General features: G+C 40.9%; 2 protein-coding genes and 1 pseudogene across 6 annotated transcripts; 2 read left to right on the top strand and 1 right to left on the bottom strand.

The window, feature by feature from the left end:
• The first annotated feature begins 2,902 nt into the window (after positions 1 to 2,902).
• DUSP19 (dual specificity phosphatase 19) lies at positions 2,903 to 18,980 on the top strand. 3 transcript variants are annotated; one of them, XM_004576994.3, is made up of 4 exons: positions 2,903 to 3,239; positions 9,315 to 9,361; positions 15,479 to 15,631; positions 18,632 to 18,980. In XM_004576994.3, the coding sequence occupies exons 1-4, from the start codon at positions 3,014 to 3,016 to the stop codon at positions 18,869 to 18,871; spliced, it is 666 nt and encodes a 221-aa protein (XP_004577051.2). In that variant the 5' UTR covers positions 2,903 to 3,013; the 3' UTR covers positions 18,872 to 18,980. The 3 variants fall into 3 exon arrangements, with proteins under 3 accessions (XP_004577051.2, XP_012781059.1, XP_058520682.1); XM_058664699.1 differs by having other exon boundaries at positions 3,102 to 3,239; positions 9,323 to 9,361; XM_012925605.2 differs by lacking the exon at positions 15,479 to 15,631.
• On the bottom strand, positions 16,795 to 17,065 carry LOC105941767 (large ribosomal subunit protein eL42-like; annotated as a pseudogene).
• A 7,295-nt stretch (positions 18,981 to 26,275) lies between the features above and the next one.
• NUP35 (nucleoporin 35) lies at positions 26,276 to 77,977 on the top strand. 3 transcript variants are annotated; one of them, XR_009245473.1, is made up of 10 exons: positions 30,169 to 30,306; positions 33,939 to 34,109; positions 35,898 to 36,025; positions 41,194 to 41,254; positions 64,300 to 64,441; positions 67,693 to 67,762; positions 69,220 to 69,348; positions 70,185 to 70,349; positions 71,309 to 71,470; positions 77,779 to 77,977. XR_009245473.1 is itself a non-coding variant. In XM_004576993.4 (9 exons), exons 2-9 carry the CDS (start codon positions 33,950 to 33,952, stop codon positions 71,384 to 71,386), a joined length of 933 nt encoding a protein of 310 aa, XP_004577050.2. In that variant the 5' UTR covers positions 26,276 to 26,428; positions 33,939 to 33,949; the 3' UTR covers positions 71,387 to 72,285. The 3 variants fall into 3 exon arrangements, 2 of the variants coding, with proteins under 2 accessions (XP_004577050.2, XP_058520683.1); XM_004576993.4 differs by lacking the exons at positions 30,169 to 30,306; positions 77,779 to 77,977 and adding an exon at positions 26,276 to 26,428 and having other exon boundaries at positions 71,309 to 72,285; XM_058664700.1 differs by lacking the exon at positions 77,779 to 77,977 and having other exon boundaries at positions 71,309 to 72,284.
• Positions 77,978 to 144,179: the final 66,202 nt, after the last annotated feature.

The following is a 144,179-nucleotide window of genomic DNA, read 5'->3' on the forward strand; positions in this document are numbered from 1 at the left end:
ATTCATTCCCCAAGGAGCCACAATGGCCAATCTGAAGCCAGGAACCATTCACGGTCTCCCATGCAGGTGCAGGGTCCCAAGGCTTTTGGCTGTCCTCAATTGCTTTCCCAGGCCACAAGCAGAGAGCTGGATGGGAAGCAGGGCTGCCAAGATTAGAACCGGTACCCATATGGGATCCTGGTGTGTGCAAAGTGAGGACTTTAGCTGCTAAGCTACCATGCCGGGCCCAACAGTAGCATTTTTAAAGATTTATTTATTTATCTGAAAGACAGAGAGAGAGAGAGAGAGAGAGAGAGAGAGAGAGAGAAAAGAATCTTGCATCTGCTGGTTCACTTCACATGTGGGCACAATAAGCTGAGGCTTGGCCACATTGAAACCAGAATCTGAGAGTTTACTCCCTGTTACCCACATGGGTGGCAGGAGCCCAAGCACATTTCTCCTGCTTTTCCCAGGCCGTTAGCACAGAACTGGATTATAAATGCAGCCCTGATGCTGATATGGGATCCTAGTGTTGAAAGCAGTGGCTTAACCTGCCATGCCACAGTGCTGATTTCCAACAGTAACATTTCTGTACATGAACCAATGCCCATACAGTATCCTGGCACTTGTAAGGTGAGGATCTACCCAGGTGAAATACTGTACCAGGCCCTCAAATTGATTTTGGAAAGAGATGCGCAGACCAATAAATGATGTGGGCAATGGCTTCAATAAATGGTGTGGGCAAAACCAGATACATTTAGAAGAAGAAAGTTAGATCCATACCTCTCTTCATACATAAAAATCATCTGAGGGGACCTGGCGCCATGACCTAGCAGCTAAAATCCTTGCCTTGAACGCGCCGGCATCCCATCTGGCCACTGTTCTAATCCCAGCAGCCCTACTTCCCATACAGCTCCCTTCCTGTGGCCTGGGAAAGCAGTTGAAGATGGCCCAAAGTCTTGGGACCCTGCACCCAGCTGGGAGACCTGGAAGGAGTTCCTGACTCCTGGCTTCAGATCGGCACAGTACCGGCCGTTGCAGTCACTTGGGGAGTGAAACATCGGACAGAACATCTTCCTCTCTGTCTCTCCTCCTCTCTGTATATATCTGACTTTCCAATAAAAATAAATAAGTATTTTTTAAAAATTAACTGAAAATACAAAGTTGCAGGAAGAAATTCCAGAACATTATTGTAGTATGGACACCGGGATTACAAGCAGCAGCTTAACCCACTTCATTGCAATACTAACCCCCAGGAGACACCTTTCTTATGTGCAGCTACCCACTTGACATTTCCATTTGATCAACTATTAGAAATGTTAGATACAATGTTCTAAGACTTTTTAAAAAATTTCCACACTGAGATTGGGGCTTCCCACCCGGGCTGCGCGGACTCACTTGCTAATGTCGTTTGGAAATACCCTCACAGGCAAACTCAAAATAATGATTTTCCAGATTTCTAGGTATTCCTTAACCCAGCCAAACTGATATCTAAAAATAGCCATCATTTGGGCAGAGCTGGGGAGAGCTGCAATACTTATTGGTTCCAATGGAGGTCGGGGCTCAGAATAGATCCAACCCAGGGGTTACAACCACCAGCTGATCGGAGTGAACCAAAAAAAGATGGAAGATGGAGTAGATCAATCAACCACCTCAGCTATATGCTTGCAGCGAAAAACCTGGACAAGGGGAAACTCTAAGATAGACTGTCAATCAGTGGACTCTGCACCAGCCTCATCATACCTGGACTGTTGCTGATGATATGTTGGAGCTTCTAATTGATCGAGGTGACGCTCTGCTGGCTCTGCCTTCAAACCTGAGAGGGCCTCCCTAAGAGGCCGTTGATCTTGACTGGACAGTGGGATGCTGGACTCTGTATGGTGTGAGCCTGTAATTAGGGAATCCCAACGGAACCTGAGCTGTGGTTATGCATCATGGTGAAGGAATTCACCATGGGGGAAGGGTTTGGGGTGAAGGGGGGGAAAATCCCAGTACCTATGAAATTGTGTCATGTAATACAATGTAATTAATGAATAAAAAATAATAATTAAAAAATAAATAAATAAAAATAGCCATCATAAGTACCTAATGGATATCCCTGAGATTCTAAAAATTGTAAGCACAGTGCTTAATGGCAGCTATTTTTTGATTCTCCCTGCTATGCCAGCATCCTATCAGGGTGCAGCTTTAAGTCTTGGCTTCTTCCCTTGCCCACTCAGCTCCTTGCTCATGCGCCTGGGAAAGCAGTGGAAGATGTCTAGAGTGCTTGTGCCTCTGCACCTGCACCCGAGCACAGAGCTCCTAGATCCTGGCCCAGTTCCGGTCAAGGGACCCACTTAAGGATTGAACCAGCAAATGGAGGCTCTGTCTTTCTCTCTCTGTAACTCAGCCTTTCAAATAAGTAGGAAAATAATTTTTATAAACAACCACAAATTTTAATTTTTTTTTTCAGATTTTATTTAAATAGTTACCTCAGAAATACAGATTTTATCCAGTAAATGTTCCCGTTGGGGAAAACAAAGTGGGAGAGGCCATAAAAGAAATAACTTTCACATGTGCTGTGAAGGCCCCGCCCCCACAGTGGCCTAATCAGGACAGGCTGGGAGACTGCCCAGCGGCCCGCGGGCCCCGCAGACGCCCAGGTGGTGTTCGTGGTCACTATCATTAGTTGACGCCGGTGAAATATGCCTTTAACGAGTATCACCCCTTTCTCCAATTCAGGTTTCTATTCTACCAGTCTGTGTTCACGGCAAAGCCAGATTCAAACAGCAACAAGACACTTGCAAGCTCTCCGGCCAATCTATGGGAACCGGCAGCCTTCCGCGGACAGGAAGAAAAAAATAGCATCCAATCGGCGCTGGGTTCTCAATGGCCAATCAACCGTCACCTTACACTGTAGCTCTGGAAACAAGAGGAGCTGGGCTTCTGTGTCACCGGAAGGCTGCGTTTGTTACCTGAGCTACAAGGAACGGCCGGTTCTGTCCTTCTACGTGCTTGCTGGATTTGGTTGTGTTTTTCCGCCACTGCTCATGTAATGCATTCCCTTAACCAGGAAATTAAAGCATTCTCCCGGGATAATCTCAGGAAGCAATGCACCAGGGTGACAACGCTAACTGGGAAGAAAATAATAGAAACATGGAAAGATGCCACAATTCATGCTGTGGAAGAAGCAGAGCCGAGCGGTGGGGGTGGTTGTGGTTATGTGCAGGATCTTAGCTTGGACCTGCAAGTTGGCGTTGTTAAACCATGGTTGCTCCTGGGTGAGTAGATTGTCTTGCCACTAAGGTATCGGGTCTTGTAGCTTACTTACCCCATTATGTGTGATAATCTGCAGTCAGCTGCCCAGCTGAAGAGATGAAATGTTTCTCTCTTTTTTGGGATAGAGAACATCCATTAGCCACCTAGAGTAATTTCTGACCCACAATGCATAGATTCAAGAAAAACTTAGCGCCTGGTAATAGAATTTTAGAAATATTTCCTTCCCGTTTTTCTAACTTCTATAGATGATACCACATTGATGTCTGTTTTCTTGGATCATATGAGGTTATAACAAATGAAGCGAAGTTAGGAAAGTACAAACTTGAGAATTTGTCAACAATATGATGTGGTGTGTGCTTTAAAAAAGTCAGCAATGTTTCTACATGGTTTTTAATTGTTTTTCACTTAAGAATAGAGAAATTAAGATTGGGATAGATGAAATGACTTGTCATTATTCATGCAGACAAGACATTCCCGAGTAGAAAGAACACTGACAGAAATTGTCACATAGTATGCAAAGTTTGCACAGCCATCGAACTCTTCCTAACAACTCGATAGTGAGGTAGATGATCAACTTCATGTGATGCATGGGAGCTGGCGTTTAACATTGCTGAAGTAACTTGCACAAAGTAGCACTACTAGTAAATAACAGTAATAACAGAGTTGGGTATCGGGCCTAAATCTGATGAACTCCTGCTCTATATTGTTATAATGGGCTATCTCAAGGTGACTAAGTCTTGAGCTGTGGTCTGCCTTCAATATACTACATTAGCTAGACACAAATCTCTTCTGCCCTCCAAAAAGCACTGATGTTGCAATGTCCATGTCTTTCATAGAGTTGTTCTGAAGTTATGATGAGAGGTTTTTTTTATACAAATGAATTGCAGAATTACTTGAGTTATTACTGTATGATGTGTTATATCAATTGTTTTGTAGGCAGTCTTTAAATTTACTATATAAGTATCCCCAACTAGTTTCTGCAGCTCAGTGAAAAATTATACTCTGTCCTTGCCAAGACATTAATGAAAAATTAAGTAAATCATTTAGCAAATAAGAAATGTCCACCTGTCTCTTGCTCACCGTAATTAGGAAAGAAATTATATTCAGGCCCATCTTTCAGTTATTTGGCTTACACTATAGTAATAATGGTTTAAAATAGTTATGGTGACATTTTATGCATTATTCACTAATCCAGGGATTTCATGAACTTTGCTTTTATTTCATTACTTTTTAAAGAATAAGTCGTTGGGACTTCACAATGAACTGACCAGGGTTGTATACACAGATTGGGGTGAGAATCCTCCCCAGGATCCAAGAGAGTCCTGAGAGGGGTAGGTCTGAACCAGTCCTAATACCGTTCTCTCTGGAGCAGGGAATGGAACACTTGCTTCTGATGGGTTGTGAGAGTCTGATTCTTGAGGGACCCCCAAATGGCTATCTCTGTAGTCCCAGGGAATGCAGGGTTATTTCTTGTAGGCTCGCTTTCTCCCCGCAACACTGCAGTTACTTCGACTTTGATGATTCTAAGAGCTTCCTTCATCTGGTCAGTGCAGCTCAGCATTCTCCCAGCGTTGGGTACTAAACGACTTTTGTTTTGGGTGGAGAATTTGGAAAGTGGAAATTTACAAAAATCAAGTATGTCTTTTTCAGTTGGAATATAAACTCCAATAAGCTACTGCATTCCTAAAATTTTACAGAGGCCCTAACAATCTAAGCAAGGTGGACAAAGGAGCCTAATTCAATATATTGTTGTTCTAAAACTGTAATAATTTTACTTTTAGAACGAAGATCTCTAGAAGTTTTCTTAATCCCAACTTTATTTGAAAAGTAGGAGTTTCTGTTTGTTTTGAGTAACTGGTGTACTTGTTATTATTATAGCAAATCTGTTATGAGGCTCTGGGTCTGGGAAGTCTCAATTGGTGACCTTTTGAATTCTTTACAATTCCAGCAGAAAATACTGAGATACTTTATGTGGTTCTATAGGATTTCTGAGCTCTAGGGTTCAATATTTTTTGAAAGAATATGCTTTAAATTTGTATGTTTCTTTATGTGAACTTCTTTCACAATTTTTAAAAAAGATTTATTTATTATATTGGAAAGGCAGGTATGCAGAGAAAAGGAGATAGAGAAAATCCTTTGTCTGCTGGTTCACTCCCCAAATGACCACATCAGTCAGGGCTAAGCTGATCCAAAGCCATGAGCCAGGAGCTTCTTCCAGGTCTCCCATGTGGGTGCAGAGTCCCATCCTTCACTGTTTTCCCAGACCACAAGCAGGGAGCTGGAAGGGAAGTAGAGCAGCTGGGACATGAACTCATGTTCATATGGGATCCCGGCTCATCAAGGCAAGGATTTAACTACTAGGCTGGGTCTGTTACCCATTCTTTATAGTTAATTTACACTCCTATTCCCATTCATTTTAAAATGGTTGTTACTACAGATTGTTTTCCCTTGGTGGTTTCCCAGAGCAGCTACTATAAATTTTTAAAGAACATTTATTTGTTTGAAAAGTATAGTTATATATAGAGAGAAGAGTTTCCATCAACTGGTCCGCTGCCTAGATGGCTGCAGTGGCCAAAGGTGAACCTGTCTAAAGCCAGGAGTCAGGAGCTACATTTAGGTCTCCCTCATGGCTGCTAGTGTTGCAGACACTTAGCCCAACTTTCACTGCTTTCCCACGCTTATTAGCAGAGAGCTGGAGCAGAAGTGGAGTAGCTGGAACTGGAACTAGTGCTGTAGGCAGTAAGTAGCTTTACTTGCTGTGCCATAGTGCCAGCCCTCCTACTATAGATTGTTTTAAAAACTGGGTTAGCATTTAGTACCCTCTTCAGTAAGGTAATAATTTTTTTACATTTCTTTCTTTGATTTGTTTATTAAGATATGCTACGTCAGAATTTAAACCTTATTTAGTATTTTCTTAAGAAGGATCTGTTAAAAAGATGGTAACAAGGTGCTAGAGATTGCACAAAGCCTGTGTTTCACAATACATAACTGTTGACTGCAAAATCTTGGGCTTATTACAAGTCCTGCTTCCAGAGGCCTATAATATGAATATGCTTTCTAAGCAGGTTACCTTATCATAACATTTCTGTAATAATCCTTGTCTAAGATAATGATTATTTGAGTAGTTTGTGACAATATAAAATGTAAACATAAATTGCTTTAGTGGACCTTCTGTTTAGCTGTATTCCTGTTTATCAACATTTAAAAAATTACTTTAAAAGTTACTATACAGTAAAAAATGATTTAGTATTCAATGCTATGAATTTTTAAACAAAAACAGACTATTGTAACAATCTAAGCCCATCGAATTCTTAAGCTTGTTTCTAATCATGATTGAAATTACAAAAGGATATTATTTTACTTTTCTAGAAAAATGGTTTTAGAAATAGCAGTTATAATATGTCATTCACTGCTTATGCTTTACATGACGTGTTTCTGCACTAAAAGTTTAACACATGCAACACAAAGCATCTATTTAAAACTGGAGACAAGCTAATGCTTATATTTAGAATTGAAAAAAGTTTACTCAAAGTCCTCGCCTTGAAAGCCCCGGGATCCCATATGGGCGCCGGTTCTAATCCTGGCAGCTCCACTTCCCATCCAGCTCCCTGCTTGTGGCCTGGGAAAGCAGTTGAGGACAGCCCAATGCACTGGGACACTGCACCCATGTGGGAGACCCGGAGGAGGTTCCAGGTTCCAGGTTCCTGGCTTTGGATCGGCGCGTATCAGCCTGTTGCGGCTCACCTGGGGAGTGAATCATCGGACGGAGGATCTTCCTCTCTGTCTCTCCTCCTCTGTGTATATCTGGCTGTAATAAAATGAATAAATCTTTTAAAAAAAAAAAAAGAAAAAAGTTTACTTGAAACATATTTAAAAGTATTACATTTCAAAACACAGCTGACTAATTTGTTTATGATAACTTAAATTGTAGATTCAGTTCCTGGCTGCTCCAGTTCTGATCCAGCTCCATGCTAATGGACTGGGAAAAGCAGCAAAATATGGCCCAAATTTTGGGTCCCTACACCCACAAGGGAGACCTGGAAGAAGCTCTTGGCTGTGGCTTTGGCCTGGCCTGGTTCTGGCCGTTGTGGCCATTTGGAGATTAAACCAGTGAAGATGGGCTCCTGCTCTGTGTCTTATTCTTTCTCTGTAACTCTACATTTCAAATAAACAAAAAAATAATCTTAAAAAAAATTAAAGCAGTGTAGTCATCTTCTGGAAGCAATTTTCAAAATTTGGCAGCCTGACCTGAAATTTAATCGACTTATTCTGTATTTGATGTTTGTATTTAATGGAAATAATCAAAACTTACTGTGATGGTAAGTATTTGTAATAGTAACAATATAGGGTAAAAAAAGGAAGAAAAAAATTAAATCATGTCTCACATGTTTTTGCTATTTCACTACTATATCCAGATATTCTACTAGTAGAAACAGTCATTTCTACTATATCTAGTAGAATTATGATTTTTAGGTATTTTACTCATTAAGAGAGAAAGAGGTTTGCTATTCACTGGGTCATTCTCCAGATGCCCACAACAGCCAGGGCTGAGTCAGTTGGAAAAGTTCAGGAAACTTAAGATGGAAAAGCTAAACAGAGAGCAAGAGAAACCACCTAGAGAAATAGAGTTTGTGGGCATTGCTGAACATCAGAGGAAGTTGGTTCTCATCAGTTTATGATATACGTAAAATATACTATTTTGTTAGCCTGGTGTTATGAAGTGAATACTATTAGCCAAATAGTGTATGTGCTGGCCTTTAAGCTACCTAAAGTCATGTAAGAACTGTTATTCCATATGTGTAAGGTAAGAAAACCACTGTTGATGGAAATGGAGCCTATAAATACAATTGAAGCCTGTAAATACAAATGCCCTATGTTTTTCCCTCGTGAGACTGCTTTAGCTCATTTTTCTTCCTGTGAACTTGCTTATCAAGTAGAGCCAGTTTCCAGCTGGAAGGTCTGGATAGCCAACTTCCACAGGGAGAGAATGGGGAAGGGCACACAGCCCAGGGGTACGTGGCGTGTGGGTGGGATCCTGTGGACCAACAGTTTGCTCTGAGCTGCTGTGTGTTCCTAACCCAGCTGGCACCAAGTCATTTTGTGGGTGTCTGATTTTTTGAAGTGGCCTTTTTTTTAATTTACAAGAGAGATGTTTATTGTGGAAAGCAGAAATGAACATAAACAGGGGGGAAAAGATTACTTGTTACCCCACTGTGAACATTTTGTACTGTAAACATTCTCGCGTTTAAGTGTATGTATGTTTTTTTAGTGAATAATGCTATGTTGTAATCTGCTTTTATTACTTTATGTTGAGAGCATATTTTGATACCACAGATGCTTTTATGAATTTCTTGCTTTTAATTCTACGAAAAGCTATATTTATTTCACTATATAATTGTGTCATCTTTTACTAAATCAATCCCTGTTATTATTATTATTATTTTAGTGAAAACAATACTCTTGTAAATACTTTCATGGCTAGTCGTTTGAACATCTTTTTTAGGATGCATCATATTAGTGAAAGAGTACAAGAGTCTATGCAAGATAATTACAGATTGCAGGCAGAAAGTTGGACTGAGTTCTCTTCTATCTAGCTCTTTTTTTTCATGGCTAGGCCCCTCTTTTTTAAAAAAAAAAAACTAGCAGAATTGTTACACAAATTTTGTTTAAGGATTTCTTTTACTTTTATTTGAAAGGCAGACTTATATAGAGAAAAAGAGACAGAGATAAAGATCTTTCATCTGCTGGTTCATTCCCCAATGGCTGGAACTCAGCTTATTAGAAGCCAGGAGACAGGAACTAGCAGCCAGGAGCCAGTAGCTTCTTCTGGGTCTCCCATGTGGGTGCAAGGGCCCAAGGGCTTGGTCAATCTTCTGCTGCTTTCCTAGGAAATAATCCATGAGCTAAATTGGAAGTAGTACAGCTGGGACACGAACCGGTACCCATATGGGATGCTGGCCTTTGGACGTGGAGGATTAGCCTATTGAGACACTGCACTGGCCCCGACACAAATTTTATAATATCAGGGTGATTGTATTTTTATTCAATTTATGTCTCAGCTGATTTATTTCTTATAGGGTCACAGGATGCTGCCCATGATCTGGACACACTGAAAAAGCACAAGGTAAAAAAAATGCTTCAAATCTGGTACCATGTATAGCAAGTATTTAACCAGCACATTTATTTAGGAAAACCAGTGTTGGTCCATCTTCAGTACATTTCAGAATATAATTGGTAATATTTTGGCTATCATTTTAATGATATCATGAAGATAACTATTTTTTTCAGATCTTTGGACCTAGAATCCATCTTTCTGATTTTATATTCTCCTCAGTGTCTTTAACAAATTCTCATGAACTTGACCTTGCAAGCACTTCTTTCTTATGTTATCCCCTGAGAGATATTAAGTTTCCATCATCTTTGCCTGTTAAAGAACTACTCATCATGCCTTCAGTCCCAGCTTACACAGCACATCTTCCCTAGTATGTTTCTACCCTCCTCCACGCAAGTGTTGTGATGTATTACTTCTTTCAATATACATTAAAAATGGTAGCCTTGGCCATTTGTCAAGACTTGTTTTAGGACATTGAGAAATCGGGGACTCAATGGGGAAATGCTGCCAGGGAGAGAAAAGAATATGGAGAGGGACATGAGTGATACTGAGATCAAGAGGGGCCCAGGGGGGAGTTCTGCGCATATTTTAAGACCAGTGGTAGAAGAAGGAACTGAACATCCAGGAAAGCAAAACCGGTGGCTAAAGCCAAGAAAGAAAATAGAAGGCAGTGTGACTTCAAGTGCAGACACTGGAGTGAGCCCTTCGAAGGATACAGGAGTGCACCAGCAGTTACAGTCACAGGCAGAAGGTGAGGGTGGCTGAAGATGTGGGCAAGATTGTCAGATTTGGTGGCAGTGCGGAGGCTGTGGTGTGATAACTTCTCTTTTTACCACAAAGTAGTAAATGGAGAAAATTTGCTGCAAATAAGGAAGAGGTTATAAGGTTGATAGTTGTTTGTGGAAAAGATTTGAAAAAGCTACTAGAGAAATATAGCTTGTAGAAATTGAGGAAAATCAGAAGTTGGTTCTCAACAATTTATGATAGGAATGAAATACAATATTTTGTTATTTTTCGGCAGCAGTACTTAGAAATGTGGGTATAGAATAAACTTTTTCCAGGCATGTATAGGGGAGGTGGGCCATGTGCTGTAAGCTAGAAGACAAGATAATGAAAACAAGAGGTAGCTGATAGTAAGAATATAGAAAGCTCAAGTAATTGATGCTTCTCCTGAGGTCTAATGAAAGTAACTGAGTGAAATACCTGGAAAGCAGAGACTGGGATATCCAAATTAATCAAATCTGAATAGAAGCAGGTCTAACACTGGCCTTGAAGGAGGACTCTTTAGTGGAGTGATGAGGAAGGTCATTGGAGATAAGGTAGGGAAATGTTAAACCCAAATGGTGGGCCCCGCGCCATGGCCTAGCAGCTAAAGTCCTCGCTTTGCATGTGCTAGGATCCCTTATGGTTGCTGGTTCTAATCCCGGCGGCTCTGCTTCCCATCCAAGTCCCTGCCTGTGGCCTGGGAAAAGCAGTTGAGGATGGCCCAAAACTTTGGGACCCTGTGTGGGTGACCCGGAAGAGGTTCCTGGCTCCTGGCTTTGGATTGGCTCAACTCCGTCCGTAGCGATCACTTGGGGAGTGAACCATCAGACAGAAAATCTTCCTCTCTGTCTCTCCTTCTCTCTATATATCTGACTTTGCAATAAAAATAAATAAATCTGAAAAAAAAAAAAAAAAGAAATGGGAATTGGTATCACCTAGGATAATGGTACTCATTCTAGCTCTCCCATGTGTGTGGCAAGGGCCCAAAAATTGAGTCATCATCTGCTGCCTCCCAGGGCGCTAGAAAAGAAAGTAGAGCTGAGACTGAAACCCAGGCATTTTGATATGGGATGCAGGCACTCCGAGCAGCATCTAACCTGTAATCCCACAGGACTTGCTCTTAGCAAGATTTTTAAACAGCTACTTTTCTCGTATCACCATGACGGATCTGAATTTGAGAGGGGGAAGATGATAAACACGCTTGCTTATGCAAAATATTTCAATTCTATTTGTCATTTTATCTTGTCCTACTTGTATTCAAATATTGGTATTAAAGGGTTTCCATTAGGGAAAACAGTGATTTTTCCTATTCTTAGATGATTCTCTATCATTCTGTTTGGTGGTTAGACATTATAACAAACCAAGGAAAATCCAGTTTCAACACATTGGTAACTTTATAAGTAAAAATATTAGACAAGTTAATGAATTGGATAGTAGTTATTTCCTTGGAGAGATAATTGCAACTATTTGTTACAGAAATATTTCTATTCTCAATTTAAACATTTGTTTTACTCAGGGCTGTAGGTGACAAGAATAAATAGGACAAGGTGTTGATCCTTTGCAAGTCTGATAAATAACAAGAGTAGGAAAACACATTCCCTGATGGTCATAAGGCAGAGCAGAGTAGCCTAGGGTCTGGAGGACCGCAAAGGGGGAAGGCAATGACAGAGCTTGCTTCCCTCGGAGCCTTGGCATTTGCATTTCTTTCAGACTGACATTCCCCTTCCCCTTCTGAGCAGGGCTGACTCCTTAAGCACCAGGCTGAACATCCCAACCTCAGACAGGCCCCGTCTAAATCACTGATGCCTCATCTTCCACTCCATGTTTTAATTAACCTAGAGAACAAAACCTCCTCTGAAAGTATCATATTTTAAGAGCAGGGAACTTAGTGCTTATTCATTTCCATAGCTGTTGCACCAAGAAGGGAATCTAACGCAAAGTCAGTGCTTAATATTTGCTGAACTGATAATTAAGTGAGATGCAGAATGTTGCACATTCCTTTGGGTGGGAACACCTCACTGTCGCATATGCTGGAGAGCAATCCCCTCAGGTGTGGGGAACCAGCCTGTGCGCCGTATAAGACGCTTGAAATAATTTGTTCTGGCCTTGGCCAAAATACTGCAGGTGTGAGTTTAAATTGAGTAGGGCCAAACAAGGCTGGTTTTTAGCTAGATATTTGATATGGCCTGCAGATGCTATTGTAAATATTCAAATGGCTCTTGGCAGGAAGATCCCTGTAAATCTATATGGCAATCCTGTGACTGCCTGAGGACAGTGAATCTAAACTGAATCAATGAAAAGAGAGTTTCTAAAAAAATTTAGTGGTGCTGCAGAACAAAATTATTGAGTTAAATGCCTGGCACATTTCAGAACTTTATTGTAGAACTAAGTGTTGTAACTGGTCAAACTTCTTGTGGAGGACCTTTTCAGAAATTTCTGTAGGCATTTAAATGCTCATTTAGTACCTGGTTTATGCCTAAAGAAAGTACCATGAAGGCTTGAAAATTAAGTGTAGCCCACAAAATATTTTCAAGGTATTTCTTACAGCATTGTTAATGTGGCAATAGCAAATTATTGAGAATAATCCACTGCACCAATAGGGAGCTGGTTAAGTAATAGTATGCCTATACAATAGAATGTTATAAAACTATGAGAAAGAGGGCCCAGCATAATAACCTAGTGTCTAAATACTCACATTGTACACCCAGGATCCTAGTAAAAATAAATACATCTTGGGCCCGGCCAGTAGCCCAGCTGCTAAAGTCTTCATCTTGCATGCACCAGGATCCCATATGGGTGCTGGTTCTAATCCCGGTGGCCCTGCTTCCCATCCAGCTCCCTGCTTGTTGTGGCCTGGGAAAGCAATTGAGGACAGCCCAACGCCTTGGGACCCTGCGCCCACAGAGGAGGCTCCTGGCTCCTATCTGGATCAGCTCAGCTCTGGCTGTTACAGCCACTTGGGGGAGTGAACCAGCACTCAGAAGATCTTCCTCTCTGTCTCTTTCCTCTTTCTGTATATCTGTCTTCTCAATTAAAAAATAAATAAAATTTTAAAAAGATTTTCTTTGATTTATTTCTGTTGAAAAGTCAGATATACAGAGAAGAGGAGAGACAACAGCCAGAGCTGAGCCGATCCGAAGACAGGAGCCAGGAGCTTCATCCTGGTCTCCCATGCAGGTGCAGGGTCCCAAAGCTTTGGGTCATCCTCGACTGCTTTCCCAGACCACAAGCAGGGAGCTGGATGAGAAGCGGAGCAGTCAGCACACGAACTGGTGTCCATATGGGATTCCGACTCATGCAAGGTGAGGATTTAGCCACTAGGCTATCACACCAGGCCCCCGAGGACATTAGCTTCATGCAAGATAGTCAATGGAAATATTTGCATAAAAGCTGTAAAAGAATATGCAAGAAACATATACAAATGGGTAGCATTAGGTTGGGAGAGAATGAAATAGATACAGGGTGAAGGCAAGACTGTCTAATGTGTCCATCTTATAATACTTTGATTTTGAACCAGTTAAAAATAAAATTTTATTGAAAATAGGATAATGTCACCACCACCGGTGACTCAAGACACTTATTGTCAATCAGGGGTGTTTTGTTAATATCCTAATAGATTGCATTTCCAAACAGTTCATTAATGCACAATGTTTGTAATAGACTTTTATCTTTCAGTGTGTCGTCTCCATAACTTGTAATATGTGGAGAAGATAAATAGGCTAAGTAGTGAGTAATAAGAAGACCTCATTTCAGGTCTTTCTGGAAGATAGAATGCTGTTGTGAAGATAAAGAAAACCCAAAAACATTATAAAACACTGGACAATATTTTGTAACTAAAGGCAGATTTATATAATCCTGACCAGGCTAGTACTGAGGGTGAGAATGGCTTGACATAGTCAAAGGAGACTTCACCGGGGAGAGCCGAACGATGCTTCTGCGGTACTTCTAGTAAAGCTCTCCCTTCCTACTAGCTTCTCTATTCTACTTTTAAGACTCTCGCTTCAGTAGACCTTGGAGTTTTTTCTGTTGCCTCTCTTCCACGAGGCGGTTACGTACTGAATGGCTGATGGCTGATTCTTCATGAAGCCTGATTCAGTATTTTTCTGGTTGTGAGACAGCAACCTGACTGAGGAAAGAAAGTGTGTATGTGGCTTACTGGAACCAGGGCCGCGACCAGGCCTTCCCTGAGTCTGCAGCCGGGCAACGGAAGGCTAGCCAGGATAGCGTCTCAGCCTTCAGTGCACATTGCTACTCCCTTCATACCAGCTGTGCAGCAGGAGTTGTTCCTCTTCTCTGAGTTTTATAATAGACAACAGCTATCTCAGGCTCCCAAATTTGTGGATCAATTTGTCTTTGAACCTATTTTTAAACTTTCTAAAGATGATTTGATTGGCTGAACTTAGGTTCAGTGCCTACCAGGAATTATTGAGCTATGCGCTGGGGAAGAAGTGAGTTCTGCAAGTGCCCTATCTGAAGGATAGGAGAGACAGGGCTGCACAAATACTTCAGGTATGAAATGCATGAGAATATTGAGATTTGGCAAAAACAGAAGGTGCATGCTAAAAGGATAGATACAATGAGAAGCATGGTCATGACAAAAAGTAGTGACTCTTTTTTTCGATCTGTTCAACCCTTGAATCTCTTAATAGACCTGCTTGGTAGACTAAGAAAGGGGCCCAAGTGCATAAATGGAGTGGGAGGAGGTCACTTTTGCATACCACCGTTTGAAAGAGAATCTCACAGTACTTCCTTACAGTGGTTAAATGTATCCCCTGCCCTCACAGACTCTCTTCACAAGGTTGAATAATCAATCTCCAGATGGTGTGAACTGTACTAGGGTAAGTAAGGGAGGCTGTGAGAGTCTATACAGAAGGGGATGAGGCAGAGCCAGAAGGCATGCTGGAGGAAGTGTCATTGAATTGAGTCATATTTAATTATTTTATTATTTTTATTACAAATACTAACATCGTGAGTTCTTTTTAGATTACCTAACTTATGAGACTTCTTTTAAGATTTATTTATTTTTTTATTGGAAAGGCAGATTTAACAGAGAGGAGAGACAGAAAGATCCTCTGTCTGCTGGTTCATTCCCCAAATGACCACAATGGCTAGAACTGAGCCAGTTGGAAGCCAGAAGCCAGGTACTTTTTCCAGGTCTCCCATGCCAGTTCAGGATGCCAGGGCCTTCCACTGTTTTCCCAGGCCATAAACACAGATGCAGATGGGAAGTGAACAGCCAGGATAAAACATATGAGCCATATGAGATGCCCCCACTGCAAGGGTAAGGATTAGTCAGTTGAGCTATTGTGCTAGTCTGAACCCATGAGAATTTTTAAAAAAAGCATTTTCTTCTTTCCCTTCAAGGTGACTCATATCCTCAATGTTGCATGTGGAGTTGAAAATGCTTTCCTCAGTGACTTTACATATAAGAGCATTTCCATATTGGATCTTCCTGAGACCAATATCCTGTCTTATTTTCCAGAATGTTTTGACTTTATTGAAGAAGCTAAAATGAAGGTAAATTTTATTCTGTTGTTTAAAAGCACAAATTTGAAAGTGTGGTTTATTTATCTAATCTTTATTCTTTTTAAAAATTGATTTCTAAAGACTCATTATGACGTTTTTCCTCCAACAGTATTTCATCAGTTCCTACAATTTCCTCATTGTTTGTTTGTTTTATTAAAAATTGATTTATGTGGACCTGACACAGTAGCATAGTGGCTAAATCCTTGCTTTGCATCCGATGGGATCCCATATAGGTGCCTGTTTGTGACCTGGCTCTCCCACTTCCCATCCAGCTCCCCACTTCTGGCCTGGGAAAGCAGCAGAGGATGGCCCAAAGCCTTGGTCCCCTGTATCTGTTTGGGAGATCCAGAAGAAGCTCCTGGCTTCAGACCAGCTTTCTCTTTCTTTCTTTCTCTCTGTAACCTGACTTTTCAATAAAAATAAATATATCTTTAAAACAAAAAAAAAAAAGAGAGAGGTTGACTGATTTTTATTGGAAAGACAGATTTACAGAGAGGAGAGACAGAAATATTTTCCTTCTGTTGATTCATTCCCTAAGTGGCTGAAACAGCTGAGCCAATCCAAAGCCAGGAGCCTCCTCTGGGTCTCACACATGGGCACAGGGTTCCAAGGCTTTGGGCCATCCTCTGCTTCTTTTCCAGGCCACAAGCCGGGAGCTGGATTGAAAATGGAGCAGCCAGGACATGAACCGGCAGCTATGTGGGATTCTGGCGCTTAGAGGTGGAGGATTAGCTAGTTGAGCCAACTAGTTTTAGCCTCTCCTCATTGTTCTTTTATCATTGAGATATTTATGTCAAACATTAATTCAGTTTCTTGTCTTACTATGTCTGAGAAATGTCAACAGATAAATTCTTCATTTACTGAATTTTCCTGGTTATGTGTAGATTTCCTTCAAGGGTTGAAAATCATTTGCCCTTGACCACTGCCTGCTCACCTATAGGTATATTACAGGATAAAGATTGTTCTAGTTAAGTTAGTATTTAGGATAATTAATATACTGTCATTTAAAAGACTGAGATGAGGTTTTCAATCTGCATTTTTTATGAATACCACTGTATTTATTTTTCTGCAGATAATTTTTCTATAGTGCCAACTTTTTCCCTCAAAATTAAGAGCCAGAAAAAGCAAAAACAAACAAACAAAAATCTTGCAGTTTAGAACGGGATCACTTGGCTCCTTCTCTTCTTATCTCCTCCCAGTTGGAAATGCTTGCATCTCTCCGTGGCCAGCATCCTCTTGGATCTGCAGCTGGGCTCCACTCACTCCAGCCTCAACAGGATCTTCTTTGTGTTTGCTGTAACCACTCTTCTTCTGAGCATAGTGCCTCTTTCCCTGCATGTAGAAGGAATCCTTGCCCTTCTTACACTGAATCACTTTGCCACACTTCTTACAGAAAGTCTTTTGGGTTTTGTGTACATTGACCATTTTTTCATTAGAAGTGTTTTCACTTGAAGACAGCATGAACCTCAGGATCCCCATCTGTGGCGTAGCGCTGCTCTCAACCTTGAATCTGTATTTTTAACAACAGAATTTTAAGGTACTCTGTTGACAGATTGTGTCAAGGCCAATCAGAAGCTGTCCATTGGTTTTCTGAGTTTAGAAGAGCAGCAGGCAGTGTAATACTTGAATCTGCATATTAGATTATAGCCAGGGCTCCCAGGCTGGCTGTTATCAAGAAGAGTACCTGGAATTGAGATTTTTTTTTTTTTTTTTTTTTTGGCAGCAAGCACTTCTTACAAAAAGTTTCTCTAAAATGAATAGTTGGGAAAGTAGAAGTGCTCACAGAGAGAAATCCTTGCCTTGGAACACCAAACAATTAAAGCTGGGGTTGGAATCCAGTTTAAATGTTAATTCTGATTTAATAGTTCCTCTTCTACTCTCTTTCCTTCCCATTTTCTCTCCCTGTCTCTCTCTCTCTTTTTTTAATTTAGAAGTATTTATTGAATGCCTGTTTTCTAGATGCCTTCATACTGGACTACTTGGAAAATATAAAATTTCAGCTCTATTTTTCATCAAATTTATTTAATAGTATATATTTGGATGGAAGCAAAGGGATGGGTTTTCTAATTCAAGGCCTAATATTGTTCATTCTGTTCTCATGTGTAAGGTTTTATACCCTCTAGATTATAATGCTATACTATTATGTTTGGTTTTGTTTTCTTGCCGTTTACATTGTTCCTTGGTTGTATTAAATGAAAATTTAGGAAATGAAGCAACGACAATGTCGAATTCTATAGGGTGTCCTCACACTTCATTACATTTCATTTAGACCATTAACTTTTCAACAGGCAGAGATAGGCCAAGATGGATCGGCACCAGCCCATCAGCTCGGTGACATTCATTAGTAATGCAATATTGCCCCATTGTTTTGGACTTGCACTGTGTCCCTTTTCACTTGGAAAGTATCATTAGCAGGTTACCCGAAAGGTTTTTCATTCACTGACCTCATGCTGGTGTCTGATTGCTTTTTCCACTTCACATTGTTATATTTGCGTTATCATTTTGCTACCTCATATGTGTAAACATTGAAAAAGTTAGTTTCTGTGAGAAAGTATGTCTGAGGGTAGAATATTTTTTCCTTGCTGATCATTTTACACATAGATTTTTCAATCTGGTAACGTTAACTGCTTTATGGAAGCACTATGTGTATGTGGAATGTCTTGGGTTTCTATTTGGTTTATGATTGTAGCTACTAATTTTCTAAGCTTTTATATGTACTTTATTACTTTAAGGTAACAAAAAAGTCCACCTCAGACTTTTAAATACATCATCAGAATATTTCAGTGCTGGGGGAGGAAGAAGGGCAGATTTTAATTGCTCAATTGATTGACTTCCTGTTTGTTGTTTATAAAAGTTGTATTTTGCTCATTAAGTTAAATCATATACATCAACAAATCAGAATAATTACAATTTTAACTAGCATCAATTAACTAGAATTTAATTTCACAACCTTTCTTAAATAATTCTGATTTTCATTTGCTTTTATTTCAGGATGGAGTGGTTCTTGTTCATTGTAATGCAGGTGTTTCCAGAGCTGCTGCCATTGTAATAGGCTTTCTGATGAATTCTGAAGAAATTCCATTTATCAGTGCTTTTTCTTTGGTGAAAAATGCAAGGCCTTCCATATGCCCAAATTCTGGCTTCATGGAACAACTTCGTACATATCAAGCAAGCAAAGACAACCATAAGTGTGACAAAATGCAAGAATTAGAAAGGGTCAAAAGTTCATGAGTTGCAGTCTAGCGGATGATGGACAACTCTAATTTCTGAATTGCCTTTCAAAGCCATTTCCCTTCTTATAAAAGTTAATAAAATCTTCCTTCTATCTTGCTTTATTTAAGTGGAAATTGAGGTCAGTCTAGTTTTTCCTGAGCTAGTATATACATTTTTAAATTGTATTATTTTTCTTTTGCTATTATAATGTTTGGTTAAATGCTCTGAATTGCTAGGGAAGATAACAATGTATTACCATTCATTGACTTCTGTAGAAGAAAAATGTTAAAATGAAGCCTGTATTAGAGCAAGGAAAGAATAACCAGTTCATGAAGTATTTTGGTATGTTTGTATTCCAACTGTCTTCATGAAGGAGAGAATTTGATGAACTACTTAACTTAATATTTCAAAGGGAGGCAAATTTCTTTGTAAGGAATATTTTTGCTTGAAAATAAATACTTTCAACCTCCCTGAAGAAATAGCAGAATATAAATATTTATTTAATATTTATGTAGTAGTTAACAATGTTTTCCAAGTTTTTAAATCTTCTTATGAAAACATATCCACTTCTTAGTTTGTTTTTTTTAACTTGCTTTTATTATCCGCACTTCATTTCTATTTTAAATAAAAAATATGTATATGTTCGTTTTTTATCACATTATTTTTACTGTGCAGTTATTCTCTTACAATTTTTGCTTTTTATCTTGATACCTGAAAGTCTACTGTTGGGACCCATGTCATAATCTTTTTGTCTCCTTGGATACATTTTAAACTGAACAATCATTTCTTAGTTGTGCTTTCTTTCATGTTCTAATTTCTACTTCAGTATTCTACTGAAGAACATTTTTTAAGAAGTATTTGAGAGGCAGAAAAAGAGAGACAGAACAAACTCTCATGTATAAGTTCACCCTGCAAAAAACTCTATAATTTAACTTTTGTTGACAGATGGACAGAGGGACAAAAATGGAGTGGGAGAAAGGGGAGAAAGAGAGCTCCTTTTCTGCTAGTTTGCCCTTAATTGTTCACCATAGATAGGACCATGCCAGACAGAACTGAAAGCCAGGCAGTTAATTCAGGTTTCTCAAATGGGTGGTAGCTACTCAAACGCTAGGGCCATTACTTCCAGGGTATCATCAGAGGAAACTGAGCCAGGAGCCATTGTTCCAATACGGGATGTGGGTATTTTTTGTCAGTGTGAAAATCACTAGGCTAAATGTCTGCCCCAGAGGATGTATTTAAGGCAAGAAAAAAAGTTACAATTTTATAAATACTTAAATACATTGCTAGGAGGCCTAATAGAAATATCATATTTGAATACTTTCTTCTTGCGTTTACTCCAGTGTTTTCATATTGTCAAGACTGAACTCTGTGTATTATATATCTTTTTCAAAATTTTGAATATTGTGCCTGGTACAGTAGCCTAGTGGCTAAAATCCTCGCCTTTCACACACCAGGATCCCATATGGGTGTCGGCTTGTATCCCGGCAGCTCCACTTCCCATTCAGCTCCCTATTTGTGGCCTGGGAAAGCAGTCGAGGACAGCCCAAAGCTTTGGGCCCTGCACCCGCGTGGAAGACCTGGAAGAGTCTCTGGGCTCCTGGCCTCAGATCAGTGCAGCTCTGGCCATTGAGGCTGCTTGGGGAGTGAATGAACGGAATGAAGATCTTCCTCTCTGTCTCTCCTCCTCCTCCCTGTATATCTGACTTTCCAATAAAAATAAAATAAATCTTAAAAAAAAAAAGATTTGAATGTTTTGGTCAGAATGAAGTGTGTTGTAATTAAAGATCAAACTTACTTAGTAATTTTCAAGTTGTCTTATGATTTAGATAATATTATGTGCATTTCATTTAAGTCTTACATTCATCTTCAATGTGTACACATGTAAATATATTACATGCATAACATTTTATGTAATCTATGTAATATGTATTTAATAGTTTAATACCAAAGTAAAAAAGTAGACTTTGAACACATTGTACATTCAAGAAAGCATACTATCTTCTGCTGTTGTGAGCAAAAAGTGGAAGTGATCAATGCAGGTTATGTCTTAGATTGCTTATTGTCTGACCCAATACTTTCGCAGTAATGCAGTGAATTCTTTGCTTCTGGTAAGAGGCAGTCCAAATGTAATTAATCCATATTGAGCTCTCTGAAGCCAACCAAGACCAGGAGAATCTCCTTAAATGTGAGACTCAAACATGTAATGTTTCTCCATGCTCAGTATTGCTGGTGATTGGCTGCATGGGTCTTCTCCACTGATATAAAAGCAATGAATTCAGTTTTTTTTCAAGTGTTGTTTTGTTTTCAGTCCAGATCTGCCACGTGAGTGACAGGAATCCAAGTGTTTGGGCTACCATGGGCTGCCTCCCAAGTGTGCATCAGCAGGAAGCAGGACTGGAAGTGGAGTGGCAGGGATTCTAACCAGGCCCTGTGACACGGGATGTGGGTATCCAAACGTTGACTTCACTGCTACACAAAAGTTTGCCACATCTGCCATTTCTTAAAGTACAAGGGATATGGCAATATTTTTTTTTTTAATGGAAAAGACATAGATCACCTTCTCAGCGACCTGAAGAAAAAAAATGAGTAGAACAAAAAAACACTAGAACACATGTAACAATTTTATTTATTCCAGGTTAATATTAAAAATTATTTTTTTATTGTTTCTGGGGCATGCACAGAGTACATTAGATTAAGCTTCTGTCTGCAATGCTGCCATCTCATGTTGGAATGCAGATCCTAACCTAAGCTGCTCTGCTTTCAATACATTTCCTGCTCATCTGCTTGGGAAGGCAGCAAAGTAGGACTCGTGGGTTTGGCCCAGTGCCGCCCTGTGGCTCCTGGTTTCAGTGTGGCCCAGTTCTGTGGGGGAGTGAGTCAGTGAATGGAAGATTTTCTCTCTGCCACTCTTTTAAATACATAAAAAAAATTTTTAAAGAATGTTTTTCAAAATTTGTGCTTTATTAAAGGTTTGTAATTATGTGTAATCTCAATTGAAAAACCCAGAAAATATTTAAACTTTTGGAAAACTCATAAAAATGTTTCCTCAGATTTTGGAAGCAAAGCTTAGATCTATGAACTCAACAAGAAAGGTTTCAGGGAAAATGAAGTACATTGTATATTTTAATTGCAATTATACTTGTCTTCCTTTCATCTTCCCAATTTACCTTAGACTCTTGGGACTCAATTACTTGAGCTATCATTGTTGCCTCCTGGTGTCTGCATAATACAAAGTTGGAGTCAAGAGCCAGAATTAGGTATGGAACTCCACACTGAGACTTGGGAAAAAGGTAGCTTAGCCACTAGATAAAATGTCCATTTCAAGGAATGTAATTGTTAGCAACTCAAGTTGTTCAAATATTTATAGAATACCCCCAAATGTAATTTATGCATAGATTCCTAAATGTACTAACTATAAATCAAAGAATCATGATATAGCCTTCACTAGTGAGTTAACTCAAGTTTTATGAAATACTACCTTTATAAACAAAACTACAGTGCATTAAAAAAATAACAGAATTGTGGCATGAAGACTTATTTGTTTGTTTAAAGGCAACTAAGTGGTTTATTTTCCTGTGCTAAGAATCCTAAACCTGAACAAAGTAACGCTGTAATTATTCAGGAATTTGGGCCAGAAAAAAATTTTTTTTTGTATTCTCGCATACAGCAGAATTATAGTCAATAAATTTATGGTTTCAATTGGTATACATTTAGAAACAATTTACAATTAGGCTTTTACATTTCATATGAAGGTTTGGCTTACTTTGTATATTCATATTGTACCTTTTATTGTTTCTAGGTATTAATATACTGTAATAAAATATAAATTTAATATTTGCCTTATTAATATTTCTATTTCCTCAAGCTTTCTAAAATTCATTTTTTTTTTAAGATTTTATTATTATTGGAAAGCCAGATATACAGAGAGGAGGAGAGACAGAGAGGAAGATCTTCCATCCGATGTTTCACTCCCCAAGTGAGCCACAACGGGCCGATGCGCGCCGATCCGAAGCTGGGAACCAGGAACCTCTTCCGGGTCTCCCACGCGGGTGCAGTGTCCCAATGCATTGGGCCGTCCTCAACTGCTTTCCCAGGCCACAAACAGAGAGCTGGATGGGAAGTGGAGCTGCCGGGATTAGAACCGGCGCCCATATGGGATCCTTGGGCGGTCTAGGCGAGGACTTTAGCCGCTAGGCCACGGCGCCGGGCCCAATTCATTTGATTTTTAAAAGAATTTTACTTATTTATTTGAAAGGTAGAGTTACAGCGAGAGACAGAGAACTTCTTGGTTCACCGGCTTACTCCCCAGAAGAGCCTTGCTTTCCCCGGGCTCAAACGGGTACCCGTATGGGATGCCTGGCCTGCAGCCAGTGGCTTAACCCATTGCACCACAATGCCAGCACTAAGACTATATTTAAAGTTAGTTACTTGCTATAGATCTAGTTCCAAAAAATTTATTTGCAAGGCCCCAATGTATGTATTTTTGAGTATAGATTAATTTAAATCTATAAGGATTTGTTATTCCAGCCAGGTCTAAAAATGAAAAGGTAAACTACAATTTTGTAAGTGATCTAACTGTGGATAAATTGCCATGAAAATTCAGTGGAAATACGAGGTAGTTTAATTCAAGACATTGAATATATTCAGACATAGTTTGCTGCCCCCATCTCCCATATCCAACTCTTTACATTTTGACCTGCTTTCTCCTTCATTCTTTCCACTTACCCCTGCTCTTCTGAGGCCTTCTCCATCTACTCAAAAAACTTTTCCTCAAAGGACATCAGAAATTTGTCTGAGTGGCTGGTGCAATAGCCTAGCAGATAAAGTCCTCGCCTTGCATGCAATCCCATAGGGGTGCCGATTCTACTCCAAGGAGCCCTGCTTCCCATCCAGCTCCCTGCTTGCAGCCTGGGAAAGCAATCAAGGTCGGCCCAAAGCCTTGGGACCCTGCTCCCCGTGTGGGAGAACCAGATGAAGCTCCTGGCTCCTGGCTTTGAATTGGCTCAGCTTTGACCGTATTGGCTATTTCTAGAGTGGACAGAAGATCTTCTTCTCTGTCTCTCCCCTCCTGTCTGTATATCTGACTTTGTGATAAAAATAAAGCAAATCTCAAAAAAAATTGAATTTCATGTTCATAGTAAAGCTTTTCCTGACCACCTTATTTATAATTTCCCCCATCACTCCTGCATTTATCTCCCATTTCTTATTTAATTGTTGCCCTAATTTTCACCAACATTCATTTTTTAAAGATTTATGCATTTTTATTAGAAAGATGTATTTACAGAGAGAAGTAGAACTGTCCGCTTGTTCATTCCCCGAATGGCCATAACAGCCGGAGCTGAGTGAATCTGAAGCCAGGAGCCAGGAGCTTCTTCCAGTTCTCTAACATGGGTTCAGGGTCCCAAGGCATTATTGGGCTGTCCTCTGCTACAAGCAGGGAGCTGGATGGGAAATGGAACAGCTGGGGCACGAGCTGGTGTCCATATGGAGTATAGCATTTGGAGGCTGAGGATCAGTCATCTGGGTCAACACTTCAGTCCTTCACCAACATCTATAGCCTTTATTTTTTTTTCCATTGTTTTTCCCATTAGAACTGAGGCTCATAATGATTTTTCCAAAGTTGTTTATCAGTGTTGGTCATAGAAAAATGTATGCATCTTCATGGCAGGTATTTGTAAATTGTTGGAAGGGAGGGAGGAAGAATGCGAAAAAAATTGGCTGTGTCCAATGTGACAGCTTAATAATGTTCTCTAATTCCAATTTCAAGTTCTAGCAAGTGATCTTTTTGAAGGTACAGCTATTAAAATATCTGATTATGAGTGAAGATAGGAACTTGGAATAGTAAGTCTAAAATAGTATCCTCACAAGATCCAACAAAAGCCTTCTAAGGCAGTCCTCTGCCAAACTTGGTTAGAGATCAGCTGGTCGAATGATCAACGTTGGTATTCAGTAATGCTGGTTACCTCTCAAACACTTAACACTTACAACACTTAGCAGCCAGTGACTTTCACAGTGAGACCTTAGGGAGCTTTTGTAGCAGAGTGCTGCTGGGAAGACACCACCCACTCAACTGCTTAGAGTTTCATCTTTCACTAGGTCTTTAAACTACTTATCAAAGTTAAATGGTGGGTAAATGCTACCCAGGGAAGAGGCTAATGCAGAATTCAAAGTCAAAGAAAGTAGGCAACTCCCAGGCTCATGTGGTTATAGTGTTTTTTTATTTGTTTGTTATTATTTATTTGTTTGTTTTTTAAATAATTGTTTTTATTAAAAAGGCAGAGCAGATTTATGGAGTAAAGGAAAGAACTTCCATTCGCTGGTTCACTCTCCACGTGACTGTAACAGTCGGAGCTGAGCTGATCCCAAGCCAGGAGCCAGAAGCCTCTTCTGGATCTCCAACGTGGGTGCAGGGTCCCAAATCTTTGGGCTGTCCTCTACTTTTCTCCCAGGCCGCAAGTAGTGAGCCGGATTGGAAGTGGAACAGCTGGGACAGGAACCGGTGCCCATATGGGATACTGGTGCTTACAAGGCGAGTATTTAACCCTTGAGACATTGTATTGGGCCTTACTGTATTTACTTGCAGAAAGAGAAAGAATGAATCCACTTACGTCGGCACAGGCCATGAAGCTGCATACAACACACTTTCTGCTGCAACAGAAAAACTTCCTCTTCCCCACTGGATTGGACATAAATAAATCTGGAAATGTGCCTCACGGGCATTTGCTTAAATTGAACAAAGGCATACATACCGAGTCTGAAACAGGATAACATATTCCCATATGAGTCCAGGGTCTAGTGGCTAAAATCCTCTCCTTGCACGCACCAAGATCCCATTTGGGCACCGGTTCTAATCCGGGCCGCCTGCTTCCCATCCAGCTCCCTGCTTGTGGCCTGGGAAAGCAGTTAAGGACGGCCCTAAGTCTTTGGATCCTGCACCCATGTGGGAGACCCAGATTCCAATTTGAGAGGCAGAGTTACAGAGAGAAGGAGAGACAAAGACAGAGGTGGGTGGAGAGAGAGAGAATCTTCTATCTTCTGTTCACTCCCCAGATGAACACAATGGCTAGAACTCAATCCAAAGCCAGGAGCCAACGCATCTGCTGGGTCTCCCACAGGCATGCAGGGACTCAAGCACTTGAGCCATCCTCTGCTGCTTTCCCAAGCCACAAGCAAGGAGCTGAATTAGAAGTGCTGTCGCTGACACTCAGCCCATATGGGTTGCCAGTGTCATAGAAAGAAGCTTAGCCTACTATGCCATGGAGCATTTATCCACACATGGCTTCGGTCATAATTGTCTGTAGAGGTGAGATAACACAATTAACAACAAATGAATTTTAATTTTTCTGGAGATGATCGCTATATCTTAAACATCATGAATCTTTTGGAGATCACTCTGAGTCTGATGAAGTCATGCCTCCCCTTTGTGCTTTATGTGACGTCACAGTCTAAGGGAATGACAGATCGTGCTACACCAGCTGCCTAAAGGCTAAGATGAGCAGAACATGAATGAAAAGATGCTCCTTCTTTCTTTCTGAAGACATCAGATTCCATCTTTAGAAAAAAATGTTACTACAGGTGAATTTTTTCTTCATTAATTTTTTCTTTAAAGATTCATTATTTATTATTAAATTTATATAATAAATTTATATTTATTATTAAAGAGAAAGAGAGACAGAGAAAAAGATCTTCCATTCACTGGTTCACTCCCTGAGTGGCTACAACAGCTGGAGCTGAGCCTATCTGAAGCCAGGAGCCAGGAGCTTCTTTCGGGCCTCCCAGATGGGTGCAGGGTCCCAAGGCTTTGGACTATCCTCAACTGCTTTCCCAGGCCACACGTAGGGAGCAGGATGGGAAGTGGAGCAGCTGGATCCTCTTAATTTAAAAGTTTAAAAATTGTCTTTGTTTTATGGAACAGACTGAAAGTAGGCTCTTAGAACAACAAGCTGCATATTAATAATGTAAAATTAGTTTATGAATATTCAGTATATATGATAGCACAAGCAGTTTTGTAGCGAATTCTTTGAATTTAATTTAGTTGAAAATAAGCTTTGATATTTTACATATTTCTGATTCTCAAAGATTTAGTTCAAAAGAAAGTTGAAATACAGTGAATGCTAGATGGAGTGGTGCAGGCTCCTGGCTTTAGCCTTGCACAGACTTGATTGTTGCAGCCATTGGGAGAGTGAACCAGTAGTTGGATGGTCTCTCTCTACTGCCCTGCCTTTCAAAAAAGCTGATGCGAAAGGTTATGCTTTTAGGGGTTAGTGTGGTGGTATTGTGTTGTGGCATATTTATTGTTTAATAAAGCTTCTAATGGTTGAGCCAGCACCCCCATATGGATGGGTGCACTTCTTTTTTTTTTATTTATTTTATTTTTATTGGAAAGTCAGATATACAGAGAGGAGGAGAGACAGAGAGGAAGATCTTCTATCTGATGATTCACTGCCCAAGCAGCTGCAATGGCTGGTATTGCACCAATCCATATAGCCAGGAGCGAGGAGCCTCTTCCAGGTCTCCCACACGGGTGCTGGGTCCCAAAGTGTTGGGCCATCCTTGACTGCTTTACCAGGCCACAAATAGGGAGCTGGATGGGAAGCAGGGCTGCCGGAATACGAACTTGCGCCCATATGGGATCCCGGTGTGTACAAGGCGAAGACTTTAGCAGCTAGGGTTCAGTACCAGGCCCTGGGTGCATTTCTGATCCAGCTCCCTTCTAATGGTGTGGGAAGGCAGCAGAGGAGAGCCCATCTCCTTTGGCCACTGCAGTCCAATTGCAGACTTGAAACAGGCTCCTGGCTTCTGGTTTCTGGCTTCTGTCTGGCTCAACTCTGGCTATTGCAGCTGTTTAGGGAGTGAATTGGCAGATGTGTCTCTTCTCTGTGATTTTTGTGTTTCAAATAAAAATAAATATGGTTTTAAATTATTTTTTATTGGAAAGTTGGATTTACGGAGAGGAGAGACAGAGAGAAAGATTTTCCATCTGCTGGCTCACTCCTCAAGTGGATGCTATGGCCATAGCTGAGCCAATCCGAAGCCAGGAGCCAGGATCTCCCACATGGGTACAGGGTCCCAAGGCTTTGGGCCGTCCTCGACTGCTTTCCCAGGCCACAAGCAGGGAGCTGGATGGGAAGTGGAGCTGCCGGAATTAGAACCAGCGCCCATATGGGATCCCGGGGTGTTCAAGGTGAGGACTTTAGCCTCTAGGCCACGCCACCAGGCCCTCCCCCCCCTTTTTTTTTTCATTTTTTGATTTTTTTTTAAAGAAAAATAGAAAAGAAAGTTTTAGTGTAGGTCTAAAGAAAATCCATTCTGTGGGGCTGACGACTTGCAGTAAATAAGTAGCAGACCTAATGTAGCAGGTGTTCTGGAATTGAATAGAGGAGCTGGCACAGCTGGGGCAGGTTTAAATGGCAGGCTTGAGGGGTTTATTGAAGACTTTGTAAGCGAATGGCAGGTGAAGGTAAGCTAGGTAGGGCAATGCTGAGGGAGGGATACAATGTGAGATTTACTCAAAAGAAGATGAAGGTCTGCAAAGGAGAGTAATTGGAGAACTTGGATTGCATGGGTGGGAAGGCAGAGGAAATTTCTTCTTGTTGTCCAGAGTTATCAACTATCTACCCTAAGGTGCAAGTGATTTGACAATAAGTGGTATTGTTTTAGACATGACTTTGAAATATCAAAACAACAACAAAAAATATTTAGGAAAATATTTATCCACACTATTGAACTCTGCAGGTGTAACGAATAGAAGTGTAATCTCTTAATTAGGGAAAAAAAGGTTGAGGTCAGAAGTTTGATTTCAGAAGAGGATTGACACAGGAAGCTATAAGCACCAAGTGAAAACATGGGATGTGAAAACAGATTGCTAAAGTGTGAGAGCAATTAGAAATTAGGAGGAGGATCAAGGCCCAGAGAAGGCCTGAGGTTAGGGGGAATTAGGCATCTTTACAGCTTTGTAAGGAAAGAACCAATTAAAAGGGGGAAAAGATTTACACACAGGTGAACCAAGAGGAACAGCTTTCATAAGACAACAAGCTTTTAATTTTTTTTTTTAAAGATTTATTCATTTTATTACACCCAGATATACAGAGAGGAGGAGAGACAGAGAGGAAGATCTTCCGTCCGATGTTTTACTCCCCAAGTGAGCCGCAACGGGCCGGTGCGCGCCGATCGGAAGCCGGGAACCTGGAACCTCTTCCGGGTCTCCCACGCGGGTGCAGGGTCCCAATGCATTGGGCCGTCCTCGACTGCTTTCCCAGGCCACAAGCAGGGAGCTGGATGGGAAGTGGAGCTGCCGGGATTAGAACCGGCACCCACATGGGATCCTGGGGCTTTCAAGGTGAGGACTTTAGCCGCTAGGCCACGCCGCCGGGCCCAATGATCCTATTTCTAAACCGGCTCACCTTCTCATTGGCAGGGAGGTCGGAAATTGAATACAACTTACTTTTGTGGACACAATTCAATTCACACACATTCACAAAACTGAATTTGATCACTAAGTGGGCTTAAAGGTTGATGAGGAATTCGTTGCCTCATTCCAGTGACGATTCTTGCCAGATTTGGGATTTTAGGAAATGTCAGAGCAAATAATGGATTATGAGTTGATTTTTAAGGAGAATGAACTTGGTACAGACGGGAAAACATTCCATGGCAAACATCTATAGCATGTTGGTTTTATAAGATTGGTAAATGAGCTAAAGTAAACAATGTATTTTTACCTGTACATATATTCATAAAATTTCCGTAGTGAATATACAAAAAAGGCTTAGCGAAAAGAAAAGCCAGTGGATGGCACAGGTAGGGGCACACACGATTCCATGGTGGGTGTAGGAGTGTGTATTACTGTCCTGTTATTTACTCATTTACATATGGGTTTCTTAGTTTTATCTCCATTTTACTCACGTGTAATAAAAAAATGTATTACAAGTTGTGCTAAAGAGTTAAATTTTGCCTAGCTTACATTTTAAAATAAACAGTAAAGTTACACATCTCTTCGAGAAATGAGTCACGTGCCAAGCCTAGAAATCGAGACTGGCGAGAGGCACCAACTGTTCCTATGCCAATTTTCACAAGTGCTACTCTGAAAAACAGATGACAAAACACTAGGAAAACAGTTGGGGAAAAGTGAGAAAAGAATCAATGCTTCTCTGAAACTCAGATACACACCCATTAGAAGGCTCATCAACGTGACGAACGTCCCTGGAACCACAATTCTATCCCACAGCTGACGGTCCTAATCGAAAAGCTTTCACCATCGATTGCCCTATTCCAAAATGGCTCTCACATCCACAGCTTAAGAAAGGCGCGTGTCCGGAAGTTACGTCACACCACAGGGTAACGCGCCGCAGGGACAGCTTCCGCCATTTTTGAAAATTGGGAGCGTCCGGGAATAAAAGTAGCAGCCGCCGGGGCGATGGCAGCATTCGCTGTGGATCCTCAGGTGCCCACGCTGGGTGAGTGGAAAACTGCTGCTTCTTGCTAGCGCTGCCATCCACTTCGCAGCCGTTGAAAGCGGGCAAGGCCGGAAGGCAGTCGCCGGCTTCTTGTTCGCTGTTTTGGTTGGCGGGGTGCTGGGGAGGGAGCTGTGAGGTCTCCCCAGGTCCCGGGGCAGCCGGGGTGGCGGGCGTCGTCACCTGGTGGCTCCCGAAGCGGCGGGCCGTGAGACGGTGAGCAGCCCGTCGGCCGGAGGTGCGGCCCCGAGTCCCTGAAGGCGGAACTGGCGGCGGGGTCCTGGGGAGGGGCCTGCCCGGCTCGCACGTGGGTGGGCGGCACTCTGCCGTGGGTGCCCCCCGCCTGGCCGGCGTCCTGTCACCCTGCCGTGGGTGCCCCCCGCCTGGCCGGCGTCCTGTCACCCTGCCGTGGGTGCCCCACTTCTGGCCGGCGTCCTGTCACCCTGCCGTGGGTGCCCCCCGCCTGGCCGGCGTCCTGTCACCCTGCCGTGGGTGCCCCCCGCCTGGCCGGCGTCCTGTCATCCTGCCGTGGGTGCCCCACTCCTGGCCGGCGTCCTGTCACCCTGCCGTGGGTGCCCCCCGCCTGGCCGGCGTCCTGTCACCCTGCCGTGGGTGCCCTCACCTCGCCGGCGTCGTGGCATCTGGCCGTGCTGTCACCCTGCCGTGGGTGCCCCCCGCCTGGCCGGCGTCCTGTCACCTGGCCGGCGTCCTGTCACCCGGCCGCCGAGAGGGTGGCACCCAGCTGTGGGAGTCTAGCACCCAGCAGCCGAGAGGGTGTCCGCAGTAATAAACACGCTGTTCAGTTCTCCGCAGTTTCTCAGGCTTTCGGCTTTGGGAAAGGGACTCGGCTGGGCGAGGTCACGTTATGATTTTGGGAAGCCTTGTTGAAACAGTCTTTGAAGAAAAAATATACCAAGTTGACAACCTGTTTATCTCCCTCCTCCCCGTTTCTCTGTTGAGTTTTGCTGTACAGTTTCATTTTTTTAGATTTGAAGGGCAGGTATTATCTGTTTGTAAACTTCTTTGACTTGAACTGTTTTTAGCTTGTCAGAAGAAAAAAAAGGCACAACATCAATGTTGCGGATACCTTGTTACGTTCAACATTTGTCCATATGTTGACTTGGTTTATTTTTTTCCTTCATTTTGGAGGTAGGAAAGCTATTCGTTTCCAGTTCCAGAGTTTTCTGATTCAGCACACATTGTGGAGTGCATCTTTGTTGGGATTACAAATGTCAGGATTTCTCATCAGTCCTTGTTGCCTGGCCAGAAATCTGACATTTGCAGATATAAGCCCATTTTTGGCAGATATGCTGGTGTAATATTTTCCCTGGCAGCTGTTGCTGCGTTAAGAATAAGGGTTTAGCAAAACGTACCTGGGTAAAACAGTGAACATTTTAATAATTTAGGAACACAGATCGTGAAATGGAACTTCAAGCTTGAGGACTCTGTTGGCCAAGCTTCGTCTTTAAGTGAAAATCTAGCTTCAGCCGGAGTTAGTGACCTGTTAAGAGACTCCCATGCCCTTCTTATCTTTGTATGTCTGAAAATGTTAAGAATTTCTATTGACTTATTACTGTATTTGTCATAATTTGGGGGAGGAGGTTTGCAGAATGAAGGTAGTTTGTAGTGTTATCAGAATTTTTGTATTTTATTAGTTTTCTAAATGTTCAGTATGCTTTTGTTAGACTTAATGATTACAGTTTAGCAAATGTTCTTTCGAATTACATAGTATCATGTAACATAGTAATTAGCATAGGATGAAGTAATTACAAAGTAATTTTGCTTTATGTATTTCTTGAGTACCTACCTTTTCTCTTTTTGCTTTTTTAAAAAGATTTATTTTTATTGAAAAGGCATATATACAGAGAGGAAGAGAGACAGAGAGCAGTATCTTCTGTCCAGAGGTTCACTCCCCAAGTGACCGCAGCAGCTGGAGCTGAGCCATTCCGAAGCTTGGAACTTCCTCTAGGTCTCCCACGCGGATGTAGGGTCCCAAAGCTTTGGGCCTTCCTGGACTGCTTTCCCAGGCCACAGGCAGCTGGATGGGAAGCGGGGTTGGCGGGAATTAGAACTGGTGCCCTTATGGGATCCTGGTGCGTTCAAGCGTGCTTTTTTTTTTTTTTTTTAAACACTTGTGTGATTACAACTGTAATAACTAATAGGAAGAGTAATCGAAAGTTATTGGATAGCAAGAAGCAAAAAACCTGAGGTTATTTAGAAGTTACATAGCAGTTAATAAAACTCATATAGATCACGTATCAAGTATGGTACCTTACTGCTATGAATCATACTCAGGCTTGTCATCTAGTTGAAAAATTAAGTCTTCATTTTACGCTTTAAACACTTGGTTTTGCTGTTGTAATAAACTAGTGAAGGGATGGATCCTGGGTGACAGCGCAGCGGGTTAATTCTCCACTTGGGACACAGTCCTGGCTGCTCCACTTTGCATCTAGCTCCTTGCTTATGTTCTGGGAACAGCAAAAAGATGATCCTAATCCTGGCCCCTGCACACAGGTGGGAGATCTGGAAGAAGCTCCAGGCTCCTTGCTTCTGACTGGCCCAGCTCTGGCCATAGTGGGCATTTAGAGAGTGAACCAGTGGATGGAAAATTTCTGCCTTTTCTGCTCTGTGTAACTCTGCCTTTCAAATAAAAGTTTTTTTTTTTTTTTTAAGAAGCTAGTAGAAAAATAATGGCTAGTATTTATTGAGTGCTCACTGTTTATTACTGGGTCTAGTGCTGTGCTTGCTATGATTGTGATAAAATCTCTGAGTGGATGCCACTTTTACTGCCCATTTAGCTGAGACAACTTGTTCACAGCTGTTTCTTTTACGGCATGATTCTGTTCTGAAAATTTAAGAATAATTTATAGCTGCTTCATTTTTTTGAGACTGTCCTGCAAATCTTGAAAATTAATTTTGGTTGTTGCTTGTGATGCATCCATTCTCTCCTGGTATTACATAAGGGAAATTTTATTGATCGTAGTATTCCTTAATAATGATCTTTTTTGAAGATTTATTTTTATTGGAAAGGCAGATTTACAGAGAGAAAGATCTTCTGTCTGCTGATTTACCCCACTCCCACCCCCCAATTTGTCTGCAATAGCCAGAGCTGAGCTGAGTTGAAGCCAGGAGCTTCTTCTGGGTCCTCCGATGGGTGATGGATCCCAAGGCTTTGGGCCATCCTCTACTGCTTTCCCAGGCTGCAGGGAAGGAGCTGGATGGGAAGTGGAGCAGCAGGGACATGACCAGTTTGTGCCCCAGCACCCATCTGGGATCCCAGTGAGGATTTAGATTGAACCATCACTCTGAGTTTTCCTATATAAATCTTTAAAAAATTATTCTGTTTATATTAAGGATTATTTTAGATACTAAACTAAATATACTTAGTTTAAAAATAAGTGTTGATTTTTAAACTTGTTAAATTATGTAAACTATACATGGCCAAATATTGTGAATCCAATAGTTTTATATTTTTCCAAAATTAATTCTTATTGATTTTTAAAATAAATTCAACAGTAGTCCTATATAATATGTAAGAGTAGTGAATACATTTTCAAAATTATGCTTTTTTTATGCCTTTTTATATGACAGAGATATGTCTCTGAGTTGTTTTATGTTTGTTTTGATTCATTTAGGATCTGAGCCAATGATGCTGGGCTCACCTACATCTCCAAAGCTAGGAGTTAACGCCCAGTTCTTACCTGGATTTTTAATGGGGGATTTACCAGCTCCTGTGACTCCGCAACCTCGATCAATTAGTGGTCCTTCAGTAGGAGTTACGGAAATGAGATCACCTTTACTTGCCGGTATGTGAATTGCTTCAAATAGTGTAATAGCATATCATTTCACGTAGTAGAATTTTACATGATTTGGCACAGTATTCATCCTCACCTCCATATTTACTTAAGAAACTTAAACAGTACGTCTATAATATGTAAACCCATGATTTTAAGGCTCTTGATGTAGAGATATTAGTGTTATACATTTAATTTAATAAACCTTGCATAAAAATGTATATGCTGAATGTAATTGAATCTAAAATACCTTTGGTTGCAAAAATCACTATTATTCTAATAGCTTCCACAATGAAGGAAAATCCCTAAATATGGCAGAATTCCAAAATGCCACAGTTTAAAATATTTTCCTACTTTACAGATACTTTAAAAATTATTTGAATGGCAGAAAGTCTTCTTTCTGATTCTCTCCCTAATAATATAGTCCTTTAACTTCAGCTGAATTCAGTAATCATCCTAAAATGTGAGAAAAATAGGTACTCATTAGGTTTTATTTGAAGTTTTATAGCTATGAATTCAACTCATAAGATTCTTATTTTTAGTGTGTTTAATTAAAATACTTTGAAAACTGACAGAATTGTAACTATATTTGTGACAGGTCTTTTTTTGCTTTTAAAATCAAAGACTATCTTAACAGATAACTTTGTCATTTTAGTTGAATAGTGAGGAGTAGCTATAAAAAGGGAATTTCAATTTTCAGTTAATTTTTAAACATGTTTAAATGGAGACTCTTCTCACTTTAGTTGTTCTATAAAGTGTGATTTTGTGTAAGATGGTTTATTCTAATTTTTTCAAGATTTATCTATTTATTTTAAAGGAAGAACAGCAGAGAACAAGACAGACAGATTTTCCATCTGCTGGTTTACTTCGCAAACGGCCCTGTGTCTTGGTTAGATCCAGGCCAAAGCTGGGAGTTGGAACTCCATTTTATACTTGCTGTTACTTAGGAACATTAGTTTCTGGACACTTTAAAATTTCAAATGTATAAGTGTTGTCACTGTATGTAAATTCTCTTTTTGAGCCAATTAGTGTTTTAATCATTTTATTATCTATATAATTTCATTTCTAAAAATCCACTTAAACTTGTGAATGTCCTTTTTTCCCACAGATGAAACAAATTACATGATTGGTTAGAGCTTGCTTGTTAGTGGTGGAGTAGGACTTTAAGCCCTAACAAATGTTTTCTACAATGTGTGGTCTAAATATCTTTAGGTATATTCTCTAGGCTCAGTCACTGTGTTTTACAGAGGCCTTGGGCTGCAAAGCTGTTTGAGTTGCATGTTCTCTGACTTAAGAAAAATAACTTGATGTCTTGAAAATCCTGTCTCTGTGTTTTTATTATATATTTAAATGTAGTTCTGTGAGAAATGTGAATAGGCTCTGTTGACAGTTGTAACTTTAAGAATTTTGTAATTGTTTAAGTAGAGAGTGGATCTGTTTAATACCTAAGCTGAGAAATGAAGTGAAACTGTATTGAAATGTTAAATATTTTGTAAAGAAAGCAAAAGTTCCATGTTATTTGCAAAAGCTACAATTGATATTAAGTACTTGAATTGAGACCAAACAGACTATGCATCAGCTGTGTGGCCATCACTGCGGGCTTGTTATTCCTGCATAATTTTGAGTTTCACCCCACCCCTTCTGAATTAGTCTAAATTTTAACACGCTTCCCCAGGTGACTTACGTCTATTCAAAGTTTGAAAAGTATTAAGAGAGTTAGTACTTCAAAACCTAAAAAATTATTAGAAAAGTGAAAGATTATTTCTTTCGTCACCTGATTGTATGTTTTGTATATTGTAGGAGGATCACCACCACAGCCAGTTGTACCTGCTCATAAAGATAAAAGTGGAGCTCCACCTGTTAGAAGTATATATGATGACATTTCTAGCCCAGGTCTTGGATCAACACCTTTAACTTCAAGAAGACAGGTGATACACTTATTCTTATGGTCCACTTTAATTTCAAGATTTTACGTGTCTTAATAAGTTGAAAAGTGAGGATTAATAATTTGAAATTTTTGCCTGGGGATCTGTTTTGGTGTAATAGTGATATACAGAGGAGGCATTAAGTACATTTATCAGATTCTACTTAAACTGTATTGTTGTGAAGTGTGCTTAGAAATATAATGGGACCCTAGTAGGTAGTTCTGTGCTTTATCTACCTAGCCATATTGAACTTACTAAATATATATAAGGAATATGAGTTAAGTCATTCTAATTGTTTCAGACGTGATAATTATGTAATTTTGTGAAAGAATAAATACAGATTCTGGGTTTTATCTGGATATAGAGCACTTGTGATGATTGAAATCTTTGTTTTATTAAGATCAATATCACTATCTCTTTGAAGTGGTACTCGCTGTTTCTCTTCTTTTTCCTGGGCTGATGTGTGTTCCTGCTGTAGGTGTTCTGATGATGGTACTAAAGTTTGGGTGGTCTGATAAGTGTTCTTTTCAGTCATGGATTGTGTTCCAGGAAGTAATTCTGTATTTTGATGACACCAACTGCTATAGGAACATATCTTTTACTTGTGAAATGCTTCCTTTTCTTTCACTGTCTTATTTCTTATTTATTTTTAAATTTTTGTAAAATAGGAGATTTCTTATTTTTCATGATCCAGATTTAGAAGTGCAGGGATCCTCTCTTTTCCCCTCTGCTGTAAATACTCTTCTTATTTCTCTCCAAGTTGTTACAGTAATGTAGTCATTCTTCACCATTATAAGCTTAACTTTCTGAGATATAAATGTGTAATAAAAGTTAAGTAGAAATCCTACTGTTACTTGGGAGTAAAGATGCATGCTGTGTACATCCTCATGAAATACTTCAGTATCCTGAGCTTATAACTTACAATGTATTATCTCATGTGGTCCTCAGAATGAATTTGTGTGTGGTAGCTAATATTTCAGCCCTTCATTTTACTATTGGTGAAACTAAGGCAATGAAAGTTTATTGTGCGAAGGATAGGGTAGCTAGTCTATAACAGAGCCAGACAGACACCCAAAAAAAGGTTTATTTTTGTTTGAAAGGCCGAGTTACAGAGAGAGGAGGAGAGAAGAGAGTGCTCTAGGCTGCTGGTTCAGTCTCCAGATACCTGCAATCTCTGAATCTAGGAGTTGACAGTTCAATCCAGGACTTGGTTAATTGAGGCTTCACCTACTGCTTTCCAAGGTTTGCATTAGGAAATTGGACCCAGGAGCCAGAGGTATATTTTGAACTCAGGCGCTCCCACATGGGCAGATCCCAGCCTATTTTAACTGCTTGGTCTAGATTGATTGGCATTGTTGCATGACAAGTTAGGAGGCTGCCTACAATGCTGACATCCTGTATAGGCCCTGTTCAAGTCCTGCAGCTCCACTTCTAATTGGTCTCTCTGTTGATGCTCTTGGGAAAGCAGTTGAAGCCCTATTGTCCGCCTAGGACACTCAGATATAGTCCCAGGAACCTGGCTTTGTCCTGGTCCAGCCTCAGTCAGCCATTGTGACCATTTATAGAGTGAACCAGCAGACAGGTCTCGGCCCCCTAGCCGCCCGGCCCCATCTCTTCCTCTGTGTGGAACTCTGTTTTTTAAAAAATAACTAAACCTTTCAGGGAAAAAACTGCTTGGTCAAACTCCTGCCCCATCCTAGGCAGTTTTGAATTTAGTAGAAATTTTAAGAGCCATGCAAGGTTACTACTGCAAAAATTCTTGTCAGTTGTGAAAGGTAGGGTGGATCTTTTTTCTTTGAAGTAGAAAGTAATAGCTTTTAAAAATTATGTTTATTACCTTGATACATTTTTGCAGGTATAGAGATTCCCCCCTTGCCCTCTTCTTTCTCCCTCCCCATTTTCTTCTACCACCATTCCCTCCCAGCATTTTCTCCCATATTATTACAGAGGTACAGTCCTTTAGTAACAGTTATAAGATTAACATTTTGCTGTTTAACTACATTATGGAATTGTGCGTATAGACAAAGATAAAAATCTAGTATGGTACTGTAAGGATATATTTAACCTTTTCACTGAGAGTCTTTTATTTGGGAGTAGAGAGACGTATTGCAACGTATCTAAAGGACGAAATAGCTTTTATAGCTACAAGTGTTCTTTCAGTGTTGTAGAATTTATACATGAAGTGTGTTAGTTAAATTGACAAGTTCTCTGTATTAAAATACTTCTGTTCGGGCTCAGCAGCGTGGCCTAGTGGCTAAGGTCCTCGCCTTGATCCCATATGGCCGCTGGTTCTAATCCCGGCAGCTCCACTTCCTCTCTATCTCTCCTCCTCTCAGTATATCTGACTTTGTAATAAAAATAAAATAAATAAATCTTAAAAAAAATGATATGTTTAAAAAAAATAAAATATTTCTGTTTGATATACATGTAATATCTGTTATTGTATCTAAATCAAATATAGAGAAGTAGAGCATTTAAAGATTAGAAAGCATCTTTCAGAGAATTTTGACTAATTGTATACATGATATGTGTGACATTCTAGGCATGCTTGTGAAGCAAAGCAGTGTGTATTCAGTGTTAAACAGATTCCTTTCTCTAATAGCCTTTTTTTTTCCCTGTCCAATACAGTAGCCATAAGCTGAGTTTGGTAACTTGAAAGGTGCCTTGTCCCAGTTGAGATGTATTTTAGGTATAAAATACACATTAGAATTTGAAGACTTAATATAAAGTAACTCCTTAATTTTTTGTAATGATTACATATTGGAATATTTAGGTTATACCATGGTGAATATTCTAAGGTACTTTTAAAATGTGCATGGAAGGGCCTGGCATGATGTGGTGGCTCAGTGATGGCTCAGTGGCTAACTGCTTGCCTTGCACAAACCCATATTTGCAGCTTTTTCTGCCATCCTCGAGGGAGGCCTCGGTGCAGGTAGTGAGCTCCTGCCATCCTCGAGGGAGGCCTGGGTGCAGGTAGTGAGCTCCTGCCATCCTCGAGGGAGGCCTGGGTGCAGGTAGTGAGCTCCTGCCATCCTCGAGGGAGGTCTGGGTGCAGGTAGTGAGCTCCTGCCATTCACAAGGAGGCCTGGGTGCAGGTAGTGAGCTCCTGCCATCCTCTGTTGAGTTCTTTTTCTTGGCCTTTGGTGCTTGTGGACTTTTGGGAATTGAACTGATGGGAGCTCTTTGTGTTTTCTGTCTCCCTTCCTCCCTCTGTACCATTCTCATCCTCTGCCTCCTTCTCCCCCTTTCTTTCTCTCAAATAGCCAAAGAGATTTATGCTGGGTTTCATTACTAGTAAGATGATGTATACAAGGAAAGTTTGCAGCTATTGCTGTATTCAAAAGACTTCTGAGTTATCATTTGTAGAAAATGTTTTTGACTCGAATGTTATTGCTAGATTTGAGCTCATGGTAGTTACAACCTCTGAGACTTTACTCATCTTCTCTAATCATAGAAAAATTGTTAAAAATTGAATAGAAGGGCCTGTGTTGTGATAGTGGGTAAAGCTGCTTCCTACCTTGGGTCATTTCCTGGTTACTCCATTTTCTATTCAGCTGCTTGTGAGTTACCTGGAAAAAGCAGTGGAAGTTGATGCAAGTGTTTGGACACCTGTCCCCTGGGCGGGAGAACCCGAGGAAACTTCTGGCTCCTGGCTTGTTGCTGTGTTGGGAATGAACTAACAAATCAATCAATCCCCTCTCTGTCCTTTCCCTCCCTGCTAAGAGATTCAAATAAATCTTCTCTCCCAACCTTGATTCTGGTTGCTGGATAAAGCAACGGTTCAAATTTCTTTAGTTTAATTAGAATCTTTTTAAAAACATTAGTTCTGTATGCAGGAACTTGAAAAACGAAATTGTTTATTTTGTGCAGTGAGTTTTATTCTTTTTACTGTTTTATTGTTGGTATTATTTTTCATAGTGGGCATGTTCTTGTGAGCTTTTTGAAGACCCCTCTTTTGAAGACACTCTTAATTAATTTTGCACCAAAATAAACTTTTAAGTCTGTTTTCCATGAACTTGAAGTGTCTTTACATATTTCTCTTTTAAGACACTTAGGTTTACTTGCGCTTGAGTGAGTGAGTGCTGCTCTCTGTTGGTTCACTCCCCAAATGCCTGCTGAAGGAATGCTTGTGGGTGGTAGGAACCCAGATCACTTAGTCATCACTGCTGTGTCCCAGGGTTTTCATCAGCAAGGAGATGGTGTCAGTAGGAGGGCTGGGAATAGAATTCCAGGGACTTCTGTGTGAGACATTTTTACACTGCTGATCCCATCCTCACTTTTTTTAAATTGCATTGTGTTGTTTTGATTTATAGGATTTTGAACTACTGTATATTTTCTCATACTTAAAATGACTAGTATTTTTAAATCTTTAGTTTTATATATTTTTTATATACTTTTTTTTTAAGATTTATTTTATTTTTTATTGAAAAGTCAGATATACAGAGAGGAGGAAAGACAGAGAGAAAGGTCTTCCATCCAATGATTCACTCCCCAAGTGAGCCACAACAGCCGGTGCGTGCTGATCTGAAGCTGGGAACCAGGAACTTCTTCCAGGTCTCCCAGGCGGGTGCAGGGTCCCAAAGCCTAGGGCCGTCCTCTGCTGCTTTTCCAGGCCACAAGCAGGGAGCTGGGTGGGAAGTGGAGCAGCCAGGACCAGAACCAGTGCCCATATGGGATCCTGGCACGTTCAAGGCGAGGACTTCAGCCGCTAGGCCACGCTGCCGGGGCCAGTTTTATATATTTCTGCTGGTAATGTTAGTGATATACTGTCATTGGCTAGACTGATTAAAATCTGTAAAATGTCATGATCAGTGAATGTTTAAGAATAAAATTGTTACTTTTCTGTTTTTCTCTGAATTTGGTGATTTGAAGATTTATCATTGTCTTCTCATTGTTTATACTGTTTATATAAAATTCTTTTTTAACCTAGCGTGACAATTATAATATTATAAAGGGTCTCACATATTTTGGGTTAATACTGCTTAATGTGAAAAAAAAATTTGAGAATACCATTGGATGCTAAGAATCTTTAGCACCTGCTATGAATTCAGCTAACTATAGGAAATGCACATTGTTCTCTAGTTAGCTGAGTTCATAGCAGGTGCAATTCATGGTTCGAAAGTTGCATTTTTATTTGACATTTTCTTTTCTTTTTTTTTTTTTTTTTGTAGTTAAATATTTCAGTAATGCAGAGTCCTGTTGTTGGAGTTACCACACCTACTTCAGGAACAGGTAAGCTTTCAACTCCAAAGACTGTTCTCTACTGAGAGAAAATAATTTGAGATATTTAGTGATAATTGTCAAAACTTTATTTTCAACTTAGAGATGTTCTCAAACTTTATTCAGAAAATAAATACTTAGCGTTTTGATTTTCTAAATTTATGGGATAGTCTAGAATTTTTTTTTTTAGAGGATTACTTATTCACATGTTTTTGAAATATAAATATTTGAGTGCCTGTTTACCAGGTTGTGGAAAAGTGTGAGTGAGATAGACAATCTCTGCCTTTAAGAAGCCTGTATTCAGAGTTTACATTTGTGGCAAAAAAGAAAGTTGTAATAGTTGTTAGGAGGTAATGTATTTTATGGAGGAAAAAGGCAGTGAAGGGGAGAACAAGATAGGAGCTTGTTCCAGATAGGGCAGTTAACAGGCATGTTCGGAAGATAGTTGGGTTCCAGAGCACGGTAAAGCAGCTGTCACAATAAAGTGAGTCACACTAATTTTTTGATTTCCTAGCTCATATGAAAGTTATACTGTGGACTATCAAGTGTAAGATAGTATTATATCTAAAAGGTTAACACCTCTTAATTATAAAATTGTTAATAAATGCTAATAACAGTCATACTGAATCTTGTATTAGTGTTCTCTTGCTGCCAAATTATGACAAAGTGCTTTAAGTGATACAGATATACTGCCTTAATGATCTGAAAGTCACAAGTTTGAATTGAGTCTCAGTGGGCTAAAGTCAAGTCTTTGGTCAGGTTATGTTTGTTTAAATTTTTTTTATTTTTAATTTCTTGAAACTGTTCACATTTCTTGTGAACCCTTCCATATTCAAGGCCACCAATTTTGCATTTCTGACCATTTTTCTCTAGTTACATATTTCTCTCTAAGAGCCCTTGTTAATTCATTGGACCCTTTTGGATAATTTGGGATAAGCTCTATTTTAAGATCACCTGAATAGACTTTAGGGAAGGGGAACCCTTTTTGCTTTTGTAAATTGATTTATCTAAAGTGGACAGTCCAGAAGAGGGAACTTCACAATTCTTCCCAGCCTACCTCCCCTACTTCCTCATTCCTACCTTCCCTCCTCCTCCCTTTTTTCCTTTTTTCTCTCTGGTTTTTACAGTAAAACCCTTTGATTTTGTTTCCTAATCAGGTTTTACATTCCATTAGGTACAGCTGTTAACACCTGATGAGTAGAAATAATAATACAAAGAACAACAACAATCAAACAAAAACTCTCCTGTTCCTCAGATGTGTAAACAAAGGCTGTGCACAGTAGTTGGATCTCAGAATGTCACTCGAACCTATTGATTACGATTTTGTACTCTCTCTATTGGTTATCACAGAATAGGGCAAACAGGATATTTATCTTTTTGGAACTGACTGTTTTTCATGAAACTTAATGGTTTCAGTTGCATCCATTTTGTTGCAAAGACAAGATTGCAATTTTTAAAATCACTGAGTAGTATTCCATGGCAAATAAAATCCACATTTTCTTTATCCAGTCATCCATTGAAGAGACTGTGGTTTGATTCTACATCCTAGCTATTGTAAATTGAGCTGCTGTAAGCATTGGTACAGATAACTCTGATACACCGATTTTATTTTATTTCTTTTGAATAAATTACTAGAGTGGGTAATGGTCCTGTGGTAACCTGACCAGATTTGTTTTCAGATACCTGAAGAATTTTCATATGTCACCTTCCATCTTGCTTTAGTTCACATTTCCACCAACAGTGGAAGAGTACCTTTTTGGGAACCTTTTTAAATCCAGGGACAATTGAATATTAATTTGCCAGGCCATACAAAATATCAATATAAAGTTAGCCTTCTATATTTATTGAATTTTAACTCCTGTCTGTGGTTGTTCTGGCAGGGCTAGACAGGTGATTTTTTGGACCAGTGAGCTGGATGTTCCCACATTCCCCACAGTTTTAATTTCTTCCACATTCTTAATTTCCCTTTACCATGTGAGGCAGCACATTCACAAGTTCTGGGGATGAGTTTCTGGGCATCTTCTGTGAGTCATTATTCTGTCTGCCACAGGTTGTTAGGGAAAAAGTAAGATTTTGCTGGAAAAATGAAGGGAAGCAGGAAAAAAAAATGTTTGAGAGGTGTGGGTATTGTAATACAGTGGATCAAGCCGTTTATTGGGATGTCTGTATCCATATCAGAGTGCCTGGGATTCAGTCTGCTTAATTTTTTTTTAATATATGTATGTAAAATTTTTTAATGTGTTTTTAATTGTTATTTTTGAAATTTATCATACAATTTTGTATAGTTTGGGATTCCCCTGCCCCTATATTCTACCCACCTGATTGATTTTTCCCATAATGTCACAGCTCTTCATAAGGAGTTACAATTCTGTCAGTCTACTATTTAAGTGTGCCCCGATATTGCTGGTACAGACAGTCCATCATCCCATTGTCTAGATATATCCAACACTTTTGTTGGGAATCCATCTTTTGTCTGGAAGCAGAGATGCATATTGCATTGTGTGTTCTGGATGTTGTAGTCTCCATTACTCCACCACTATACATTCCAATTTGCATGATGGATTCCTTATATTAGAGAGAACTTAGGGTATTTCTCTTTTTGTGATTGACTTATTTCACTGAGGATAATAGTCTTTATTTGGGTGCATCTAATTGCAAATTGTATAATTTCATTCTTTTTAATGACTGAATAATATTCCACGGAGTAGATGTACCACAGTTTCTTTAGCCACTCCTCTTTGGAAATCAGATTTAAAGAGAGAAGGAGATAAAGAGAAAGATACTCCTTCCACTGGTGTAGTCCCCAAATGGCTGTAATGGCTAGAGATGAGCCCATCCAAAGCCAGAAAACAGGAGCTTCTTTCCTGTCTCCCACTTGGGTATAAGGTCCCAAGACTTTGTGCCATCCTCTACTGCTTTACCAGGGCACAAGGAGAGAGCTGGATGGGAAGTGGAACAGCCAGGACATGAGCTTTTGCCCATTTAGGATCCCAGCACTTGGAGGTCGTGGATTAAGCAATTCAGCCACTGTGCCAGTGGTTTTAATTTGACTTTCTGCATTGAGCACCATGGGAACCAGCAAATGATGGTAGAAGTACTTGGGTCCCTTTGACGCACATGGGAGACACAATGGAGTGCCTGGCTGCTTGCTTTTGGCTTCTGTTTCAGCTTGTCCTGCCTCTGGCTATTACAGGCCATTTGGGGAATGAATCAGCAAGCAAAAGGTTTTACCGTGGCTTGCTTGCTCTCTCTTGCTCCACCTTTTAAATTACAATAAATAAAACATATTTCCTTTTTTAAAAAAAGAGTGTTCCAGACAGCGGGAACAGCAAGTTTTAAGTTTCTGAAGTAGTTGGGAGGGTACATAGAATTTTAAACAAGAATAAGAACTTAGTGTTGCGGTGTGGTGAATTAAGCCGCCATTTGCAACATCAGTGTCCTATTTTGGAGTGCCAGTTTGAGACTCAGCTACTCTGCTTCTGATCTATTCCTTTCTTAAGTCTCTTGGAAAGCAGAAGAAGATAACCCAACTACTTGGTTCCTTGCCCCCCTTCTGGGAAACCTGAATGCAGTTTCTGACCCATGGTTTTGGGTTGGTTCAGGCCCAGATTTTAGGGCCATTTGGGAAGTGAGTGGGTGTGTTTTGCTTTCCCTGTCATTCTGCGTTTCAGATGAATCATTTTTTTTTAAAGAGCTCTGTGTGAGTATAAAATGGAAAGAGTAAACATGTGAGATTAGAATAGTTGAAAATGATTTTGGAGAGGTAATAGGGGCAGATTTATAAGTCATTCTAACTTTGTTGAGAAAAATGGAAAAGAGGATGAGGGTGTTATTGTGAGAAGGGTTTGGGTGTCAGGGGCTAAGGTGGGCAAAAGACAAGTTATGAGACTACTGTAGCAGTTAATCCAACTAAGAATGGTAGTGATATGAAAAGAAGACAGGAAAGGAGCAAAAGAAGAACTGTGTAGCAAAAAGAGTGGAATTTAAGAAGCAATGCAAGACTCTTTACATTTAAAACGAACCGGCACAGCAGTTACAGGAAATGAAATGTACCAAACCCTCCAAGTACAAGTGAACATTGTTAGTGATAACAAAAGCATCACCCAACTGTGAGTTAGATCCTCTCTTCTTGCAGTGTACTCATGGACAGTGTACTTAAAGTCTAGATTTTAGCTAAAAGTTTGTTCAAGGTACTTAAAGCTTTTTTTTTTTTTCATACTAGATTTTAGCTAATAGTTTGTTCAAGGTACTTAAAGCTTTTTTTTTTTTTCATACTAGATTTTAGCTAATAGTTTGTTCAAGGTACTTAAAGCTTTTTTTTTTTTTCATACTAGATTTTAGCTAATAGTTTGTTCAAGGTACTTAAAGCTTTTTTTTTTTTTTCATACTAGATTTTAGCTAATAGTTTGTTCAAGGTACTTAAAGCTTTTTTTTTTTCATACTGTTCAAAAAGTTTTACTTTCCATTTACTGCCTAATTCCAAAACTACTTTCATATTTTTATGTATTGGTTCACCTGACTTATACTAGAGTCTGTTACAGTTTTCTGTAACTGCTGTAACAAACGTAAGAGCTTAAAATAACAGATTCTCTCAATTCAGCTAGGTCAGATGTGTAGTCATTACTTGTTCTCTTCTCATAGCTTAGGTGAGCAGCTGTGTGTTCCTTTTCATAGGTTTGGGTATGAATCAACCCAGACTGACTGAGGATGTTGGCATAAATCACCTGCATGTGGGTTCAGGAATGAGTTCGTCTCAAGGTGGTTACTAGAGACTGCCTTGGAGCCTTTGACCTCTGGTTTTCCTTCGTCCAACTTCAGTCAGCAGTGACCAGTCTTGTCCTTATGCTTCCTGTATTTTTTACTTTTCTGCTTTCTGCTAACAAGAACCATTTGATTATGCGGGGCATACAGGATGATCTGGGATAATTCCATTAAGATGAGCTGACGAATAGCTTTAATTCCATGTGCTAAATCCCTTCACAGAAATACCTAGATTAGTATTTGAAGTATTAATTAAACCTGGGGAAATAAATCTTAGAGATCTCTTTTTTCATTAATACTGCAGTAGTGTATTATTCCTGTTGGTCTGGCAAATATTTGAAACTGTTAGACAAAATCCTATATTTGCAGCAAAGCTGATGAACACAAGCATTTCTCTAAAAAAATTTTCTCCTACCTGTATTTTAAGAAGTAAATTTTTTTTAAAGATTTATTCATTTTTATTACAAAGTCAGGTATACAGAGAGGAGGAGAGACAGACAGGAAGATCTTCCATCCGATGATTCACTCCCCAAGTGAGCCACAACAGCCGGTGCTTGCTGATCCGAAGCTGGGAACCAGGAACCTCTTCCAGGTCTCCCACATGGATACAGGATCCGGAAGCTTTTGGTCATCTTCCACTGCTTTTCCCAGGCCACAAGCAGGGAGCTGGGTGGGAAAGTGTTGCTTCTGGGACTAGAACCGGCGCCCATATGGGATCTTGGGGCATTCAAGGCGAGGACTTTAGCCGCTAGGCCACGCTGCCGGGCCCAGTAATCTTTTTTTTTTTTTTAAGATTTTTTTTATTGCAAAGTCAGATATACAGAGAAAAGGAGAGACAGAGAGGAAGATCTTCTGTCCAATAGTTCACTCCCCAAGTGGCCACAACGGCCAGAGCTGCGCTGATCCAAAGCCAGGAGCCTGGAGCCTCATCTGGGTTTCCCACAGGGATGCAAGGTCACATAGCTTTGGGCTGTCCTCACTGCTTTCCCAGGCCACAAAGCTAGGAAAGCTAGGCCACTCGGATTAAAACTGGCGCCTGTATGGGATCCCAGAGTGTGCAAGGCGAGAACTTTAGTTGCTGGGCTATCGTGCTTGGCCCTCTCCTACCTATATTTTAACTTTTGCTGTCACATGTATTTGTCTTTATTGGAGACATCTTTAAAAGTTTGCCTAGCACCTATAGTTGGCCCTTACCTGTTCTGCATTTATCCAGTCAAGCATCTATATATCAAAAAAGTATCTGTATTGAACATGTACAGACTTTATTTTCTTTATCCCTAAACAGTATAGTTCAACAACTGCTTATATTGTGTTAGGTAGTAAAGGTAGTTTATTTTTCAGTATTTGAAAGATTAATTAATTTATTTAAATGGCAATATCACAGAGAGAGATAAAGAGACAAATGGAGAGTTTTTTTATGTGATGTTTCACTCCTCAAGCCAGGAGCCTCGAACTTCATCCTGGTCTCCCATGGTGATGTCATGGGCCAAAGCACTTTCCACTGCTTTGCCAGGCTTGTTTTCAGTTTGCTGGATTGGAAGTGGGGCAGCCAGGATTTAAACTGATGCTGTTATAGGATGCTGACACTGTAGGCGGCATGGCTTAACATGCTGCACCATAATGTTGACACCTTATAATTAAGAGATGATTTACAGCATATGGGGAAAGATGTGTGTAAGTTACATGTAAATACTATGCCCTTTTGTATCTGCACATTTTGATGTTCTCCAGGGATCTTGTGCTCAATCTCCCAGGGTGACCTACTCAAAAATACAAGATATTCAAGTAAAACTGAAAAACCTCAAAAGCAAACCAGTAATTCTTTGGCTATAATGTAAATGAAAAACATGTTTTCTCAATAGTAATAATAGAATTTTGCCTCAGTTTTTTCCGCTCCATGATTGAGGCTTCCAGGGTCTGTTTGCAGCCATTCCTGATGAGACCCTTTAGCAAATGGCTGGCTGTGCATTGTATCAGTAAGTGATCACAGAGACATGGAGACTGTGTAAGCCCATTATATCAAGTGTTTTGGCTTAAAGGCTGTTGCAGTTGACTAAAAAGCATATATTACACTTAAGTGGAAGAGAATAGGATAAAGTAAATTATAATTTTACTATTTTTTTCCTAATATGGTAACTTCTGTGAGGCTATTATAGTAATCACAAATGAAAATGTAAAAATTCTGATGGGAAACATGTCCATAATAATTTGGCCACTGGGAGCCACTGCTGCTTTTACTTTGAACTAAAAGTATTTATGTATAGACACTCTAAAATGGGTCATGAATGAAAAATATTTTTGAAAAGATTTGACAGTGGTGAGGACCTGTTCTACATGGAAACTGGAGAAATTGGCAAGGGAAAGCCTAGGCTTTAATTAGAAATATTTTTCTAGTTCCTGAACTCTATGTTGAATAAAAGTGTTTGAACAATTTGTGAGTTTTATTTTTTTATACAAAGAAATGTCATGAGGTTTAAGGGACCTAGTGTTATTTTTGCTTGGATTTTTACTTCCATAATGAGGATCTTTCTGTTTGTTTGTTTTTGTATTTTGTGCCTGATGCTTAGATCTCCTAGAATCTTATCTTTGGTACAGAATTACTTTGGTTATGTTGCAGAGTCACAAAACTGAATTAAAGAATAACAAACTGTTTGAGTCATGGTAGAAAAGATTTATGCATGTGTGTTTTCTTTGCATATTATCATCTCTCAGTTTTTCTACCATTATATATACCTACAATGTGATGATACACTGAAATAGCAGAATAATGGAATTGTGACTATTGCAGAAGGACTATACTGTTATAATAATATGAGATCAACAGTGGGGAAGGGGAATGGAGAGGTAGAAGGGGAAGTCCCTGTGCCTATGAAACCATATCATGAAAAAAATCTTTTGATTTATCTGAAAGAAAGGGGAGGTCTTGGTCTATCCAGGTGTCTCTTGTGGGAAATGGATAGGAGGTCTTCCAGGAGCTTCTGTCATATGCTGCTGGTTTTACAGGGAAGCCAAGTCCAAGTGGAGCAGCTGAAATTCCAACCTTTGCTCATGTGGAAGGCAGATATGGTAGTCAGGTGGCTTAACTCACTGGGCCACACTTCTGGCCTAAGGATAATTTCTTTCTTTCTAGATTGTGGTGGTTTGAAGATTTATTTATTTTTTATTACAAAGTTAGATTTACAGAGAAGGAGAGGCGGAGAGAAAGATCTTCCATCCACTGGTTTACTCCCTAAGTGGCCACAACAGCTGGAGCTGAGCCAATCTGAAGCCAGGAGCCGGGAGCTCTTCCAGGTCTCTCATGCAGATTCAGGGTCCCAAGGCTTTGGGCCATCCTCGGCTGCTTTCCCAGGTCACAAGCAGGGAGCTAGATGGGAAGTGGGATAGCTGGGATATGAACCAGCATCCATATGGGATCCCCGTGATTGCAGGGTGAGGACTTTAGCCAACTAGATTACCATGCCAGGCCCCTCCAATTTCCAGCATCCTAAATGCATCAGTACCTAGGGATGGAGGATGGCCCCCTAATTTCATCCCAGGATCCCTCACGTGGAACATGCTCCAAGGGTACTATTGCTTCAGTGGTTTTGGTCATTCTGAAATGCTGTTAATTTTGTTGCTACAAGGTTGAAGAAATGGTTCCGAGGTGCACTGGCTGACAGTTTACCTTGGTTGGAGTCTTGATTTGCCCAGATACTTGTAGTCAAAGCTTAACCGGGAGAGCTGTCTAATTTGATCTTCCCTATATCCTTTGCCATTATTAGATGTCTTCTGCAGGCCTCAATGAGCTATCATGTTCTCCATGTGCATCTTGGCATGCCATCCACTGCACAGGCTTCAGCAACTGAGGAGGCCAGTTCTGACCCATGCGCTTCATGGCCAGATCATAGATCCTGCGATTTTCCCCATGGTTGGAGTTTTGAATCCAGGGGTCTAATTGGGGGTGGTTCCCAAAAAAACTTCACCTGCAGTGATCTTAGACCTGACCTCTGTGTGTGCCAGTCACTGTGGGATCTGGTTCAGTCCGTCACCCATTTCATTCTACACTCATACTGGTGGTTGTGGTTGCTCAGTCAGTTCTCTGTCAGCCCCATCTCTTAAGGAAATCAATGGATATTGTGACCCAGCCTGACCCTGCGCATGCATGCCTGGCTCTCATGTATACCAGCGTTAGTTATAGCCCAGTTGAAGCGACTCTGAACTATCAGGCTTGCCCCCAGGCCTAGTTGTTGTGCATGACAGTTTGTGAGGCCGACCAGTCTGGATGTCCTATATCCCATTCAGCTTTTGTATACACCCATGGGTGCTGCTGCCATCCAACCTCACTGTCCAGCCCACACTTGTGCTAGTGGATGCTACCACTTGTCCAGCTAGCTCCACATCCAGCCCTGGTTCTCATGCTCACTGGTGAGAGCTTCAGTCCATCATAGGGGTACCCATAGTTTTCCTACTAGGCTGCTGACTCCTAGTCATGGATTTTGCAAAGGTAGTTTTGCAGTATTATTTGACAGGACTCGCCCACATTCCCAGCACTTGCAGGTTGATGCTGCAGCAAAGCCCTACCTGCCTGCACTTACTGTTGCTCATGCATGTACCAGGGGATATGGTTGCTTAGCCCAGCCTGGTTCTCCTGTAACCCATTTCACATGCAGGCCAACAAGTGCTGTAGCATTGACCATCCTGGTCTGCCCCCGGTCCTATTTCTCTCACTCACCAGTGGGCACAGTGACCTAAGGGAGTCCTTCCTACCCCCTACTGGGATCTCACTCTACCCCACCAAGTCTTATAGGTGTTGGTGGGTGCTGCGGCCCAGTCTAGTATGGCCTGCCTCACCTTGGCATTTGCTGGTGAGTGCTGCGGCCTGGCCTGGCCTGGCCTAACCAGCCTGCAGTTCCAGCTCATGCTGGTGGGTACTGCAGCCTAGCCCAGTCCAGCTAGCCCACAGTCCAACCCTAATGTAAACTGAAGGTGTTGTGGCCTAACTGGGTTGTCCTGCATCCTATCCTGGTTCTCAGATCTGCCAGTGGGTGTTACATACTGGCCCAGCCTGGCCCATCCCCCAAACCTGTATGTTGGCGTGTACTGTAACCTGGACTGGTCTAATCTGCTCCCAACTTGGTTCTTGCACTCACCTACTGGGACTGCATTCTGACAGAGGAATTCCCCAAGCTCTCATCCATCAGGTCACCTCCCAGTGGCAGGTTTGCCCACACTGGTGGGTTCTTGGCCTAGCATAGCTTGGCCCATCTTTTGTCCTGGCAGGCACAATGGCCTTGCCCAGCCAATCCATACCCACTCTGGCTTTTATTGTTCAGTGCTACAGCCTAGGCATGCCTGGTCCACTCCTCAGACCCAGCTGTTGTGTGGTTTGCCATGCCCCCAGCTTCTGAGAGCACCAGTGAGTGCTGGAGCCTAGCCCAGTCTGCATGCGCCAGATAGAGTCCATATCCATGCCGAGAGATACTACAGCCATTTCCTCCCAGTTTGCTGCCTTCATTCCAGCTCTTGTGCTCACCAAGCTGGGGTGTTCCCTTAGCCCCCCAACTAGGCCTGCTCCAATGCATAGATCTTGTGCATGCTGGTGGTTGCTCTGACCCAGTCCAGCATAATCCATCTCCTGCAATGTCTTTTGCCATTGGATGTGGCATCCTGGCCTGGCCCAGCCCATCCCATCCCTGCAGCTTAACTCTGCCCAGTTTGCCCCATGCCTGGTAGGTGTGGTAGCTTAGCTTAGCCCAGAATGGCCCACATTCCATCCTTGCTCCTGTACATAACAGTGTACTATGGTTTGGCTTGGCCTTGCATGGTCTGCCCCTACAGAACCAGCCCATATACTTGGTGACAAGTGGAGCAGCCTTGCCTGGCCTGACCAACACCCAGCACTGACTCAGTTGCTCATCAGTGGGATCTACAACCCACCGTGGGAGTTTCCCATGCCCCGCAACCACGCCCTTCCCTGACCCAGGTCTCTGCTGTGACAGTGGGTGCTAAGTACTTACTGATACAGTCTGCTCCCTCTGTTTTGGCCTGTGTATGCTGATGCATGTGTGGCCTGTCCTGCCCTACTCCCAGTTCCTGGGTTCACCTGTTGGTGCTATAGCCTGGATCAGCTCGGTCTTTTCCCAATCCCTGTCCCCATGAGTGTCAGGGTTGAGGGGGCCCATAGTCATGCCTAGCTCAGCCTTCATGCTCCCTCCCAAACTCTTCAGCATACCAGCGAATATTGCTGTTCCACATGGGTGAGCCCCTCCCCCCATTCTTCCCCCAGACTTGGTTTTCTCATGTGGTGATTAGTGGCATGAATCAGCCTAACGTTGCTTGTCGCCTGTTATTACACTCTGTGGCGGGTACTGTAATCTAGCCCTGCCAGGTAGGCCCCCAACCCTAGCTTAAGTGTGCATTGGTGGGTGGTGGTTGATGGTGGTTGATGCTAACTAGCCCAGCTCAGCTCTCCCACATGGATAGGTGCATCAGTCTGACCGATCAATTCCTCTAGCTTCCTTCCTTCAAACCGCTTGGACTCAACCCCCTTGCTTACCTGCAAGTTCAGTGGCCATGTTGGTAGAAGCCCCCTGGAAGTCATTCCTCACCTGTAACATACTCCCGCAGTGGTTTTCTTCCACTCCTGCACTCCCTTCCCTGATCGATCCACAGCCCCCACTCCCATAAGCACATCAGTTCCACAGCCTGATCTTCTGGTGGAGTACTGTGCTGGCCTGGAGGCCTGCCTGCCCACCCGGGACTATAGAGCCAGTCCTGCGACACAGGTGCCAGTCTGGGACCCCACCCCTCTGCACACATGCCAGCCTAGGACCCAACCCCTCTGCTCAGCCGGGACTCAACCATGTTAATGAGCCCCCAAGCCCAGTCTACCAGCACACCTCATCAGCATTCCAGCCTGGGGTCCTAATTCCTACCCCACACCACCACCACACGCCTGGCACTCAAACATGTTGGGGAGTTCCCAGGCCCTCTCTGCCTCACCGGCCTCCAGCCTTGGGTCCCCATGCCCCCGAAGCATCCTAGGCATCCGCCATTGGGACATGATTATCTTAAAGGGCTATTGTTAGCATACCATATATGATCATGTTGTTAATTCTTTAAGATTTCCGTTTTTCTATACTTGTCATAAAGCAGTTAAAGATACTATATTTCATTCACTTCCCTCACACATAATCTAAATGTAATTGCATGTATTTAATTCCCTTTTCAGGGTATGCATTATGAAATGTAAAAACTGTTCAGTGCTGAGCCAATTAATAGTTTGTCATTTTTGCAAAGTCTGGATTTTCTAGTACTTAATGATTATATTTTTTCCCATGAGTATCATTTCCTGTGTGCCATTTGTACTTTTATTTTAATCAAACATTCTGTTGCTATGATATGTATCTATTTTCGAATGCTCAGTTTCAAGCATATCTTTAAGCTGAGAATTACTGTCTTGACTGTTTTGTTTGGTCACTACAAATGTCATCCTAGGATTTGTTTTAGCAAGTGTCTAGTGTTGTAGTCTTTGCGTTCCTGGTTGCATATCTTCATTGTAGTGACACACATATTTAAGTATCTTAGAAAAGTTACATGGGAAGTAAAACTAAGACCTTATGGCAGGAAAGACTTTTTTTCTGTCTCTGCATTTCATTTCTAGTTTGGGCATGCTGTTTTAGTTGGAATTTTGAAGGCATGACTTCATTGTCTTATACCTTCTAGTGTCCTGTGGAACCCTTCTGTGGGGAATTACTGCTGCAAATTAGCATGCGACCTTTTTTTTTTGGAAAAAAATGTCTTGTGGTTATCAATCTCAGCTTCATGCATATGCCTAAGTGTGAGACATTTTGCTGGAAAATTGTCTGATCCTTAATACACATACTTCTGGAAACTTCTGTATTACTTGTTTAATAAAATGGCTTATGTTTTAATTTTAATCTATATTTCTGAAAATTTTCTTAATTTCTAATTTTGTCTGCCATTTTAATTTCTAATATTTTTTAATATTTATTTAAAAGGCAGGGAGAGGAAAGCTGGGAGGAAAGAAACTCTTCAGTTTGCTTGTCCATATCCCAAATGCCTGCAGCCTCTGAAGCCAGGAACTCCATCTGGATCTCCCACATGGCTGGCAGGGAGCCAGGTGCTTGAATCATCTTCTGTTCTTTCCCCTAGTACATTAGCAGGCACTTGGATAGGAAGTGAAGCATCTGGGACTTGAACTTGAGTTTTCATATGTAATGCCAGTGTTTCAAGCTATGGTTTAGCCTTCCGGGCCATGATGCCAACCCTTTTTTGTACTTTGTACCTAAGAATGTAGTGTTCTGTTCTTTCATGGGTAAAATGTCTGAAGTGCAGTTAATGATAGTCTTTTTTTGTTATGGCTCTTACCATCTGTCCCTCTCAAGTCGCTGTTTTTTTTTTCTTTCCTTTCCATTCCGTATCATTGTTGGTGAAGTTTTGCTGAAGCTCTGAAAGGTTCTTTGGAATCTCTGTATTATAAGGGTTCAGTATTAGCTGGCTGAGGTTAGAGGACAGAAGAGAAGAATCTTTTTTGAGGGGGGCGGGGGGAAGGCTTCATTGTCAGGGGACTGGTTAGTAAGCTGTCTTTAAAAAAGTTTTTTGTTTTTTTTTTTTTTAATATAGAATCTAGTTTCAACACTTTAACACAAGTCAAGTTTTCCCAAAGAACAATCCTATAGCATTTAGCTTTATCCATGTACTGGTGTTTCAAATGTAGGCAAGGAGAAGTCTTCTTCTCAGCATCTTCTCAGTATAGATTTTCACTTCTTTTCCTTATACTTGTTTTCTGCTCTGGATTCATTGAAAAAAAAATTTTTTAAAGGATTTGTTTATTTGTACAACAGTTACAGGGAGAGGAGGAGAGATAGAAAAAAGAGAGAGCGAGCTTCCGTCGCTGCTTCACTACCCGAATGCCCACAGTGGCTGGGACTGAGTTAGGCTGAATTCAGGAGCCTGGAGCTTCATCCCCGTCTCAGTGTATATGCAGGGGCCCAAGCACTTGGGCCATTCTCTGCTGCTTTCCCAGGTGCATTAGCAGGGAGCTGGATTGGAAGTGGAGCAGCCAGGACTGAAAGCAATTCCAATACTGGGTGTTGGGATTCACTGTGCTACAGTGCCAGCCACAGATTCATTGAATCTATAGGTGTTCCAGGTCCCTTTTTGTTAGAGAAAAAGTGCTTGATCCCTTGGAGTTGGCAAGGGAGAGAGGTAGTTATTTGCCTAATATAAAGAGGGGTTGACAGCTGATTCCTATTAATTTTTAGAAATTTGGTTATTTCAAAGGCAGAGCATTCAGAGAGAAGGAGAGAGAACATCAGAGAGAGATCTTTATCTGTTGATTTACTCAGCTAGTGCTGGTTCCTGCTGAAACTAGTAGTCACGAACACCCATCTAGTTTCCCATGTAGGTGGTAGGGGCCATGGACTTGGGCCTTCTTCCACTGCCTTTCCAGGAGTGTTATCAAGGACTTGAATTAGAAGTAGGTGAGCTGGGGCTACAGTTAACATTCTGATATAGATACTAGGATTGGAAGTGGTGACAATCTGCCCTACCAGAATGATAGTCCTAAAATTAGTTTTGTTTGTTTGTTTCAGTTCATCATGCGCACACTGGGTGGTAAATTAGTCTTTTTTTGATGTTTTGTCAAGTTGCAGAATCTGAAGAAAGGCCTGCCATAAAATTGTCCTTAAATTCAGATACCAACTGTAAGTTTGTGGTTCCCAGGGCCACTCTTCAGGCTAGATTAGCTGAATATAAATTCAGGAATTTCCAAGACTACTGTAAGATTTGCTAATTTCCTGGAAATATTTACAGAACCCACTGAAAGTGTGAAATGTAGGATTGCAGCTGTATTAACAGGAAAGGGATATGAATTAGAACCAGCAAAAGAGACAAATGGGACACAGTTGGAGAGTGGTCCAAATGCAAAGCTTTCCTTGTATTGTTGGAGGATGTGTTATTGTTCCAGCATTGATGTATGACAGCAATACCCATAGAATATTACCAGCTACAGATACTCACTGGAGCTTCTGTGTCCAGAGTTTTCGTTGGGACTTTCATTGTGCAGACAAGATTGGATCCTTTGTCTAGTGATTGAATGCCATGTTTAATCCTCTTCTTTTCCCCAGAGGGTTGGATGATAACATGTGGCTCAGAAACTCTAGCTAGTTTCTAGTTTCATCACAAAGTTGGTCTTGCTAGAATTTCCAGCCTCTTCCATAAGTCACTTTATTAGCAGAAAGTACAAATCTGCTCTGAGGAGCATTTATTTTTATTTGAAAGGTAATCACAGAGAGAAGTGGGTGAGGGAGAGAGATCTGAGATGAGCTAACCCGAAGCCAGGAGCCAGGAGCTTCCTCTGGGTTTCCCATGTGAGTGCAAGGGCCTAAGAATCCTGTGCTATCTCAGGTCATAAGCAGGAAACTGGATCAGAAGTGGATTGCCGGGACATGAGTCGGGCTGTGCACTTAGGAATGTCGACACTGCATTGGGAGGATTAATGTGCTGCACCACTGTAGCTGCCTCAGGGACAGTCATTAATAACAGGGATAACTGATTGCTGGGGGAGTTGCCAGGGTTTGCAGGTTACTTCCCAGAATCCAAAGACCAAGACCTCATATTGAACTGTAGTCAAACTCTTGGTCACACAGTGTGCTATTTTTGTTGTATAGTGAGAAGTTAATATATCATTATCATGGACTTCTTTTTTTCCAAGTCACTTGGCATATATGTGTTTAAAATGTACTGTTCCTTTTTTACCTCCTTTTTTCATATCTGTTGAAATAATTAAATCTGTTCTTGAAGACATTTTCATAAAGGGTGCTGAGGTCTTTGCTTTCTACTTTAAAAAAGAATGTTCTGTGATTTACCAGACTTCCCTGGTGAACATTACAGTTCAGCTTGATGTGGTTTGACAGGCACACTTTATTTTCATCTTATAAAACATGTCATATAGATACCCAAAATCTGATGGGAAGTAAAATCACTGGAGTGATTAAAGATTAACGAGGTGGAGGGCAATTATTCTCAAGTAATATAAATAGATTATGTATGATGATTTTATTTTCAGAGAAGATGACAGTATCAAAGTAGAATTGTTTATTCCTTTGAGACTTAGTTTTATTATTTTTAAAAGTTATAGAATGGTTGTTCTAGTTTGAATCCTCATTTAATTTCTTACTTGAAGGTTATTATATAGCATAACTTGATTGTACCTTCCTAATTGTAGCACAGAACATCAAAATCTGTATTGGCTTCAATTTTTGTTTTAACTAAAATGTGATTTTCTATTTTTGGCATATCCTGTAGACCAAACTTTATTTACTGGTATCTTTTTTTTGTTTTTAAATTTATTTTATTTATTTGAAAGGCAGAGAAGAGAGAAATATCTTCCATCTATTGATTCATTCATCAGATGGCTACTACAGTGGCTAGCGGTGAGCCATATCCAACCCAGAACCTCATGTTTTTCCCATGTGATTGCAGGGCCCAAAGACTTGGGCCATCTTTTGCTGCTTTACTTGCCACATTATCAGGGACTTTGATCAAAAGTGGAGCAGGTGGATCTTGAAGTGGTGTCTTTTTAAAAAATAAATGTGTTTTTGTTTTCCTGAGGAGTAATTAGTAAGTTAGTAAGCAGGTATTTAAAAGCATACTTATGACACTTGTCAATATGGGTTATTTGTTTAAATCAGCCTCACTTTAGAGATATGCTGTGCCTATTAAATACATTTGTGCTGATAAGAAAGGGAAATAATCATTAAATGTACCATACGGTATGTTTAGTTTATCATTCCTTTATTTATATTTTCATTTTTTAAATTAAGCTTGAACTTAATTTTACATGTGTGATAATTCTTTAAGACTGAGTTATTTAGTATGTGGATATTCCATAATTTTGTATACCCCTTTGCTTTCTCAAGAGTTAATAATTGTTGTGTATCTTTTGCTTTTATAAAAATATTTGAATATTAGTTTCTCAAATTCAATATGGTAAACTGTATTTTAGCCTGGTTACTTGATTCTGTTTGAATGTAAACAGGTGGTAGTGAGCGTCTTTTAATGTTCTGGATTAAATACAGTGGATCACATCCTCTCTGTCTTTATCTGTGTCTTTGCTTTTCACAGTTTGTTACCTACAGTCAAGGTGTAAAAATTGGCACTAGCACAATGGCTTAACTGACTAATCCTCTGTCTGCAAGCACTGGTCATTTGAGGAATGAACAAGTGATGGAAGGTCACTTTTTTCACAAAGGTTCACTTTGTCACTGCTTTCTCTGTTAAAAAAAAAAAAAAAAGAAAGAAGGAAATCTTCCTTTCAGGGTCCAGCACTTTGGCCCAGATATTTTGTCCTATACCTCCAACCACTAGCATCCATGTGGAAGTCAATTTGTGTCCTGGCTGCTCCACTTCCTGTCCAGCTCCCTTCTTATGACCTGGGAAAGCAGCAGAGGATGGCCCAAAGCCTTGGGACCCTACATCCACATTGGGGGTGAGGGAACTGAAGGAGGCTCCTGGCTTTGGATTGGCTAAGCTCTGACCATTGATTTGGGGAATGAATCAACAGATGGAAGATCTCTCTGCTCTATGTAATTTTTTTAAAGATTTATTTATTTTTATTGTAAAGGCAGATATACAGAGAGGAGGAGAGACAGAGAGGAAGATCTTCCGTCCGATAGTTCACTCCCCAAGAGGCCGCAACGGCTGGAGCTGAGTCAATCCGAAGCCAGGAGCCAGAAACTTCTTCTGGGTCTCCCTCGTGGATGCAGGGTCCCAAAGCTTTGGGGCCATCCTCGACTGCTTTCACAGGCCACAAGCAGGGAGCTGGATGGGAAGCGGGGCTGGTGGGAATTAGAACCAGCGCCCATATGGGATCCCGGGGCGCGTTCAAGGTGAGGACTATAACCACTACACTATTACACCAGGCCCTGTTTAGGCTTTTGCTATTTTCCTGCTTGTTTTAAAATTTACTTTGACATTTTGAAGATTATGGAAATCTTTTATTAAATAATCTGAGTTTTGATGCACTTAAGTGCATTGTAAATATCCTGTTAGGATAGTGTAGTATGCAGCTAGCTTTTTGTAAAATTTTCACCATACTATAATTCTTTATGACAAATTATTTTTATTTCTTAACAATATACTCAGAGTTCTGTTTCAGCATGAACATGTTAGAATTATTTAAGGTTGTTTTCAACTGTATTGGGAATTCAGGAAAATGACAAGACAGTAATATGTACTGTAATTACAATGTGTTGAGCAGGTAGGCAGCGAAACATCAGTACTAAGTGATGTGTGACTCCTGTGCATGACCTTGGAGGTCAGTGGTTTTCAGTTTTCAAGACTGCAGTTTTACTTTTAAGACCTTTTACAGTATATAAGTTTGAAGACTTTTGTTTATTTGTATTTCAGCTGTTAACATTTGTCGCATTACAGTTAAAACCTGCGGATCAGGGTACCACCTTACATACAGGCTGCGAGTTACCCCAGGACAGTTGCTGCTCTGTAAAAATCTAGCTTCAGTAACTGGCATCTTGTAGGGACACTGTCAGTTATAGAATTCATGCACTGCACCAATATGTAATACCAATGTAAGTGAAAAGAGCAGTTTGCCCAGCTTCTCTACTAATGAGGAGAGACAAAGAGAGAGAAATCTTCCACTGGTTAGTTTATTCCCCAATTGGCTGCAACGGCTGGAGCTGGGCCATTCTGAAGCTAGGAGCCATGAACTAGGAGCTTCCTCTGGGTTTGCCATGTCAGTGTAGGGACCTAAGGACACTTAAGACATCGTCTACTGCTTTCCCAGGCCGTAACAGGGTGTTGGATCAGAAGTGGAGTAGCCGGGACTAGATCTGATGCATATGGTATACTGGCACTGCAGGTGCAGGCTTAACTTACTGTGCCATGATGCTGGCCCTGGAGAAATAGTTTTATTAACTAAATTGTATTTCAAGATCATGGCAGAATTCTTGTAGAAAAATCATGAAACTGTTTTATGAATTTGATACATTTATTCTTTGACCTTAGTTTCTCCCAGATATGCAAGAAATCTTGTTCTTTTGGAGAAGGGAAGCAATTGTCATTTTTTTTTTTGTTTTGTTTTAGTTTGACATATAGATTTCTTATGGTGAAAACACTGTGTGTCCACTCAGGCTTGTATGGTGGTGGCTTTTCTTAGACCAATATCTGTTAATATTTGGCTTTGGACTTGGGGGAAAAATTGTATTTATTTATTTATTTATTTATTTATTTATTTTAAAGAATTTATTTCACTTTTTTTTTTTATAATCTATTTTATTGTGTTGTTGACAATCTTTACATAGTTAATTACAGTTAAAGAAAGAAAAAGAAAAGAAAAAAAAAAGGTTCAGGGGGATAGGGAAGTGGGTAATACTATTATGTCCACATTGTTTCCATCTTGTATCTGAGGTAAAGGGGGATATTGAGGGGGAAGCCCCACCCGGTTTCCCGCCCACCCCGAGTCCCGGATGTGGGGCATGCTCTGAGATATGTGCTCGAGTGGTGTTAATAGTTCTCCGGTTATGAATCGCTGCCAGTTTCGCTCGATGAGGTCGTCCACTGATTGATATGGTCCATCATAAAGTCTCCGTTTGCCCCATATATCGCTGCCAACATATAGCTGAGATGAATGATTGATCTGCTCTGTCTTCTGTCTTTTCTTGATTAGAGTTCTGAGTCCAGCAGTTCGATTAGAGAGATCTCCAAAGAAACTTTGAGGTATTCCCAGACTAGTTTCTTGTATGCTCTAGCAAGCACAGGGCCCGGCACAGTCCATCACCCCGATCAGCTGGTGGTTGCAATTGCTGGGTTGGTTCTGTTTTCAGTCCCGAGTTGCACTGGAACCAATGGGTGTTGCAGTCCAGTCTGGTTCTGCCCAGCACGTACTCGGCCCTCACACTAACCAGTGGGAGCTGCAGCCTAGTCGGGGCGACCCACAATAACCCCCACCAGGCCCGCCCCCTACCCTGGTTTGCCAGTATGTGTAGCAGAAGACCAGTCTGTCCCCCATCCCATTTGGCTCTTGTACGTGTCAATGGGTATTAAAGCTTAGTTCTATCTAACCAACTCAACCATCCAGCCCTCACGGGTGTTGTTGAGTGCCTCTCTATCTAGCCATCCCAGCCCCCGTCCCAGTCTTCATGCCCTCCCACGGGACTAGTGACCCAAGAAGGGGGAACCCACTTTTTCCCTCCCAGGTCTCTCTGTCCCGGTTTATGCACTCTTTAGGTGGTTCTGTGATTTGACTTGACAGAATTAGTCCACAGTGCCAGCTTCTGCGGCTATGCCCAAACATCCCTCACCCACTCTAATTTATGCTTGCACCAGCAGGAATAATCAGCCCAGCCTGGCTTTTCCCTGATCTAGTCCACATGCAGCGCACAGGTGTTGTAGCCTTGCATAGTCTAGTCTGTCTCTATCCCAGCCCACGCTCTCTGGTGGGAGTAGCTGTCCAGCGAGGGAACCAGCCACTTAATCCCCCCGCCAGTTCTGCCCCTCCCTTCCTTCCTGGATCTCATGTGTGCTGGTTGGGTGCTGCATTCATATCCAGTACAGGCAACCACGCCCTGGCATTCCATAATGTGTACTGGTTTTGTCGCGACCAAACCCGGCTCATCCCACACTCTGATCTGGTGATCGGATTTGCCAGTGGGTGATATGGACTGATTCAGCCTGGTCTGCTCCTGACCCATGCTGAATGTGTGCCAGTGGGAAACTTTCCATGGCCTATTCTGGACTGTTTCCTATCATGCTTCTTGCGCTTACCTGCAGGGACTGTGTCCTGCCAGAGGAGTTGCCCAGGCTCCTCCATCAGATCCCCTCCCAAAGGCAGGTTTTGCGCATGCCAGGGGGTCCTTGAGCCAACCCAACTCAGTTCACCTCCTGCCCTAGCAGGAACAGTGGCTTTTCCTGGCTGGCTTTCACCCCATTCTGGTTCTTGTTGTTGGATGTTTCAGCCCGGCCATGGCTCGTCCATACCCACATACAGCTCACGCATGGCTCAATAAGAGGTTGAGACCCAGCCTAGTCAGTCCCACATCTACCCCCTGGTTCTCCATGCCACCAGATGGTGTTGGAGTCTGAACTGGCCTGGTGCATCCAATCCCAGCCCACACTAGTGCCTCGGGTGACTGCAACTGTTTCCTAGATAGAACGCAGCCCCAATTCCAGCACATACGCCCCTTGGTGGGAACCTCAACCTAGTTAGGGTGTCCCGTTACCTCCCCGATTGGGCTTGTTCCTAGCTGTAAATCATGCACCTGCCCGTGGTTGCTCTGGGGACCAGTAGGTGCAAGAGCCTAGCTCGGTATGACCTGTGTTCCATGCTGGTTTCTAGTTTTGCTTGTAAACAAAGGTTTGTTCAGTCCTGCCCAGTACATTACGGTCCATTACCAAGTTACACATTTTGGAGCTACTATGCCCTGCTAGTCTGACCCCCAGATTTGGACGGCATGTTCACCAGCGAGAGCTATGACTCGCCAGGGGAGCTTCCCAAGTACCTCCACTTGATCCACTCCCAAACCCAGTTTACATACATGCCATTGGTTTTTAGGCCAGTGCCCGGTGTACTCTGGCCTCCCATTTGGCCTTGTATGAGCTGGTGAATGTTGCAGCCCGGCCCACCCCACAGCCTATTCAGGATGCGCATTTGGGTGCTGCTGCCTTGCCCAGTCCAGTCTATGGTGGATCTCTTTACCTGTGATTGATGGCAGGCTCCTTGGTCACACCTAGCTTAGTCCATAACCACCTAAAATTTAGGTTTACCAGTGGGGCCAAACTTTCTACAGGGTGTGGCCCACACATCCTGCACAGAGTCCACCCCAGTATAAGGTTCTAGAGTGCTAGTTAAAATTATGGACCTGCCTAATGTGACCAGTCTCCTGAACCAACATCATGTCAGGCAAAAAAATATCCTGCTAGACAATCCGGGGTTTATCTTTTGCATTATAGGTGTTCAAAGCTCAGCATTATTGAGTGATTAGAAGTTCTCCAAAAGAAGAGTTACTGGCGTTGGGAATCTTTAGGATTGACTCAGAACCCAGAAACAGTGGGGTCACCCTAGAGCTATCTAAGCAGCAGTTCGGACATCCATTACCCCAGAGCTTCCCAGCCGGGTGGCCAGCAGGCAAAGCCTGGCACCACATGGTGCACTGGCCCCCCTGGATGAGGCCGAGGACTCGCTCACTGCCTTGCGGCAGTGTCTTTGGCGTGAGCCCCCAGCATTGGGTCCGACCCGGCAGGGGCACCCCCCACAGCCGCCACACTGTGAGGAGCGGCAGTTGCCCCCGAATCCCAAGGCCCGAACCCCTCCCAAACTCACCTAGCTGCCAGATATTAGTAGCTGGGTGGAGCTAGGAATTTTAAGCCAGTTCCCAAGTTCCCACATGGTGCACTTACCCTGAGGAATGAGCTCTCTTGGGTCCTGGATGAGGCCGAGGACTCGTTCACTGCCTTGCGGCAGTGTCTTTGGCGTGAGCCCCCAGCATTGGGTCCGACCCGGCAGGGGCACCCCCCACAGCCGCCACACTGTGAGGAGCGGCAGTTGCCCCCGAATCCCAAGGCCCGAACCCCTCCCAAACTCACCTAGCTGCCAGATATTAGCAGCTGGGTGGAGCTAGGAATTTTAAGCCAGTTCCCAAGTTCCCACATGGTGCACTTACCCTGAGGAATGAGCTCTCTTGGGTCCTGGATGAGGCCGAGGACTCGTTCACTGCCTTGCGGCAGTGTCTTTGGCGTGAGCCCCCAGCATTGGGTCCGACCCGGCAGGGGCACCCCCCACAGCCGCCACACTGTGAGGAGCGGTAGTTGCCCCCGAATCGGAAAAATTGTATTTAAACTTAGGAAGCAGTTTAGATGGTGTTCAGGGACATAACTGGAAAAATGAGGATGGAACCATATTAAGGTGGCTAAGGCATTTGGATTTTGGTCTGTGTTACAAGTAGTTTTTGAATGTTTTTAAAGCAGAGGTTTGTGATAAAAGTGGTAGGTTTGGAAAGATGAATTCAACAGAAGTCCTTGAGGTTGACTGAGAGATTCCCTTCTGGCGCAGTTGGAAATTAACAAGGCATTTAGCAGTTATAATGTATAATAAGATAAACAATGACAAAATCATCAGATATCAATTTTAATGACTTTGATTATATGGTTTTATGGAATTAGCATTTGATCACAGTTGTGTATTTTGCACTATTGGTGAACTTCCATTGAAAGCTAAGATCTTTGACTTAAACCAAGTATTTGTATTGGTAACTAATTTACTAAATATGCCAATATAGGGCAGAGTATGTTTAGTCCAGCAAGTATTGGCCAACCACGAAAGACAACACTGTCTCCTGCCCAGTTGGATCCTTTTTACACTCAAGGAGATTCTCTGACTTCAGAAGATCACCTCGATGACACTTGGGTGACTGTGTTTGGGTAAGGTTTTTAGATCGTTTAACTTTTTGTTTTTAATCCCACCTCAAGATTTGATAATAAATATTATCAAATATTCAGAAAAATTCAAGGGATTACACGGCAAAAATCCATATTCCTACCACCTAGATTCCTAGATTGTACATTTGTTAACAGTTTGGTACATCTACTTTTTGTGTCATCTGTCCATCTCTCTTTTTGTTAATATGTTTCATTGTAAATTGCAGATATTAGCACATATCACCCTGACACTTCAACGTGCTTATTATTGATCAAAATTTATTATTTGTTTGGAGTTTTAAAAAAAGTATTATTTTTTGAAAGAGCAACAAAGGCAGGATGAGGGAGAACAGAAGGAGGAGGTGTTCTTCGTTGGTTGACTCTCGTCCTAAGTAGCTGAAACAGCTAGGGCTGGGCCAAGCTGAAGCCAGGAGTCTGTAACCCTGCCTGGGTTTCCCACATGAATGGGAGGGGCTGCAGTTCCTGGGCCACCATCTGCTGCCTGCCCAGATGCTTTAAGGCGTCAGATGGCAAGTGGAGCAGCTGGTATACAAAGTAGTGCTCTGATTTGGGATTAGCTTTGCAAGCAACAGTTTAACGTGCTGTTGTACCATGATGGCTACAAGTTATTTTTTGCTTGATTTGCTTACCTCTTCCCAGCAATTGTCTTTTGAATTGAAGGTTTCCCTTTCATTCTTTAAGGAAGCTCCTTTCTTTCCCTCTAGTGATTATTTTTGTATTTTTAGAGAGTTTAGCCATTTTGAAGTAACAAATTGAACTTCATATGTACACACTTGTATATGAGAATATATACATGTATGTATGTATACATATCCTGTCATAGGATTATAACTTTCCAACTAAATATCAGCTATTACTAGAAACAAAGGGTGACAGTCCTGGATGCATTTTAAATTTTTTTTGTGGCCAAAAAAAAAATAAATTTTACAACACTTTAGAGGCAGTATTGCATGATCTTTTATTTTTACAGATGAGGAAAGTGAGGTATTAACAGATTATCTAGAAGTTCATAACTAGTTAATACAACTGTAATTAGAAGCTCAGTCTTTGATTTTCAAAGTTAACAGTAGCTGTATAAAAAGAATACTTGGAATCCTTGAAAGAACAACACCACCTGATTAATATGTTAATTTTATATGTTCTGTTTATTTAAAATTCAAAAATTCAAATGTAGATAAACAACATTGTGAAAATATAGCATGTATTATCACCAACTACATTCAAAAAAAATTTTTTTAAACTATTTTTCTTCTTTAGGGCATGATTGCCACCTTTTTTTTGTGTGTGTGTATTTTGGTTAACAGTTGTGTGTGTCACTGATTCTGTTTAGATGAAAAGTACTGTATGGCTCTTTTAAAAGCCCATCCTTAGCTATATATATCCATAGCACTTGGGCTGACTTGATTTATTTTTTCTTCTTTATGTTTAAAATTTTCTGCTAAAAAATGTCTATTCTTAAATGTGACTGTTTATTCCTAAGTTTGCTTTTCAAACTCTTTAGTATCACATTTTATGAATTCTGGTAATTAGATAAATTGCTTGGAGTACTAAAGAGTTTTTTTTTGTTTTCATATTTAAGACATACATTCTCCCATTGATTTTTTTTTGAAGGGGGAGAGGTTACTGTTTTAGTAAACTTGCACGTGAACTTTGAGAACTGAAGCATTCTTTAAGAAATGTTCTATTTTGATTATTTGTAGGGGAATATTTACAAATGCATTGTATTTTAAATAGTTCAAGATTTTCCTGCTGAGTCAGTATATCATTTTGGTGATTCTTTAGAGATAAGAGTATTCTTTTTTTTTCTTTCTTTTTTCTTCTTTGCTCTTCCTTCTTTCTTCTTCAATTTGTTTATTTTACTTGAAAGTCAGAGTTACATACTGAGAGAGGAGAGACATAGAGAATCTTCCATTCTCTGCTTCTCTCCCAAATGGCTGCAATTACTTCAATGGCTGGACCTTGGCCTGTTGATAGCCAGGAGTCAGGAACTTCTTTATCTCCCACATGGGTGCAGGGGCCAAAGGCCAGGCGCATAAAGGAGGGAGCGAGATCAGAAGCAGAGCAGCCGGTATTCTAACTGAGCTCTTAGGGGGTGCTGATGGTGCAGAAGGAAGCCCAACAGACTGCCACAATGCTGGCCCTAGTTTGTCTTTTATTTTTGTGACTTTTTTGTGTGTTTATTCTTAATATTCAAAACTGGACCCCATATTAACTGAAATTAATGGTCGAGGAACCTCTGGATCATTTTGTATTAGTGACAGCTATTAATGCTTGCAAGTTGTTCAGGTTTAGTTGTTTAGACTGTGAAAATAGTTAACGTTTTATTATGAAATGTTTAACATGTAAGAACATAGGGCCCGGCGGCGTGGCCTAGCGGCTAAAGTCCTCGCCTTGAAAGCCCCGGGATCCCATATGGGCGCCGGTTCTAGTCCCGGCAGCTCCACTTCCCATCCGGCTCCCTGCTTGTGGCCTGGGAGAGCAGTCGAGGACGGCCCAATGCATTGGGACCCTGCACCCGCGTGGGAGACCCGGAGGAGGTTCCAGGTTCCCGGCATCGGATCGGCGCGCATCGGCCGTTGCGGCTCACTTGGGGAGTGAATCATCGGATGGAGGATCTTCCTCTCTGTCTCTCCTCCTCTGTGTATATCTGGCTGTAATAAAATGAATAAATCTTTAAAAAAAAAAAATGTAAGAACATAAAGGAGGTTAAAAACTACTTAGAATTTTCTCGTGTAAAGGTTTGGACATTACAATTTTGATAAGCATCCTTTTAAATGATAATGTACCATTGATATTGGTATTGAATTTTATTTTTGTTTCAGGGATAAATTTCAGAATTTTTAGATGCTGCTTAATGCAGAATGTTATGACTATAATAATTACAATTTTCTTTTAATGATTATAATGCAACTAAATGTAAACATGCTGTAAAATATATCTAGAACTATAATTTTATAGCTCTTTCTGAAGAACTGTAAAAATAGTGGAGGTTTTAGAAGTAGTGTCACGCTGTAGGAGAACATCTGGTTCAAGACTAAGGTGTTTGCTTTTGAGTGATTGATATTGTGAGGCCATAGAGGAGAAAATAGGAGAATCCACAATCTCCTGTTGATTTTCTGGACAGTTGGATGAATTTTTTGTGAGACGCATGTTAGTATGTTAATTTGCATTCTGATTCAGAGTGGCAGTTGACTACTTTGTTTGGACAACTCTTATTTATTTTTCTTTTTCAGGTTTCCTCAAGCATCTGCTTCGTATATATTATTACAGTTTGCACAATATGGGAATATCTTAAAACATGTGGTAAGCTTTGTGGTGTTTTTGGCTCAGTATTTTGGCTAAGGAAAAATAAATTGTTAATTGAGTGGGAACTGCTTCTGAACTTTGTCTTTTTCTGAATTTAAAATAATTTTCTTTTAGATTTATGGGATATGTCATTTGGATCTAGAAGGCCAGAAGTTGCATCGTGCTTATTAAAATAAGGGATAAACACAAGATAAAGGGATAAAGGGATAAAGGAAGAGGTTGAGAATTTTGGGATTCACTCCCCACTTTATTAAATGGTTAATATGCACTCTTTAAAATGAATTATGTCACATATTGCTGTTTTTCATTAGAAATTTATTCTTTTAAAGATGTATTTTTATTTTTATTTTTTTGAGAGGCAGAGAGACAACGAAATCTTCCATCCACTGGTTCAGTCTTCAGGTGGCTGTAATGAGTGGCTGGAGCTGGGCCAGTCAGAATCCAGGAACTTGGAGCTTCTTGGGGGTCTGCCCTGTGAATGCTGGGGTCTAAGGACCTGGATTGTCTGCCATTGCTTTCTCAGGCATGCTGTAGGGGGCTGGATCAGAACTGGAACAGCCAGAACTTGAGCTAGCACCCATACGGGATTTTGGCACCACAGGCAGAGGCGAAACCTACTATATTGTGATGCGAGTCCCATGAGCTTGCTTTTTAGAGTAAATTGATTTATGAAAGCGGAGTCAGAGTGGGAGGAATAAAGGAAGGAAGGAGGGTGGGAAGAAAGAGTGGGACGGAGGAGGGCAGTGAGGGAGATTTGTTGGGTTACTCCCAATGCTTGAAACAGCCTGGACTGGGCCAAGGCTGAATTCAGTCCACAATCATTAAATGGATAGAATAGCCGGAGCTCTGTTATTTGACTAATTGCCAGTGCCTGCCTGAATTGGCCCTGAGGTGAACATCCAGTCCAGGCACAGCAGTGTGCGATGCGAGCATCCTGATTGGCGTCTGAACTGCCAGACCAGCTAGTCCTAGCCTGATCATGTGCTTAGTGGCTCTAAGGGATAAGGAGGAAGTTCCTGAGGTGAATATAGTTTTTAGGGTTGGTAGGTTTAAAAAGTAGCTTGCATAAGTTGTAATACATACATACGTGTTTTTAATTTCTAGAAAGTAAGATTTGTCTTAGTTAACTACATAAAGTCAGATTGGTGAATATAAGTTTAAAAAATTTATGTAGAATATTGACATGCTTTTTATAATAGTTATCTTTTGAAAATTATTTTACTTTTGTAAAATATTTGTCATGTATTCTTTATTTTAGACCATTGAAAGCTAGGTAGAAATTATTAAAACTATTCCATAGTGTTTATGCTGAACCGTAATTTGCTGCTATGTACAGGATATCGAATAAAAATTGAAAATATAGTTTTATCTTAGCATTTCTATTTTTTCAGTTGAATTCACTTGGTATAGATTTTAAATGTTTATATTTTAAGAGACCACTTTATTACTTGCAGATGTCTAACACAGGAAATTGGATGCATATTCATTATCAGTCTAAACTGCAGGCTCGGAAAGCCTTAAGCAAAGATGGGAGAATTTTTGGAGAATCCATCATGATTGGTGTGAAACCATGTATCGACAAAGTAAGTTATTGCTATTGTAAGCAAAATAGCTTAATTTATGTGAAGAACACAGGACTAAGTATTCACAATGGAGGTTTATTTCATTTGACTTTGTCTCTTTTTTCTTACTTCGTAATTGCTGATAACATTTATAGTACTCTGGTGTTTAAGGCAGAATTACAGAGATGGAAAGACGAAGACAATGAGACAGAAAGAGCTCGCATGCATGAGCAAGTGTGAGCGAGCTTCCTTTTGCTGATTCATTCCCCGGATGGATTTTAATTAGTCTTTTTTATTTAAAATGGAAATTAGATATACTTAAAAAACAATGAGTATCATTGAATCTTCTTTTTGTAGCTTGTAAAAATTGTGTTAATAGCTCTTTACATAAATATAGGGAAACTGGAACTGCACACCTGGAACTTTTGTTAGTGTTGGTATGCACTCATTGAACAAAACAGACATGGTTGCTCTTCTTAAAATTGGGTGTCAGTTTTGGTTGTATTATTATGTGTGGTACAGCTGGTTTTTACAGAGGCTTAGGGAGTATTTGTGAGTTATTATATAAAGTAAATAGGTTCAAATTTTTAATCTTCTAATACAGGTTTCCCTAGGAAGCTACTTCTTTTTCCTTTTCTTTTATCTGAGTTCTAATGATGAAAGATTCTTATTTGTAAGGCAAATACAATTTTCTTAATGTATCTGTGTTTTGTAATCATAGCTAAGAAAAATATTTTTGTCAAACTGGATGTTATATGAGATAGTGTATGCCTTTTAAGTAAATTTTTTGTTAAGTGGGATATAGTATGGTACAATTTGTATTACACTCATAAACAAATAGTTGTTTGTTTCCGCAGAGTGTTATGGAAAACAATGACAGATACGCTTTGTCATCTCCATCTCTGGCCTTTACGCCTCCCATCAAAACCTTAGGCACACCTACTCAGCCTGGCAGTGCTCCGCGGATTTCTACCATGAGACCTCTTGCTACAGCATACAAAGCTTCTACTAGTGACTACCAGGTATTTGAAGTATTGTGTGAAACAAATGTACCTTAAATGTGGAATGCATCCTATTTTATTTTTTTGTGAGATTGATCTGTTTGCTATTAAAACTGGAGGTCATCGCCTAGATTAAACCCTTAAACTTTTCAAATTTTGTGTTTTCAAATTAGAATCTTTTTTGTTTTATTTTGTTTATTTTTATTCGAAAGACAGATCTACAAAGAGGAGAGATAGTGAGAAAGATCCTTCAACCTCTGGTTCACTCCCAAATGGCCACAATGGCCAGACCTGAGCCAATATGAAGCCTGTAGCCAGGAGTGTCTTCCAGGACTCCCCTATGTGTGCAAAGCCCCAAGACCTTGGGCCATCCTCTATTGCTTTCCCAAGGCATAAACAGGGGGGTAGAAGGGAAGTGGAGCAGCTGGGACATGAATCAGCACCCATATGGAATCTTCGCACTTACTACAAGGTGAGGACTTAGCCATTGAGCCATTGTACCTGGCCCCTAAAAAGATTTTTTAAAATTTTACTTGAACTTATACATATATTAGATAGAGGGAGAAATTGAGAGAGAGAGGGAGATCTTCCTGTTTGCTGTTTCACTACCCAAATGGTCCTGATGGCCAAATCTGGGCTGGTCCAAAGCTTGGAGTCAGACCCTTCTTCCTCCAGGTCCCCTATGTGGTTGCAGGCCCAAGGTCTGGTCCGTCCTCCACTTCTTTTCAGGCAGTAAGCAGGGAGCAGGATTGAAAATGGAGAACATGAGCAGGACCCCATATGAGATTGGTGCTATAGGCACCAGAATTAATGCTGAACCACCACCCTGGCCCCTCCTATTTTGCCATTCCTAAAAGCATAACATTGTTCTTAAGAACAAACAGTTGAATCCTCTTATACGTTAGCTGTATAATTGACTGGGACATTGAACAAATTGTCAGCTAACACTTTTTGCATGTGCTTGTATGTTTCATTAATAGGTTATTTCTGACAGACAGACGCCAAAAAAAGATGAAAGTCTTGTATCCAAAGCAATGGAATATATGTTCGGCTGGTAGCATAATAAAATCTATGGACTCAGCTACTGAAGAAGAGTCGGCTGCACCAAAACGAAGTTAGCAGAGTACTGCCAGTTTGCTTCGGTTAGTTATATAACCACCCTTGGCAGTATTGGATTTCTATCTCATACTTTTTAAGCAGCCTTAGTTTTTTTTTTAGAAGGATACATCTTGTTTGTAGCTCGCACTTTAAAAGCTGCTTGAGTTTTTTTTGATGAAAACTAAAAATCACTGTAAATAGAATTTTTGTGTTTTCTGTGATAGTGCATGCTTATACACAAAAAACTGCATTGATTACTACAAGATAATTAAAATTGTTGTGAGGCCTCCTACTCTTTTGAAAGGGGGAGTTGATTTCATGAAGGGAAACTACAGCTGCTTCTCTCAACACCCAAAGATTATAAAAATAGCTATTTGAATTATGGTCTTTTAATGTAGATCATATTGAATATTTTACTTATATTTGTTTATATGTCTTGTCATAGATTGTCATCTTTCAGTATTGTGCAGCCACAACATTCTTTTAAGAACTTTACTACTAAAATTTCTTGATAATAAACTTTGTCATTGATATGTTCTGAACAGTTTTTGAAAGGTGATTTATTTTGTCATTTCATTTCAAAAGATTTTAAATGGTAGCTGAAATAGACAAAATATGTCATGAGCCTCTATGTGTCTGTACTCTAGTTTCAGTTGCTGCTAGGCTTGACTGTGCTTGATATTTATCTGTTTTTTATTTTGCTTAGTTACTTTATAAATGTTATATTTTAATCTGCTTGAGAATATATCAGAAAGAATATTTCCACACATAATTGTATCAGCATCTCATGTAGTGGAGTTAATAATTTATTAATGTCTAATATCCATTTTGTTAAAATCAAAGTCTAGGCTAGAGCTCCATAAATGTTTTTCTCTTAAATGTTTTGCAATCTGAATTCTCTATTTGTTTCACCCCATGATTCATGCCATGATTCATGGCTTGCTGAAGGAGCCATAGAATGTCTGTGTTTTATGTCCACGGGTATTTTCTTGTTCAACATTTATTCTGTATCTTAGAACTTGTTTCTGTCATTTTGCGTTTTTGTAAATTTTTTGTTGTTATTTCATGCTTTCTAATTTGTGGTCCTTTTTGGTAGTGAAATATTACAGATTCCTTTTTCATTTCGTTTTGTGTGTATATTCTCTGTTATAGTATATTCTGTATATTCTCTATTATAGTTGTGGTATAACTAAATTTATCGTGATCAGTTGTGTGCTCAAAACATGACTAAGGATCCTTTCAAATGATTTAGTCCCAGATTGTGTGGAAAACAAAATATAGGATTGTAAACTCAAGTTAGGATAATGCTTGCATTTAGAGCCATAATTTAAAAAAATGTTTTGATAGTGTCTTAAGATAAGTGGAAGATAAAATATGGTGTTACAATATCAGCTTTTATAATTGCCTGCATATTTAGCCCTTATTGAGGTCTTTAACTCTTGTGGCTTTGCGTTATTGTCCTGTGTTCTTTCATTTCATGCTGCATGGCTTCCTTGAAATTTTATGGGGAACAGAAAAGAAATTTTATGGGTAGCTCTAGTGGTAACAGACTTGCTCAATTTTTGTTTAGTTGTAAACAACCTAACTTTTGTTTTTGGAAATTTCCATATATTTCCAATTTTATGTGAAAGAGAGAGATAAGTCAGTCTTCCATTTTCTGATTTACTCTTCATAAGCCAGTAGAAGTTAGGATTGGACCCAAACTTAGGACTCATTCGCTTTCTACCGTGTGTGTTGCAGGAGTACAAGTACTTGAGTGGTTATCTTGCTTTCCAGAGAATTAGAAACAAACTGAATTGAAATTGTTGGAGCCAGGCCTCAAATGAAGTACTCTGATATGGGATGTGGGCATCCTGAGTGGCATTTTTCTTTAAAGATTTATTTTTAAACTTTTATTGGAAAGTTATATATACAGAGAGGAGGAAAGACAGAGACAAAAATCTTCCATCCAATGATTCACTCCCAAGGGGCCATAATAGCCAGAGCTGCGCCGATCCAAAGCCAAGAGCCTGGAGTGTCTTCTAGGTCTCCCATGTGGGTGCAGCGTCCCAAGGCTTTTGGGCCATCCTTGACTGCTTTCTCGGGCCACAGGCAGGGAGCTGGATGGGAAGTAGAGCTGCTGGGATTAGAACCAGCACCCATATGGGATCCTGACGCGTGCAAACCTAGGACTTTAGCTGCTAGGCTACTGTACTGGGCCTGAGGTCATTTGTTTTTGTGTCTTTTCTCAAATTTGGGAAAATTTCAGCCATTCCTTCAGTATTTTCTTTGCTCCCTTCTCTACCTTTTGGGATTTGAACCGTGAATATGTTGGTCCACTTGATGGTAGGTTCCTTAAACTCTGTTCACTTCAATCTTTTTTTTATTATTATTATTTTCAAAGGTTTTATTATTATTGGAAAGCCGGATACACAGAGAGGAGGAGAGACAGAGAGGAAGATCCTCCATCCGATGTTTCACTCCCCATGTGAGCTGTAATGGGCCGGTGCGCGCCAAACCAAAGCCAGGAACCAGGAACCTCTTCTGGGTCTCCCACGCGGGTGCAGGGTCCCAAAGCTTCTGGGCCGTCCTCTCCTGCTTTCCCAGGCCACAAGCAGGGAGCTGGATGGGAAGTGGAGCTGCCGGGATTAGAACCGGCGTCCATATGGGATCCTGGGGCGTTCAAGGCGAGGACTTTAGCCACTAGGCCACAGCGCTGGGCCCACATCTTTTCTTTTTGTCAGACTTGATCTGTTGTTCTTTCTTCATGTGTTGAGGAAGTTATTTTTTTTTATTATTTTTTATTACAAAGTCAGATATACAGAGAGGAGGAGAGACAGAGAGGAAGATCTTCCGTCCAATGATTCACTCCCCAAGTGAGCCGCAATGGGCCAGTGCTGCGCCGATCTGAAGCTGGGAACCAGGAACCTCTTCCGGGTCTCCCACGCGGGTGCAGTGTCCCAATGCATTGGGCCATCCTCGACTGCTTTTCCAGGCCACAAGCAGAGAGCTGGATGGGAAGTGGAGCTGCCGGGATTAGAACCGGCGCCCATATGGGATGGCGGTGCGTTCAAGGCTAGGACTTTAGTTGCTAGGCCACGCCGCCGGGCCCTAAGAAAGTTATTTTTGAAGTTATTAAGTTTCCTATCATGCCTAGGATGTGACTAAAAACTTTGCTTCCTCTTCAACTCCAGTGATTAAATATATTTGATGGTTCCTGTTCATTGTTTTACGTAAGCATATGAAAGGTCAAATAATCCATCTTTAAGAACATCTTTTGTTACCTCAAGTGATTGAAGTGACTCTGGTAGTTTTTTGATAAGTTTCTTTGTTATTGATGACAAGATATTCTTTGGACATTTATTGCGTTTTGTGTATGTTGTGTAGAATTTGGAAATTTCCAGTAAGCATTTGCTCTTTTTTTAGGAAAAAGTATTCTTTAGTACTGTTATCTGGATGCTTGTGATTGTGTTTTGTGACTAAATTGGTATACCTCATGACTTGTTACTGATAGAAATTAACTATGGACTGTAGTTTTTGCAAATTGAAGGTTTTTGTATAATGTTCTTCTGTCTTACAGAGTTCTCACCTTACTAGAAATTAGAGTTTGAGTGTCCCATTAACCATTAACAATTTGGCTTCTGATTTTTTGTACATGTCAGTTTAAGAATAACAATGTTCATACCACATCCAATCGATCGGATTTTGGGGAGCTGTTGGAAACTCTCTGCCTGCATCCTCCTCATTCGTATTTCTTGCAACCCAGTATTGTTGTACTGTATCTTAATTTTGAGTGTTTTGCCAGTAGAATAACTATATTCTCTTACCTTTTTCTATCTTAATTGCACAAGTAGATACATATTTAATGCTCATATCCATGTAGATACTCCCCATTCATTTTGGTTGAAGTCCGTCCTCTGTTAAATTCATAACGGAGTTGGTCCCAGCTTCTGTTTCACTATGTGAATGTCTGTAGCAGTTGGAGCTGTGTCAAGCTGAAACCAGGTCCTGGGGTTCAATCTGGGTGTTCTTTATGGGTGGTGAGGACATGAGAAACTGAGTCATCAGCTGCTGCCTCTCACTGTGCACGTGTTCAGGAGGCTAACTTGGAGGCAGAGCCTGACCACACACTGGGGACTTGGGTGTGGGCTGTGAACATCCTAAGCACAGGCTTTGCTGCTTTAACAGGTAGCTGCTCCCATTATCTTCTCTTAAATATGTGATTTTAAAAAGTGGTTAGTACATTCAGTCTGTCTGCAGCATTTGCACATGTGCTTATCTTCACATTGTTTTGTACTTTGCTGATACATTGTTATGAACTTTAGTAGGGGGTATACTTAGTTTTCTTTTACACTTGAATAGAGTAGTAGGGTGAGTATTGTGAAAAAACATTTGTTTTAGATTCTCTTGAAAAACCATAAATAGAATCTAAGTAAATGTTTTGAAAGATTATCATTAGCCTTTTCAATTTTTATTTCAGTCCAGCCTTGTTGAAATCAGATCAGAAGAAGAAATGGTCTTTTTTCCTTGTCTTGCTTTGCAGCGCTGAATTGGCACCTCTGTTGGTAGAGTTAGGTTACCACACTAAGTGGAAAAGAACATTGTAGTCTGTAGAAGCTAGTTCCGGTATCATCACAAAGTAGGTTAAAGAGGTGGATTTGGAATTGAGAGAAAGTAAGTAACGTGCACAAAGTTTTTGCTTAAAATGGTTACATTTTACATGAGGTCCATGTGTTTGAATATTGTATTATTGTATCTGTATTTCCGTCTTCTCGCTGTCTTGCAATCAATTTGTTAATATCTGTTGATGCCAGTTGCTGTTTTTATCTTTTGGTTATCAAGAAATGGGTGAAGCACAAGCGTGTTTTTAGACTGTTGCCTTAACTTTTCTAGTCTTTATTTTATAGAAAAAAATTTCCTACACCACTCATATCTGAGTTCACATGGTATGGAGTTTTGTCTTTAATAATAGGCCACATTTATCTGTCTTTCACAATCATCTGTTATTAGAGGTTTTTTTCTCAGGAGACTTGCATTGAAATTAGAACATTTTACATATGGAAATGTCACAGTTAAAGTGGTAATTTTAACTAAGGGTGAAGATATTCAGTGAAGCTATGGTCTCAGAGCTCCCTTAGGTCCACTGACCTTATCCAGCCTGGGATAATGGAGGGGTGTGTGTGTGTGTGTGTGTGTGTGTGTGCGCTTGTACGTATGCATATACATACACCCACTCAAGTATAGATAATATCATTGCAGATGGGGATGCATAATGTTATGTTCCTAATGTTACTTTTTAGTATTGGAGTGTAGAAATATAGGAGTATATATAGAAGCAGAGGTTTCACAAAGAACACATTATTGGCTAAAAATAGAGTACTTTGTTTCTGAAATGTTCTTCAACTTATTCTAAATTATTAATCAAGTCTTTATAATGTTATCAATTTTATTAGAGAGTCCTTTCTTTTCATTCCTTCCTTTCTTGATCCTGTTTTTTTTTAAAGATTTATTCATTTTATTACAAAGTCAGATATACAGAGAGGAGGAGAGACAGAGAGAAAGATCTTCCGTCCGATGATTCACTCCCCAAGTGTGCCGCAATGGGCCGGTGTGTGCTGCGCCGATCCGAAGCCGGGAACCTGGAACCTCTTCCAGGTCTCCCACGCGGGTGCAGGGTCCCAAAGCATTGGGCCGTCCTCGACTGCTTTCTCAGGCCACAAGCAGGGAGCTGGATGGGAAGTGGAGCTGCCGGGATTAGAACAGGCGCCCATATGGGATGGCGGTGCGTTCAAGGCGAGGACTTTAGCCGCTAGACCACGCTGCTGGGCCCCTTATCCTGGTTGTTTTAATGGTCTTGATCACCCATTTGCCTAATGTTTATTGAGTATTTTGTCCTGATTAAGTTAGGTTTGGGAGAAAGAAATAGATATGGGGCTCTTATCTGAAATTCAAGATGATGCATTTATTTCTGTTTTCTCCCACTGTTTCTACTAAACTTTTTAACTTTTTCATTTTGTTTGCTCAGAGTTTACCTTATTCTTTAGTCTTGCAGCCTTTTAAAGTCTTCATTCCTATTTTGTGTTTTATGAAGTAGGAATAATATAAAGAAGAAAAGTAACAACAGATGGTGGGTAACTAAGTACTTTGGCCATCGTCTACTGCCTTTCTAGGCACGTTTGCAAGGAAGCTGAGTTAGAAGTGGTGGAGTGGATTTGAACAGGGACTATGAAATGGAATAGTTTCACCCTAACCCTGACCCAATTTTAAATTTTGAAATGCAACTTTATTCATCTAATTCACAACTAAAGGAAAAGCTATTAATGAATGTTGAGCTAGATGACATGGTATTTTCGTGTTTTTTTTTTTTTTTCAGCTTTGTGTTTTCTAGCTCATCTGTATTTCAAACTTCCAGCGGAAATTGAGGGACAGGCACTTAGAATACTTCTGTTCATAATACTACAGGATATTTTCATGTTCTGATAGTGTGGGAATGGTGAGTCTGTGTTTCTCTCATTTTCTGTGAATTGATTGGGAGCAGCTCTGTGACTTAGGGGTTGAAGACATTCCTGCAAATTAAATTTGCTTGAAATGGAATGATTCTTTAAATCTTAAGTAGGTATAATATCTTTTCTATTCTTCTGTCAACTAGTGGAATAGACTAGCTAAACAATGTAAAGACAAGTCAGGTCCAGATAGGCTTTCAAAGGGGTCAGAATTTATACTTGATAGAAATCTAATTGAAGTTAAAGTTGTTAATAAGTATGTAAGACTTTTGAATGCCAAGGAATTCAGATCTGGTTTTATAGATTAATTACAAGTAGGTAAATGAATCAAAATTATTTCAACTCACAATTTTTAAACTTATTAAAAGGTGATGATTTGGAGTGAATGTAATCCCTTTGGCATAGTTAAGTAGTTATTTGACTCTGAAATACTCATACTCTCGAGTCAATGCTCTTACATTAATTTTAGTAAGCATTCCAATAATGTTTGCAATTCAGATTACTTTAGTATGAGTTGGTTGATTAAAAGGTAGTATTTAGACTCTAAATTTTATAATAGAAATGGGTTTTAAAATCAGGCTTTTTAAATCGTTTCTCTACTTACTATTAACCTTGGGCAAGTTAGCCTTTTGTGTCTCATTTTCATTATCATAAAAACAATGAGTAAGGATTATCTTTTGGATTACGAGGATAAATGAAATGATTTGTAGACCTCAATTAGAACCATACCTTGCATGTGCTGGGAATCCATGAAACATTAACAATTATTATTAAGTAGTTAGCAAGGTAAGTTAATACACTTGGCATTAACCTAATTTCTGAAGGTAAGTATGTGATGTATTCAAGATGGCTAAACATTTTTGGCATTCTTTTCCTTGAGAAGTAAAATGTGTTTCTCCCTCTGATTTTTTTTCCCCCAGAAAATGAAACATATTTTTTCAAGTAAGTACAGATAGTAAAATGAGGGAGCTGCAGGCTGGGACATAAAATTACTACCCATTCCTGAACAGTACAGGGAAAAGGTGGTCCCTAAACCCTTAATGATCAATCCTGTGGTGTTTTTTTGTTTGTTTTTTTTTGTTGTTGTTGTTTTTTTAACCTATGTGTTGCAGTGGAACTGATGCAAGGTCTAATCTAGTTTGCTAAAAGACTGAATGAAAGTTTAAAAATATCTCTTTAAAAAATTATGTATTTGAAAGGCAGAGTGACAGGAAGAAACAGAACTCTGCCATTTGTTGGTTCACTCCAGAAATGTCCATAACAACCAGGGCTGGGCTAGGCAGAAGCCTGATGCTCTGAAATCTGGCTGGAGCTCCCAAGAGGTGGTAGAGGAGCACCAAGAAGTTGGGCCATCCTCTGCTGCCTTTTCAGGCACGTTTGTAGGTGAAGCAGAGCAGCCAGTACTGAATGGCATAGTGATATGAGATGCCAGCATGACAAGTGGCAACTTAACCCACTGCCATAATGCTGTCCTTCTGTCTTGATCTCTTGAAGCCCAAATCTATTAACTTTGTGAGAGAGATGAGTTGGAACTACCTGAGGGACTACCTGAAGTGGGAGAAGGACTTAAACCCAGCCAAGTCAATATGCCTGTGAATGGACTGTTAGATCCTTTAGCACTAGCTGAATAATTTTTGGCTGAATATCACAACAGTCCACTACATATCACATGGAGCAGGGTGCCTACTCAGCCAGCTCTTCCTGGAGTTACTTGTAAAGCATTTTGTTAACAAGTGATGATTGGGGCTCGGCAGCCATGGCCTAGCAGCTAAAGTCCTTGCCTTGAACGCGTCAGGATCCCATATGGGCGCTCATTCTAATCCCAGCAGCTCCACTTCCCATCCAGCTCTCTGCTTGTGGCCTAGGGAAGCAGTTGAGGACGGCCCAATGCATTGGGATCCTGCACCCCCGTTGGGAGACCTGGAAGAAGTTCCTGGCTCCTGGCGTCAAATTGACACAGCGCTCACTTGGGGAGTGAATCATTGGACGGAAGATCTTCCTCTCTGTCTCTCCTCTCTGTATATCTGATTTTGTTATAAAAATAAATAAATCTAAAAAAAAAAGTGATTGTTTTAAACTACGAAGTTTTAGGAAGTAGTAAATTATGCAATAACTGCAACTCAGGTGAGAAGAAGATACACAAAGGCATTGTCTAAGTTTATGTAGGTATTCTTGTGTTTTGCACATGATTTGGCATCTCAACTAATGCAGACATTTAAACTTCAGAGGTGGATCTTGGGGTATTAAAGAGGATGGGAACTTAAACCAATTAGGATAAAGTATGGGCATAACAGGAGATCTTTAGGTCTTTGGGAGCTACTTTTGGAGGCTAATTCTTTGAAGAAGATTGGTTATATGTCCAAGTCTGATCTGTCTGTCTCTTTTTCCTTCCTGGCTTATGTGATTTCTTTATCTAGACAGTCTGCCATTCCCGTCTGGTCTCAGCAAGCTGCTGAACCAGTGGGACTCAATTGATCTCAAAAACTGAGATCTAATGAACTAACTAGCTTCATAAGTAGCTTATCTTGGGCATTTAATATGACAAAAGCTGATTAATACAGAAATTTGCTAGGAGGAAGCGGGATCATTATATTAACTGTATCTGAAGATAGGGAGGAGCCTTTGGAATTGATTTTTCAGAAAAGGTTGGAAGAATGTGGAGTCTTGGGTTTCCTGCTGGCAGGTCCCTGAAACCACCAAGGGAGTGAGGCAACAGTATTCTTCAGCAGCAAGAACCGCTGGCGACAGTCTGGTTGAGCATGTCCGTTTATTGTGCTGCAAGCACAAACTATTTATATAGACTGAGAAAGGGGGAAAGCAGAGGAACATCTCTGAACAGGTCTTCCACCCGCAATAATGGAACTGATTGGCTAGAAGGCACGTCTATCTCTCTAGATCCTCCAGTCATGTGATAGGTCATGTATGACATTTATGCCTGGCACATAACGTGGCTGCAGCTGACTTCTCAGAGTTGCTTATCAAGAAAGTTCCAGCACAGCTCATCCAAGGACAAAGAATAGAAACTGGGGTGAAGCCTACCACTCTTGCCAATATTACCAGTAAACACACCAGGTTAGGTCTGGGTTAGCCAAGACCATTGCCATGATTCCCTATGTGTGCCTATGATCTCCCATATGGCCTAAGCAGGCAGAGATTGGGTTGCGATCTCCCACAGTGGAGAAACAAACTAGAGAAAGCTTAGAATTCTGTAAGCAGAGCCTTTTGGGGTGCTTCCAGTGAATGATGATACAAATATGGACAATAAAGGCCATTGTGATGAGGTACAGATGGAAATGAGGATTCTGCTTGGACTAAAGTCCACTCTTTCATATGGTGGCCAAAAAATCTCACTTTGTTGGTTTTTAATTGAAAAGGAAGATTTATAGAGAGAAACAGAGACAGAGACAAAGATCTTCCATCGGCTGATTCATTCCCCACATGGCTATTAACAACTAGAGCTGAGCTGATCTAAGCCAGGAGCCAGGAGCTGCTTCTGGGTCTCCCACGTGGGTGAAGGATCCCAAGGTTTTGGGCCATCCTTTATTGCTTTCCCAGGCCACAGGCAAGGAGCTGGATAGTAAATGGGCATGAACCAGTGTTCGTGTAGGATCCTGATGCTTGCAGATGGAAGATTAGCTTGTTGAACCACTGTGATGGACCTGCATTGGGTTTCTTTAGATGAATGCTGGGGCTTTGGTTGCTGGAATGGGTACCTCCCAAATTAAAAGAGTTTGCAAAGTTTTGAGGAATGGAGTTTCCTTAGATACTCACTAGGCTGGTAAGTGTGCCAGTCAGTTTGCCTCAGCTATATCATTGGTGCTCTTTTGGTGTTCTTTACAGTATATTAACTTTACAGTGTATTTATTTCCCCCTTCCAAGGAACAAACGATAAACTATCTCATGGTGATATTTGACAGAGAACATTTGAAAGCTAGGAAATCTTTGCTTCCAAATGGTCATGTTGGCGTGGAGGACTAGCTAGGCATATTTCGAATTTGTATGCATATCTTTGTCTTTGTTTATTAGCCTAGGGCTATCTGCTCTGCCAGTAGGATGGTAAGAAATTTCTTGAGGCTACGGCATATCCAACTCTGTGGGTCTCTTTTTTTTCCCCCATAAGCTGCTCCTATTAAGAGAATTTGGGGTTTTTAAGGAAGTCTCTTTGAGGTTCTTCTTAGCTGTGTAGGTCTGTAGATCTACCTGTTTACAAATCACGATGGTGGAATAGGGAAAGGACACATTTAAGCAGACAAACAATGTGAGTAAAGCAAAGAGTGCACATTCCAGGAAATAGAAGAGGACAAAACGATAACAGAGGGGCACCTGGAGACTGACAGACACAGGAAGCGCAGACACAATGGTGTGGTGTTGCAGTGACTGATATCCCAGGGTCATTCAGCAATCAGCAGCCGGAACTCTGCCAGCAACAAGGTGGGAAGGGACTTTCACTGGGAGCTCAGGAGGTGAACCCAGACAAAGAACTGCCTGTCCTGCTGGTCTGTTTGATTTGACCAGGAGCAGAGAGAAGAGCTGCAGGTCCCAGATGGGCGGTGTGGGAATAGGGTGTATTTCATAGTGCAGTCAACCCCCTAGAGCTGAATTGGGTGCCATTTGTGTAGGGGAACAAAGGCTATGGGACAGTACTGCGCATGCTCTGAGCTGGGAGTGAACTCATTTCTGGCTCAGTGAACTGCAACATTGTGACATACTACAGGTTCTACTCAAGATAGGTCTGGGTAGCCCTCAGACCGGATGGCCAGCAGATCAAGAAATCTAGTGGCAGATCAGACACATTATTTACAATGTGATAAAAGCTTTAAGACTACTGGGACAACAGTGAGCTGCGCATGTACTGAGCTTGGCTAGAACTCACTGACCTCATTGCATTGGTCCGTTGGCATCATAATACTGACCTTGGCATCATATGGGTTAAAATAGGTTCTTGTGGTCCCCAGACCTAACAGCCAACAGGTTCTGGCAAGATCAGCACCAACAACAACCTAGCTGTATAGGACACCTTGTGTCTCCCTAATCCTGGGACCTGCTCCAACTGGAAATGGGAGAAAGGTTGGACACACAATGGTGCGGCCTCCGCACGGTATCACAGGACGTGGAGGATGGTGAGCCAGGATCTGGGGCTATGGAGACCATGGTGGAAATCTGACATAAGAACCCAGACCTGGGGCCCGGCGTGGCATGGCCTAGCAGCTAAAGTCCTCACCTTGAACGCACCGCCATCCCATATGGGCGCCTGTTCTAATCCCGGCAGCTCCACTTCCCATCCAGCTCCCTGCTTGTGGCCTGAGAAAGCAGGAGAGGACAGCCCGAAGATTTGGGACCCTGCACCCACGTGGGAGACCCGGAAGAGGTTCCAGGTTCCCGGCTTCGGATCGGCGCGCATCGGCCTGTTGCGGCTCACTTGGGGAGTGAATCATCGGATGGAAGATCTTCCTCTCTGTCTCTCCTCCTCTCTGTATATCCGGCTTTCCAATAATAATAATAAAATCTTTAAAAAAAAAAAAAAAAGAACCCAGACCTGGAATTTCTTGAGGCAGTGGCACAACTGACTGCAAAAAGAGCCTTGTACCAACCACAATAAGTAGAATTGAACTGTAGATCTGTGGGTGACAGAGCTTAGAAACCAGCCCCTAGGAGAGGAATCTGATAACCAGAAGTACAATGACCAAGAGCAAAAGAAGATACAAATATTACTAAAGACTCCCCTGCAAAGTAACAAAACCCTTTGCCAACCTCAGAGTAAACGAAGGAAGACATCGAGAAAATGGGTGATACAGAATTCAAAGTACTTGTTACAGAACTGCTTATCAGCAACGAGAAGCACATAAAGCAGGAATTCAAGGAATATGTCACACTGGAAATGAATCAAATGATAGCTGATACATTAAAAATGAAGAATACAGTGCAGCAAATTAAAAGTACAGTGGAGAGTCTCCAAAATAGAATGAAGGAAGCAAAAGAAAGATTCTTAGAAGATATTTCCTGTCACCAGGGGGAAACAAACAAGCTAGAAGAAGAGCTGGATCAGGCTAAAAAAAGTATTCAAGAATTGAAAGACTATTAAAAGGTCCGATATAAAAGTTATGGGAGTCGCATAAAGAGAAGCTGGGTTTACAAATGTATTTAATGTAATAATAAGGGTAAATTTCTCTAATCTGGAGAAAGAATTGGGAAACAACATCCAGGAGGGGCGCAAAACTCTCAACAGGTTTGACCAAAAGCATTCTTCACCATGACATGTGATAAACTTTGTTCAGTTGAATATAAGGAAATGATCCTTAAATGTGCTCAGGAAAAAAAATCAGTTGACATACAGAGGAATGGTAATCAGAATCACAGCTGGCCTCTTACAGGAAACTACAGGCAAGAAGAGAATGGAGCGACATATTCCAGATTCTAAAGGAAAAAAATTATCAGCCCAGGATAACGTATTCAGCAAAGTTTTCCTTGTGATCTTAACTTTTTTTAAAGACTTTTTTTTTTTGTTGTTTATGTATTTGAAAGAGAGGGAGGGAGAAGCAGAGATGTTTCGTTTGCTGGTTAACTTCCCAAATGACCACAGTGGCCAGAATTGGCCAGTTGGAAACTAGGAGCTAGGAGCTTCTTCCAGATCTCTCATGAGGACTCAGGTCCCTGGGTAATTGGGTCATTCTCAGCTGCTTTCTTAGGTGAATTAGCGGGAAACTGGGACAGAAGTGAAGCCACTGGGATTTGTGATTTGTTTTTTATGTAAAGCATATTTATAACGAGAAAATAAACAAAAACAAATCACAAATACCAAAAGCATAGTATAAGTTTAAATAATATTGACTACCTGGCAGACAATAGTTCTCTTACCGTTTTTGACTGATTGCTTTTCTTTTTAAATCTGCTAGTTGAGTATCAGTCACTTTTTTTTTTTTATTGATTACATTGCATTATGTGACACTGTCTCATAGGCTCTGGAATTCTCCAACCCCTCCCCATACCCTCCCCCAATGGTGGATTCCTCCACCTTGTTGCTGTATTACAGTTCAAATTAAGTCAAGATTCTTTCATTGCAAGCATATATCAAGCATAGAGTCCAGCATCTTATTGTCCAGATAAATTCAACGGATTCTTGGGGAGACCATCTCTGGTCTGAAGGCAGAGCTGGTAGAATATCATCCCGATCAATTAAAAGCCCCAACACAACATCAACAACAATTTACAACATTATGAAATTAATTGACATGGTATTGAGTAACTAATATGTTAAAAAATGCAAGTTCTTAACCAATGCAAGTAGTCCTGTGACTACTTCATTGACATTACATTTTTTGTTTATACACAGAACCGGCTGCTATACACCTTAAAATGGCTATAGGGTACTATTCAGCTGTCTCGTGTCTATTTTCATTTTAGCATTCAGCAGTTTATAGTGTTGAAGCTTAATTGTGCTGTACTTGGCAGATTTTGGAATAGTCTAAACCAGCTTATAACTAACAAGGCGTATGTCAACAGTTGAAGTGCAGAACAGTTTTAGGAGGGGTGTGCAGAGAAATCTTTAATACCTTAGTGAGGGGTAATTAATCTTTGTGTCCTACCTAGTAAGGCATTTGTGCGTCCATGCTGACTGTTTCCTGTCTGGTTCCAAGCTTTCCTTGTTTTCTATCTATTCCAATTTGTGTGTGTGCGTTGGGGTGGGAGGCTTCTTGATGGTCATTGCCAGAGAGGGTGGGGATCCAAAGTTAGAACTAAGTGAGGACCAGAGAAAACTACTCTCTTTAGACCCGAAGCAAGCTTACTGTTCTTTTGTTTCTGAGGACCACTCAGGGCTCCTGGTGGTTGTTCTGATGACCTTGGGTCCTGCGAGGAAGGGTTTTAGGCTTCTTGCATCCCATGTGGTAGATCCAAACGGGGTGGATGACCTCATAGTTCTTGGCCTCCAAAGGCATTCCAGTTCCCCGTGGTCTCCTTGGCAGTTGGGATGTAGGCCTTGGTGCCCGTACTGATAGTCCTTGGTGAGGAGCCACTGTGATTTGAACTAGTGCCTGTATGAATGCTGATGCTGCAGCTGGTGGCTTTACCCACTGTGCCACAGTACTGACCCTTATGCTTTTTATTTCTAATTCCACTTTTTATTTCTAATTCCATTCCAGTCTCAGGTCCTCTCTCTTTGTTGTTGTTTGCTTTGTTTTTGTGTTTCCTTTGTTGTTTTGCTTGGCTTTATGTTAAGGGATTTATTAAAACATTAGATTATTGGGTCCAATGCAATGGTTCAGAAGCTAAATCCTCACCTTGCATGCTCCGGGATCCCACGTGGGTGCCCATTCCTGCCTGGCTACTTCACAGCCATCCAGCTGCCTGCCTGTGGCCTGGGAAAGCATTGGAACATGGCCCAAAGCCTTGGAACCCTGCACCCATGTGGGAGACCAGGAAGAAGCTCCTGACTCCTGGCTTCAGATTGATTCAGCTCCAGCCATTGCGTCTGCTTGGGGAGTGAACCAGTGGGCAAAAGATCCTTCTCTATTTCCTTCTCTCTAAATCTGATTTTCTGATAAAAATAATTTTTTTAAGAAGACATTCAATTATTTTTTTAAAAATTTATTTTTTATTGCAAAGTCAGACATACAGAGTGGAGGAGACAGAAAGGAAGATGCTCTGATGATTCATTCCCCCAAATGAACGCAGCAGCCAGTGCTGCGCCGATCCAAAGCCAGGAGCCAGGAACTTCCTCCAGGTCTCTCATTTGGGTGCAGGATCCCAAGGCTTTGTGCCATCTGCAACTGCTCTCCCAGGCCACAGTCAGGGATCTGGGTGGGAAACAGGGCAGCTGGGATTAGAACCAGCGTCCATATGGGATCCCGGTGTGGGCAAGGCAAGGAGTTTAGACAGTGGGCCACAGCGCTGGGCCGAGAACACAACATTAAATTCTTAAGGTCACAACAAATCTGTGGTAATTACTATATAGTTTTCATCAATTCTCATTCTGATGCAATTGTAATTAATAAAGCATAGATTTCCTGTTGTTCATAGATAAAATTCTAATATGTTCCAATATAAGATCCTTGTCTCCAGTTCCTCTGTCTCGTAAGACTTGTCTTTCTGCGTTTATGACCCTTCTCCCTGGTTCCTTCCCTCATGGTTGAACTGTCTCCTGTTTGTTAGAAACATCTCTAGTGTAGCTTCTAATTTGTATGTACTGTACTATACAGTGATAAGGTATATAACAGCTTGCTCAGAACATCTAAGATCATCCAAGAAGCCGAGCCAAGGAGGGAGAAAAAAAGTATTGTAAACTAGCTGGTGATTAATAACCCTTAATTTGTGCACCTGAGAAGTTTTATTTAGCAGACTTTTTTTTTTTTTTTTAAGATTTTTACTTGAAAGAAACCCAGTTTCAGTGCAACTGACATGTGCAACAGTAGATAATAATTTAATGGACTTGTATTTGGCTGTTTTAACCATCCTGATATTGACAGTAAAAATGCGTTTCAAAAACATTTAAGGGTCCAGTGATGTAGCCTAATGGCTAAAGTCCTCGCCTTGCATGTGCCAGGATCCCATATAGGCACAGGTTTGTATCCTGGCTGCTCCATTTCTCTTCTAGCTCCTTGCCTGTGGCCTAGGAAAGCAGTAGAAGATGGCCCAAAGCCTTGGGACCGTGTGCCAGCAGACAAGGCCTGAAAGAAACTCCTAGTTCCTCACTTTGGATCCGCTCAGCTCTGACCGTTGTGATCACTTGGGGAGTGAACCAGCAGATGGAAGATTTTTCTCTCTGTCTCTCCTTCTATGTGTATCTGACTTTCCAATAATAAATAAATAAATCTTAAAAAATTTTGATATATATTTAAAATTGGCTTTGTGTGCCTTGTGTGAAAGACTGTGTAAATACATAACGGTAGATACTCTGTAGTTAAGCAGTTACTATTTGAAGGAGCGTGGAATTGCAAAGCAGACAGACCTGAGCTGGAGTCAAGCTCTACTTAGCTACTTCTTTCGCGTAGGGCAGTGCCATGACCAAACTAGGCTGTAGTACGGGGCTGTTTGTATCTTCTTGCTTGATGAACAATTGGTGGGTGTTCAGTGACACAGAAACTTAAAATAATTCATGTAGATAGAGTACTTGAAGACGGGATACAGAAGAGTTAAAAGGTACTCTGAGGAAACTATGTCTCAGAGACAAATTCATCATGGCAAAGCCAGGTCAAGGAGCAATGGGGAGGTGAAAAAAAAAGTACTATTCTGGACTGAAGAGCTGTATTTTAAAGGATTTTGAAATGTCCAGATTGCATGGGGATGCCAGTGTTTCAAGCCAGGTCTGGTTGGGGATTGAGTCAGTGAAGCTTGGTTGAGGTAGAGGTGGAACCTCCAGAGGTCATGACTAAACAAAAATAACAGATCTTGTATTCTTTGTACCTGAGAGTCATGCCAGCAGTGCCATAGTGCGGGTCAGTGAAAGAATGACAAGCTGTACGGAGAAGGTAATTTGAAATCTGTAAGCTTTCCCTGCTATTTAGATGCTAGTTCAAGAAGAGGATGAGAACAGTTCTGTTGGAGGCTAAACTTTGAATTGATTAAACTCTTTTTTTTTTAAAAAAAGATTTATTTTTATTACAAAGTCAGATATATAGAGAGGAAGAAAGAGAGGAAGATCTTCCATCTGATGATTCACTCCCCAGGTGAGCGCAATGACCAGAGCTGCGCCGATCCAAAGCCAGGAGCCAGGAACTTCCTCCAGGTCTCCCATATGGGTGCAGGGTCCCAATGCATTGGGCCGTCCTCTCCTGCTTTCCCAGGCCACAAGCAGGGAGCTGGATGGGAAGTGGAGCTGCTGGGACCAGAACCAGTGCCCATATGGGATCCCGGCGCGTTCAAGGCTAGGACTTTAGTTGCTAGACTGTGCTGTGGGGCCCAATTTTTTTTTTTAAATTGTAGAGATTGTTTAGAGTTTTAGTTGGCAATTTTGAGATAGGTCCTTGCCTTCCCACTTGCCTCAAAATGGTGTTGAGTGTTGTTAGATGAGTTACCGAAAAATAAAGACGTTAGACAATTCTTTGAATATTTTAGAGGTGATGTAAGTCAGAGAATTTGCTAGTGCATCTGCTGTATTTCTTGTTCTCTGTCATAATCTTCACTCTGCTGAGCTGGCTTCCCTTTTCACTAAGAAAATTGAAATAATCTGAAGAGAAATTCTACAGATTTTCATCATTGTGTCTGTTCACCCACAAACTTCCATGACCACACACTTTACCTTCACTTCTGTAAAATATGAGGAACTTGTGTGATCTCCTACCTGAGGGCAATTCTTTTACCCAGTCAGTAGGTACTCTTTCTTCTTTTGCTGTTTTGTCTGTTTCTTTTACCCCTTAATACTAATTACCTCATCATAAAAAGTTGGTTTATTGAAAACAGTAACAAGATTTTTTAGTGCTATACCATTCCTTAGTCACATACCTCTATTTTCTTTGTAGAAAACTTTCTAAAATACCTCTAAAATCTCTTCCATTTATTTTAAAGTTCGTTACTTTAGGTTTTCATTCCATGAAGAGCTATTTTTTTCTTTTCATCTGGCTTCCATGTTGCTAACTGCAGTGGGTAATCTCCATCTGTCTTTGTCTTCAAACAGCATCATCATTTGAATTAGTTTCTTTCTTTTCCTCATTTTCTCATTTCTCTGGCTGCTTTTTCCCAGTCTTATCTCTTGGTATTTTCTAGTTTTTTTTTCTCATGTCACTCTTTTGCCCAAAAGCCTAATTGGTTTTTTATGTCCCTTAGAGTTCTTACATTGACCAACACTCCCTACTTTCGTATCTTCTGTTAACATTCCCTGTGCTTACTCTGCGTAGCTTCACTGATCTCTCCTTTTTCAAATCCACTGGGCATATTTCTTTGGGCTTTTACATTTGCTCATCTCTGTGCCTGGTAAGCTTTTCCCCTAATGTCTTTACAAGGAGGCATCAGTAGGTTAATGTAAAATGGAATTAACAGAGGAGCTTATTTTGGTGTAAAACAGTTGAAATCTAGGAATATTTTTCTTTATTTTTCATGATGTTTACATAGTTGAGATGGATGTATGTCCATGTGGAATACTGATTAAGGTGGGAAGGATCGAGGATTAGGGGAAAGCAGTTGAGACAATTTCTTCCATTTTTTTTTTTTCTAGTTTTTTGGGAAAGGGGAGGTAGAAGGAGAATGAACTCCCAGCAGCCTAACCACACTGATTTGGAACATGTTCTGAGGTATTGCTGAAATGGTTTTGATAGTTCTGAAATGCTGTTGATTTCATTGCTCCAAGGTTGAGGAAATCCTTCCAAGGTCTATTGGCTGACATAGTCCACCCTAGAGTCTTGATTTGCCCAGATGCTTGCTGTCAAAGCTTGGCCGGGAGAGTTGTTCAATTTCTTCTCCCCTATATCCTCTGTCATTACTAGATGTCTTCTGCAGGCCTCAATGAGCTGTCATGTTCTCCATATGCATCTGGGCATGCCATCTACAACACAGGCTTCAGCAACCCAGGAGACCCAGTTTTGACACTTATTCCACTCCACGGTCAGACAACAGATGTTGTGATTTTCCCCATGGTTGGAGTTTTGAATCCAGGGGTCCACTTGTGGGGAGAGGGATACCTAAAGAAACTTTGCCTGAAGTGACCCTAGACCTGACTCATGTGTGTGCCAGCCAGTGCGGAATCTGGCTCATCAGTCTACAAACACATTGATGGTTGTAGTTGCCCAGTTAGTTCCCATCTCTTACGTAAATCAACGATGTGTGACTCAGCCCAAACCTGCCTACCACACAGTTTTCACCTACACTGCAGCCTAACGGGAACTGAAGCCTAGTTGAGGTGAGCCCCAATAATTCCCACTAGACCTGCCCCCAACCCTGGTTCCTGTGCATATTGATATGTGAAGCAGGCTAGTCCAGTCTGTTTTGCATCTCGTTTAGCTGTTGTACACATCAGTGAGTGTTGCAGCCTAGCTCAGCCTGACCAACCCCACTATCCAACCCACACTTATGGCAGTGTGTGCTAACTCCTGTCCAACCAGGCCTCCCCTCAGCCCTGGTTCTCATGCTCCCCTGTGGGAGCTGCAGCTTATCAGAGGAGTTCCAACGGTTTCTCTACGAGGTCCATTCTCAACCTTGGGTCTTGCTCTTTCCTGGTGGTATTGCAGTCCAGACAGACAGGACTTGCTCCCATTCCCAGTACTTGCCAGCTGATGCTGTGGCACAGCCCTACCAGCGAGCATCTACTCTGGCTCATGCATGCAAGAGTGGATATGGTCACTTAGCCTATCATGGCTCTCCCCTTAACCTAGCTCACATTCAGGCAAATGGGCTTTATAGCCTTCCCAGCCTGGTCTGATCCCAATCCCAGCTCTCACGTAACCAGTGGGATCAGCGACCCAGCAGGGGTCCCTCACCCCCCTACTCTCTCCAGGATCTTGAGTTGTGCTGTTAGGAGCTGCAGCCCAGTCTGTCATGACCCACTTCCCTCAGCATTTGCTGGCAAGTGCTGCATTCTAGTCCAGCCCAGCAAGCCTCCAGTCCTAGCCGTAATGTGAATTGGCTGGTGTTGTGACCCAACCCGGCCTGTCCTGCACTTTGTTCTGGTTCTCATATCTTCCCAGGGGTGGTGTGAACCATCCCAGCCTGGCCTGCCCCAGACCTGATCCACATAGGCTGCTCCTAACCTTGATTCTTGCGCTTAACAGCAAGGACTGCATCCTGACAGTTTTCCAAGTTTCTTTATCAGATCACCTCTCAGTGGCAGACCTTACATATGCTGGTGGTTTCTTGACCCACTTCTTGTCCTGGAAGGTACAGTGGCCTTCCCCAACTGGCCCACATCCATTATATTAATGGAAAAATGGAAAAGACTTAAACGTAGATATTTTATGATCATTGTTTGGAATAATTAGTATGTTCCCACTAAAAGTAATCTGTCAATTCAATGCAATCCCTGTCAAAATCCCAATGACATGTTTCATAGAAACAAAAATGAAGTCCTGAAGGTCATATGGAGTAACTGAAAATTGAATAGCCAAAGAAGGTCTGAGCAAAAAGAATAAAGCAGAAGATGTCACATAAATTGACGTTAAAATGTAATACATAATGGGCCCGGCGCAGAGGCCTAGCAGCTAAAGTCCTTGCCTTGAATGCCCCGGGATCCCATATGGGCGCTGGTTCTAATCCCGGTGGATCCACTTCCCATCCAGCTCCCTGCTTGTGGCCTGGGAAAGCAGTCAAGGACGTCCCAAAGCCTTGGGATCCTGCACCCGCATGGGAGACATAGAGGAGATTCCTTGCTCCTGGCTCCGGATTGGCAAAGCACCGGCCGTTGCGGCTGCTTGGTGAGTGTGAATCATCGGATGGAAGATCTTCCTCTCTGTCTTTCTTCCTCTCTGTGTATCTGGCTTTGCAATAAAAATAAGTAAATGTTAAATATAATACACAGTATATTATCAAAGTGGTATGATATTGGTTGATATATATAATAAATGTATACATAAATATGATTGTATATGTATAATCAGTGAAATCTCAGAAGTAAACAAATATATACAATTCACTAAATTTTTCCAAAGGCATCAATAAAATACCATGGAGAAAGGATATTCGGTGCAGTAAACAATTCTGGAAAAACTGGATATCACACATAAAAGAATAAAATTGTATCTATGACTTATGTCACAGAAAAAAAAGTCAAAATTGGTTAAAGAGCTAAACAACTTGAGACTGTAAAACCCCTACGAGAAAACAAAGAGCTCCTTTGCATTTTGGGGGGCGGGACAATACACCAAAAGCATAGGCAACAAAAGAAGCAGCATAAAAGTGGGGATTGTATCAAACCAGAAAACTACCCAGCTAATAAACAAAGTGGAGAGTCAGCTTACAGTCTGGGAGAAAATGTTGTGAAACATAAATCTTAGAAGAAAGGAATCTCCAAATATATGAGGAAGTTACACAATCACAAAAAAGATGAATGACCAGATTACTACATTTTCAAAGTACTGGAATATACATTTTTTCAAAGAAGGCATAAAAACAGTTAATGAGTGTATGGGAAGGTGCCCAACATCACTGTCATCAGGCAAACACAAATCAACATGACAGTGAGCTACCACCTTTCAACTGTTGGAATGGCTAATATAAAAAAATGCAAGATATAGTAAGTGTTGTGAAGGTATGGAGAAGAGAGTGACTTCACACTTGATTGGAATTATGGACTGATACACTCACCGAAAAATAGTTTGGAGATTCCTCAAAAATTAAACTACTATATCAATTGAAAGTCCCACTTCTGGGTATATGAAGGGGAATGGTCTTTCAAATGTTTATGGCAAGCGCACATTATTGTAATTGCATTTTTTCCATGAATTTTGTGAGGTATTCTTGCATGCATGACAGAAATAAAATTACCACCTTGTGAAGAAGTCTGCTCTCCCATGTTTACTGCAGCATCATTTACAGTAGCCAAAACATATGGAAGCATCTTTTGATTACAAAATGAGTGAAGAAAATGTGTTGCAAACGCATACTTAAATGTACAAACACACATAGTGGAGTATTATTTAGCCTTAGAAAGATCCTGCTATTTAAGAAATATGGTTGAATCAGGAGGGCATAAAAAAATAAAACCTTGTACAGAAGAAAAATATGAATACTTTATGATTTCATTTATAAAAAAACAAACTGTGGTTATCAGGAGCTAGAAGGGGGAGGAGTGAGATGAGAAGAGAAATTTAAAGTTAAATTTTGGTTATGCAGGATGAGTAAGTCTGGAGTCCAAGGTACAACATGAAGACTACAGTCGGTAGTATTGTAGATTGGTAATTAACCAAGAGACTGGATTTTAAGTACACTAATCAAAAAATAGGGAGGATAACTATGTGATGATATGTTAATTTCTATACTACAGTAGTTTAGTACATGCTATATACTTAAAAAAGTGCACTAAAAGAAATTTTTGCTATTTTTATTCTTCCTAAGTTAATTATATTTACTACAGATGAATGTTTTCTTCCTTCTTCTGTCTTTAATTAGCAGCAATTGAATGTGTTTAAGTGGTACAGCATGTGTTTTATGTACATTTGCACTTTTATGTTTTTTTATTATTTTTTACTTTATGTCTACATATACACTTTTACTCAGTTTCCCTTAATGTTAGTATGTTGTGTTAACACAGTGTGTATGTATATGTATGTATATGTATTTGAAAAGATTAATTTATTTGAAAATTGACGTTATAGAGAAGGAGAGAGGGAGAGAGAAAAACAGAGAGAGGTCTTCCATCCACTGGTTCCCTCTCCAGATGGCTACAGTGAATCTGGGATCCTGGAGATTCTTTGTTTCCCATGTGGATGCGTGGGACCCAAGCACTTAATCATCCTCTGCTTTCTTGGGTGCATTAGCAAGATCTCAGCAGAAGTAGAGGAACTGGGACAGTAACCAGCATCCATGTGGGATGCTGGTGCTGCAGATGGTATCTTAATGTGCTGTGCCACAAGCTGCCCCCATAGTGTACAATTTGAAACTAAGAAAATTATATTGGTGCCTTAGTGTTACATAAGATTCAGACTCTATTTGCATTTAGTTTGCTTTCCCACTGATGTTCTTTTCCCCTTTCAAAATCCAGTCCAATATTTTATGTAGGGTTTAGCATGCTGGGTTTTAACAGAGATCTTTAAATCGTCATAGAAAAATATGTATTATGAAAAAAATACATGGATTTCAAAATATTGTTTGCACCAAAATAAGCTTATCTTTTAATTTTTGGTGAGCTTCCTGAGATACACTCCAAAGGGACTGTGTAGGCTAACACTGCACAACTCTGGGATTAATTTGCTCTTCTGAGCCAATCTGAAACCACAAGCCAGGAGGTTCCTCTGGGTCTCCTGTGTGAGTGCAGGGTCCCAAGGATTTGAATCATTCTCCACTACTATTTTCAGGCCACAAGCAGAGTGAGTTGGAAGTGGAACATCAAGTACCTGAACTGGTGCCCATATGGGATGCCAGTACTGCAAGTGGAGGCTTAGCTGACTATGTCATGGTGCCAGCCCTCAATCTTTTTTAAAATTGAAATTTTATAGATTTAAGAGGTAGAGAGAAGGGCAGAAAAACAAATATAGACACAACTGAAATGGCTTCAATGGCCAGAATTGGGCAAAAGCTAAAGCTGGGATGTGGAAACTCGTCTAGGTCTCCTACCTGGATGACAGAAACCCAATTATTTGTTCCATCAGTTTGGTATTTCTGTATCTGCATTAGCAGGAATGTGGAGTCAGTAGCCAGAATTGAGTATTAAATTCAGGTAGTTTTATATTGGGGACACAGGCATTGTAAACTCTAGACCAAATGCCTGTCCCTTTTGTATTACTGTTTTCTATAATAGAAGTAATTGCTATTAGTGAATAAAAGTAATTCCTTCATGTACCTTTTGTATTCCAATAAAATTAAATTCAGTGTATATCACTTCTCATGTAGAAATGCACAAATGATATATAGTCACATTTAAGTAACAATTGAAATTATCTTTCATGCTGGCACTATAATAGCCTATTGATCTCAGATTGCATTTTCTGTTTCTTTATAATTGAATTTGTTCCCAAATGAAACACATATTCATTTTCATATGCATTTAATGAAATAAAAACTGCAACCAGTATCAGTTTTATCATGTTCTCAAGTTTTCCATGAAATTAAACATAGAATTAAAAAATTTCCTTTAGAGTCTTTTCCCCTAAAATCTTGAGTTTTACATCTTAACTGTTACAAAAAATTATCCCTGCTTATTTCTACAAATTAGAATCCACATGAAACTATAAATCACAAAGATTTTTTTCTCTGTGAATTATAACTAATGGAAAATATTCTGTATTTACACAAATTTACCCATCTCTGGGGACTAAAAGAAATTAAGATTAAAAAAGATCGGGTGATTAAAAATAAAATACAGAGATCTTTAAGTAGAAAATAGTCTGTCAAAAATAGTGATTTTTCTTATCATACTTTACTCCCCTTTGATTATTTTAATTGAATGAAATGGAAATTTTAGAATCCTGAGAAAGCAGATCTTTTTTTGTGTGTGACCTTTATTCTCAACCAAATACCATGTTCCCAATAAAATGTTGCATTCAGTCCTCTACACAAAGGTAAAGTTACCACCTGAACAAAGTCTTGGGTTCTAAAAGTTTACTCCTCTGGTGTTTTAGCATGGATAAAATCATCTGGTTTTCCTGCAATGGCCTGCTGTCAGTATAGGGTTACTTTTGCAGCAAAGCAGGGCATTTGTGATCCTTATTACTTCCTTCATGGGGAAGAGGATGGACAAATCATCTGCAGTGAGGTTCAGGTACCAAACATTCACTCTGATGATAGTTTGATGAGTAAGAAATGCAGCTGTGTGTGTGTGCTGTCAGGGTTGTGTGTTTTGGTGTTATTCACAATTGGACAAGGACACTGCTTTGAAATGTGAGGAACTGCTGAAGTTAGAGAAAAGACATTCTCGGATCTTTCCTATCTGGTAGCAGGAGCTCAGTAGATCCACCAGGGTTCCTTATGTGTCCAATGTGTGGTTTTAGAGGTACTCTTGAATTCGCAAGGCATGCTCAAGATTGTACATGATTGGTGAGGAATATTCTGCAACTGGAAACAATTCATTTTAGCCTTAAATTTGTATATCTTTGTGCTAACATGTTATATGCATCTTTTTTAAAAACAGAAAGGCCTATCATCTGTGTCCGCATTCTGAGTGTTCCGAGAAGAATTTTGCACCAGATCATTTAGTTAGCTCTCCTTGATAACAAGTGTGCAGTTTGCAAACTTTGAGCACCATAAGGTTTTGCTGCTTTTTGCTTATTTGCTGATCTAGTATATCCTCACTAGGTCGGAGCAGGTTATTTCAGTGTCCTGTTGGCCCTTCTCACCCCAGCCATGTTCGAGCAACAGTATGCGGCAATGCTGTTGCACTGCTTGGCTTTAAAGACTCACATCTCATGGCAGTCAGGATCATAAAGCCCATCATTTTTCTGAATTGCTCCATTATATTTCACACTTCTCTGAGACTTTGAGTCAGTCAATTCTGCTTTCATCACTAAACATTTATAAGCCACTTTTGAGCAAATGACAGAATTTTGTGTATACTTTGTGAAGTATATTTCACAAGTAGATTGTAATCAGCTTGTATCTTTGAAAGAGATATTCTCTGCTTGGTGAAGCATGGCAATGAGTTACTACATGAGGATGGGACTTAAATATTTTCATTCTCTTTGAAAGGCAGAGAGAGAGAGAGAGAGAGAGAGAGGTAGAGATAGATTAATCAGTCATTCGATTGATCTTCCATTTTTTTTGTCTACCCCTCAAATGTCTGCAACAGCCAGGTCTGAGCTAGGCCAAAACCAGAATCTCAGAACTTAATCTGTGTCTCCCACATGGATATCATAGACTCAAATACTCAAACTACCGCTTGCTGCTTTCCAAGGTGCATTATAGGAAGAAGGTAGATTGAAAGTAGATGAGCTGGTACCTGAACCAGGTACATGAATGGGGGATGCAGTGTCTCACAAGGTATTTTTGTAAGATTTGTTTATTTCAAAGGCAAAGTTATAAAAAAAGATTTTCCATCTACAGGTTTACTCCCCAGATGGCTGCAAGAGCCAAGGCTAGACTAGGCCAAATCCAGGAGCCAGAGCACCACCTGGGTTTCCCAGATGGGTGAAGGGACCCAAGTACTAGAGCTATCCTTTGCTGCTTTCCCAGGTGCATTAGTCTGGAGTCGGATTGAAGGGTGGTAGTCAGGTCTTGAGTCATTGTCCTTCTGAGATGCTAACATTGTGAGCAACAGCTCAGTCCATTATGCCACAACATTGGCCCCTTAAAAAATGAGTTAACAGCTTCAACAAATGCCCACGTCTTTTTAAAAATGTAAGTACAAGGAATACCTTCCAAAAATAATGATGAAAGTATAGTAAATATATAAGCTAGTAATAGGAATTACTGTCATTATCAAGTACTATATTTTGCTGTATATGTAATACATATGAGTGGCAGTGCAGTAAGTTTGTTTACATTAGTGCTATAGCAGGGCTTTTTTTATTATTATTATTAATTACGTTGCATTATGTGACACAGTTTCATAGGCTGTGGGATTCCCCCAACCACTCCCTGTACCCTCCCCCAATGGTGGATTCCTCCACCTTGTTGCTGTATTACAGTTCAAATTAAGTCAAGATTCTTTCATTGCAAGCATATATCAAGCATAGAGTCCAGCATCTTATTGTCCAGATAAATTCAACAGTTTCTTGGGGGGACCATCTCTGGTCTGAAGGCAGAGCTGGCAGAATATCATCCCGATCAATTAAAAGCCCCAACACAACATCAACAACAATTTACAACATTATGAAATTAATTGACATGGTATTGAGTAACTAATATGTTAAAAAATGCAAGTTCTTAACCAATGCAAGTAGTCCTGTGACTACTTCATTGACATTACATTTTTTGTTTATACACAGAACCGGCTGCTATACACCTTAAAATGGCTATAGGGTACTATTCAGCTGTCTCGTGTCTATTTTCATTTTAGCATTCAGCAGTTTATAGTGTTGAAGCTTAATTGTGCTGAACTTGGCAGATCTTAGGATAGTCTAAACTGGTTTATAACTCTAACAAGGCATATGCCAACAGTTTAGGTGTAGAACAGTTTTAGGAGGGGTGTGCAGAGAAAGCTTCAATACCCCAGTGTGGAGTAACTTATGTTCGTGTCCTACCTAGTAAGGTATATGTAAGTCCAGGCTAACTGTTTCCTGTCTGGTTCTAAGCTTTCCTTGTTGTTTTCTGTCTATCCAGTCCAATTTTTTTTTTTTGGTGGGGTGGCTTTGGGGTGATCCTGATGGTCATTGCCAGAGAGGGTGGGTATCCAAAGTTGGAACTAAGTAAGGATCAGAGAAAGCTCCTCTCCCTAGTCCTGAAGGAAGTTTCCTGTTCTGTTTCTGCAGACTACTCAGGGCCCCTGGCTGTTGTTCCGATGACCTTGGGTCCTGGGAGGGAGGATTTGGGCTGCTTGCTTCCCATGTGGTAGATCCAAATGGGGGTGGGTGACCTCAGAGTTCTTGGCCTCCGAAGGCACTCCAATTCAGCAGGGCTATGATGATACAACAGCTGCAACATCAATAGTTGATGAAATTTTATTCTTAGGGGACAACTATCCTATGGTTGTTGCTGACTAACCAATTGTTATGTGGCATGGGACTGTATTGCAAAAGATATTTCTCAGTTTTAAAGCATTTACCTCCATTTATAATTTTGGTATTAAATATGTTCACATTTGGACATTTGAAAACAATTACATTTCCTTCTTAATTCTTTAAATCATTGGGAGGAGCACAAGTCACAATTGAGAAAAAGATTAGCTAGAAATAGAAAAAAGTGGATTCCTGCCTTTTAAGCACTTCCTTCAAATGTGAAGCTCCAGAGAGAAAATTGAAAAAAATAAGGAAACAGAAAATTTCTGAAGAATTGCCTCTAATGAATAGAAAAAGACAAAAGTCACACTGCAGCTTCTGTAAAAGACATTGTGGCTTTAGCCTCTTTCTCGTATCTTTTGCTCTGGGGGAAACCAGCTGCCAAGTTGTGAGCCTCATTAAGCAACTCAGTGGTGAGACTCACATGGCAAGGAACTACAGCCTCTTGCCAAGAGCTAAGTGGGTCAGACATTTCAGAAATGAAGCCTCTGTTCCCAGCTGAGCCTCCAGATGCCTGTAACCCCAGCTGACATCTCAACTGGAACCTCAGGAGAGGCACTCAGCAGAATGACCCGGCTTGGCAGCTTTCAAATTCTTGACCTAAGGAAATGAGAAACAATTATTGTGTATTGTTTTAAGCTGCTAGGTTTCTGTGGCGTTTGGGATATGTAACAGTAGGTATCTGATACAGGTTCTTTTTATCTATACTTTCAGAGTAATTACATTGATGCTTGAAAAAATGTCAGAATTTTTCATAATTTCTTAATACTCATTACTAAATATTTAAAAAATTTATAGAAAGGAAACAAATTTCATAGTTTTAAGAATGTGAAAAGTCCCACCCTTTGCTTGTTCCCTTTCTCCTGTCTTTCCTCCTTTAAAAGTTTTCTCTTTTAATTAAAAAATTGCAATGACAAAGTTACTGTTTGTTTTATTGTTAAAAGCTTATTTGTTCACTGGATAAAGAATTCAACAAGCAATATATTTATATATATATGTATGTGTATATATATATATATATATTTATTTATTTTGAACTCTATATATTAGTTACCACAAATCAGGGAAATCATATAATAGTTGTATTTTTTAGATTGGTTTACTTCACTAAGCATAATGGTCTCCAGTTGGATCCTTTTTTTTTTTGTGAAAGGATTTCTTTCTTTTTTGTGTCTGAGTACTGTTCCATAATGTGTCTTTATCACATTTTCTTTATCCGTCAGCTTATGAATATCTGGGTTGATTCCATATCTTAGTTATTATGGGTTGAGCTGCTATACACATAGGGATACATGTAACTCTTTCTTATGCAGATTTCATATCCTTTGGTTAAATTCACAGCCATAGGATGGCTGGGTCAAATGATAGATCAATTTTCAGAGTTTTGAAGAATCTTCATAGTGTCTTCCATAGTTGTACTATTTTACATTCCTACCAACATTGTATTAGGGCACCTTTTCCTCCATTTGCTTATCAACTTTGTTACCTTTATATTTCTATATGATAGCCATTTTATCTGCGATAAGATGAAACTGCATTGTAGTTTTTTTATGTTTCCCTGGTGGTTAGTGATCCTGAACATCTTCATGTGTATATTGACCACTTGAGAATCATCCTTTGAAAAATTCCAGTTCATATTTTTAGCCTTATTTAACTGGTTTGTTGTTGAGTTTCCTGAGTTTCCTTATATAGTCTGAATCTTAATTCTTTCTCCAACGCATAGTTTCTAAATATTTTCTCCCATTCTGTTGTTGCTTCCTTCACTTTATTGTGTTTCCTTTGCTATGCAAAAGTCTTTTAACTATGTAATTTCATTTGTCTACTTTTGCTTTTATTGCCTGTGTATCTGGAGTCTTATCCAAGAAGCCAGCCTATGCCAGTGCCTGTAGGTTTCCCATGTATGATTTCTTCCAGTAACTTGGTGGTTTCTGGTCTTATATTTAGATCCTATCCATTGTGAGTTGATTTTTTTTTTAAATAGGATGAAATGTAGGGGACTTTTCATACTTCTGTAAGTGGAGATTCAATTTTCTCAACACCATTTGTAGAAGAGATTGTTAACCAGGGAGTGATTTTAGCTTATTTGTCAAAGGTTAGTTGGTTGTAGATGCATGGATTAATTTCTAGAGTTTCTAATTTGTTACATTTTTTTTATTACATTTGATTGTATAACACAGTTTAACAGGCTCTGGGATTCCCCCATTCTGTCCCTGAACCCTCTCCCCATGGTGGATTTCTCCACCTAGTTGCAGTATTACAATTCAAATCCAATCCTCATTCTTTCATTGCAAGCATATACCAAGCATAGTGTCCAGCAATTTGTTAACATTTTTATGTGTCTAATTTTGTGCCAATTTGAGACTGTTTTGACTATAACTGCCCTGTAATACTTCTTGAAATCTTGTTTTATGATGTTTCTGGCTTTATTTTTATTGTTTAATACTGCTTTAGCTATTTTGGATCTTTTGTGTTTCTGAATGAATTTTAGGTTTGTTATTTCTAGATTTGAGAAGAATTTTCTTGGTATTTTGATTGGGATAACATTGGTTATGTACATTGCTTTGAGTATTATGGCCATTTTGATGGTATTAATTCTTCCAATTCATGAACATGAGAGAGTTTTTCATTTTTCAGTATCTTCTTCTATTTATTTCCTTAATTTCCTGGATGTTAATGTTTTGTAACTCATACTGCACAAATTTCATGTCCTTGGTTAAATATTTCCTCAGATACTTAAAGTCGCATGCAGCTGTTTTGGATGACACTGATCTTAAAAGTTGTTTCTCAGCCATGACATTATTTTTATGTACAAATGCTATTGCTTTTCGTTTGTTTATTTATTGCCTAGGACTTTGTCAAACTATCTTATGATTTCCAGGAGTCCATTTTAAACATTTTTAAGTTAGTATGAAGACAACTGATTTCATAGGTTTAGCTCCAAAAAGACAACCACAATTTTCTCACTTCCCTATTGCCCCTAGTCTGATTCATTTTTCTTCCTCAGTTTTTGCAAAGACATAATTTTAATAAACTCTATATTAACTGGCTTCATTCACCGCTAATCGAAATAGTCAACAGGTAAAATTTGGAAGACTACAGTTTCACAGGAGTATAAACTTCATTGTGGCTTTTGTTTGCATTTCCCTGATGGCTAGTTAGTCTGAGAAGTTTTCATAGGTCTGTTGGTCAGTTGATTTTCATCCTTTGAAAACTGGCTGTTTGTGTCATTTACCTATGCTTAACTGGACTTTTTTTTTTTTTTTTTTTTGGTTTTGGTTGTTGTTGAGTTTCTTGAGCTTTTTCTAGAACCTGGATATTAATCTTATTTTAGTTGCATAGTTTGCAAATCTTTTCTGCCAATCTATTGGTTGTCTCTTTACTGTGTTGATGGATTCCTTGGCAATGCAGAAGCTTCTTAGCTTCATGTAATCCCAATTGTTTATTTTTGCCTTATCCTGTGCTTTCAAGAAGTCTTGACCTGTGCCTATGGCTTTTTTTTTTATTACATTTGATTTTATAACACAGTTTCATAGACTCTGGGATTCCCCCAACCACTCCCTGTACCCTCCCCCAATGGTGGATTCCTCCACCTTGTTGCTGTATTACAGTTCAAATTAAGTCAAGATTCTCTCTTTGCAAACATATACCAAGCATAGAGTCCAGCATCTTATTGTCCAGATAAATTCAACAGTTTCTTGGGGAGACCATCTCTGGTCTGAAGGCAGAGCTGGTAGAATATCGTCCCGATCAATTAAAAGCCCCAACACAACATCAACAACTGTTTACAACGTTATGGAGTTAAATGACATGGTACTGAGTGACCAATACGTTAGAAAATGCAAGTTCTTAACCACATCCTGTTACTACTTCATTGACATTTCAATTTTAGTTTATACACAGAACTGGCTGCTATACACCTTAAAATGGCTATAGGGTACTACTATTCAGCTGTCTCGTGTCTATTTTCATTTTAGCATTCAGCAGTTTATAGTGTTGAAGCTTAATTGTGCTGAACTTGGCAGATCTTAGGATAGTCTAAACTGGTTTATAACTCTAACAAGGCATATGCCAACAGTTTAGGTGCAGAACAGTTTTAGGAGGGGTGTGCAGAGAAAGCTTCAATACCCCAGTGTGGAGTAACTTATGTTCATGTCCTACCTAGTAAGGTATATGTAAGTCCAGGCTAACTGTTTCCTGTCTGGTTCTAAGCTTTCCTTGTTGTTTTCTATCTATCCAATCCAATTTTTTTTTTTTTGGTGGGGTGGCTTTGGGGTGATCCTGATGGTCATTGCCAGAGAGGGTGGGTATCCAAAGTTGGAACTAAGTAAGGATCAGAGAAAGCTCCTCTCCCTAGTCCTGAAGGAAGTTTCCTGTTCTTCTGTTTCTGAGGACCACTCAGGGCTCCTGTGTGCCTATGTCTTGTAGAGTTTCCCTAATGTGTTCCTGTAGTAATCTTGTGGTATCAAGTTGTAGATTAGGCTGTTGATCCATTTAGAGTTGACTTTTGTATAAGGTTTAATGCAGGTGTCTTGTTTCATGCTTCACATGCAGATCTGATTTTCTCAGCACCATTTGTTAGAGACTGAAAGATATTCTTTCTCCCTGGATTGATTTTTGTTTTGCGTATCAAAAGTTAGTTGTAGATATGTTGGTTCATTTCTAGGGTTTATATTCTGTTCCAAAATATCTTCATGTTTTTGTGCCAATAACAGGTTGTTTTGATTACAGCTGCCCTGGGATACATCTTCAAGTCTGGTATTGTGATGTCTCCAGCTTTGTTTTTGTTGAAGATTACTTTAGTTATCTGGAGTCTCTTATATTTCCATATAAATCTTCTGTCATTTTTCTTCTAGTTCCAAGTGAGGAGAATGTCATAGGTGTTTTGATTTAGGTCACATTGAATCTAAATTGATTTAGTTGGGGTTGACATTTTGATATTACTTATTCCAATCAATGAACACAACAGACACATTGGCTCTCTGGGAGAGGGGAGTCGCAGGCCACAAGATTTATTTATTTTTGTTGGAAAGTCATATATACAGAGAGGAAGATCTTCATCTGCTGGTTCGCACATCAAGTGGCTGCACCGGCCAGAGCTGAGCCAATCTGAAAGCAGGAGCCAGGAGCTTCCTCCGGGTCCCCACACAGGTGCAGGATCCCAAGGCTTTGTGCCTTCCTTGACTGCCCTCCCAGGCCACAAGCAGCGAGTTGGATGGGAAGCCGGGCTGCCAGGACACGAGCCGGCGCCCATGTGGGATCCCAGCACATACAAGGATATCCCTGTACCATGTATGGGCAGCAGATACTTGAGCCCTACTTTTGCAGGTCTGCAGATTGGACTCCTGCAGGTGGAGTTGGTCATAATGGCAGGTGAAGAAATTAATGAAGATTATCCCATGGAAATTCATGAGTATTTGTCAACATTTGAGAACTGCATTGGTGCTGTGGATGAGATGTTGAAAACCATGATGTCTGTTTCTAGAAATGAATTGTTACAGAAGTTGGACCCACTTGAACAAGCAGAGGTGGATTTAGTTTCTGCATTCATGTTAAATTCAATGTTTTGGGTTTATTTGGCTACTCAAGGAGTTAACCCAAGGAACATCCCGTAAAACAGGAATTGGTTAGTGTTTCCTTTAAGGTGCACCGTTGGCAGCTACAATAAACTAGTGAAGGAAATTGAAGATGGTAATGCAACCTTGCAAGATGTTTCTGCTGAAATGAATGTAGAGCTACCTAGGGCTTGAATTTGAAGTTTATAGTATTTCAATATTTTAAAGCCAGTAGACAATTCATGCTGATAGGATTTGAATGACATGATTAGGGGAAATAGCACAGAATACCATCAGTTCTTTATTATGTAGATACTATGTTTTGATGATATGTTGAAAAATGTAGTTACAAAAAGAAGCTTGACTGACCGAGTTTGCTGCAGATCATAATTCATTTTGTTTTTTCTCCAGAATGGCTTAATTATTAAAATAACGAAAGCCAAATTGTCTGAAGAAATCATCTCTGATTTAGGCAGGAGATGGCCTGTGGGTCACCACAGACATGGTAGATCTGGCTCTGAGTCCTTTGTTAGGTGACCTTTGATCTCTAATTAACCTGGAATCATTTAGTACTGTAGTTTTGGTTCTTTGTCTTTTATTATTTTTCCCTTAAGCAAGAAATTAGTATTTCAAAGTGCTTAGAGTAGTTGCTGGCTTTTGACATTTTTGACTTGCAACCTTTTGAGTGACTTTGAAGCCCATGGAGTATATATAGTATTTTGTAATTTTCCCAAGGAGACATTTTTAATTCCCACTGAACTCTATGTAGGAAAGCCTGACCCAGCTACTGCTTTAGCTTAGCTAACTCCCTATCATTCAGGTTTTTTTTTTTCTTTATTTTCACTTGACAGCCTCATTTATTTACTCATTCAGCGTTTGTTGAATTTCTGTGTCAGGTTTTGTTGTTGACAGGTGATACAGCAGTGATCCAGACATCCTTGAAATGGCGGGGAGATGTCAGATTATCATTTGAAGACTGGCTCCTATGGGCTGACTCGAGTTCCCCTCATTCTAAGCCTCAGTACGTCATTATATAACCTTATCTACTGAAGAGTTAATTTTGGATATAATGACATCTGTAGCATGGGTCCTAACCCCAGTATGACAATGTGCCTATGCAGAGGGAGAATTGGTGAAACAAACAGGAAGAAGAACACATGATGAAGACTAAGGAAAAGTCCAGGTTGATGCTTGTTTGCTTAGGAACACCAAAGATGGCCCCGCTAAGCTCCGGAAGCCGGTGGAGGCCAGAAACAGACCCTCAGAGCTCCCAGAGAACTAACCCTCCAGCCTCCTTAAGTGATGCATTGTTTTTTTTTTTTTTTTTTTTTTTTTATGTATAATCCTTTTTATTGTATTGTTGTTGACAATCTTTACATAGTTAACTATAGTTGAAGGAAAATCAAGAAAGAGAAGGAAAAAAAAAAAAAAAGGTTCAGGGGGATAGGGAGGTGGGCAACGCTATTACGTCCATATTGTTTCCATCATGCATCCGAGGCAAAAGGGGATATTGAGGGAGAAGCCCCACCCGGTTTCCCGCCCACCCCAAGTCCCATATGTGGGGCATGCTCTGAGATATGTGCTCAAGTGGAGTTAATAGTTCTCCAGTTATGAGTCACTGCCAGTTTCGCTCGATGAGGTGGTCCACTGATTGATATGGTCCATCATGAAGTCTCCATTTGTCCCATATTTCGCTGCCAACATGTAGCTGAGATGAATGATTGTCCTATTCTGTCTTCTGTCTTTTCTTGGTTAGAATTTTGAGTCCAGCAGTTCAAGTGGGGAGATCTCCAAAGATACTTTGAGGTATTCCCAGACCAGATTCTTGTATGTTCTAGCAAGCACAGGGCCCGGCACAGTCCATCACCCTGATCAGCTGGTGGTTGCAATTGCTGGGTTGGTTCTGTCTTCAGTCCCGAGCCGCACTGGAACCAATGGGTGTTGCAGTCCAGTCTGGTTCGGCCCTTACATCAATCAGTGGGAGCTGCAGCCTAGTCGGGGCGACCCACAATAACCCCCACCAAGCCTGCCCCCTACCCTGGTTTGCCAATTTGTGTAGCAGAAGACCAGTCTGTCCCCCATCCCATTTGGCTCTTGTACTTGTCAATGGGTATTAAAGCTTAGTTCTATCTAATCGACTTAACCATCCAGCCCTCACAGATGTCGCCGAGTGCCTCTGTCTAGCCATCCCAGCCCCGTCCTAGTCTCCATGCCCTCCCACGGGAACAGTGACCCAAGAAGGGGGAACCCACCTTCTCCCTCCCAGGTCTCTCCGTCCCGGCCTATGCACTCTTTAGGTGGTCCTGTGATTTGACTCGACAGAATTAGTCCCCAGTGCCAGCTTCTGCCAGCTGATGCTGTGGCCCTGATCTTGTCCACATGCAGCGCACAGGTGCTGTAGCCTTGCCCAGTCGTGTCTGTCTCTATCCCAGCCAACACTCTCCAGTGGGAGTGGTTGTCCAGCGAGGGGACCAGCCCCTTAACCCCCCCGCCAGTTCTGCCCCTCCCTTCCTGGATCTCACGTGTGCTGGATGGGTGTTGCATTCATATCCAGTACAGGCAACCACGCCCTGGCGTTCCAGAATGTGTACTGGTTTTGTCGCAACCAAACCCGGCCCATTCCACACTCTGTTCTGGTGATCGGATTTGCCAGAGGATGACATGAACTGATTCAGCCTGGCCTGCTCCTGACCCATGCCGAATGCATGCCAGTGGGAAACTTTCCATGGCCTATTCTGGGCTGTTTCCAATCATGCTTCTCGCGCTTACCTGCAGGGACTGTGTCCTGCCAGAGGAGTTGCCCAGGCTCCTCCATCAGAACCCCTCCCAATGCCAGATTTTGCGCTTGCCAGGGGGTTCTTGAGCCAACCCTACTCAGTTCACCTCCTGTCCTAGCAGGAACAGTGGCTTTTCCTGGCTGGCTTTCACCCCATTCTGACTCTTGTTGTTGGATGTTTCAGCCCAGCCATGGCTCGTCTATACCCACATACAGCTCACACATGGCTCAGAAGGGGATTGAGACCCAGCCTAGTCAGTCCCACATCTACCCTGTTTCTCCATAACACCAGATGGTGCTGGGATCTGAACCGGCCTGGTGCATCCAATCCCAGCCCACACTAGTGCCTCGGGTGACTGCAACTGTTTCCTAGATAGAACGCAGCCCCCATTCCAGCACATACACCCCTTGGTGGGAACCTCATCCCAGCTGTGGCTTCCCAGATTGGGACCGTTCCTAGCTGTAAATCACACACCTGCACGTGGTTGCTCCGAGGACCACTAGGTGCCAGCCTGCTACACAAGCCGGAGCTTATCCCTTACTTGATAGGTGTTCAAAGCTCAGCATTGTTAAGGGATTGGAAGTTCTTCAAAGGAAGAGCTACTGGCATTGGGAATCTTCAGGACCGACTCAGATCCCAGAAACAGTGGGGTCACTCTAGAGCTATCTCATCAGCGATTCAGATGTCCAATACCCCAGAGCTCCCCGGCCGGGCGGCCAGTAGGCACAGCCTGGCGCCAAATGGCGCACTGGCCGCCCTGGCCCAGCCCGCCATGAGCCATGGGCACATGGCGGACTGGGTTCGGGATCCGAGCTAGACGTCCTCTCCCGCAGCCCTCGGCTCGCCTCTGGCAGCCGGAAGTTAAATCCTGCAGGCCCGAGGTTGCGCCCCTCCCCAATCCCGTTCACCCACCACCCAATGAGGGTGTTGGGTGGGTCCCGGACATGCCCAGTCACGGAGGCCTCCCCCCTCGGCGTACTCACCCCAGAAGGAAGCAGGCCGCACCCAGGCATGTCCGGGCCCAGCCCGCCATGAGCCATGGGCCCATGGCGGACTGGGTTCGGGATCCGAGCTAGACGTCCTCTCCCGCAGCCCTCGGCTCGCCTCTGGCAGCCGGAAGTTAAATCCTGCAGGCCCGAGGTTGCGCCCCTCCCCAATCCCGTTCACCCACCACCCAATGAGGGTGTTGGGTGGGTCCCGGACATGCCCAGTCACGGAGGCCTCCCCCCTCGGCGTACTCACCCCAGAAGGAAGCAGGCCGCACCCAGGCATGTCCGGGCCCAGCCCGCCATGAGCCATGGGCACATGGCGGACTGGGTTCGGGATCCGAGCTAGACGTCCTCTCCCGCAGCCCTCGGCTCGCCTCTGGCAGCCGGAAGTTAAATCCTGCAGGCCCGAGGTTGCGCCCCTCCCCAATCCCGTTCACCCACCACCCAATGAGGGTGTTGGGTGGGTCCCGGACATGCCCAGTCACGGAGGCCTCCCCCCTCGGCGTACTCACCCCAGAAGGAAGCAGGCCGCACCCAGGCATGTCCGGGCCCAGCCCGCCATGAGCCATGGGCCCATGGCGGACTGGGTTCGGGATCCGAGCTAGACGTCCTCTCCCGCAGCCCTCGGCTCGCCTCTGGCAGCCGGAAGTTAAATCCTGCAGGCCCGAGGTTGCGCCCCTCCCCAATCCCGTTCACCCACCACCCAATGAGGGTGTTGGGTGGGTCCCGGACATGCCCAGTCACGGAGGCCTCCCCCCTCGGCGTACTCACCCCAGAAGGAAGCAGGCCGCACCCAGGCATGTCCGGGCCCAGCCCGCCATGAGCCATGGGCACATGGCGGACTGGGTTCGGGATCCGAGCTAGACGTCCTCTCCCGCAGCCCTCGGCTCGCCTCTGGCAGCCGGAAGTTAAATCCTGCAGGCCCGAGGTTGCGCCCCTCCCCAATCCCGTTCACCCACCACCCAATGAGGGTGTTGGGTGGGTCCCGGACATGCCCAGTCACGGAGGCCTCCCCCCTCGGCGTACTCACCCCAGAAGGAAGCAGGCCGCACCCAGGCATGTCCGGGCCCAGCCCGCCATGAGCCATGGGCCCATGGCGGACTGGGTTCGGGATCCGAGCTAGACGTCCTCTCCCGCAGCCCTCGGCTCGCCTCTGGCAGCCGGAAGTTAAATCCTGCAGGCCCGAGGTTGCGCCCCTCCCCAATCCCGTTCACCCACCACCCAATGAGGGTGTTGGGTGGGTCCCGGACATGCCCAGTCACGGAGGCCTCCCCCCTCGGCGTACTCACCCCAGAAGGAAGCAGGCCGCACCCAGGCATGTCCGGGCCCAGCCCGCCATGAGCCATGGGCCCATGGCGGACTGGGTTCGGGATCCGAGCTAGACGTCCTCTCCCGCAGCCCTCGGCTCGCCTCTGGCAGCCGGAAGTTAAATCCTGCAGGCCCGAGGTTGCGCCCCTCCCCAATCCCGTTCACCCACCACCCAATGAGGGTGTTGGGTGGGTCCCGGACATGCCCAGTCACGGAGGCCTCCCCCCTCGGCGTACTCACCCCAGAAGGAAGCAGGCCGCACCCAGGCATGTCCGGGCCCAGCCCGCCATGAGCCATGGGCCCATGGCGGACTGGGTTCGGGATCCGAGCTAGACGTCCTCTCCCGCAGCCCTCGGCTCGCCTCTGGCAGCCGGAAGTTAAATCCTGCAGGCCCGAGGTTGCGCCCCTCCCCAATCCCGTTCACCCACCACCCAATGAGGGTGTTGGGTGGGTCCCGGACATGCCCAGTCACGGAGGCCTCCCCCCTCGGCGTACTCACCCCAGAAGGAAGCAGGCCGCACCCAGGCATGTCCGGGCCCAGCCCGCCATGAGCCATGGGCCCATGGCGGACTGGGTTCGGGATCCGAGCTAGACGTCCTCTCCCGCAGCCCTCGGCTCGCCTCTGGCAGCCGGAAGTTAAATCCTGCAGGCCCGAGGTTGCGCCCCTCCCCAATCCCGTTCACCCACCACCCAATGAGGGTGTTGGGTGGGTCCCGGACATGCCCAGTCACGGAGGCCTCCCCCCTCGGCGTACTCACCCCAGAAGGAAGCAGGCCGCACCCAGGCATGTCCGGGCCCAGCCCGCCATGAGCCATGGGCACATGGCGGACTGGGTTCGGGATCCGAGCTAGACGTCCTCTCCCGCAGCCCTCGGCTCGCCTCTGGCCAAGTGATGCATTGTTGTTATGTAAACTATCCTGTTGGTGGTAGTTTGTCAGGGCAACACAGGGCAACAAATACAAAGCCTTTAGGGAAGTGGCAAACTATTACAAACATCTCTAACAAAAATGTAAATATGGCAGAACAAAACTCGTCATAAGACAAAACTGTAATTCTGAAGAAAACTAGGAAGTTTTGTAAACTTAGAAATAGGAATATGGGTAGACTTCAAAAACCTTGAAATGCCAAGAAGCTGTCAGACTGTGAAGCCCAAATGTTCAGACACTGGGGGTTATGACTGAATACATAACCTTTTTAAACTTTGTTACCTTGGGAACTTGTCTGTTACCCTGTGCTGTATGTGTGGTCTGTTGCAGCGGTCAGGTCCAAACGATGAAAATAAATACTTAAAAAATTAAGAAAATGATTGATATATTTGAAATACAGAGGAGGACACAGAGTTCTTATATATACCTGCTAGTACACTTTCCAAATGATCACAACTGCTGGGGCTGTGTCATGCCAAAGGGGCCAGTCCGGAGCGGCTTCCAGGTTGCTCACGTGACTGGCAGGCTGTGCCAGGCTAACACCTGGAGTGCGGAGCTTCTTCCGGGTCACTCATGTGACTGGTGGGCTGTGTCACGCTGAAGCCAGGAGTCTAGTGCTGCTTCCGCGTCTCTGACGAGACTGCCGGGGCCATGCCAGGCCGAAGCCGGGGGAACGTTCTCTGGGTCTCTCAGGAGACTGCCGGGGCCGTGCCAGGCTGGAGACTGGAGCATTCTCTGGGTCTCTGACGAGACTTCCGGGCCGTGCCAGGCCGAAGCCGGGAGCCTGGAGCGTTCTCTGGGGCTTTGACGAGACTTCCGGGCCGTGCCAGGCCGAAGCCAGGAGCCTGGAGCGTTCTCTGGGGCTTTGACGAGACTTCCGGGCCGTGCCGAAGCCGAGAGCCTGGAGCCTGGAGCGTTCTCTGGGTCGCTCAGGAGACTGCTGGGGCAGTGCCAGGCTGGAGACCGGAGCATTCTCTGGGTCTCTGACGAGACCGCCGGGCCGTGCCGAAGCCGGGAGCCTGGAGCATTCTCTGGGTCTCTGACGAGACTGCCGGGCCGTGCCAGGCCGAAGCCGGGAGCCTGGAGCGTTCTCTGGGTCTTTGACGAGACTGCCGGGCCGTGCCAGGCCGAAGCCGGGAGCCTGGAGCGTTCTCTGGGTCTCTCAGGAGACTTCCGGGGCCGTGCCATGCCGAGGCTGGGAGCCTGGAGCTGCTTCCCTGTCTCTCACAAGACTCCCAAGGCCGAGCCAGGCCGAAGCTGGAAACCTGGGGCTTTTCCAGGTGTCTCATGAGATTTCCGGTGCCGTGCCAGAAGAAGTGAAAAACTTGGAGCGTCCTCTGGGTCTCCCAAATGGAAGTAGGGGCCTAGGAACTTGGACCATCCTTTGCCTTTTTCCCAGGAAAGTTAGCAGGGAGCTGATCTGGAAGTGGAGCAGTCTGGACTGGAACTGACATGCATATGAATGCTGACACCGTAGGGTGGCTTTACCCACTATGTCACAGTACTGTCCCCCGACAAACATCTTAAGACGTGTGTCACTGGGCTCTGGGATGAGCACATGCCAGTTTCAAAATCCTGTATTGAATTCATCTGGATGCAGGTTGGTCTTTGAGTTTCTTTCTTTTTGTTAAATACAGTGTGTAATGTGCTAAGAAAAAAAAAACATTTTCCCATGTTTTGGTATCTTCTAATTTTTTATTTAATGCTTTGTAATTTTTGACATGAGATCCCTCATATCCTGATTAAGTTTATTCCAAGGCAATTAAGAGTTTTTTGCAGCTAGTGCAACTGGAACTGCCAAATTCTTTTTCAACAATAGAATTGGTTGTGTATACAAAGGCTATTGATTTTGTGTGGTGATTTTATTTCCTACCACTTAACCAATCTCTCTTGTGAGTACCAATAGTCTCTTAATAGTCTTTTACCTCCCCTTTATAGAATCATGTAACTTGATTTATTTTGAATTTTTTTATGTTTTACAGTGTTTTTTATATACCGTTTTTCTCTCTCATGTAAAAATCTACATGTGTTTTATTTGTAGATATATTCCAGGACCTGAAATATTACATGGAAGATAGTACGTGTTCAATATACATTTCCTGGAACCTCACTTTTTAAACTTACCTTTCTAGGGCAGTCACCTGCTCAATTTAAGCTACTAAATCCTAAATTTGCATCTCCAATCTGAAACTTTTTAAAGACTATATCATTTATTAATCACTTAATTCATTGAGGAGTTAGTTTTTCTTGGGTGCTTTTTGCTTAGTACTAAGAATAGAAACATGGTGGCATACCAGACCAATTCCCTGCTTGCTGGTATCGCTTATGCGTACCAGTTCGTGTCCCTGTTGCTTCACTTTCTGATCCAGCTTCCTATTTGTGGCCTGAGAAAGCAGAAGAGGAAGGCCCAAAGCCTTGGGACTCTGCATCTGCATGGGAGTCCTGGAAGAAGCTCCTGGCTTCTACTTTCAGACTGGCCCAACTCTGGTCTTAGCAGCCATTTGGGGAGTGAATCAGTCTTTCTCTCTCTGTGTGTAACTCTAATTTTTTAAAGAAAAAAAATCTTTTTTTAGAAAAATTGAGTTTTCTGGAATATTTCTAGTGAGGAAGATGATAGAGTCACACTGGATTTTTACAAATATTCGTGTTCTTTTTCTTCTGGAAATAGGGTAGGATTGCATTTTTCTGGCCACTGTGAAGTTGTGGCCACACTGCTTGCCTTGGTCATTAGAATGCGAGCATGGATGATTTTGATACAGGGATAGAGTTCTGAGTATGTTAACAGGAATCAGGGACCCTTCCGCACTATCAGTTTCTGTTGGAGGGAGGTTGATGTTATGTGCTAGTTTTCTTAATCAAACTTTTTCTGAGCTGTGGAAGCTGATCTAGGTAATGAGACATCTGTTCATTTTGGGTGCAAGTTTCATGTGCTTTTTGTTGAGTCTTTGTTAGAACTATTATCCAGTTAACCAATGGAAAACATTCCTTTCCCAGACTCAACATGCTTCCATTTACAGCCCATAAAATCTTAGACAATCAGCCTTCAAAACAGTCCCTGCTTTAGGGACTCAAAGCTGCTGAGAATTGTTCTTTAAGGAGTTTGTTCCTAAGTAACTTTAATACTTTTTCCTCTCTTTCACGTATGTTTTCTTAAATGAACCCACTTCTGAATTCACACTTTTCTTTATCTGTGCTCCTCATTTTTCATGAGCATGAGTCAAAAATCCTTCAGAGGAAAAAAAAAGCGAAGAACTCCGGCTCCTACAACAATGTGAACCACCTCTTGGCAGGGGCTTGGAGAGGTAACAGATAAGTCAGCTGATTGGCTTTTCCTTGCCTTGATGAGAATGGAATTTAGTGAATTGGATCATTTGTCCAGCTGACTCATTAAGTGATTTTTCGATAGCGAAGTACCTCAAATCCTTCCCTGAACGTGCTGTGTGAATGAGGAGTATGCTTCAGTTGCAATGTGCCTCAGTTGTTTGTTATCACACTATTTCATAGTCTTTTCTAATGACTCAAGGAGAGCCTTAGGAAACGGAGACTTTTCAGTAGGTTAAGAAAGGATGGGGAGCCAAGTTTCATGGAGGTGAAGATGTCAAATGTAATATAAATTAGAAAGCATTCCAAATCATTTGCACTTTTAATAAAGTTAGGCACCAGGAAAAAATAAAATCCATTTCAAATGTTCAATTAAAAGAATAAAATGTAGTTTCCTGTAGTAGGGTCTGCGAAGGGGTGGCAAGTACCAAGTCTGATCTGGAAGATTGCAAAAAGAACCCCTGAAGCAACCCAAGAAGCAGGTAATGGGATGGATGAGGAGGATAAGGCTTTAAAGTAAAAACAGAACAGAAGAAACTCTAGGAGCTGAAAGCCAAGGCCACAGGTGGAATTGAAGAATCTGGCAAAGAGTAAACTGTTGCTTGTGGCTGAAGTGACATTGCCCTCAATTCCTTGTCTGTCTAAACATCTGATTCCTGACAATAGCAACTTTTGCCACCCATCGTGAGAATAAAGTGTTGCCTTGCAGCCTATTGTACATTTACAAATAGACTTTTATAAGAAAAAAAGGGTTGGGGAATACTGTATGGTAGTTTACTGTCTCCTAAGTTGTTTTCATGCAGCCATTTTTAGCTCTGAGTATTAATTTACTTGGCTGAGAATTTGTTCAAGTTTGCTGTTAGGTTTCTGTTCTCAAAAATCTGTGTCACTTGGAGAAAAAAAAGGTGGGGGGCAGGATGCGTGAGTCTGTGTTGTAGCAAAAGTAAGGCTCTTGCTGTTCCTATTTTTAAAAAATTTATATTATTTATTTGAAAGGAGCAATTGGAAAGAGAGTGGGAGAGAAAGTGATCTTCCATCTGCTGATTCACTCACCATGTGGCTGCAACAAATGGAGCTGAGCCGATCCGAAGCCATGAGCCTGGGGTCTCTTCTGGGTCTCCCACGTGGGTACAGAATTCCTAGGTTTTGGGCCATCCTTGACTGCTTTCCTAGACCACAAGCAGGGAGCTGGATGGAAGTGGAGTAACTGAGATACAAACTGGCAGCCATATGGCATCCTGGCCATTGCAAGGCGAGGATTTAGCCAATATGCCACCATACAGGGCCCACATGTACTCTTTTTAGCTTTATCAAAATGTTACAAATTGACTGAGTTTTGGTGTAGGATTTGAATTTTATTTTGTGTTATAATAGATACTTTTACACCAGTCCACTCTGGCCAGGCACAATTGGCTTGTCTGTAACCTGGATGGGTATTATCCTTTTCAATGAGAGGATGTTAAATGACCATGAATTAAAGTAGTTAGAAAAGAAACTGGATGTGGTTGTATATCTTAAGTATAGCCACTGCTGCTGAATTGAAATTTCAATCCTAAAACATTTAGAACAAAATTCTAGGGCATCCTTGACTCATTTATCATTGCTTGTGAGACTACAAAACACTATTTGTGAGATTGATACATATGTGATCAACTTAAATCTAATCTTTCCAGAATAAAGTAATGAATATATGAACACTCAGATTTTAAAACCTGGCTTTGAGGACCAATATTTGGCCTAGGAATTAAGGTACCAACTGGAGATGTGCACATCCCATGTTGAAATGCCTGGGTTCAGTCCTTGGTCTACCCCTGAGTAGAAACAGTTCCGCTTGTTGGATCTGTGCTATCTACTGAGAGCCTGGCTGCAACTTCTGACTCCTGAGTTTGCCTCTAGCTGTTGAGGGTGTGTGCATTTTCTATCCCTCTCTGTCTAATAAATAATTAAGCAGGCAAATAAGCACATAAATAAATAAATAGTGGAAACCATGACTTTCATTGGAATATGTATTATTCAAAGAAAATCTAGAATGGTCATTCATAGCACAGTTTTTATATGAAATCTTTCTCTAAGATGATCTCCTTAAGAAGGAAACAGTGAATCCAATATGAGCAAGAAGATTAACTGGCTAATTCATAAAGAAATGAACTAAGAGATTTGGTTCTAGAAAAGAACTAGAACAAACCAACAGATGAGCAACTACTTATTGATGAATATTTAGTACCAGCTGTTTTTCATTTTTAGGAAGTAGTTTGATTTTCTTTTTAAAAGATTTATTTAATTTTATTGGAAAGGCAGAATTACAGAGAAAGGAAAGGCTAAAGAGAAAGATCTTTGGTCCGCTGATTCACTCCCCAGGTGACCGCAACAGCTGGAGCTGAGCTGATCTCAAGCCAGGAGCCAGGAGCTTGTTCCACCAGGTTTCCCATGCTGGTGCAGGATCCCAAGTAGGGAGCTGGAAGGAAGTGGAGCAGCCGGGACACCACCAATGATCATATGGAGTCCCAGCACATTCAAGTTAAGGACTTTAGCCACTAGGCCATTGCTCCATGGCCGAAAAGAATGTGATTTTTAAAAAAGTGATTTAAGTGTATGCTTAAAAACCTGTAGCAGAAAAGACTATAAAGCATGTGGGAGATCATGAACCTGTTCTCCTGACTGGAGCAGGCAGATAGGTGTAAACAGTGTGAGGGTGCAGAGGTTGCAGTAGGTGTCGCAATACATGTTGTATATAACAAAAACACTTGAAGGTACTGGGCAATGGTTTGGGCTGGGCCGGGATTTTAGGCAGAGGGTTCTACTGTTGGAAAAATGGCAATACTTGCTGATAAATTATATATGTAATACAAAGGGAGAGTTAAAGATGTCTTCAAAAATATATACTCTGACCCGGTGTAGTTTTTTTTTTTTTTTAAAGATTTATTTTTTTATTACTAAGTCAGATATACAGAGAGGAGGAGAGACAGAGAGGAAGATCTTCCGTCCAATGATTCACTCCCCAAGTGAGCCGCAACGGGCCGGTGTGTGCCGATCCGATGCCAGGAACCAGGAACCTCCTCCAGGTCTCCCACGTGGGTGCAGTGTCCCAATGCATTGGGCCGTCCTCAACTGCTTTCCCAGGCCACAAGCAGGGAGCTGGATGGGAAGTGGAGCTGCCGAGATTAGAACCGGTGCCCATATGGGATCCCGGGGCTTTCAAGGCGAGGACTTTAGCCACTAGGCCACGCCGCCAGGCCCCCCGGTGTAGTTTTTGAATAGTCGGTATTGCACATAGTATTGCCCTGATTTGTCTCTTAACAGAACTTGTTGTATGCCTTATCAGCTGATTGATACTTTGCCATATTCTTTACTAGGACTAGAAACCAGAAATGTAGCTTGCCAAAAATATGAAGATCATCTTTTTGTTAATGATTATTGAACTGAACTAAAGCCACATTGAGTAAGAGTTTAAAGAAGGTAAGAAAGTTTACTTTAAAAAACTACCATCATCTGGTCACTTCACACTTTTGAAAAGCTTTTTAAGAAATAACCAGAGTTTTTAGAACTTACTACTGACATTTTGTACTTGATTCCTAACACTTGCACTCAGCAGTGCAGGGTTTAACTATTGACAGAGTTTTTGATTTGTTTATTCTTCACGGGAATGTCAGAAGTAGAGGTACAGAAGCTGCTGTATTTAAAAGAAGTATATAGCAATGCTCTATGACTTCAGAAATCGTATTTCCAGGTTATTTAGGAGAGGAATGACAGTGAATGTTTTACTTTTAAGCAGACATTAACTACTGGTAAGGGTATTCTTTGCTGAATGTTGATCTATAATATCAATTTAAAATATTCTTGATGTTTCCAGATTTCTTTTATATGTCTAATTTTAGACAGGGTAAACTGGCTCACTCACTGAGATAGTAGTGTTGTCTTTGTTGCAGGACATTTATTGAGATGAAAATTTGAAGTATTTTGAAAAACCTTGCCATTTCTCTTATTCTGTACACTAGCTTGAAATGTTAAATGTCTGATTGATGAAACACTAAAAAAATAATTATGGAGTTATTTGGTGAAACTCACAACGTAACAAGAAAAGGTTTTTAATCTTTGATCATAAAGGAAATGAGTCATTTTATTTCAACTGTACTGATACAGTTTTGGCACCTACTGAAACACGTGCATGCATTTTAATAACTTAAGCAATTATTAAAAGTGAGTGACAGACATAAATGCCATTTACATAAAAAAGAAACTTGGTTCAGATTACTGTTGCTTTGAAACTTTTCTAAGAGTAAATTACAGTTCAGAATAGGATTCAGGATTTAGTAACAATTCAGGAATTGTCAACCCATATCCCTCTGTGATATCTATATTCATCATTTAACCATCTTAAAAGCAAAGGAGTATGGAATACTACTCAGCTATTAAAAAAAACAAAATGCAGTTCTTTGTGGCCAAATGGGCCAAACTGGAAACCATAATGCTAAGGGAAATGAGCCAATCCCAAAAGGTTAAATACCACATGTTTGCCTTAATTTAAGATGACACGATGTTATGTATAACATGTTATGTTAGGTATGTTATATGTTGTGTATAAACTAAAATGGAAATGTCAATGAGGTGGTCACAGAAGGTGGTTAAGAACTCGCATTTACTTTTAACATATTGGTTACTCATTACTATGTCAATTAATTCCATAATGATGTAAATATTTGCTGATGGTATGTTGGAGCTTTTAATTGATCGGGATGATACTCTGCTGGCTCTGTCGTCAGACCAGAAAGGGTATACCTAAGAAGCCGTTGAACTTGACTAGACAATAAGATGCTGGACTCTATGTTTGGTATATGCTTGCAATGGGGGAATCTCAACTGAACTTGAACTGTGGTTATGCAACAAGGTGGAGGAATCCACCATGGTGGGAGGGTTTGGGGAGGGGTGGGGAGAACCCAAGTATCTATGAAACTGTGTCACATAATGCAATGTAATTAATGAATTTAAAATAAAATTTTAAAAAAATATGAAATAAAAAAAAAGCAAAGGAGTGAAAGTGTTACCATTGAATTCTGGCAGGACTTGCAGTTGAAATATTGATCATCTATGGTGAATTGCTGTTTGATTTATAATTTAGGTATTGAAATACAATAAAATAAAAGAAGTGGTAGTTATGAATGCAGTATGAATCATTTTAAATAACAGCTCTCTGCTTGCATCTTTTCCAGATAATGCTTCCAAAACAAAAGGATTCCTTTTTCTTTTGTTGTGTATTTCTAGACCTTTACCTATTATTTCAAAGGTGATTATTTCCTAGCTAAATCTAAGCTTTGCAAAGCAGCCATTTCTTGATTTTTAAATATATCACTAATTTAAAAAGTAAATTCCAAAATATTCATGCTGTTTTATGTAGAGTTATTACGTTATTCAAAGTGAATATCTTACTGAATTCAGCTGTGAGCTACAAAATTGAAAAACAAAATTACCAGAGGAGATAACTGAATATGAACAAAATAATTAAGAAAAAAATAAAAGTTAATCAAATGGACCAGGTACTCCTATAGGTTAACAAAATTTAAACTGAAAGATGTGATAAATAAATATATCAGCATTCCTATGTGGGATTGCTATTATTTGAAGACAAAATTAGACATGGAGAGTATCTGACATTGAAATTTTTTTTAAGCAGAGCTTAAATATATCCTGAAACAGCTACGTTTTGGAGGTATTCCAAGTGTTTGTTAATTCCATTCTCACAACACCATCAGGTACAAATTTGTCTAGGACCATTTTATAGGTGAGGAAACTCAGGAAGGTATATGTTAGAGTCCCAAATGGACAAATGCTGCTTAGTAATTATGTGGCCTTGGGTCTGAGTTCTGTCACTCTTTTGTTTCATGATTCTTTCTTATTTCATGTAGTCCTTCTGTCATCAAGTTATAATTGTCGAGTTATAATTTAGTCATTTCCTTGGATTGTTTTTTTTTTTTTCTGGATTCTATTTATTTGGCCAACCTAAGAAATTTCTAAGTCTTTTAGTGAATCTCAGCCAACAGTCTGACCACTTGAGCTGGTTTGTGATGAAGTTTTAGCACATGGTCACTTAATCTATTGATTTAGTTCTGGGTTTCAAAAAGGGGTTCATACACAATGGCAATTATTTATAGGCTGCTGCAGGAAGTACTGTTTGCAGCCTTTGTTAGCGCTTGCAGGGCTACTTTCTAATCTTTTGAATGCCTCCCTACATCCACTCTTGTTCTCTGTATTTTATTCTCTATTATAGAACAGTCAGAACTACTATTTTAGAATGTAAATTGGATCGTGTCACTTCCTTTCCAAAATTCTTTGAAGCATTCCACTGCACTTAGAATAAAGCCCCAACTCCTACAGGTCTACAGGACCAAAAATAAGTTTCTTACCTACCTCTTTTTTTCCTTCTACCTCTGTCCTCTTGTTCTCTTAAATGTGCCTTTACGTAGCAGTTCCTCTTAAGCCTTTTTTGTTGAACTCCTTAGCTCTTTTCCTACTTCCTGTCTCTCTTCTCCACCATGGTATTCTTTGACCAGCTGGCTAAAGTACTTCCCTTGACTGTTCTTCCTTGTGACACTCAGTTCTTTTCCTTCAGAGTTACCACCCCAGTCCATGGTTCTGTACTTAATTTCCGAAAGTCCCTAGTTTGTGTTAAGATTCGCTCTTGGTGTGCTACATCCTATGGGTTTGTATCAATGTATAATTAATCTCTACAATTTTAGGATTATTCTGAGTAGTTTTGCAACCCTGAAGTGCCTCCATGCTCTTCCCACTCACCTCATCTTCCCTCCTGACCCCTGGAAGCCACTGATCATTTTATGGTCTCAATGTTATGCCTTCTCCAAAATGTTGTATAATTCTCACCATATAATGTGTAGCTATTAAAGATTGTCTTATTTTACTCAACAATACACATTTAAGGATTTCCTCACAGCTTTTCATAGCTTGAAAAATTATTTGTATTTTCACTGAATAATCATATTCCATTGTCTAAGTGCATTGCAATTGATCCATTTTCTTACTGAGAGATATCTTGGTTGTTTCCAAGTTTTGTCAGTTATAAAGAATTGATTCCTATTAAGCAGCTGTGTGCAGTTTTATGTAGACATGCTAACTTCTTTGTAAACAACAAGGAGTGTTATTGCTAGGACATATGGTAGCTTCTGTATTTATTATACTTTTAAAAACTGATTTTCTTACCTGTAAAACTGTAAGCTCCTTGAGAGTAAGGATACTGTCTTCTTCATTCACCACTGTACTTCATCACTCAGCAAGTCTCATATAAATAGTGGATTCTTAATAATTATTTGTGGGATACGGTTACATTTTTACACATTTTAGTGTGTTTCGAAGATGGCAGTAGACATGGAAACCCAATAAAGATTTGACGAGTCCCAATTTGTAGTGACTTAGAGAACCCAAAAATTTAAGCATGTTGGCAGAGAGGCTGTAATGTCTGTGCCATTTCATTTCTATACAAATATTAAATTGTGTGAAGAGAACAAACTGAATAAAATAATCATAGAAGCCAGTGACTTCCATTTATACACACATTGACGTAACAGTACAAGAATCCATCACGTTAACAAAATGATCAGTTTATCACACGAATTGTTTTGAATTCAGGCAATGCATAAGCAATAAATAAAAAAAAAGAGCTCTGGGTCCTATATACACCTGCCTGAAAGCAGGATGCAAATTTTCCTTTGTGAAAATCCTTCTCCCCCACTTCTGCCTTAGGAGGGGAAAGCAATATTATTGGAGTCAGTACTGGGATGGATTTGCACAAACAAATTTCTAATATAATATCTTCTGGCCATCTTCTGGTAGTTACTTTCTCATGCTTTACTGCACCCCAAAACCCAAAACCTGTTTTTGTTGTTGTTGTTGTTGTTATGTCACATCTCTGTAATTTTTTTTAGCTTTGTTTAAATGTATCCCTGAGTCTAACTGCCTCTTTTTTTTTAATTTTTAAAATAATTATTATTTTATGATACAGTTCCATAGGTTTCCTTCTCCCCTCCCCAAGCGTACTTCCTCTCCCCCCCACATCGATTTCCCATATAGTAATACATTAGCAGAGTTCTTCATAAACAGTCATGAATCCATCATTGTGGGCATAAACAATGACAGAGGGTCCAGCTTACTATTGTCAAGATATAGTTAAGCTGAATAGGATTCATTGCGATTGGAACTGAGAGATTGGCAGGAATCCAGAACTGATGAACTATCCAAACTGTATGAGCAGGACCCTCAGAGCGCGCCTCCCGTTGGGGATCTGGGATGGGTGGGAGGTTGGGTGGAGTTTTCCCTTTGTTTTTTTTCCCTGACCCCAGATACAGGGTAAAATGATATTGATGTGGAAACAATGGTATTACCCACTTTCAAAAAAAAAAAAAAGATGTTAGTTAACAAAAAAAAAAAAAAAGAAGATATAGTTAAGTTTCATTGGGACTCCATCTTTGATCTGGAAGTGTAGATGCATAGTGCATTGTATCCTCACATCTGGATATAGTAGTCTCCATTACACAGTTACAGTACATCCCCTTAAATGAAGAGCCACAGTACAAAATCAACAATAGGAAGAAAAACAGAAATTTACAGTACAATGAAGTTAAATAACATGCTGAGTGACTAATATGTAGCTGAATCAATGAAGAAGCACGTCAAGAACCTTCTTGAAGACATGGTATGACTTATGAGTCAGTGAAGAAATTAATGGGGAAAAAAACTGCTTTGAAAAAATGAAAATAAAAATCAATATTCATGAGATACAGTTTCTGTTGCACTTTGTTGGAGTGGTATATCTCCTGTAGGCAACAGACAGATGGGTTTTGTATTTTTAATCCCGTTACTAATTTATGACATTGGATTAATGAGTTTAAGCCAGTTACATTCAGGGCCAATATGGATAGGTGGTATTTTTGCCCTGTCTTTTTAGGGTTGTTCATTGTTTGATTTAGTCTTCTGTTATTTTACTGGGATGATCTTCACATTTGCCTTTGATTTTGATGAGTGCTGTTACTTTCTTTTTTTATGAATATATTTATATTTAGCAGTTTATAGTATTCAAGTGAGATTTTACAGAATTTCATGCATTTTAGGATAATCAAAATTGATTGCTTCTCGGCCTTTTGGCTAAGATCAAGTGTAGGATAATCAAAACTGGTTTATAATTCTAACAAGCCATATATTAACAATTGAGGAGTAGAACAGTCTTAGGCGGCTGCACAGAGAAATCTCCAGTATCTTAGTTAGAGAGGAATAACTGAACTATGCATCCTACTTAGTGAGTTCTATGCAAGTCAAGGTCGAGAGCCTGACCAGTAAGATACAGGCTGAGTAATTATAACTGCCTCTTTTAAATGTAATCTCTGAATCTGTCTCTTTGGATCTGCATTCTTTTTTTCAGGTAGGCCTTTAAACTTGTAAAAGTTAAAATATTAGTGTCTAATAAAATTTACATTTTCTCCTACTACTGTCCTTTGACAGTTAACTTCATGGTGTTGCTAATTTCTTTTTTCTCCCTGATGTTGATTTTGTTTTGTGGCTTTTCATTTAAGGGGATGTATAGTAGCTGTGTAATGGAGACTATAATATCTAGTAACATGTCATTTAACTTCATGGCATTATAAATTTCTATTTTTCTTTCTATTGTTGATTTTGTGTTATGACTTTTCATTTGAGGAGATGTACAGTAGCTGTGAAATGGAGACTAACATCCAGATGTGAGGATACAATGTAGTATGCATTTCTACTTCCAGACAAAATGGACTCCCAACGATACTGTTTACCGTATCTTGATAATAGGATGCTAGACTCTCTGCCGCTGTCCATGCCCACAATGATGGACATGTGACTGTGTATGAAGAACTATATTTTAGTAATGATATAGAGGAACTAGGTGGGGGTGAGGGAGTAGGGGAGGGGATAAGGGAAATGCCAGGAGCCTATGGAATTGTATCATAAAATGATAATAATAATAATAAAATGTAAAAAAACCAAAAAAATAAAATCTTCACTGTATTAGTAATTATTAGATTAGCTCCTCTCTTGACTCTCACTTGCAATTCTTGTGGACTGTTAGCTATAATTTTGAGGTTTCTGCTTGTACTGTGCTAAAACATTAATTGTGTTTCTTTGCTATGCTGTGTGGACCCTTTTGCCAAGACCTGTTGGGCTTTCACATTTTGCCTATCATTTTTGCCTAATGGGAACATGAATATCTACATTTAAATGAATAGAAATTGCCAAATGGCTACCAGATTGATCAGGTTGAATACAGAACACACTCATCATTACAGAGCGTTTAACCCCGTAGCATTGTCTTTCATCGTCTCTGACAATTACAAATACAAATAATAATGCAGTTTTTAGCCTGAAGTTTAGGTGGTTGTACTGCATTTTTGTGTCATTTAAATAAAATTTACATGTGATATTGGCTAAAATGCAACAATAATCCCTACTTAATTGTCATTTCCTTTTGAAAGCAAAAGCAGTAAGCCATGAACTTGAGTAAAAATGCTAGGGATTAAGAGTTATTTGGCCTAGATGAAGAGAGGAGGAGAGGTGATGTTTATCTGGTATTCAGAGGAAGGGGCAGTTACAGATCTGTCATGTCAGAATTGACATCCGGACAGGTTGGGTAGATGTCCATTTCCTCCCATGCAATTCTTCACTTTTGCAATGAAAGAGATGCCCTAGATGAAGTAGGACAGTTATTTTTGGCAAATCTCTAGGAGTAGAAATAATATGAGGTTGTGCTGGATATTTTATGATTGAAGGTGCCTTATGGTTATTTTGTTACAAAAAGTTGTACTAAATTATGGCAGGATTATAATACCTTTTGCTTCAGATCTCTCTTAAAAGAAAGTCATATTTGAGGCTAAGGGGTTCAGCCTGTGCCATTTCTAGAGGAGCTGGATTCCTGGAGTAGTCTAACTTGCAGTAAGTGAGCATTTAAATAACTTAATGGGTGACTAACGTTTTTCAGTTGTAACTATTTAAACTTTCTTTTATAATGATTGCTCCTTTTGATGCTTTGATATTTGCAAAGTGTTAGCAATTGGGACATTGGCTTTTTTTTTTTTGGTAAAACTTGTTCATAAAATACGTTGTTAAAAGTGGTTTTTTTTATACTATGCAGATATTTTGATAATTTACATAAAATATCAATTTTTGTCCAGAGTTCTCATAAGATTCACATTCTGTCTGAGTTCTCAGAAGACAGATTTCATATTTCAAGTTCAGAAATTCTGTTGAGTTACTGTGTTGATTTTCAAATTTTAAACAAATTTTACTTCTTATTATTATTATCATTTTATGATACAGTTTCATAGGCCCTAGGATTTCCCTTATCCTCTCCCCAATTCCCTACCCGCTCACTGAGTTCCCCTTTATCATTGCTAAGTATAGTTCTTCATACACAGTCATATATCCATCATTGCGGGCATGGACAGTGGCAGAGAGTCTAGCATCCTATTGTCAAGATATGCTAAACAGTATCGTTGAGAGTCCACTTTGTCTGGAAGTAGAGATGCATACTGCATTGTGTTTTCACATCTGGATATGATAGTCTCTATTACACGGTTACTGTACATTCCCTTAAATGAAAAACCACAATACAAAGTCAACAACAGGAAGAAAAATAGAAATTTACAAGACCATGAAGTTAAATAATATGCTACTGAATGACTAATGCTGAAGGAATGAAAATCAAGAACCTTCTTGAAGAAAATGTTGCTATTATATGATCCATGAGTCATTGAAGAATTTAATGAGAAGTGTTTTGAAAAGATGAAACTAACAGAAAAAATCAAAATCCATGAGTTACAGTTTCCGCTGATCTTTGTTGGTGAGATACGTCTCCTATAGGCAACAGATAGATTTTTTTTTAAAGATTTATTTTATTTTTATTACAAAGTCAGATATACTGAGAGGAGGAGAGATAGAGAGGAAGTGGAGCTGCTGGGATCAGAACCAGCGGCCATATGGGATCAAGGCGAGGACCTTAGCCACTAGGCCACGCTGCCGAGCCCGATGGGCTTTATTTTAATCCAGTCTACTAATATATGATGCTTGATTGAGTTAATCCATTACATTCAGGGCTAATATGAACAGGTGGTAATTTGCTCCTGTCATTTAGCAAGGGGTTGTACACTGATTTATTCTTCTGTTGTTATTTTACTGGGATTTTCTTCACATTTGGTTTTGGTGGGTGCTGTTCCATTTCTCTGTCAAGAGAACATCTTCAGGCATCCTTTATAGGGCAGGTTTGGAAGAACATATTCTGTTAAATTTTCTTTACTGTGGAAGAGTTTTATTTCATTTTCAAAGACAAAGGAAAGCTTTGCTGGGTACATTATCCTGGGCCGACAGTTTTTTCCTTTTGAAATCTTGATTTTAGTCTCTCTATTCTTTTCTGGCCTGTAGAGTTTCCTGTAAGATCTCCTGTGAGTTTAATTGGCAGTGTTTTTTTATGTCAGTTTTGTTTTTTCACGTGCACATTTAAGGATCTTTCCCTGATGTTAGATTGAAGAGAGCTTGATTATCACGTGTCTTGGGGAAGATTGCTTTTGGTCAACCCTGTTCTGAGTTCTGTGCCCCTCCTGGATGTTAATTCCCAATTCTTTCTTCAAATTAGGGAAATTTTCCCTTATTATTTCATTAGATACATTTTTAAACCCAGCTTGACAGGCAATGTTTTATTCAGCGTGGAACACCAGCTCCACTGAGTTTCTTAAGATCACTCTTTTTGAATTCATATTCTAGCATTTTGTAGATTCCCTTTCCTTTGGTATCTTCCTACATTGTTATTCCTTTCCTTTGGTATCTTACTGGAGAATAATTGTATTTCATCAGAAGTATCATTTTCTTCACTCCTTTATGTTTTCATGTTCTTATTTTAGTATATGTGCACCTGGTACAATATTCATCTCTCTCTTTTAATTTTTCATGTTACATTTCAATAGGCTAAGTGAATTCCCTTGCTGCCCTTGTCATTCTCCCAGCTCCACTGATTTTCCCTATATTATTACAATGGTATAATTCTTCACCAATGGTCACAGGTCCATCATTCTTTTGTTTCATGACATTTTAGTTATAGGACTGTCAGGTTTAGAAATGACAGGTCAGGCAGAAAGTCCAGCATCCTATTGTCAAAATATATTTAACCATTTCATTGTGAGTTCATCTGTTATTTAGGAGTAGAGATGCATACTACAATGTATCTTCATTTTCTGGGATGCTAATCTCCATTAAATAATTCTTCTAAATGAATATATGTATATACATATTTACCTATATTTATTTGTTTTGTATTGTGCATGAAAGTTCCTTGTATCAGAGAGAACATGATATTTGACCTTTGACATTGGATTGTTTCACTGAGCGTGGCGGTTGTAATTGAGATCATTTTATGGCGAATGATAGAATTTCATTATTTTTAATTACTGAGTAATATTCCATGGAGTAGATATACTACTGTTTGTTTATTCATTCCTCTTTTTCCTAAGATTAATTTATTTTTGGGCCTGGCGGCGTGGCCTTGTGGCTAAAGTCCTCGCCTTGAACACGCCGGGATCCCATATGGGCGCCGGTTCTAGTCCCAGCAGCTCCTCTTCCCATCCAGCTCCCTGCTTGTGGCCTGGGGAAGCAGTTGAGGACAGCCCAAGGATTTGGGACCCTGCACCCACGTGGGAGACCCTGGAAGAGGTTCCAAGTTCCCGGCATCGGATTGGCGCAGCACCGGGCGTTGCGGCTCACTTGGGGAGTGAATCATCGGATGGAAAATCTTCCTCTCTGTCTCTCCTCTCTGTATATCTGACTTTGTAATAAAAATAAATAAATCTTTATAAAACAAAGATTTATTTATTTTTGTTGGAAAGTCAGATATACAGAGAGGAGGAGAGACAGAGAGAAAGAACTGCTGACTCACTCCCCAAGTGGCTGACACACTCTGTCTCCTGACTTACTCCCCAAGCAACTGCAACAGCCGGTGCTGCACCAATCCAAGGCCAGGAGCCAGCAGTTTCTTCCAGGTTTCCCACGTGGGTGCAGGATCCCAAGGCTTTGGGCCATCCTCAATTGCTTTCCCAGTCCTCTAGTTGGGAGCCAGATGGGAAGCTGCACCACCAGGATTAGAGCCAGTGCCCACATGGGATTCCAGTGCATGCAAGGTGAGGACTTTACCCACTAGGCTACTGTGCCGGGCCCTGCCCATTCCTGTTCCAATAGTCATCTGGGTTGTTTCCTGTATTTGCTGTTGTAGATTGTGCTGCTGTAAATATAGGATCATAGGTCACTTCCTTATATACAGATTTGATTTCCTTTGGATAAAAACTGGATAAAAGATTGGAAGCTTTTTCTTAAGATCTGAAACTAGACAGGAATGTCAACTTTCACCACTGCTGTCCAAAATGATTTTGGAAGTTCTCGCTAGAGCTATTAGGCAAGAAAAAGAAATTAAGGGCCCAGCGGCGTGGCATAGCGGCTAAAGTCCTCACCTTGAACGTGCCCCAGAGTCCCATATGGGCGCCGGTTCTAGTCCCGGCAACTCCACTTCCCATCCAGGTCCCTACTTGTGGCCTGGGAAAGCAGTCGAGGACGACCCAAAGTTTTAGGATCCTGCATCCACATGAGAGACCTGGAAGAAGTTCCTGGCTCCTGGCTTTGGATCGGCATAGCATTGGCCATTGTGGTCACTTGGGGAATGAATCATCGGACGGAAGATCTTCCTCTCTGTCTCTCCTCCTCTGTGTATATCTGACTTTCCAATAAAAATAAATAAATCTTTAAAAAAAAGAAAAGAATAAGAAATTAAGGGAATTCAAATTGGAAACAAGGAATTAAAATTATCCCTGTTCTTAGCTGAGGTGGTTCTGTAATTAGGATACAATATAATATCGTCGTAATCAAATATATAATCTTAATCAACTGTAATATAGTCTTAGTCAAAAGACTATTGGAACTCTTAAGAGAGTTTTTCAGGGTAGCAGCGTACAAAATTAATGAATATAGGGTCTGGCGCTGTGGTCTAGCAGCTAAAGTCCTCGTCTTGTAAGCACCAGGATCACATATGGGTGCTGGTTCTTACCGGAGACCAACTCCGGCTTACTCGAGAACTTGCAAAGGATGCATGGATTGGCGAGAAGAGAAGAAGAGGAAGCATGAACCACTACAGCGTGATGCTCATAATGGACAGCTACAAAAATTTATTTATACACAAATCATTACAAGTTTTTGCACAGTATCCACTTGTTTCATTTTTACTTCATTATAAAAGAATGATTACAAAAAAAATCTTAAAAAGCATTATTATTATTTTACTTCAGAGAAAATATTTTCAGTAAGCTATTACTCATTCAAACCTGCAGTCACCTGGCTGAAGCCAGGAACTCCATGGTTGATGGCACATGTGGTTACATAGTGACAAGCAGTTTGCTTATATTCAAAATCAGTTTTCACTAAACCTAAACTAATACTACTTAAAATATCAAAAACTCAGAATTAAAAAGAAAGCTCATAAATGAAAGGAATTTACAAAGGTATATATCATAAATTCTTTATTAAATCTTATGATCAATCATATACTAATTGCCATCACCTTTGCCTATACTGATTGCGTGGTTGTTGTTATTTTTTTTTTTTTTTCTTTTGTTAAAGTGCGGTGAAAGGGATCAGGGCAACTCAGCCTTTCTACAAATAGAGGGCCTTTACAATAAACTTCTTTTTATCTTTATAAACGGTTTTGTTTTCCTAAATATAAGTGCCAATATAAGGTAGAAGTTGTAAGCCATTTTTTACGGGTTCACATTTGTCTTCCTTTAGAAGATGTTCCATATACTTTCTGCTTTCCGTGGTAAAAAACCAAAATGTGTAATTTCATGTGTTGTAACAGTTTGAGGCTGCATGGTAAGCAAACTCTTTGTACCTCCATGATTGTCATCTGTTCCAAGATATTATCAAGCCATTTCTTAAGGAAAACATTACTTATATTAGGACAAATTCCAGGACAAAGGTGGGCCCATAAAAGAATAGTAGGCTTAAGCCTACTATTGTATGCTTTTAGCTGTGTGTCATTGTCTTAAGTTGCTAAAGACCCTTTTACCATAATAATATTGATCAGTTTGAAGTATAATGCCAGTTACAGGAATCATTTCACATTAGCAGAAAAATAATACCCCTCAGGAGAATGCTATGAAATATAGGACAGGTGATTGAGTGTCCGTACAATGGGGTGAGGCAGCAATGAAGTGATTAGAGACATTCTGCTGGGCCTTGCCATGCAGCTAGAAACTCCTCGTAGCCTTGCTGAGGAGGGGTGTTACTCATACCCTCACTCCTTCAGTCCCAACTACATGGCTTCCCACAGGTTCTAATCCTGGTGGCCCTGGTTCCCATCCAACTCCCTGCTTGTGTCCTAGGAAAGCAGTTGAGGATGGCTGAAAGCCTTGGGACCCTGCATCCACATGGGAGACCTGGAAGAGACTCCAGACTCCTTGCTTTGGATTGGTGCAGCTGCGGTCATTGCAGCAGCTTGGGGAGTGAATCAGTGATGAAAAATCTTTGTCTCTCCTCCTTTCTTTATATCTAACTTTCCAGTAAAAATAAAAAAATAATGAACATAAATTGATGGCTCTACTATACACAAAACACTGTATAGCTGAGAAAGAACTTATAAGTACAGTGCCCTTTAAAATAGCAGAGAAGAATCCTACATATCTTGGAATAAGCCTAATCAAAAACATGGAAGACATCTAAGATGAAAATTGCGGAAGATTAAAAAAATTAGAAGAAGACATTACAAGATGGAGAAATTTACCATGTTCTTGGATTGGTAGAATTAACATAATCAAAATGTCCACATTACTGAAAGTAATGCACAAATTCCATTCTATCCCAATCAAAACACCAACAATATTTTTCTTCGAGCTGGAAAGGATGACACAAAAATTTGTCTGGAAACACAAGAGATCACGAATAGCCAAAACTATCCTGAAGAATAAAAATGAAGCTGGAGGAATCACAGTTTTAGACTTCAAGTTGGAGTATAGGGAAGTGGTAATCAAAGCAGTTTGGTACTGGTACAGAAACAGAGAGGATCAGTGGAACAGAACAGAAACCCCAGAAGCGAGCCCACACTTGTACAGCCAACTAATCTTCAACAAGTGAACAGAAAATTCAGTGGGTAAGTCTGGTCTCTTCAACAAATGCTATTGGGACAATTGGATAGCAGCCAGCCGAGGTAAGAAGCAAGACCCCCATCTGTCATATTATACAAAAATCAGCTCTGAATGGACCAAGAACCTGAGTCTGCAACCAGAAAGCAGCAAACTATTAGAGGAAGACATAGGAAGCACTCTCCAAATAGGTATTGGTAAAGACTTCTTAGAAAACGTCACCAAAAGCACCATCAAAGCCAAAATGAACAAATGGGACTACATCAACTAAAAAGCTTCTGTACAGCAAAGGAAATGATCAACAAAGTTAAGAAGCAACCAACAGATTGGGAGAAAATATTTACATACTACACAACAGATAAGGGACTAATATCCAGAATATACAAAGAGCTTCAGAAACTCAATGATGGTAAAACAAACAACCTTGTGAAGAAATGGGGGAAGGAGATAAACAGACATTTTTCAAAAGAACAAATTCAGATGACTAATAGACGTATAAATAAAAACGCTCAGGTTCCCTAGCTATCAAGGAAATACAAATAAAAGCCACATTGAGGTTCTGCCTAACTTCAGCAAGATTGGCCTACATTCAGAACTCTACTAACATCATCTGCTGGCATGGATGTGTACCCTACTCCACTGTTGGTGGTGGTGTAGACCATTACAACCACTGTGAAAGTCCCTATGGAGAGTGCTAAGATAATTGAAAATTGATCCACCATATAACCCAGGTTTCCACTTCTGGTAACACTCATCTCTTTTATAGAATGTATTTTGTATAGAAAGACTTTTCCTGGTAGATGGGTCCATAGGGTGTTGGTTAGGGTACCTTACATTTTGCTTCTAATTTGTCTCAGAAATGTAGTCTTCAAGGGATTTCTTCTTTTTTTTATCTCTACCTTATTTTTCATATATATATATATATTTTATTATTATTTTTTCTGGGATTCCACCTGCCAAACTCCCACCCCCTGACAGATCTTCCCCATTTTACTACAATGGTATATTCCTTCGTAAGAAATCATAATTCTATCAGTCTCTTATTTAAGTGTACCCCGACATTGCTGGTACAGTCAATGTCTGACAATCCAGCATCCCATTGTCTACATATTTCCAACAGTTTCATTGGAAATCCATCTTTTGTCTGGAAGCAGGGATGCATGTTGCATTATACCCCCACATCTGGATATGGTAGACCCCAGTACTCCATCACTATATATTTCCATAATTGAGAAGCCATGAAACAAGGTCAACAACTGGTATGAGTTAGAACAACAGCCACAACAACAATAACAACAGCAACAAATTACAACACCATGAAAAACACGCCACTGAGTAACCAACACATGGGTGACAAAAAGGAAACACAAATGTCTTGGGAAAACTGATGCCACCGTGTAATCCATGAGCCAGCAATGAATTTGACAAGAGAAAATACATTTTTTGCATAAATAAAACTGAAATATAAAACATCAGAACATATGGGATGCTGCAAAAAAAAAAAAAAAACAACAGTATGGATTGGATTATTGATTCCATGCTGGTTTCCTTATATTAGAGAGAATATATGGTATCTTTTTTGTGTGTGTGTGATTGACTCATTTCACTGAGTATAGCAGTTTCTAGTTGGGACCACCAGGTGATTTCTTTCTTGCATCAACCTCAGTGATATCTATGAGTGACTCAGTAGGCAAGATTGTTGATATTTATGGATGCAGTGGTATAGCTTTGTTGGGGTTGAGGGGTGCAGGTAGGCTAGTAACATCTTGAGTAACATCTGCTGAATGTGCCAGAGACACTTGGGAAGATCCTCAGGACATGCACTGAGCTTTCCACTGCTGCCACTGCCCGTGGTGCGGGCATCACATTGAGCTGATCCTTACGCTCTGGTAACACACAAGAAGTGTGTAAGTGTTGCAGCTGGGGAGAGTGGATGCTGTGGCTTGCATTTGAATTAGATAACATTGTGTGAATAAATTTAAAACACTTCAGTTTAGTGCATGTTCTAAGAAAGGGAGATCAAGATTGATTTTCTTCTCAGTCTTAATTCTGTGAGATTGTTTCAGGGCATTTCATGCAAAAAGACAAATGTAACCTTGATTCTTGTCTCACACAAACAAGAAATTTTTTGTCGGCAATGTCAGTGAGCAAAACAAGATTTATTAAAGATAGTAATGATAGAAATTTTCTGCCACAACAACGGAAGGGGGGGATCCAAGAGAGGAAAGAACTGAGGAAGTGATGGAAGTGGAGTCTTCTCAGCACAGCTCAGTGTAGCACAACTAGCATTAAATGGCGAGGACAAAGCATGTCAGAAGGCCAGACTTGTAATTCTGTCTAGCTTGCTTATGATAAAACAAACAGCCTTCAGAAGGGTTTCCTAAATCAATTCTTTCTATTCTCATGACAAAACTAGAAACTCAAAAGGATGGAAAACACTTTTTTTCCTCCTAAGACACACTTTCTGGGCAGAAACAATCATCTTGTGCACTTTTTTTTTTAAAGATTTCTATTATTATTGGAAAGCCGGATATACAGAAAGGAGGAGAGACAGAGAGGAAGATCTTCCGTCCCATGATTCACTCCCCAAGTGAGCCGCAACGGGCCGGTGCGCGCCAATCTGAAGCCGGGAACCTGGAACCTCTTCCTGGTCTCCCACACGGGTGCAGTGTCCCAATGTATTGGGCCGTCCTCAACTGCTTTCCCAGGCCACAAGCAGGGAGCTGGATGGGAAGTGGAGCTGCCGGGATTAGAACTGGCGTCCATATGGGATCCCGGGGCTTTCAAGGCGAGGACTTTAGCTGCTAGGCCACGCCGCCGGGCCCCATCTTGTACACTTTTAAAAAGATTCCCCCTTTTCTCATTCCAACAGGGACGTGCCCCTAGTTGTCTGTTAGCCCATTTAACTGTCACAGTATCTTTGACAATTAGGCAATATTTTGCTAAAAAGGATATGATTTATTTTTAAGGGTAGAGTCTAAGTGAAAATGATCATAAGCCCCCAAATTTGAAAATTGGTGAAAATATTTCAGAAATAAAAAAGAACAGTAAGATTGTACTTATTTTCAAACTTGTATTTGTTTACTTCCAAATTACTGTTTATTAATAGTATGAACATGTTTTCATTCACGTAATAATTTTTGTATCTGAGAAAATTGTGTAAGTATCTGTGCAGAGATAAACCACATCATAATTTTTGAATTAATTTTTTGTTTTTATTGTTTAAAAGCCCTTAATGGGAGAGTATTGAGGCAATAATGAATATTGAGGTAATAGCGAGAGTCAGTAAGTATACTAGAAAAATAACACTTTGATTGGAATACATGAGTGCAAAGTGTATGTGAAAGATCCTGTAGTTTGAGAAGCCATCATGTAGATTAAAAATCTTGGCAATTTTGTTACTGTCATTTGCCTCACACTTACCTAGTTTGAGTTCTTTTGTCATAAAGCTGACAGATTTGCCACTCTCATTCTGCCACTACTCATGAACATCAGCAAAAGGAACAAGTTAGCAACTTTACCCTCTTTGCCAACTTGATATTATTTTTTTTATTATTAATTACATTGCATTATGTGACACAGTTTCATAGGCTCTGGGATTCCCCCAATCCCTCCCCGTGCCCTCCCGCCATGATGGATTCCTCCACCTAGTTGCAATATTACTGTTCAAATTCAGTCAAGATTCTTTCATTGCAAGCATATACCAAGCATAGAGTCCAGCATCTTATTGTCCAGATAAATTCAACAGTTTCTGGGGGAGACCATCTGTGGTCTGAACGTAGAGCTGTCAGAATATCATCCTGATCCATTAAAAGTCCCAATATAAATCAACAGCAATTTACAACATTATGGAATTAATTGACATGGTATTGAGTAACCAATATGTTTGAAAATGCAAGTTCTTGACTACACCCTGTGACTACTTCATTGACATTTCAATTTAGTTTATATACTACAGACTTCTGTACACCTTAAAATGGCTATAGAGTACTATTCAGCTGTCTCATGTCTATTTTCATTTTAGTATTTAGCAGTTTATAGTGTTGAAGCATGATTTTACTGAACCTGGCTGTTTTTCGGGTAGTCTAAATTGGCTTATAACTCTAACAAGACATGTGTCAACAGTTTACGTGCAGAACAGTTTTAGGAGGGGTGTGCAGAGAAAGCTTCAATACCTTAGTGAGGAGTAACCTAATCTTTGTGTCCCACCTAGTGAGGTATAAGTGAATCCACGCTGACCATTTCCTATCTGATTCTAAGCTTTCCTTGTTGTTTTCTATCTATCCTAGAATTTTGTTTGTTAAGACACATCTATTATTAAGAAAAACTTTTAAAATGTAATTTAATGTTAATTAATTTTCTTTATTTAAAAGAGAAATTTCTGTCATTCAGTGTTACATCCCAAAATGTACCAGCTCAAGGTGGGCCAAGCCAACGCCAAAGAGTAGGGAACTCAGTCTAGGTCACCCATGTGAGTGGCAATGACCCACGCAGTCATACTGTCCTTCAGGGTGGGCTCTAGCCGAGCCTGGACTCAAATAAAAGCACTCTGACATTTTACTGAGTTATCTGTAGCACTGTCTTAGCCACTTCCCCAAATTCCCTACACCATGGGAAAAGTTTTTAAAAACTCAATTCTTTGGATTTCTATTGAATGTCTGGCTAGTTTCTATGTCCTCATAAGCAGAAAGTAACAGTAACTGCTTTAATATTGATTAGAATTTCTAGTTCTTTTGACATTGTGGATGTGATTTTGCTGAGGTCGCTCCTTTAAAAATTGAGTGCATCGATTCATAAGTATTAATGATGGTTATTGCATAATTAATCCAGTATAGTTTTATGCTAAGGAAAACATTTGATTTGGATATAAGATTTATTTAAATGTTTATATCATAGATTAAGTATTTATAATTGTTGCAAATAAATTATTATTCAAACATAAAATTCATAATTGTTTATCAAAAATTTACACAATATGACACCTAAAAATAGAATTATTTCATTTCCATTACTGTCCTTATAGACAGTTGATCTGCCGTTATGTATTGCTAAGAATTTTGTAAAATAAAGGAATCTTTAACAATTAAAATGAATTACCTACTGCCTGACAACTGTAGGACGAGGTGAAAGTAGAGGAAGGGAATCTACTTTGAGATTAGACCAATTATGTGGTAATCACTGTGCTTCAGTGTTGTAAATCTCATTTAGTCTTTTCAACAGCTCACTGAGGTAGCTATTATCTCCATTTTGCACAGGAGAAAACGGAAGCTCAGTTTGGTTAACTAATTTACTTGAGTTCTCTCAGTAAGAAAGTCAGTTTTCAAGTATACTTACATCTGATATGTAGGGTTTTTTTTTTTTTTAACTCTTTAGCATGTTACCTTCCTTTCTTAGTTATTGAAAAGACCTTCTTTTTATTTTTTATTTTTTTTTAAAGATTTATTTATTTTATTACAAAGTCAGATATACAGAGAGGAGGAGAGACAGAGAGGAAGATCCTCCATCCGATGATTCACTCCCCAAGTGAGCCGCAACGGGCCGATGCGCGCCGATCCGATGCCAGGAACCAGGAACCTCCTCCAGGTCTCCCACGCGGGTGCAGTGTCCCAATGCATTGGGCCGTCCTCAACTGCCTTCCCAGGCCACAAGCAGGGAGCTGGATAGGAAGTGGAGCTGCCGGGACCAGAACTGGCGTCCATATGGGATCCTGGGGCTTTCAAGGCGAGGAATTTAGCCGCTAGGCCATGCCGCCGGGCCTGAAAAGACCTTCTCTTTAAAACCAGCTTTTGAAAAATCATCATGTCATTTTGGTTTAACATAATAAGGAATTTATTTTTTGGAATCGCTTATCCAAAACTGAAGTCTTGAGAAACTTGTCAGAATTCCCACGGCTGCTTGTTTGACCCACCTTCACCAACATGTGACCTGATTTCACCCTTAACGCAGCTTTGTGAATTAGGCTTCATTTCGCTTTTAGAAACTGGGTAGGAGATGGAACAAGATAAAATAGCTTGCTCAAGGAGTGTGTACTAAAAAAGGCATATGGTTAGGACTCTGCGTTTTTTGTCTTCAGTTTTCTAAGGCTTTCACTTGATAGACTAGACTAGGGCTCAGAAGACTTGGATCCTAAGAAACACACAAACTGAGGATTTGATAAAGCTCATCTTGTTTTCTTTGAATAGTAATAATTGAAGTTACTATTTACTCAGCTTGTAACCCTACTAAATAACTTCTGTCACTATCTTTCTTTAAACTTTACAACAAATTTGTATCTCTATTTTGAATATGAAGAGATTTAGTTCGTTAAAGTTGATTTGCTCAAGTTTACAGAATTGGAAGAGCTGTTTAAGTAAAACTAGTGTGACATTAAAGTTCCTGCAGGCAAACTCAAAGCTTAGTCTGTCCTTAGCTGTTTATGTTCATCTTCACAGACTTTTGCAGTGTTTGGATGTATTCAAACATTTCAAATATTCCTTCCTTGTTAAATCATTTTTGATGGTGCCAACTGAACATAGTCCTTTTCTGCCTATATGTCAGGACTGTATCTGTTTTGGAAGGCATATTTTAAAAACAATTATTTGCCTATTTAGTCTATACCATACTAGGTTCTAAACTTTAAAAGAACTTGTCAGAGGTCAGAGTGAAACATGAGTCTTGATAAATTCCTACTCTAACTTGATGAGGGCCCAGCTTCTTATGTGCAATATTAGATTCACAGCTCAAGGAGACTTGGAACCCTCTTTGAGCAGCTGAAGATTTAAAGCATGGGGAAAGAGGTATAAAAACTTGACAAGAACTATTACATTTACTCTGATAGTTTTGTTAGTTCAAAACCTGAAGTAATAAGGGAGCTAAACCTTCTACCCTCTTTTATTCAAACAAATCGATGACATTATTATTAACTTGCAAAGTTAGAGTAAGATGAATGAGTAAAACAAAAGGACAACCTAAAATCACTTTAAAAAGAATTAGGGTCCAGCTCTGTAGCCTAGTGGATAAAGTTCTCTCCTTGTATGCACCAGGATCCCATATGGCCACTGGTTCTAATCTTGGTGGCCCTGCTTCTCATCCAGCTCCCTGCTAATGTCCTGGGAAAGCAGTGGAGGACAGCTCAAAGTTTTAGGACCCACATCCACATGAGAGACCTGGAAGAAGCTCCTGGCTGCTGGCTTTTGATTGGTGCAGCTCTGGCCAATGCGGCCACTTGGGGAGTGAATCATTGGATGGAAGACCTTCCTGTCTTTCTTCTTCCTCTCTGTATATCTGACTTTGCAATTAAAAATAAATAAGATATTTTTTAAAAAATTAATTTTTATTAGGAAGTAATATTCAACAGTGTTTAACAGTTATAATTTTAATCCACTCTAAACTCATAGGTTCAATTTGGCACAATTCATAGTATTCAATAAATGAAAGGTAAAAAAATTACAAGACCACATTTTCACTAGAGTATAAATGTGAGCCCAGCATGATAATCTGAACCCATTTTGTTCCTACACTTTTTGTATGTTAGCTGCCACATATCAGATAAAACATGATATTTGTCTCTTTAAGATTGGTTTATTTTCCTATGCATAATTGCTTTTAGTTTCATCCACTGTGTTGCAAAACGCAGGGCATCATTCTTTTAATTTCCATTTGTTTGGGAAGATCTTTGTTTGGTCTTCATTTGTAAATGATAGCGCTACTCGAGACAGAATTTTGGTTTGACAGTTTCTTTCCTTTAGGACCTGGACCACGTCTTTCCATTCTTTGCGGCATTGTAGATATTCAGATGAGAAGTCAGCTGCTAGTCTGATTGGGGATCCCTGTAGATACTCTGATGCTTGTCTCGTGAATATTTTACAATCTTTTCTAATTCTTTATTGCTGAAAGTTTGAATATTATGTTATGGTAAGGATGATCTCTGATCATGCCTAATAGAAATTCTATGCACTTCTTGTATTTGGATGACCCTTTGTTTCTCCATGTTGGGGAAGTTTTCTGCCATCGTTTCCCTGAATAGGCTTTTGAATCCAACTTGTCTTCACCTTCCAGAACTCCTCAAACATGTTTGTTCACTTGATATTGTACTGTAAATCTTGAAAACACCATTTGAGTTTTTCTGGGATACTCTTATTCTGCCTCACCAAGTCTGTTGTTGAGACTTTCCACTGTAATTTCTATTTTGTATATTAGTTCTAACAATTGTTTGGTTTATCTTTAAATATCTCAATCTTTGTAAAATTTTTCATTCATATCATGTATGGATTTATCTCAATAATTTGTTTCTGTGTGCTCTTGGATAATTTTGTGATCTTTTTTCTCATCCATTTTTTAAGATGTGTTTTTTTTAATATATAATAAATTCTTGTTTTAATGTATTTTTTAAAAAATATATTCTCTCTCATTCACTTTCATCTTCTACATCATTTTGTATTGACATTCTGGTATTAAAGGTTTACCATGTTCCTTTTGGGGTGTCATAATGTATTCCTTATTTTTGTTTCTTGTGTTTCTGGATTTATTCTTAGGTATTACTGGAAATACTTTTTGTTTTTTTCCCTGTGATTGCTTTTCTCATTGAACTACTTTCTGTGTTGGTGGACTGCTCCTTCAGTGCATATCTAGAGGTGTGTTGGATGGGACCATTGCACTCCGGTCAATGTATAAGTATGGGTTGAATTTGCAGTCTGACGCCCAAGTTGGGTGTGTTAGATCTCCTGTTTTGTCAGCAGAGGGAAGTAGTGATCATGGCTGTTAGTGCAATCATGGCCTAACCACCTTTCCTTCAAGTTCAGCCCATTGTGGCATCAGCCCCCCACCCACAGCAGCATCTGTACCACACAAAAGATTTGTTTAGTTTTTTGTGTTCCTGAGGCCCAGTTACATACCAAGCACTATACACAGTCACGGGATTAGGGGTGCTGAGAATTCACCCAGCGCTGAGACTGTCCCAGCTGCACAGTGAGTGGAGGCTTCCCAGTGACTGCTATTGGGAGTGCTCCGCCTTGCCAGCTTGCGCTGAAGGCCTGTGGGAGGCTGGGTATGTGTGTTCCCCTCACAGTCCCAGATGAGTTTGTTGGCTGCTGCCAGGCCACACAAGTCCAAACTCAAGGTCAGTAGGCAACATGGATTTATCCTTTCAATAGAATCACCTAATCTGCTTCCAGGAAATTGGTATAAATTTTCCCACTATAAACACTGAGAAATGCTTGAGGAAATATGGCAAAGGGAATTTAAAAAATATACAGGGATAAAGTTGACATTATATAAGGGAAATAGATACCGGAGAAAATGGCAGTCTATATTAAAGAGGTAGGTACAGAGGTGGGTTCTGGGACAGCCCTTTTGCGGTGATGAGTCAGGAACACCTGCACAAGGAAGTCAGAGCAGACTTTGAACCCCTGCAGTGGAATATTGGTGTTGAGAGCTTCAGGGGAAGCAATACATGTATAGCCAAGTTGAATGTAAATTTATGTAAATGAGGTGACCATGTGGCAGAGTCTCAGTCTTTCAGCAGGCTGGGCTTTTTATAGTATCGTTTTATTGGGAAATGTTCAGAGGGGTGGGAAGCTTGGAGAAGTGAGAAGGTGGGCAGGCATTTCAACCTTGGAAGGTCTTGCTCCCTGAATGGTTGGAAGAAAATGCAAAAGGATAAACTGATCTTTTAAAAAAAATTTAATTTTTATTTTTAAAATATTTATTTTTATTGGAAAGGCAAATCTACAGAGAGGAGAGAGAGAAAAAAAAATCTTCTGTCTACTGGTTTACTCTCCCAGTGGCTGCAATGACTGGAGCTGAGTTGATCCAAAGCCAGGAGCCAGGAGCTTCTTACAGATCTCCCACATGGGTGCAGGGCCCCAAGGACCTGAGCCATCTTCTACTGCTTTCCCTGGCCACAAGCAGGGCGTTGAATGGGAACTGGAGTAGCCAGAACATGAACCAGCCCCATATGGGATCCCGAGGGTTGATGTAGAAGGATTTGCCAATTGAGCCATTGTGTTGGGCCCCTAATTTTGTTTTGAATATTGTTTATGTAGTTGAGTGGGAAGCATGCCCATGACATGGCCTGTTCAGGGTGGAGAGGGTCGAGGTGTGGAGGAAGGTGTATGAGATAAATGTTTCAGTTCTTTATTATTTTTTTTCCTGTGTCCTCAGAGGAGAGGGGCCACTCATTGCTGTCAACTACATCAGCACCCATGGTGGTGGGGGGAGCAGTGATTTGATGATGCCTTAGAGATTGATGTGGGAAAGAATGTCCCAAGGGTGTTACTTGAGTGTTTTAATAGTTCTGAGGCATGTTGGCTTTGTTACACCAGGTTTGAGAAATCTTGCCAGTCTGTTGGCTGAGCAAGTTCACCTTAGTGCATCCACAGACCCAGACAATTGCTGCAAAGCGTGGCCAGGAGACTTGTCCAACCTGTTCTGAATTCCATCCTCTGATGAGGCAGTTGACATCCTCTCTGGCCTAGATTAACTGGCTGCCAGTCCCCTGTGTGCCTCAGAGTGTGCTGTCCACTGCATGGGCATCAGCAACTGAGGAGGCACAGTCCTGATACATGCACTCTGAGGTCAGACCACATATCTTGTGATTTTCCCTGTGGCTGGTTTGTAGGAGAATCCCTTAAGAAACCTCTCCTGGGATGACTCCATACTTGGCTCTTGTGTGTGCTAGTGGGAAGTAGATGTTGTTACTTAGCACAGCCCAGGTCTCCCATTTGGGTGGCTTGGCCTAACTCAGACATGCTCTCCAGTTTCCCCTTTCTAAACCACCTGGTCTTAGTTCCCTCACTTACCTGTGAGTGTTTGGCCTGGTCTGTGGAATCCCTCAGAAGTCATTCCACACTTGTCAAACACTTTCTTGATAGCCCCTATTTTGCACACATCCCCAAACTCCATTCCCCAGATGATCTGCCGCTCCTACCCTGCTGCCTGGGATCTTCCCCCTAAGATGATCTTTTTTTTTTTTATCCTTTTTCTAAAATCCTTTTTGGTATAAATGTTATTTTTGATCATTTTTACATATTTGATTAGGATGCGAAGGGTCAAGGGCTAGAGGAAAGTTCATTGGACCATTGTTTTGACATTCTCTTTTTTCATTCCTATACCGAGGGGAAGGGGAAAGATAAGGGGAGTAGCCACACCCAGCCTCCCAACCATCCCAGGGTCCCCAATGTGGAGCATGCTCTGAGGGTCCTGCTCAAGTGGTTTTGATAGTTCAACAGTTCTGTATTGCTGCCGGTCTTACCACTCCAATCACGATAAAATCTCTCCAGACTCCACTGGCTGACATAGTCCACCTTCCAGTCTCCACTGCCATCTCTTGGCTGGGGTAGTTAATCGATTTGTTCTGTCCTCCATCCTCTGTTATTGTACCAGGTGTTCTCTTCAGGTTCCAGTGTACTGCCATATCCTCCATGTGCATCTGGTTATGCTGTCCACTGCTCAGTCTAAGCCACTGAGGAGGCCCAGCTCTGACACATGTACTCCAAAGGCAGACCATGGAACCTGTAATTTTCCTCATGGTTGGAATTCTGAGTCCAGTGGTTCAGTTGAGGGGATTCCCAAAGAAACTTCATCTGAAGTGATCCCAGACCTGATTCTTGTGTGTGCATGACAATACAATCCAGTACAGTCCATTGCCCAAATTGGTCTACAGTTAGGTGCAATTGCTGGGTCAGTTGTCTCCAGCCCTGTCTTCTACACAAATTTCTGGGTGTTGTAGTCTAGCCTGATCCTGCCCACCACACATGCAACCCCTGCGCAAACCAGTGGGAGCTGCAGCCTAGTCGGAGCAACCCATAATAACCCCCACCAGGCCCACCCCTGCCCTGGTTCCCATGCTTGCCAGTATGTACAGCACACTGATTCTGTCTGTCCCACATCCCCATTAAGTTCTTACACATGTCAGTGGGCACTGAAGCTTAGTTCAACCCATCTAGCCCCACAATCCAGCACAAACTTTGGCCAGTGGATGCCATTCTCTGTCTAGCTATGCCTGTCCCAGTCCTGGTTCTCGTGCTTACCAGTTGGAGTGGCAACCTAAGAGGAAGGTGCTATAGTTTCCCTACTGGGCACACTCTGATTCCCAGATCTTGCACTCTTCAGGTGGCATTGCAGTTTGGCTCGACAGTTTTCCCTTTGTACCAGCATCTGCTAGCTAATGCTGTGGCAAAGACCAACCAACCCTAAGTTCCTCTGGCTTATGCATGTACCAGTAGGTACAGTCTGCCTAACCTCGCTTGCCCCTAATCCAGCTTACATGTAGGCCAACAGGTGTTGTAGCTCTGCCTGATCTGCCCCCAGTCCCAGCTCTAACGTTCACCAGTGGGAATAGTGGCCTAGTAGGGGAGCTCCCTGCAGCCATCCTACTGGGTTTTCCCACTCTCCCCTGGGTCTCACGTGTGCTGGTTGGGTGCTGTGACTTTTTCTTTTTCTGAAGATTTATTTATTTTTATTGGAAAGTCAGATTTACAAAGAGATGGTAATACAGCAAGAAAGATCTTCCATCTGCTGGTTCACTCCTCAAGTGGCTGATGGCCAGAGCTGAGCTGATCCGAAGCCAGGAGCTAGGGGCTGTCGCATGCAGAGCAGGATTTGTCACTAGGCTACCACCCCAGGCCTGTTCCCCTAAGATGATTTATTAAAATGCAGTGCAGATGTCTTTGAGGGGACTGCTTCTGTTTCTTGTTTTGGGAATCCTTTGTGTGTGTGTGTTTCTGTAAAGATTTATTTTTCTTGGGAAAGTAGATTTATAGAGAGAAGGAGAGATGAAAATATCTTCTGTCCATGATTTCACTCCTGAGTGGCTGCAACAGCTGGAGCTGAGTTGATCCAAAGCAAGGAGCCAGGAGCCAGGAGCCCCTTCTGAATCTCCCACATGGGTGCAGGATCCCAAGGTTTTGGGACCGTTCTCTACTGCTTTCCCAGGTCACAGCAGGGAGTTGGATGGTAATTGGAGCAGCTGGGACATGAACCAACACCCATATGAGTGCAAGGCAAG

Source organism: Ochotona princeps, chromosome 5 (assembly GCF_030435755.1).
Source record: "Ochotona princeps isolate mOchPri1 chromosome 5, mOchPri1.hap1, whole genome shotgun sequence".
In the NCBI taxonomy this organism is placed as follows: Eukaryota; Metazoa; Chordata; class Mammalia; order Lagomorpha; family Ochotonidae; genus Ochotona; species Ochotona princeps.

What these genes read in the sequence shown, in the direction of transcription:
- DUSP19 (XM_004576994.3), top strand. Translation starts at nt 3,014, where the DNA reads ATGCATTCCCTTAACCAGGAAATTAAAGCATTCTCCCGGGATAATCTC. An exon ending in ACACACTGAAAAAGCACAAG is followed by an intron (nt 9,362 to 15,478) that starts GTAAAAAAAATG and finishes TTTCCCTTCAAG; the next exon opens with GTGACTCATATCCTCAATGT. An exon ending in TTGAAGAAGCTAAAATGAAG is followed by an intron (nt 15,632 to 18,631) that starts GTAAATTTTATT and finishes CTTTTATTTCAG; the next exon opens with GATGGAGTGGTTCTTGTTCA.
- NUP35 (XM_058664700.1), top strand. Translation starts at nt 30,267, where the DNA reads ATGGCAGCATTCGCTGTGGATCCTCAGGTGCCCACGCTGG. An exon ending in GAGATCACCTTTACTTGCCG is followed by an intron (nt 34,110 to 35,897) that starts GTATGTGAATTG and finishes TGTATATTGTAG; the next exon opens with GAGGATCACCACCACAGCCA. An exon ending in GGAATATCTTAAAACATGTG is followed by an intron (nt 67,763 to 69,219) that starts GTAAGCTTTGTG and finishes TATTACTTGCAG; the next exon opens with ATGTCTAACACAGGAAATTG.